Source organism: Theropithecus gelada, chromosome 20 (assembly GCF_003255815.1).
Source record: "Theropithecus gelada isolate Dixy chromosome 20, Tgel_1.0, whole genome shotgun sequence".
NCBI lineage: Eukaryota > Metazoa > Chordata > Mammalia > Primates > Cercopithecidae > Theropithecus > Theropithecus gelada.
In genome coordinates, this window is record NC_037688.1 from 71310837 (window position 1) to 71428047 (window position 117211).

At 50.6% G+C, this 117211-nt stretch overlaps 2 protein-coding genes and 2 long non-coding RNA genes across 4 annotated transcripts; 3 read left to right on the forward strand and 1 right to left on the reverse strand.

The window, feature by feature from the left end:
- The first annotated feature begins 6354 nt into the window (after positions 1 to 6354).
- Positions 6355 to 49007, forward strand: LOC112613898. The gene is made up of 20 exons (XM_025369765.1): positions 6355 to 6582; positions 7208 to 7348; positions 8780 to 8893; positions 8994 to 9122; positions 10113 to 10274; positions 11920 to 12192; positions 15046 to 15214; positions 16071 to 16255; positions 16470 to 16562; positions 16711 to 16906; positions 18080 to 18264; positions 18343 to 18440; positions 21538 to 21719; positions 23339 to 23544; positions 23677 to 23851; positions 24402 to 24511; positions 24700 to 24816; positions 24932 to 25073; positions 45904 to 45971; positions 48933 to 49007. The coding sequence occupies exons 1-20, from the start codon at positions 6355 to 6357 to the stop codon at positions 49005 to 49007; spliced, it is 3048 nt and encodes a 1015-aa protein (XP_025225550.1).
- Positions 49008 to 54601: 5594 nt separating this feature from the next.
- Positions 54602 to 60911, reverse strand: RMI2 (RecQ mediated genome instability 2). Its single transcript, XM_025370554.1, has 2 exons — positions 60597 to 60911; positions 54602 to 55726 (listed from the first exon to the last, which is right to left on the reverse strand). Exons 1-2 carry the CDS (start codon positions 60889 to 60891, stop codon positions 55578 to 55580), a joined length of 444 nt encoding a protein of 147 aa, XP_025226339.1. The 5' UTR covers positions 60892 to 60911; the 3' UTR covers positions 54602 to 55577.
- Positions 57043 to 58212, forward strand: LOC112614225. Its single transcript, XR_003117056.1, has 2 exons — positions 57043 to 57196; positions 57280 to 58212. It is a non-coding gene; the product is annotated as an uncharacterized LOC112614225 (long non-coding RNA).
- Positions 60912 to 61124: 213 nt separating the features above from the next.
- Positions 61125 to 64780, forward strand: LOC112614224. The gene is made up of 2 exons (XR_003117055.1): positions 61125 to 61227; positions 64219 to 64780. It is a non-coding gene; the product is annotated as an uncharacterized LOC112614224 (long non-coding RNA).
- Positions 64781 to 117211: the final 52431 nt, after the last annotated feature.

The following is a 117211-nucleotide window of genomic DNA, read 5'->3' on the forward strand; positions in this document are numbered from 1 at the left end:
AAAAAAAAAAAAAAAAAAAAAAAAAAAAAATTAGCCAGTCATGGTGGTGTGTACCTGTATCTCAGCTACCCGGGAGGCCGAGGTATGGGAGAATTGCTTGAGCCCAGGAGGTTGAGGCTGCAGTGTGTCATGTTCACACTACTGTACACTCTAGCCTGGATGACAGAGCAGACCCTGTCCCTGTCGTAAAAAAAAGTCCTACATTGGCAGTTTTGAAGTGTCCAGGAAGTTATTTTGCAAAACATTCTCCTAATGTGGATTTGTCAGATTGTTTGTTGAAGATTCAAGTTGAACATTTTTGACACGGGGTATCACTAATGTCATGATGCATTTCGTGAGATCGTTAAAAATACCAGCTCTTAGATGGGTGCAGTGGGTCACATCTGTAATCCTAGCACTTTGGGAGGTTGAGGTGGGTGGGTCACCTGAGGTCAGGAGTTTGAGACCAGCCTGGCCAACATGGTGAAATCCCGTCTCTACTAAAAATACAAAAATTAGCTGGGCATGGTGGTGCATGCCTGTAGTCTTAGCTACTCAGGAGGCTGAGGCAGAAGAATCACTTGAACCTGGGAGGCAGAGGTTGCAGTGAGCCGAGATTGTGCCACTGCACTCCAGTCTGGGTAACAGAGCAAAACACCTTCTCAAAAAAAAAAACAAAAACAAAAAAAAACAAAAAAACAGCTCTTGAACATCTTCCCAGAGACTCCATTTTTGTAGGTTTTAAGTGGGAGCCCAGAATCTATATTTTTAGTAAGTTCCCCTTGACCAGTGGTTTTCAGCCAACCTGGAAGTTAGCATTTCATACAATTTTCACAACAACCCATAATAAAATAGGTGTCCTTATCCGTGTTTTTGGATTAGAAGGCTCGAGTGGTTAAGAAACTAGCTGGAGATCACTCACCTCTCAGTGGTAAATCCACACTTGGGAGTTCTGTTGTGTTTGATGCTGACACATGCCCAAGTATAGTTATTTCTGCTAGACTGCCCCCTGCTGTCTGCAACAGTACTACAACTAGAATTCTTGCCTGCTGGTGCCAGGCTGGTAGATATTTTCAAGTCAGTGTTATAGTGGGGAGGGCATAAGGATTTAGTTGCCATGGACACACTTGATGGCCTAACCTGAGGCTTCAAACCCTGACATCATCAAAGTTCATCCAGCCCAGGGAGCTGTGGGTCTCTTGGGCCTGGGACTTTGGGAGGCAGAGCCCTCAGCCTAGAGCCAGCATCTGTTGGAATGTTCCATCAGAGCCCTGATAAGGAGCTCTATCGTGTTTTTTTGTTTTTTTCCTGACCCAGCTACGCTACTCCAAGGGTGAAGTTCAGAGCATGTTCGCCTTGGGCGTGAAGGAGCATCGTTTTCACATCAGCACCCAGCAGATAGCTGCTAAGGCCAGTCTCACCAGCTTCATCAAACTGGAACAGACCTTCCTGCAGGTGTGTGAAGGTCAGCCTGGGGCTGGAGCACGCTGGGGGATGGGGGGCTTCTGGGACAGCCCTTTGAGAAAAGAGAAATTGTCCTAGTGTCCTGGTTCCTGGGAGGAAGGACAGGCAAGGCTGTGAAATGGACAAAATTTGCTGGAATGGATTATCAGCTGGTCTCTATATCCATCCATCCTTGCTTTTGCATGATTTATTGAGCATCTACTAGGTGCCAGGCACTATTTCAGAAGCTGGGGTGTGACCTAAAACAGAACGATCAATCCTTCCTCTCATCAAGTGTCCACTCTAGCGGGGGAGATTGACTCCCTGAAATCACACAAACGAAATATGCCAAATAGTAGTATCACATGGAGAAAACATAGTGAAGTGACTGAGAGTGACCAGGGAGCTTATTTAGATTAGGTGGCCAAGAAAGGCTTCACTGAAGAGATGACACATGAGCTAGCAGTGGATGATAAGCACCAGTCATTCGAAAATCTGGGGGAAGGCCGGGCACGGTGCCTCACACCTGTAATCCCATCACTTTGGGAGGCCGAGGCGGGTGGATGACCTGAGGTCAGGAATTCGAGACCAGCATGGCCAACATGGTGAAACCCCGTCTCTACTAAAAATACAAAATTAGCCAGGTATGGTGGCACATGCCTATAATCCCAGCTACTTTGGAGGCTGAGGCAGGAGTATTGCTTGAACCCAGGATTTGGAGGTTGCAGTGAACCGAGATTGCACCATTGCACTCCGGCCTGGGCAACAGGAGTGAAACTCCATCTCAAAAAGAAGAAAAGAAAAAAAAGAAATCTCTGGGGGACGGGCATTCGAGGCAGGTAAAGAGACTGTGGTATATATACACCATGGAATACTACACAGCCGTGAAAAAGAATGAAATTCTGTACTTTGAAGCAGCAGGGATGCAATTATCCGAAGTGAACTAGCTCAGAAACAGAAAACCCAATATCCCATGTTCTCACTTATAAGTGGGAGCTAAACACTGAATACACATGGACATGAAGATGGAAACAATAAACACTAAGGCCTCCAAAAGGGAGGAGGGTAAGAGGGAGCCAAGGGCTGAAAAATTACCTGCTGGGTATGATGTTCAATATTTGGGTGACGGCTACGACGGGTACGCTAGAAGCCTAGTCCCCACCATTACACAATATACCTATGTAGCAAACATGCACACTGACCCCCTGAATCTAAAACACATTTTTTAAAAAGAGTATTCCAGGCAGAGGGAACAAGACATGCAAAGGGCCTGGGGCAGGGATGGGTTTGCATGTTTTAGGAATGGCCAAGGAGCCACTGGGCTGGAGCTGGGTGGGTGGGGAATGGTAGGAGGTGGTCTGATCACACAGGGTATGTCAGGCCACAGGGAGGTGTTTGTAGTGCATTCTGTCTGCTACTAGAAGCCTTTGAGGCCATGATCCCTCAATGATGATTTCAGATCCCTGTGGCTGCTGTGTGGGGAGAGACCTACAGGTGGCAGAAGTGAGCAGTGAGGAAGCCCCATAATGGGCACGGCAATAATAATGTGTGGTCCAAGCTAGGGGCAGTAGTGATGGGTTTTGGAGACAATTAAGAGCAAACTTCCTACTCCACCCCAACAGTCCCCCTGCAGTGCCCTCAAGTCACCCTCAGTGGCACCCACCAGCAGGGATGGCGTCCGTCTCTGAGCCTTTGCACAGACTCTTCCATCTGCCTGCAATGCTCTTCCCTGCCTCCTCCCCAAGCTTGCTTCTCTGTGTTCCTTTTTGCTTTGAATGTCTCTTGTGACCATCCTTGTCAACTTGTCCCATCATTTCCTGTCCTGTGACTATCTCCCTGGGAGCCCCTTGAGGGCCGGGACCAGGTCTTGGCTAGCTTTGTACCCAGCACTTATCACTGGGTTGGGAACATAATACCTGCTCGCTACATGATAGAGAAACCCCAATACCAACTGCGTGCCTCCTACAAGCTCCTCTCCACTGTCTAGCCCTGGGCTGGGTGCGCCACTTGTATTATCTTGCAGAGGTTGACACTTTCTTGCCTCCATTTTCTTGGAAACTGAGGCTTAGAGAGGTTGGAAAACTTGCCCAGAGCCACACAGCTTGGTCATGGAGTTGAGAGGTGGCTGTTCTGTGCTGACTCCTGTTGGCCATACCCGCCTCACCCACTCCCCTCCGTTATGTTATCTGCTCATCCTTAGGAAGCATTTGGGTTTTTGATCCCCTGGCATATGCAGGAAACTGTAAATGATCCACAAATACTCCCGTTTTCCTCCTCTGCAAGCTTCTCTCCTTTCCCATTCCAGGCAGAAGCGTAGGTCAGGTTCCCCCGTGACGCCATCATTCTCTTCCAGCTCAGCGCCCTTCCCGGGGAGCTGGTCCTGCAGACCACATACGAGCGAGCTCATGGGACCCGTGTCCTGCGCCAGGTGGTGCTGTGGGATGGCCAGGAGGTGGCCCTCACCGGGAGCCTCTCTGGCCCTTTCCCCAAGCCCACCAGGAACCTCAGCCTGCAGGGTGAGTGTGTGAGGGGCTGCAGGTAGTGGTGGCCCAGTCACTCAAGAAATCATTCATGGCCAGGCGTGGTGGCTCATGCCTGTAATCCTGGCACTTTGGGAGGCCGAGGTGGGTGGATCACTTGAGGTCAGGAGTTTGAGACCAGCCTGACCAACATGGTGAAACCCCGTCTCTACTAAAAATACAAAAATTAGCCGGGCATGGTGCCGGGCACCTGTAATCCCTGCTACTTTGGAGGCTGAGGCAGGAGAATTGCTTGAACCCGGGAGGCAGAGGTTGCAGAGAGCCAAGACTGAGCCACTGCACTGCAGCCTGGGCAACAGAGTGAGACTCAGTCTCAAAAAAGCCATGAGTGAGCACCTGCATATCCCAGGTGTGATTCTAGGCACCAGGGGTCCATCAGGAAGCAAGATGGCCCAGGTGCCACCCCTCCGGGAGACAGGTATTGAGCAACAAGATGCACATAAGCAAAATAACATCAAACTGGCCATTTCCACGAGTGGAAAAGGCTGTGAGAGCAAGCAGGGTCTTTGTGGGGTGTGGGCCTCCTTTAGGTGGGGTGGTCTGGGAAGGCCTCTTGGAGGAGGTGACTTCTGAACTGAGGTCTGAAGGATGAGAAGGAGCTGACTGAGGGGCAGATCTGAGCAGAGGCACTTCAGGCAGAAGGTCCTGCGTGGAAATGAGCTTTGCATGTGGAGCAGCAGCAGCGAGGCTAGCATAGCTGGAATGGGGAGAAAGGATGAGGTAAGGCAGGAGGGCTGGGGGACCCAGGTCATGTAGGGTCTCAGCTCACAGAGAGGAGCTGGGGCTCATCGTGAGTGCATCCGGGCAGGGAGAAGGGGCCAGGGCATGGAAGGGGTGGCATCCCTGGGCAGTTCTGGTGCCAGGGGAGGTGAGTGCTGGGATAGCGCCAACAACGGCAGCCATGAGTCCCAGGGTCCTCCAGAGACACCTGGAAGGGGCTGTAACTCATGGCCTGTGCAGCCACAAGACTCAGTTTCTGTGCGAGGAACCCCCGGAGCACAGATCAGAGTCCGACCCATGACCTGCCAGGTGTGGAGACAGAGTACAGACCTGAGCCTGGAGGCATGGCTTGCCAGGTGGCCTGATAGAATCCTCCCAGTGTCATGTTTGACACATGTGTGCCCTGGAAGGAAGAGAAAGTGAGCAGGTCCCCAACATGCCAAGGCAGAGTGCATGCATGTATGTGTTCTCATGTGTGTATATGTGCACGAGTACGTGTGTGTGCATACATGCATGTGTGTGCATGCCTGTGTTTATTTGTGCCACCCTTGGTGAGCCACACAGCGTGCAGCCCCACACTGTGGTCACAGTGTTGCAGGTCGTGAGTCAGCAGGTGGCAGGAACAAAGGGTTCTAGCCCTGCATGTGGTCGGCTTCCCCAGAACCAGTGACTGGGTGATGCCCTGAGAACCAGCCAGTACCAGTGTCTCTGGGCACGGCTCCTGCAGCCCATCTGAACAGGTGGGTGCCCTTTGTACAGAGCTTAGAGGTCACCAAAGTGCAAAGGGGCCTCGGGCAGCCTCCTGCTGTGGGGTCCAGGAAAGCAGGGCTGTGCAGGGGCCTTAGGAGATGGGCTCAAGTGATGCAGGAGGTCAGGGCAGCTTGACTCACCTGGGGGACAAAGGAAGAAAACCCGGGGTGTGGAGGCCGTCTGTTGCAAGGACTCAGCTATGGGGTGCCACCTGTCACACCCCAAGCTAGAAGGAGAGCACAGGACAGCAGATGGTGGCATGGGGGTGTGGGGCTTCTGAGGGGGGCAGGTCACCTGTGCATATGAGGCCCCTGGGAGGGATGCAGGCTGTTGGGGTTGCAGCTGGCCCCGTCAGCTCCTGATTCAGGATGGTAACAAAGTATTCTGAAACTCAGCGGCATAAAGCAAGCGTAGCTCCTTCCTCATGAGGTTGTGGGTCACCTGGGCAGCTTTTCTGGTCTTCCTCATGTTGAAGGTCAGCTGTAGGGTAAGCGGCCGACTCTGCTGGCCTTGGCTGGGCTCTCCTGCCTGCTTAGGGGCTGGCTGGCTGGCAGCTGCACTAGGACATCCTGAGCTGAAACCAGGCTCTCCCCAACCGCAGGTGGCACCAGCCCACAGGCCAGCAGGGTTTGTTCTCATGTGGCTGGATGGGTTCAAGGGAGGAAGTGGGCTGAGAAGGCCTGGGCTTAGAACTGGTGCTTGGTCAACTTCACTGAATTCTGTTAGCACATCACGAGGCCAACCCGGGTCCAAGGGCTGGGGAGACAGACGCCACCTCTTGGAGGAGTCTCAGAGTCTCATTGTAACACGGCTCTCACAGGGACAGTGCGGGGTGTCGAGTGGTAATGCTGACAAAATGAGCGTGTAGCTTCTGAGTTTTGTGAAAATTATCAGGGTGTGTGGCCCCCAAGTGGCTATTTGCATGAGCTGGCATTGGCATCAGCTGAGTCCCCTGCACCCCCTTGGGCCTGGAGCTGCTGACCTCAGCTTACATGCGCTACCCTTTGTGTGTGTCCTCACCCACCCAGTGGAGCTCACCCACGTGCTGCCCCTCCCCCTGCCACGACACTGCAGCCTCCGCCTGTCCTCAGAGCATTCAGGAGGCAGCCACCGGGATGGCCTGGTTGTCGGCTGGGATGGCAGGGACCAGGTAGGTATCAGGGCCGGAAGGTGACCCTGGGGCAGAGCTGAACTCCACCCTGAAGGCTGAGCGGGGTCCTGGGGGCCCTCCTCTGCCCGAGGAGCCTTATTTGGGGCCAACGAGGCTGCACCACATCCCAAAGGGACTGTGGGAAAGGCACTGAGAGGGCAGCAGGAGACCTGGGTCCCCACAACACCTTGACAGCCACGGAAATGACAGTGGCTAACAGGCCCCGAATGCTTATCCTGTGATAGGTTCTGTGTGTGAACCCACACATCAGCCTCCCATCTGCTCAGTTCTATTAATAGCCCCGTGTTCAGATGACGAAACTGAAGGACTTAGAGGTGCAGCGACCTGCCCATGGCCACAGAGCCAGGGAAAGACACTGGAGGAGGAGCGTGACCTCCAGTCCCATCTCTGTCCTGTGTTCGCTCCATCTGCTCCTCTCCAAGCCTCGATTTCCTCCTCTGTGAAATGGGCTGAGCTCTCCAAGGGCCTTGCACAGGGATGCTTTGTAATCAAAGCCACCTGCCCTTGCAGCCTTGACCTTGATGGAGAAGGTGTTCTTTGCGGGTGGGAAAGAGGTGCGGCCTGTCTGGGCAAGGCCACTGGCTGAGTCTGTCTCCCTCCCTAGGTGCTGGTCTCCTCCTCCCTGTGGCTGAGGAAGAGTGAGCTGGCCGCCCGCCTGGCGCTGGCTCACCCATTCAACCTCTCTTGGCAGCAAGCCGAGGCCAGTGGCCTTGCTGAGAGCAGGGGTGGCAGGCAGAGCCGGCAGGTGAGTCAAGATGTCCCAGGCGCCCTTGGCCAGGGCTGGAGGTAGGAGCCACGTGGCTGAGCCTGTGGGGCTGGGCACCTCGGGTAGGAGGAAAGTGTGTTCATCAGTGACAAGGACTTCTCCAGAATCACAGCTTCCTGAAGCCTGGGGATCTCTGGGATCATTCAATCGTTCCTTTATCAATACCTCATTAAGCACCTACTGTATACCAGGCAGTGTTTGAGGACAGCTCACATTTTAATGTGGGAAACACGTACAGGCATCTCAGATTCATCATTTATAGTTGCTTGTTTAGGGGTAGCTTTGGAGACGGCGTGAGGCAGCTGGGCTCCCTGTCTGGCTGGGTGGCCTCGGGTGTCTCCCATCGCCTCTCTGAGACTCAGGTTTTTCCATCTGTGAAAGGGAGGACAATAGGCCAGCTGCGTGCAGGCAAAAGATGCTCTCCAGAATTCAAGCCAGGGAATGAATTTAAAAATCAGAAGGTGTGATAAGCACCATAAAGTAGTAAAGAGGAGCCCGGCACTGTGGCTCACACCTGTAATCCCCGCACTGTGGGAGGCCGAGGCGGGTGGATCACTTGAGACCAGGAATTCGAGACCAGCCTGGCCAACATGGTGAAATCCTGTCTCTACTAAAAATACAAAAATTAGCTGGGTGTGGTGGTGTGTGCCTGCAATCCCAGCTACTTGGGAGGCTGAGACGGGAGAATCACTTGAGCCCGGGAGGTAGAGGTTGCAGGGAGCCAAGATCATGCCACTGCACTCCAGCCTGGGTGACAGAGTGAGACTCGGTCTCAGAAAAAAAAAAAAAAAAGATGTGAGATTGAGAGTGACTGGGCAGGTGGGTGGGGGAGCTACTGTAGGTGGGTGGTCAGTAGGGGCCTCACTGGGGAGGCGGCTCTGGGATGGAAAGGAGCTGGGCTTGAGAGAAGCTGGAGCAGCAGCACTGCAGGTGGCAGGAAAAGCCCATGCAACGGCCCTGTGGTGGGAACAAGCTGGGTGCTTCAGGGAGGACCGTAAGGGGAATAAGATGGGAGCTGAGTGACTGGGGGGATGGGTGACAGGGAGATGAGGTCAGGTGGGCAGAGACAGATCACGCTGGCCCTGGAGGTCCCATTGAGGAGAGTGATTGCTTTCTATCTCTGGAAATGCTGAGTCTGGATGTTGAGGATGAGACGTTTTTTTCACCCAAATGCTTTCAATCTCCAGCCTGGGAATGGTTCTGGACTCTTCCAGAGATGGGGGCCGGGCAGGGCAGTCTCTCCACCCTCCGTCCTAGTTCCTCTAGGGATATCTGGGGGAGGGGCACCAGCTTCTCCATCCTCCCTAGCCTCTCATTTCCCAACAGTGATGGGGTGTGGGGGTGGCGTTAGCCTCTCCTCTCCCCCACGTGTCCCCCTTTCCCCACCACTGCTCTCCTATCCCAATGCAGGTGCAGCTCACCTGGAACAGAGGACAACCTGCGACCCTGCAGCTCACCTGGGCTGACGGGTCCTCAGCATACAGCACCGCCTGGGACGGTTGCCTGGCCGCCTCCCCGGGGCAGGTATGCGGGGCCTGACCGCTGCACCGAGTGTGGGGCTCCCCCTCGCTCCAGGCTTTTCGGCTGCCCCCCAGGTCATGCACCCTCTTCTGTTCCCTATCAGCTCCAGGAAGCTTGGGGCCTGGACACCCTCCAGGCCTGCGGGGCCTTAATGCAGACCCCAGCTGTGTTCATTGAACAGCTCGACCTGTCCTGGGGCCAACACCGCATGCGGCAGAACTTGACATACGAGGTGAGGTCTGGGTAGCAGCGTCCATCCTGGCAGGGAACCCCAGGTAGCTCCACCTGCAGCAGGAGTATCCAGCTCTGGGACCACGTGGTCCTGGGTTCCAGTGCTTGCGGGATCCTGGGCAACTCACTTCTCTGCTGTGAGCCTTAGTTTTCTCATCTGTGAAATAGTTCCCTTCCTAACTGGGATGTGGTGAGGGCTCTGGAAGCCCTGGAAGAAAAGCAAGGGGCCCAGCACGAGATGCAGGGAAGAGATAGTAAAGGAGATGGGATGCTAATGGGTTTCTCAGGACGGGGCGGAGGGAGATCAGGAGCTCAGGTTCCCCAAGGAATCAGGTCTGGTCTCCTCCAGCATCACTACCTGATGGGGCCCCTCATGGGGCCGAGCACTGTTCTGCAGAGCCTGGGGCAGGAACAGGCCATGGAGAAATGGGGAGAGCTGGCCCTGGAAGCCCCCTTCCTCCTCTGGGCCTCCCATCTGGGTTCCTGGGGCTCTTAGGCATGGCCCGCTAAGTGCTCACAGCAGAAATCCTACCACAGGCAGGCCATGGTGAATCACACCTGTAATCCCAGCACTCTGGGAGGCTGAGGTGGGGGGATCACCTGAAGTCAGGAGTTTGAGACCAGCCTGGCCAACATGCCAAAACCCCATCTCTACTAAAAAATTAAAAAATTAGCCAGGTACAGTGGCATGCACCTGTAATCCTAGCTATTTGGGAGGCTGAGGTGGGAGAATCGCTTGAACCCGGGAGGTAGAGGTTGTGGTGAGCTGAGATAGCGCCACTGCACTCCAGCCTGGGCAGCAAAGCGAAACTCTGTTTCAAAAAAAAAGAAAAAAAAATCCTGCCCCAGAGTGTAAGGGGGTGCTGCGGCTGATGAGGGCTCTAATGGTGGATTCCTGGCACATGCTATTAGGTGAGGGTCTCCACCTGCAGCTGGCCATGGGCGTTCTCTTAGGTAATAAGCCCCTGACCTATGGGCCCTGTCATTTCAGAGGCATCGGCCATCTCAGCCAGGCAATATCATCGCGGAGGCCACCCTGGAGCATGTCCTTGGGGCCTCTTGTAGCCGGCAGAGCTTCCGGGGAGAAGTACAGACTGACTATGCACGCTGGCTGCGGCACTCCCTCCAGCTGGGGCTCTGTGACCTGCCCAGGGTAAGTCTGCCCTGCAGAAAGGGACAGCTGGAGGACCAGGGACCCGTGGTGAGGGGGCAGCAGGGAGGGTGGTGCCCACAGAATGCAGGGGTGTGAGTGAGGCAGCCAGACGCCAGCATGGTCGCTCTGCCATTTGCCGGCTGGGTGACTGGGCAGGGCACATCTCCTCTCTGAGCCTCCGGTGTTTCATCTGAGGAATGGAAGGAGCAGCAGGTTCCAGGATGTAGAGTGATGGTGAGAGTTAAGAGAGACGTGATGCAGGAATACTCAGCCTTGGTGCTGGGCACATAAGTTAGAGCTGCTGTAGTATGATTGCCCCAGAGGAGGTTGTTGGGACCCCGTCTCCTCAACCCCTTGCCCCTCCTGGGGTTGGTAGCGGGTTGATTGGTTCTTACATCCACCAACCATCCATCCATTGCTTCACACATCCTTCCATCCTCTTTCCTATCTTCCATCCATCCCCCTATCTCTGCCCTCCCACACACCCTCTCTCTCCATCAATTCATCCTCCCACCCTCCCTCCCTCGCATCCATTCATCTGCCTGTCCATCTGTCCGTCCATCCATTCATCCCTCCATCCCAAGGACCCATCCTCTTCTGTAAAGAGACAGATAGTAAATATTTTAGCCTTTATGAACGATCCAGTCTGTGTTGCAACTACCAACTCTACCACTGTCCTGTGAAAGCAGCTATAGACGATATGTAAATGAATCTATATGGCTATATCCCAGTAAAAGTGTTTACAGTCTGGGCACAATGGCTCATGCCTGTAATTCCACCACTTTGGGAGGCTGAGGCGGGTGGATCACGAGGTCAGGAAATGGAGACCATCCTGGCTAACACGGTGAAACCCCATGTCCACTAAAAATAGAAAAAATGAGCCGGGTGTGGTGGCACATGCCTGTAGTCCCAGCTACTCAGGAGGCTGAGGCAGGAGGATCGCTTGAACTTGGGAGGCGGAGGTTGCAGTGAGCTGAGATTGCGCCATTGTACTCCAGCCTGGCGACACAGCACAACTGTGTCTCAAAGTATTTACAAGAGGGGGCAGTGAGCCAGATTCAGCCCCAAACCGTAGTTTCCCACCCCTTATCTTTTCCTCTGTTCATTCAGAAAACATGTGTGTGTTTCACCTATGCCAGGCTGTGCTCTGGGTGCAGGGACTGGATAGTGAAGGAGACAGGCCAGGTGCCGGCCTCCTGGGTGGCACGTTCCAGTGGGGCCAGGAAGATACGACAAACTGGAGATGCATGGTCTATGGTCAGGGTGTGGTAAACGCTGTGCAGGAACGAAGTGGGGAGGGGGGCAGGGTGTTGCAAAAGGGGCCTCACTGGTGAGTGTGGGCCCTGCAGAGGGAAGGAGCCTGAGGCAGGACTCTGCCTTGAGGAACATGGGGAAGCCCTTACAGAGGGAGCAAGGGAAGTGAGGTTGGGACAGTAAAGCAGGCCACGGGCCATGCCAGAGCCCGGCCTCTGTTCTCAGTGCAGGGGACAACGTCTGATTTGCGTTTCTTAGAGGTCAGCTGTGAGTTGGGGCAGGTGTGGAGGCTGGGAGGTGGCAGCTGCTGCTGTATTCCTGGTGCAGGGGATGGGGGAGAGGAAGCTGCTGCCCCCTGTGCCTGCCTGACACCTAGACTCTCTCGTCCCAGGCCCTCTTGGTCACCGGGGAGCACGTCCTGGGCCAGGGTGGACTCCTGCTGCGTTCCCACTGCCACCTGGGCCTCGCACCAGACCCAGACCACGGCCTGCACCTCAGCCTGACCCTCCGAAACCACAGCAGGCCTCATTCAACTGACTTCTCCGGGGTGCTGGAGGTCAGTGGCCAGGATAGGGCTGACAGTCCCTGGGGAAGATGCCCCGGATTCCCTCCCGTTCCTTCCTGGCCAGGAGGCCCCCAACTGCCTGGGTGGCCCCGCCATCTAGTGGCAATCTGAGGAACTGCAGACCAGCATTCTGGATGGGGCCAGAGCTTCACTCTGGGTAGGGGGAACACCTGCTGAACCTCAGGCCTGGCCCTGGCACCAAGACAAAGCAGCTTCTCCACAGTCCTGACACCCGGCCCTTCCTATAACGAAGAGGCAGAGGCTGGGTTGCCCAAGTTTGAATCCCAGCCTAGCTGCCTCCTGGCACCTGAGTTTCCTCCCCTGTAAAATGGGTATAATAATTGCACTGGCCCTATCTCCCATGGGGTTAATATTGCAAGGATTAAATATATTCATAGGCATAGATCGCTTAGAGCAGTGCCCGAGAGAAAACAGCCACAATGTAAGTATTTGCTAGTAGCCATTATTGGCACCATCTTCTCCCCTGCCTGCCTCCCAGTAGCTTTGGGAAGTAGGAAGGGGCAGAGTTGGCCTCCAGTGCCTACTCTGCCCCAACCTGGCCAGGTGATCGTGATCCCAGGAAGGAACCTCTCTGAGCATCTGTTTCCTCGTCTGTAGGAGGGTGAAATCAGATATTTCACAGGGTGGGTTTTAGGAGTCTGGATACCGGTTCCTGCCACCTGCATAGCCAAGGCACATGACATCGCAGGTGCCCTGTCGGCATTTCCATCCACCCCGTCTCCCTGGCTGGGTGAACTTGACCTCGTGACTTTACTTTGCTGAGCCTCAGTCTTCCCCTCTGTCAAATGGGAACAAATACCATCTCCCTTGCAGAATCGTTAAGAGGAAAACAGACATTTGTACAACATCTGCACATAGCAGGTGCTTGTGAGACAGGAGATCCCTCCCTTGCCGGCATCTGAGCTGGATGAGGATGGCATTTCTGGGTTGAGAGTTCAGCAGCCATGGACATTTCAAAGGAGTTTCTCCTTCCAAGGTTCTTGTTCTTCGGGACTGACTGTCACTTCCCCATTTCCAGCCAGGCCCCTGGCTGACCCCGTCTCTGTAAGCCCCGTGCCCGATTGAACTGGAGCCCTGGGAGTGAACCGATGGTGGACACTCAGCAAGTGGCCGGTCCTCTTGCTTCCCTGTGCCCGATTGATTTGGGACCGCTGCTCGGGCCCCTTCTCACTTGCTGCATTCTGGGGTCTGTGGGGTGGTCAGAAGGTTTTCCCAGCCTTGTTCGTTCCTCACCCCAACTCGGTGGCCCTGGGACAGATGAGGGACGGATTCAGGGAGGTCAGGCACTTGCCAAGGCTGCACAGAGGCAGGCGTGGCCCTTGCTCTTCAGTGACAGCCAGCGGGGCTGAGCTCAGATGCTGGGAGCCATCCGGGGCCGACTCCATGTGGTCTGCAGACTGTGCCGTGCCCCAGCCTGCCTGGCAGGATCACATGGGTGCTCGGTTACATTCCACAGGAGTCCTGGGTTGTAGCCCTCTTACCAACCTGGATCTCCTCAGAGATCGACATGCTTCTGCATGTTTAGTAAGCACCCTGCATTCGATTCCTAGGGCTACTGTATTAAATGGCCACCAACTGGAAGGCTTAATGCAGCAGACACGTATGGTGTCACAGTTCTAGAGGCCAGAAGTCCAAAAGCAAGTTGTCAGCGGGGCCTCACTGCCTCTCAGAGTCCTAGGGAAGATCCTTCCGTAGCACCTCTAGCTTCTGGTGTCACCCATGGCTGCGGTGGCATCACGCCCGTGTCTGCCTCTGTCCCACGTGGTGGCCTTCTGCCTTCTGGGTGGCATCTTCACATGGTCTTCTCACAGGGATAGCATTCATTGGGTGTGTGGCCTAGCTTCATCCACTATGGCCTCAACTTGATTACTTTTGCAAAAACCCATTTCTAAATAGCATCACGTTCACGGGTATAGAGGGTTAGGACTTCAACATATCTGAGGAAGAAAATTCAACCCATGACAGACACACGTGCACACACACACTCAAGTCCTGCTAAGTTTTGTGAACCATTGTTCTGTATCATTTTACAGATCTTGGAGCTGAGGCCTAGGGAGGGTGACACCCTTACTGAAGGGTGCACAGCTTGTTAGCTGCAGTGTCTGGACTAGAATACAGGGTAGCTGAGGCTCCCTCCCCTGCAGGGCCTCCTCCAGACCTGTGTTTTCTTGGGGCCTCTGAGCCTCTCTCCCACCCCATTCTAGACTCACCTGTCCTGGTCCCTGCCATGCCCCCAAGGTTGGGCGCCTGCAGGGATTTAGGTAAACTGCCCAGTGCCTGGGGTGTTATGCCAGGTGTACCCACGTCTCCTTGAACTTACTTAGACCTTTGCAGTGGTTCCCATGCAAACTCAGAAAGCCTGGGCTATAGCAGAAACACCAGGGCACTGGGAATATTAGAAATGCCAGGGCCCAGGGCCCCCCAAAACCAATTAAATCAGAGTGTCTGGGCAGGGTCTGGGCAGCAGCCATCTCTCGGCCACCCTGTGGGTGGCTGCTGCTGGGTTGGTGGGCTCCTAGATGGGTATTTTAAAAATGATTTGTTATGAGACTTGCTGAGTTTTATATTTTTGGTAGAGGCAGGGTTTTTTCCTTGTGGCCCAGGCTGGTCTGAAACTCCTGGGCTCAAGCGATCCACCAGCTTTGGCCTCCTAAAGTGCTGGGATTACAGGAGTGAGCCCTTGCGCCCAGCCCTGAGTATACTCATAAGTGCTTTCTGTAATGGGGCACTGGGAGCCTTAGGTAGGGATATGGCTTGGGGAACCTGGTGCCCTGGAGGTCCGGCATGGGTATTGTGCCTTCCCTCGGTTCCCTACAGGTCCAACCACAGCCTCCCTAGCCAGCCCCTTCCTGAGCCTGGGGCGGACAGGGGAGAGACCAGGCACAGGGCCTGGGTCAGACTCCACTCAGGCCTCTGCCGTCCCCCTCCCAGCTTCGTGGCTCCAAGGCTCAGCGGGTTGGCCTACTGGGCCGTGTCTCCACCTCGGCTTCTCAAAGCCTGGTCCGATTGGAGGGAAATGTGGACAACAGAGAGGAGAAAGTGAGACTGTCTGTGTTCCGGGCCCCAAGCTGTCTCCAGGCCTCTGTGGCGCATGAGGAGGGTGAGTGGCAGCTGGGTCCCAGCTCAGCTAGCTGGGCTACGGCCCCTGTTGGCTCAAGAAAGGACAGGGGTCTGGGCATTAAGATCTCAGAAGTCAGGGCTGGGTGTGGGGGCTCATACCTGTAATCCTAGCACTTGGGGAGGCCGAGATGGGAGAACTGCTTGACCTCAGGAGTTCAGGACCAGCCTGGGCAACACAGTGAGACCCTGTCTCTACTTAAAAAAAAAAGTGGGGGGGTCGGCCAGGTGCGGTGGCTCACGCCTGTAATCCCAGCACTTTGGGAGGCCAAGGCAGGAGGATCATGAGGTCAGGAGATCAAGACCATCCTGGCTAACACGGTGAAACCCCGTCTCTACTGAAAACACAAAAAATTAGACGGGCGTGGTGGCAGGCGCCTGTAGTCCCAGCTACTCAGGAGGCTGAGGCAGGAGAATGGTGTGAAACCAGGAGGCGGAGCTTGCAATGAGCCAAGATTGAGAGCGTGCCACTGCACTCCAGCCTGGGCGACAGAGCAAACAAAAACAACCTGGTGGGGTGGGGGTGATGGGTTCCTATCCCAGCTGCTGGGAGTGAGCTGGGATCCTGTCCCTGTACTCCTGCCTTGGTGTCTCAAAAAAAAACTCAGGAAACCCCATTAGGACTTCATGGCATCCCTGACTGCCATGTCGGGGGAGGGGACAGAAGAGGGGGCTTCAGGTCGCTCAGGAAGTTGATTTAGTTGGTGCAGCTCAAGGTTCTCAAATCCTAGGGCCTTGAGGCTTGGCCTGGGGCAGTGGGGAGCTATGGAAAGCGGTGGAGGAGGAGTGGGCCACGAGAGATATGGTGGGGGCACCAGCAGGTCCTTTTCTGGCTCCAGGGGGCAGAGAGGAGAGTGTGGTGCTGCGGGCATGTGCCCACGGGCGGACAGCTGAGGCGGAGGTCCTGTTCCGGGATGGCAGGCAGCCCTTCCAGCCGCTGGGACGCCTGACCCTGCAGGCTGCCAACCAGAGCCTCCTGCTGGCTGCGCACGGCTGTCAGGGGGCCCTGCTGGGCCATGTGGAGGTAAGAAGGCCTGGGCTGGGACACAGGGAAGGGGTTACCATTCTCTTCCTGGGCAGAGGCCCCCGTGCCAGGAGCCCTGAGCCCTTGGGGTCCAGCTGTGCCCAGAAACCAGGGCAGACGACCCCAGGGTGAGGCCCACACCTGCCGCTGGCACCAAGAACCTTGTGTCTACTTCATTCCTACAAGGCCCCAGCCTCTTCCTCTGTCCTCACAGTCCAGGATCACAGCAGTTGGCTCCCAGGTGCAAGGCCAACTGGAAGAGAAGATTCAAGGCTTGGGTGCCTCTGTGAGACGGTTCCAGCAATTGGTGGGTAGCACGGGAGGGGAGGGTGGGGGCCCAGGGTGGAGAGCTCCCCCTCTGGCCTGGCTTGTAGCACCCACTCACCAGGCGGGAGGGTCTGGGGCTGTCTCTGCCCTGGACCTCACCCTGCTTCTGCCTCGGTTTCCCTGCCCAGGTGCAGCCGGCAGGCACCCTGGACGGCGTGGCAGGCCTCCTTCTGCAGCTGTCCCAGGCGGGGCGGGAGGCTGTGCAGGCCAGTGGTTGGGCGGTAGCCACTTTGTGGGCCCGGAGCCAGGCACTGACCCAGCACCTGCCTCTTTACCTGGAGTGGCTGCAGGTGGGGCTGGAGCAGCTGCGGGATGAGCTGGAATGTGAGTGCGGGAGGGGAGGGCTCAACCCCGTGTGGAAATTAATGCCCCGCCCCGGGCCCTAAGCGCTCACATTGGCCTGTGCCACTGCTTCAGTCAGAAAGGTGGCCTCGCTTCCCGTGGGCCTGCAGCCCAGCTGTGTTTAGCCCCCTGCCTTATTTCTTACAGCTCTACAGCCTTCGTTTTTTCTTGGTCTGCTGTGTCATTCTTATAGGGTCTCCAAGCTCATATCCCTTACGCCTGCTGCCTAGGCTTTTCAGTCTGCCGCCTGCTTTGAGTATACGGATTTGTTTCTGTGAAGCTCACTGCCACAGCATCTTTCTGGTTCCACGATGAGCTCAGTGTGGCCATGTGGTTGTTAAAGGCTCACACCTGCTGCCCCAAGTGGCCTCCTGGCAGGACTGGGAACCTCTGGCCTCTCCGCCATCCAGGCTAATGCCCAGCACAGCAGAGCCCCCAAGGCCCTGCCCAGCGCCAGAGTGGACATCCCTCTGACTGGCTGTTGAATGTTACCTCTGCATCTTCCCTGCTGTGCCAGAGTGTTCCTGTGGCCGCCCCCAGGGCAGTGAATTGGGAGGAGTGCCCCAGGACTCCTCACAGTGCTATTCACGGCTGTGTTTTATTATAGTGAGGGGATGCAGGAGGGTCAACACAGGGACGGGGGCTGGGGCGGAGTCTAGGGAGAACCAGGACCAGTGCCCAGTGTCCTCTCCCAGTCCAGCGCCTTCACACAGGATGCATGTAGCTGTCCCAGCTATCACCAGAGCAGCTCCTGGGAGACTCAGCACCCAGGTTTTTACTGGGGCTGCTACACTGGCAGGTGCTACTTGGCACGGACCACATTGTCAGACACCTAGGAGGCAAGCAGGGTCCACCATAAACCATGTTGTACAAACAGTTCAGATGCAGGCAGCCTCCTATCAATTCTAGGATTGGTGGCAACTCTCCCCCAATCCAAGTTCCCAGACAACCTTATCAGCAGGCCTTGCAGAGGAGGCTCAGGCCTGCCGTTTTTGAGAACTCCCCTGCAATCTCCAGTGCCCACTACTCTATTCCTGTTCCCCCGGCTCCCCCCATCTTCATCGCAGGAACAGGCCCTATCCCCTCGAGGCCTGTGCTATCTGGTTCTCTGAACTGCCCTGAGGTCTCACGGTGGGTGGTGGCTGCCTGTTGCAGGGCCCCTGGCCACACTGAAGGACGCCTACCTGGAGGTGACACTGCGGCCCCTGGAGGAGGTGTGGCGGGAGCGGGCAGAGGAGGCCATGCGGCGGCTGCAGGCCTGGGTGCCCGGGATGCCAGGCAATGGGGGTCCAAGGCCCATCAGGGTGGCCCTGGGGGCGGTGAAAGGAACCCTGGAGCTGGTGAGTGGGAGCAAGGATGGGGCACGGCTGGCAGGTGAGGACGCCTGAGCCAGCTCTCACTGTCCCCTCCCTCTCCAGGCCGCCCACCAGATGCTGTCCTGGGCTGAGGCCACGTTGTCACGGGCACTGAAGAGGCTCTGCAAACCCCTGCTGGACCTGTGCAGCCTCTCGGCCAGGTAACTCGGGCTTTGAGAGTGGCGTATGCTGCGCGCCTGCCATATACCAGGTGTAGTGCTGAATGCTTTGACACTCTCCACTCACGGAATCCTGTGACCGCCCTGCCCAGAGGCTTCTTCCGTCCTCCTTTTACAGATGAGGAAGCTGGGCTTTCTTCCTCACTCCATAGATAGCTTGTGAGCACTGGCCCAGGGCAGGCAGGATTTTAGGAGCTGCAGAGAGCACAGTGGCTGAGGCCAACCCTGCCTTCAGGAAATTTACTTTTACCCAGACCCGAAGCACAAGGAAGTCATCTACACCAGGCCTTGCACAGCTCCCCGCAGAGGGCCTGAGAGTCGCATCTTAAGCAGGCCATTCGGCTCTATCACATTTCCTTGCTTTTTGTTTTGTAAATTTTTTTTTTTTTTTGAGATGGAGTTTTGCTCTTGTTGTCCAGGCTGGGGTACAGTGGCACAATCTTGGCTCACTGCAACCTCTGCTTCCTGAGTTCAAGTCATTCTCCTGCCTCAGCCTCCCTGGTAGCAGGCACTGGGACTACAGGTGCACGTGCCATCACACCCAGCTAATTTTTTGTATTTTTAGTAAAGACAGGGTTTTGCCATGTTGGTCATGCTGGTCTCAAACTCCTGACCTTAGGTGATCCACCCGCCTTGGCCTCCCAAATGTTGGGATTACAGGCATGAGCCACCGCACCTGGCCTGTTTTGGACTAATCTTTTAAGCACATAAAAACCCTTCTTACTTGCGGGCCGTGCAGAAGCTAGCCACAGGCCGGGCCTACTGGTCACCATTTACCACCCCTGAGCTATACATCAGGTGGCAAATGCTAGAGAAAGAACATCGGTGAGATGGGGGACAGATCCTAAGAAACGGTGTGGCTATGGCTGGCTTTGAAAAGGTAGAGTTTCAGCAACAGCCACAGGGCCAGCATGGGAAGAGCGCTCCGGGGGGGGTCACCACTGCACAAAGGCCTGGGAGATGGATGTGCCTGGCCTGTTTTTTTGTTTTGTTTTGAGACAGAGTCTCGCTCTATCACCCAAGCTGGAGTGCAGTGGCGTGATTTCAGCTCACTGCAAGCTCTGCCTCCCAGGTTCACTCCATTCTCCTGCCTCAGCCTCCTGAGTAGCTGGGATTACAGGCACCCCACCACCACACCCGGCTAATTTTTGTATTTTTAGTAGAGACAGCGTTTCACCTTGTTGTCCAGGATGGTCTCGATCTCCTGACCTCATAATCTGCCCACCTCGGCCTCCCAAAGTGCTGGGATTACAGGTGTGAGCCACCACGCCCAGCCGGCCTGTTTCTGAGATGGAGTCTCGTTCTCTGTTGCCCAGGCTGGAGTGCAATGGTGTGATCTCAGCTCACTGCAATCTCTGCCTCCCAAGTTCAAGTCATTCTCCTGCCTTAGCCTCCCAAGTAGCTGGGATTACAAGCATTTGCCACCATGCCCAGCTAATTTTTGTATTTTTAGTAGAGACGGGGTTTCACCATATTAGGCTGGTCTCAGATTCCTGGATTCAAGTGACTCGGCCTCTCAAAGTGCTGGGATTACAGGCATAAGCCACCAGGCCTGGCCCGGTCTATTTGAATATCAAGCTGGTGGGGCTAGAGCAGAATGCCTGCAAGGGAGAATGGATATGACTGGGAGATCCCAAGACTCTGGGGGAGGCTTGAGTGGTCTCTAGCTTCTGCTCTGACCTAGGAAGGATGTGATTACCCTTTCATTTTAAAAGACCCCTTTGGTCCCCGTGTTGATGAGGACACAGGGGTGGTGGATAGATGTGGGGAGCCCAGTTTAGAGCAGGGACCTGGGGACCCAGTATCCTTTCTCCTCACGGGCACGAGACCCACTAGGAACCCGGCTCCAGGCAGGCAGGCAGCTCCCTTCTTCCATGCTGGTGGCCTCGTAGAACATCTGGAATCCAGCTTTGCCTCTAATTAGGATTCTTCTGCATCAGCTCTCTGTGCCTGTTTCCCCAGCCATAAAATAGGGACGAAACCCACCTCATGGGGAAGGGGCTCCATGTAATACAAATTACTGCTCCTGCCCTCTTGCGTCAGAATGGAGGCTGATGAAGGGAAGAGCTCCCAGGGCGGGGCTGTGGCTTGGCTGAAGAATGACCTGCCTGGTTGCTCACCTACCTGGTGAGTGGGATCCAGTCACTGCTAGGTGGGGGTGCCAAAAAATGGATTCAAGTGGCAGGAAAGGGGCTGAGGCTGTTTCCTGCCCCCAGCTGCAGAGCCTCTGGGCTTCCTAGAAGTAGGCAAATGAGGCTGCCTGCCCCTGCGCCCTTCCACCGGCCCATCAGCGACAGGCTATGCCATGTTTCTATTCCCACTACACCCCCATGTGAGCTGAGATCTCCCTGATCATCCAAATCTCACAGGCTCGACCCCTACTCTAGATCTTGAGAAAGTTCCCGTCCTCCCCTAACTGTAGAAATTTCCTAGACCTGTTGGCCAGGCACAGTGGCTCACACCTGTAATCCTAGCACTTTGGGAGGCCGAGGTGGGCAGATCACTTGAGGTCAGGAGTTCAAGACCAGCCTGGCCAATGTGGTGAAACTCCAACTCTACTAAAAATACAAAAATTAGCCAGGCGTGGCAGTGGGTGCCTGTAGTCCCATCTACTTGGGAGGCTGAGGCAGGAGAATCACTTAAACCCGGGAAGCAGAGGTTGCAGTGAGTCGAGATCGTGCCACTACACTCCAGCCTGGGTGACAGAATGAGATTCTGTCTTAAAAAAAAAAAAAATTTCCTAGACCTTCCAGCTCCTGTCCTCAGTATCCCCACACATAAGCCCATGCTGCCCAAGACCCAGGGGGCAGAGCAGCCATGGCATCGGACATCTGTGTCCTCAAAAATGGGGCAGCTTGATTCTGTCCCCGGCATCATCCACCACCTGTGCTGTCATACTGGCCTCTGTCCTCCTCCACCTCATGATGGGATTTCCCAAGACAAGCACAGCCCCTCCCTGGGAGGCACCCCCATGCTCTCCACTGCAAAGCTCTTCCTGCGGACCTGGGAGCTCCCCTCTGTAGCCAAGGGAAGCAAGGCTCGGGCAGGCACAGTGACTTGTCCTCTGCGTTCCCTCCAGAAATCGCTCAGTGGTGGTGACACTGCCACTTCTGCCTGCGGGGGACGAGCCCCTGGATGTGGCCCAGGTGACCAGCTACCTGGTGGAGAAGCTGCTGCGGCCGCTCCGAGAGCTGTCTGGGGCTAACGTGCTGGCCGAGTACTACCGGCTCAGACGCCGCCTGCTGGAGGGCCCCTGGGAGTGTGAGTCCTGCCCTGGGCTGTGCTGCCCTCCTCCCTGGGGAGTCCCCTGCCCCGTGGGCACAGGGAAGCCTCCATAGGCTGGTGGCATCACAGTACCAGGTCCAGAGCTTACTGGACTTCCCAAGGTCCTATGGGACTAGGGCTGAGGCTCCACATCCTGCTTTTGTCCAGAATATAAGGCCTGGCCCCGCAGAGGGGTGAGGAGGGCAGTTTAGGACTTTAGGCCAGCTCCCTCGCTGTGGGCGCTGCTGGAGAAGAGGGCAGCCCTCCAGTTCCAGCTGGAAGAAAACTGACTTCAGACTTGCTGGTCAGAGGTGACCTGCAGCCAAGGGCTGTGCTGGGACCAGCCCTGGCTCTGGACCCCTGGGGAGCTTGCGTGTGGCTCAGGCTTGCTGTGTGGCCAGGCGAGTCTAACCTCTATGGGACACGGTTTCCTCCACTGTGAAATGCAGGTAACAACGTGGCTCGCTCATATGGGTTATGGGCATCTACTGTTCTTGATGCAGGGGGAGCCCCTCGTGTCCTTGGGGGAACCAGGGTACCCAGGCTTGGCAAGGAGTGGTTTATGTGTGTGGGACTCACACCAAGGCCCAGGGCTCCCAAGAAGCGTGAGCGCAGTCATGTCTAAGCAGCGCATTGGTGTTGTAGAAAACAGCCTGGTCTTCAAATTCCATGTGTGTGACTGTGGGCTTCTCTGTGTCCCTCAGTTCTGACAGCTGACCACGGGGCTGGTAGTGCCTCCCTCAGGATGCTGGGACTTGCCAACAGGTGCCTGGCTTTGCACCATAGATGGTGCTTCCTGACCACGGGCACGGGCACCCCCATCCAAGCCACAGCTCACTGGCTGGGCCGGTCAGACCTCCTTCTCAGGCCATCTCTTCCCTACCTTGAAGAGGGTAGCTCTGCAGGATACTAGTCTTGTGTTTGGGGGACCCGTTGGTCATCCACTGACAGTGTTTTTTCTCCCACCCGCAGCAGCTTCATTGAGATTAAATGGATGACTTGTATGATCTGTGCAATTTTTTTTCGAGACTAGGTCTCACTCTGTTGTTGTGGCTAGAGTGCAGTGGCGCGATCTCAGCTCACTGTAGCCTGGACCTTCTGGGCTCAACTGATCCTCCTGCCTCAGCCCCTCAAAGTGCTGGGATGGCTTAACACCACCGTGCCTGGCCAATGTGTGAATTTTAAGTGTACGATTCAGTGGCTTCTAGTTTATTCAGAGTTGTGCATGCATCAGGCTAAACTGAAACCCTGCAGCTACCAATCTGCCTTCTGTGTCCATGGCTATGCCTGCTCTAGACGTTTTATGTAAATACAAGCAAAACCTATGTGGCATTTGAGCCAGGCTTTTTTACTTAGCACAGTATTTTTGTAGCGGGTCTCAGGACTCCATTCGTCGTTAGGGCTGAATTGCCCATAGACCTTCAGCTCTAAGCCACCTTGAAGCCAGTGGGGGAATCCCTGGACCTCTGACTCCTGCAGCAGGGGAGGGGGAATCCTGGCCTCAGGGCAGGCTAAGCCAAGGCTCTAGGTATCGGGGTGCCTGGCAGGCGCTGGGCTCCCACTGCAGTGGGTGAGTGGAGCTGGCCTCACACTGCCTTTGGGCTTTTCCTCCCCAGATCATGCCCTGGTAGTCGGGGCCCAGCACGTGGTGACCTTCGATGGCCAGGTATGGGACCTCAGCGCCCAGTGCGGCAGCATCCTCCTGGCCCAGGACTTTGCTCACAACACATTCTTGCTGACACTGAGTCGGACAGGCTCAGGGCTCACGGCCCTGTCTCTGGAGCTAAACCACATGACCCTCGTCTTCTACCCCAGTCTGCAGGTGAGCTGGAGAGGCACGGCAGCCTCCCCTGGAGACCTGTGCCCATGGCAGGTCGCCTGAGGGGGATGGTACTTTCAAGTTTGTCACCTGGCTGTGGGTCAGATTTCCTGCCCAGTCCCCTCTGGCCCACAGGCCTACAGACTGTACAACTCCTCCGTGCCGGGGGAGAGCTGTCCGGACCTCAAGCTGCATCCTACGACAAGGAGGAATGTCCCCAGGATTGAGCTGGCCAGTGAGGACGGGGTCTCTGTCTCCTGTGACGTGCCCACTGGCCTCTGTAGCCTGACTCTGGGCCTCTGGCACCATGGTGGGTCTGGGCCCCAGCAGGGTTGGCCCCACCTACAAAGGTCTCTCTGGGATGTACCACTTTAAGCTTCCAGGGCGACAGGCGGCAACCGTGCATGCAGAGACTCTGCCAGCCTCGTCTCTAGCATGGCAGCGTGTGTGCCCTCACTCGTCTAGCCTTATGCTATTGACCCCGTGTCCAGATGACCGCACAGAGGCCCAGAGCTTTCTGCCCCGTCCCTGGGACACGCAGCTCCAGTGTGGAGTTGGCCCTTCTGTGTTCCCTCTGCCAAGGAGCACAAAGGGCCTGGATTTCAGCCACTGGAGCTGAGGACATGGGGAGGGGATAGGGGTGTACACATGCTGTCCTGAGCCCCTGCGCTTTCTCTTCCTCCTCTGATGAGGGTTTCGAGCCAGGGCCTGGGCTCCAGGAGGCCAGTGTGGAGGTGGTGGGATTCTACTGCTCCTGTGTGCCTCGGTTCATCTCACACACAGGTCCCAAGGCAGCAGGGCTGTGGCTGTGGGAGGATCATAGGCTCTTACCGCCATCTCAGCTTCTCTCCTCCCCACAGGCATATCTGCTGGTCTTCTAGGCACCAATGACAATGAAGCAGGCAATGAGCTGATGTTGCCAGGCGGCTCTGTGGCCCGCAGCCTGGAGGAGCTCAGCCTGGCCTGGCAGGTGAGTGGGTGCACCTGAGGTTCTTGAGGGCTGCTCCCTGCAGAGTCCTGGGAGAGGCAGGTGTCCTGATGGCTCTGCAGAGGACTTCGTAGGCCCAGGGTTTAGGGGAAGTCTCCTGCTGAGGCCAGTGTATGTTGGGGAGCCACATGGTCCAGCAGGAGGCCTGAGTCTTGTGTCTGTCCTGCCAGGTGGGTGGTGACTGCAGGGCCACTGAGAAGACTCAGCAGGCCTGCCGAGAACAGAGCCCCACCTGCCGGGCCTTCTTTGAGGACCCCTCCTCCAGCTTGAGGAACTGCTTCTGGGTGGTGAGTGTAAGCCTGGCCCGTGGGGTGCAGAAGGCCCTTTCCCTGATCTAGCCTAGGCCCTTCCTCCTTGCCACTCCCCAGGGTGTGGACAGTGACTGGGTGCCTCTGATTTCAGGTAGACCCTACACCATTCCTCAGCCTGTGTGTGCAGGACGCCTGTGGCACCCGGGAGCTCCAGCCTGCCTGCAACCTGGTGGCCGCCTACATCCACCTGTGTGCCCGGGGCTTTGTCCCCCTGGCCCCTCCTCCACAGTGTGGTAAGCTGCCCCAGCCATCTGGCACTCTGCCCCCCATCTGGCATCTGCCCCCCAGCCCAGAGGGAAAACCAGTCCCTTTCTCTCACCAGGGAGGACAAATAATTGTCATTCAAGGAGCTAGGAGTCACAACCTTTATTAAGAAAGGGAGCCCCAGCGACTGCCACATGCTGCCTGACAGTTTAGATGTGTGTCCCCTCAAGGGGGTGCATGCCTCATGGATGGCCTAGTGCCCTCCGTTTGGTGAAGACTGAATTCTTGCTCCATTAGTTCACATAAGGCCCTGGCACCTCCTCTCTGTGTTTGTACTCTCTCCTCCTGCCATGACTGTAAGCTTCCTGAGGCCTCCCAGAAGCCCAGCAAATGCTGGAGCCGTGCTTGTACAGCTTGTAGAACTGTGAGCCAATTACCTCTCTTATTTATGAACCACCCAGCCTCAGGTGCTCCTTCTATCAGTGTAAATGGATTCTCTATCCCCTACTAAGCTAAGTGTCCAGAGAGCCACATAAAGTCACCTCTTGAAAATTTGCCAGTAGGTTTTTTCCTTTTTTGGGACAGCCTCACTTTGTCACCCAGGCTGGAGTGCCATGGTGCAATCTCGGCTCACTGCAACTTCCACCTCCCGGGTTCAAGCGATTCTCCTGCCTCAGCCTCCCAAAGTGCTGGAATGACAGGCATGAGCCATCGTGCCCAGCCTCATGAGGGATTTGAATGTACACCACTGTTTAGGGAAAATACTCAGCCCTGTTTTCCCTCTGCTTTCATACCACAACCATCATCAACACAGCGGATGACTTCTGTGACCAAATGTGTGTTGTCCCTACTACCAGGGTGTCCCTGTAATTCAGTTCTATCACTAGCTACCTTGAGATAGCACCAGATCCCACGTGCTGAGAGCTCCTTCATCCAGTGCTGCGTGATTCCCGCAGCCAAAGCCCCAATAAAATGGCATAGAAGTCAGTGACAACAACACGAGTAGACTTCCAAGAGCTTCAGATGCCAGAATTAGTGGCTGCCGTTCAGACATTTAAAACCTTAACGGCAGAAGAGAAAATTAATGAATTGGAAAATATGACAAAGGGAGGATGAAATAAGAGGATCCAACATGTCTGAAAGAAATGCCGGGTACGGTGGCTCAGGCCTGTAATCCCAGCACATTGGGAAGCCAAGGGAGGCCAAGATGCGCAGATCGCTTGAGGTCAGGAGTTTGAGACCAGCCTGGCCAACATGTTGAAACCCCATCTCTACTAAAAATACAAAAATTAGCCGGGTATGGTGGTGTGCTCCTGTAATCCCAGCTAGTCAGGAGGCTGAGGCAGGAGAATCACTTGAACCCAGGAGGTGGAGGTTGCAGCGAGCTGAGATTGCACCACTGTGCTCCAGCCTGAACGACAGAGCAAGACTCCGTCTCAAAAAAAAAAAAAAAATTCCAGAATGAAAACAGACACAGGACCCTTTCGAGTCAGGAGGCACAATCCCCAATACAGTAAATCCATCCATACCAATACCCATCAGAACAAAATTGCAGGAAAAAACAAAAGTCCTAAAAGCTACTGAAGAGGGTGGAAAGAAGGAAGAACATGTTGATAATCCATCTCCCACCAGCAACAGCAGAAAACAGTGGAGTAAGAGAAAATAAGCATGAGGTTAGTGTGTATACCCAGCTCAACTATTATTTAAGAATGAAATAGCCTCTCAGCACTGATCTGTCTAGAGATACGTTTACCACGCATGACACTCAAGGGATCCACCGACATTCATTTATGTAGTCTGTGGCTGCTTGCCTGCTACAGAGGCAGAGTATTTGCAAGAGAGATCATATTTTTGCTGCCTGAAAGACTCTACTAAGAAGATGGAAAGATAAGCTACAGATTGGGGAAAATGTTTACAAACCACCTATCAGACCAAGGACTCATCTCTAGAGTATATAAAGAACTCAAAGCTCAAAAGTAGGCCAAGTGTGGTGGCTCACGCTTTTACTCCCAGCACTTTGGGAGGCTGAGGTGAGATGGCTTGAACCCATGAGGTCAAGGCTGCCGTGACCAATGATCACACTCCTGCCTGTGTGACAGATTGAGACCTTGTCTCAAAAAACAAAAACTCAGTCACAGAGAAACAAGGTAGCGCCACACACCTGAGCTCCGGTGAGTTCCGGCACGGGGTGGTGAGTTCCAAGGACTCAGCAGCATAAAGCATTTGTTGGACATCCAAATAGCCAGGTTGTGATTTCAGCATCCACTTACGAGTGTACTATAAAAAGCACCATTCCAGTACCAAAAATGTGACCGGTGAGAATATAGGGCAACTGCTGGCAGAGCTACGCTTAAGGCAGGAATCAACTTCGTGGTCTACCAACTAGACCCTCAGGAGGCAGCCTTGGACTCAATGAGACAACTATGAAGTGCCAAGACAGGAGGTGGCATGGCTGCACGGGAACCTCAGAGAATCTGTGAATCAAGCAGAAGCGCTCGTTGTTTTGACCGTGTAAATACAAAACTGTCGGCTACTTCAGCCATCAACAAAACATCTGGGGAGGACAACAGAGAAGACTTACAGCCGCAGTGTCACAATGGAATAGTATCTGCAGTTAAGGTCCTCTCACTCCCTTAGGGGTTTTTAAATCAAGGGCTAAATTACTCCCCTTTCTTGGACACCAGAGAAGTATCTAAGAAAAGCAGTCACCAATTATAATTAACTTTTGGAGGACAAATTAAAAGGTGATTGTAAGATACAAAATAAAGACATATTATGAACTCCCATAAGAAAAAGAAAAATTAAGATGCTTTTTATTCTTTTTTTTTTGAGACAGGGTCTTGTTCTGTCCTTGAGGCTGGAGTGCAGTGGTGCAGCCTCCCAGGTAGCTGGGATTACAGGTGCACACCACCACGCCGGGCTAATTTTTGTATTTTTAATAGAGACGAGGTTTCACCATGTTGGCCAGGCTGGTCTCGAACTCCTGACTTCGTGATCTGCCCGCCTCGTGCCCGACCAGAGAAATTAAGACATTCTTAGATAAACAAAAGCTGAGGGAGTTCATTATGCAAGAAATGCTAAAGGGAGTCCTTCAAGTCAAAAAAAAAAAAAAATGCTAGGTGGAAATTTGAGGCCACATATCAAGACCTGTATTGTAATTTTGATTCATATCTGTTATTGCATTTAAAAGATGTATAACTATAAATCTGTTAAATATATAAGTGAAAAAAATTAGGCATGGTGGCATGCACCTGTAGTCTCAGCTACTCAGGAGGATTGCTTGAGTTCAGGGATTTGAGTTTACACTGAGCTATGATAATGCCACTACACTCCAGCCTGAGTGACAGCGTGAGACCCTGTCTCTAAAAATAGATACAATTTGTGACATCAACAACGTAGGAGGGAGGCAGAGCTGTCAAAGAGTAGGGTATTGTATGTGATCGAACTTACTAGTTTAAAATGGATTGCTATAACTTCAGGATGCTTCATGTAATCCCCTTGGTAATGACAAAATATCTACAGAATGTACATAAAAGGAAATGAGAAGGAATTCTAAGTGTATCACAATAAAAAAAAAAATCAATTAAACACAAAGGGACGAAATGAGAGAGAAAGCAAACCATAAGCCATGCAGAAAACAATGAACGGCGTGGCACCAGGAAGTGCTTCTCCGTCGGGAAGTCCCGTAAGTAGCGTGCTGGTGTCCTCCCACAGCAACTGCTCACCGCAGTCCTTGGCTGTGGGCCTCATGACACAGTCACCAGGTTAGTGAGTTGCGTCAGAATGATAATCTTTAAAAATACAAATGAATTCCACAATCAAAAGACTAAGAGACTTACACATAGGTTGAAAGTGAAAGGATGAAAAAAGAGAAGGAGTAGCTATACTAATATCAGACAAAATTGACCTAAGGTCAAAAGCTGTTATAAGAGATAACGATAACAGTCAATTCACCAGATATAAATGTACACGCAACGCACCTCAGAGCTCCTAAATACATGAAGCAAACACTGACGCAAACACTGTAGAATGAAAGGAGAAATAGATAGTTCTATGATAATGGTAGGAGACTTCACCTCATTTTTTTATTTTTTTGAGATGGAATCTCACTCTTGCCCAGGCTGGAGTGCAGTGGCATGATAACGGCTCACTGCAACCTCCACCTCCTGGGTTCAAGTGATTCTTGTGCCTCTGAGTACCCCCGGCTATTTTTAGTAGAGACAGGGTTTCACCATGTTGGCCAGGCTGGTCTCGAACTCCTGACCTCAAGTGATCCACCCATCTTGGCCTCCTAAAGTGCTTGGATTACAGGCCTGAGACACTGCACCCGGCCCAATACCTCACTTTCAATAATGGATAAAACATCCAGACAGAAGATCAAGAAGGAAACAAAGTACTTGAATAATACTATAGACCAGTTGGACCCACCACACAGATAACTTCACCCAACAGCAGAATACACATTCTTCAAAAGCACACATGGAATGTTCTTGGGGAAAGAGTGTATGTTAGGCTTCAAAGCAAGATTTAATACATTTTAAATGACTGAAATCATAATAGAAGGAAAACTGAAATATCCACAAATATGTGGGAACTAAACAACATACTACAAAACCAGTGGATCAAAGGGAAAAAAGGAAAATTAGAAAGTATCTTGAGACAAAACATCACATCTTACGGGACGCAGCAAAAGCAGTGCTATGAGGGAAATTTGTAGCTGTACACACTTACATTAAAAAAGCCAGCTGAGCACAGTGCCTCCACCTGTAATCCCAGCACTCTGGGAGGCCGAGGTGGGCAGATCACCTGTGCTCAGGAGTTTGAGACCAGTCTGGCCAACATGGTGAAACCTCATCTCTACTAAAAATGTAGCCGGGCGTGGTGGCAGGCGCCTGTAATCCCAGCTACTTGGCAGGCTGAGGCAGGAGAATCACTTGAACCCAGGAGGCAGAGGTTGCAGTAAACTGAGATTGTGCCACTGCACTCCAGCCTGGGTGACACAGCTAGACTCGACCTCCCGCCTCACCCCCCGCACCCCCCCCACAAAAAAAAAACAAAAGCAGCAGCAGCCAGGCAGAGTGACACTGTTCTGTAATCCCAGATACTTGGAAGGTCGAGGCCAGGAGATAGCTTGAGCCCAGGAGTTTTAGACGACCTTGGGCAATATGGCAAGACCCTCTCTCAAAGAAAAAGGAAAAGCTCTCAAACCAACAACCTAACATTCTACCTTAAGTTATTAGAAAAAGAACAGCCTAAACCCAAAGATAGGAGAAGGAAATAAACAGAAGATGGAAAAACAGACGTATAACTACCAAGGAGATTGAATCAGTGACCAAAAACTTGGCAAGAAAGAAAAGCATGAGATCAGATGGCTTCACTGGTGAATTACCAAACATTTGAACAATCAACACCAATCCTGCTCATATTCTTACAAAACACTCAGTAAAGAATACTTCCAAATACATTCTGTGAGGCCAGCATTACTGATATCAAAGGTAGACAAAGAACCAGATAAAAATAGAGTAATATCCCTCATAAATACAGATGCAAAAGTTCTCAACAAAATACTCGTAAGGAGAATTTGACAGCTTCATAAAAAGGATTATACACCATGATCAAGTGAGATTTATTCCTGGAATGCAAAGATGGTTACCATATAAAAATCAATGTAAGATATCACATTCCTTCATTCTGTTAAACACATGACTATTTCAGTTAGTGCAGAAAAAACATTTAACACGGTTTAATACCCTTTTCATGATTAAAAAACACAAACTCGAAATAGAAATGACCTCAACATAATAAAGGTCATATAAACAACCCTCAGCTAACATCATACTCAGTGATAAAAGACAAAGTTTTCCAAGATGAGGAATAAAACAATGATGCCTGCTTTCATAATGCTGGAAATCCTCGCCAGAGCTATTAAGAAAGAAAGGAAAAAGAAAAGGCATCCAAATTGGAACAGAGGCAGTAAAATTATCTGTTAACAGATGTGATCTTCTTTGTCGAAAATCCTGAAGACTGCATGAAAAAAAAAGTTAGAACTAATAATCTGTCAAACTTTCAGGATTACGAAATCAACATACAAAAGTCAGTTGCAATTTCTACACACTAACAGTCAACAATCCAAGAAGGAAATTAAGAAAACAATTCCTGCTGGGCATGGTGGTGCATGCCTACAGTCTCAGCTACTTGGGAGGCTGAGGCAGGAGGATTGCTTGAGCCTCAGAGGTCGACGCTATCAGTTTTCATGATGATTATGCCTGGGAATAGCCACTGTACTCCAGCCTGGGCAACATAGTGAGACACCATCTGTTTTTTTTTTTTTAAAGTCCGTTTACAATAGCATCAAATAAAATAAAATAAGAATAAACTAAACCAGGAGGCAGACTTTGGCAGGATGTAGAGTCCCAGAGACTGGTTGTGCAACAAATGTAAAGGCATCTCATATTTAAGGATTATAAGACTTAGTATCGTTAAGATGTCAATACTACTCAAAGTGATCTACAGGTTTAATGGAATTGCTATCGCAATCCCAGTGGCATTTTTTCTTCAATTATAGAAAAATCCATCCTGAAGTTTATACACAATTTCAAGGAACCCCAAATGGCCAAAACAATCTTGAAAACAAAGAACAAAGTTGGACATCTTGTACTTCCCAATTTCAAAATTTGTTAAAAGCTACAGTGGTCAAAAGTGTGGTAGTGGCATAAAGACACACATATAGACCAGTGGAATGAAATACAGAGTCTAGAAGGAAACTCTTACACATATGGTCAAGTGATTTCAGTAAGGATGCCAAAACTATCGAATTGGGGAAAGGACAGTCTTTCAACAAATGGTGTTGGGAAAACTAGATATCCACATGCAAAAGAATGAAGTTAAACCATTACCTTATACCATGTTGAAAAAAAGAAAACCTCAATAATGGATTAAAGACCTAACTCTAAGAGCTGAAACTATACAACTTTTTTTTTTTTTTTTTTTGAGGCAGAGTATTGCTTACTTGCCCAAGCTGGAGTACAGTGGCTTGATCTCGGCTCACTGCAAGCTCCGCCTCCCCAGTTCATGCCATTCTCCTGTCTCAGCCTCCTGAGTAGCTGGGACTACAGGTGGCCGCCACCACGCCTGCCTAATTTTTTTTTTGTATTTTTTTTAGTAGAGACGGGGTTTCGCCGTGTTAGCCAGGATGGTCTTGATCTCCTGACCTCATGATCCACCTGCCTCAGCCTCCCAAAGTGCTGGGATTACAGGTGTGACCCACCATGCCTGGCCACTATATAACTCTTAAAACACAGTAGGAGGGCTTCCTTTTTGGCAATCACTTGATATGACGCATATGACACCAAAGGCACATGAACAAAAGGAAAAATAGACAAACTGGATTGCATCGAAGGATACTATTAACAGAGTGAAAAGGCATCCTACAGAATGGGAGTAAAGATGTGCAAATTATATCTGATAAGGAGTTCCCATCTAGAATACATAAAGCACTCTCACAGTGTAACGACAGAAACCCAACCCAGTTCAAAAACGTACAAAGGACTTGAATAGACATTTCTCCAAATAAGATATGCAAATGGCCAATAAGCACGTAAAAAGATGCTCAACATCACTAATTATTAGGGGAACTCAAATCAAAACCACATGGAGAGGCCGGGCACAGTAGCTCACGCCTGTAATTCCAGCGCTTTTGGAGGCCAAGGTGGGCAGATCACTTGAGGTCAGGAGTTCGGGACCAGCCTGGCCAACATGGTGACACCACATCTCTACTAAAAATACAAAAATTAGCCAGGAGTGGTGGTGTACGCCTGTAGTCCCAGCTGCTCAAGAGGCTGGGGCAGGAGAATTGCTTGAACCCAGGAGGCAGGGGTTACAGTGAGCTGAGATCCCGCCACTGTACTCCAGCCTTGGTGACGGAGCAAGACTGTCTCAAAACAAACAAACAAACAAAAACTTCCATGGAGTTGCCACCTCAGACCCATTAGGATAGCTGTAAACAATACAGAAAATAACAAGTGTTAGGATGTTGAGCGGTTTGAACCCTTGTGTACTCTTACTGGGAGAATAAATAGAAAAAACAGTATGGCAATTCACCAAAAGTTAAAAATCGGCCAGGTGCAGTGGCTCACACCTGTAATCCCAGCACTTTGGGAGGCTGGGGCAGGCGAATCACTTGAGGCCAGGAGTTTGACACCAGCCTGGCTAACATGGTGAAACCCCATCTCTACAACAATACAAAAATTAGCCAGGTGTGATGGTGCGGGCCTGTAATCCCAGCTACTCAGGAGGTTGAGGCATGACAATCACTTGAACCCGGGAGGCGGAGGTTGCAATGAGCCAAGATTGCACCACTGCGTTCCAGCCTGGGTGACAGAGTGAGACTCTGTCTCAAAACAAAGAATTACTGTATCATCCAGCAATTCTACTTCTGGGTATGTATCCCCTAAAATTCAAAGGGTCTCACACATTTATACACCGATGTTCATAGCAGCATTATTCACAAAGGCCAAGAGACAGCAGCAACCCAAGTGTCCACTGACAGATAAACAAATGTGGTCTCTTCATACATTCAATTATGATTCAGCCTTAAAAAGGAAGGAAATTCTGACACACGCTACCACATGGATGAACCTTGAGGACATTATACAAAGTGAAATAAGCCAGTCACAAAAACATATTTGAAGGACCTAGAGTAACCAGTTTCATAGAGACAAAGTACAGTGGTGGCTGCCAGGAGCTGAGTGAGAGCAGTAATGGGCTATTTAATGGGGATAAAGTTTCAGTTTGGCAGGATTTAGTGAGTTCCAGAGATTGGTTGCACAAAAATATGAATATACTTACACTGAATTGTGTACTTTAAAATGGTTATGGTGAATTTTACATGTGTTTAACCACATTTAACATTTTTTACATTAGAAATGTATATTGAGCACCTCTGTGCTAGGCGTGGTGATGCGATGATAAACTTTATACATATGAACACCGTAGTTATAAAACCAAACATATAAGGAGATAAAATTCTAAGTGTAAAAACTGGCACAGACAGACAATAGACACAGACACACAGGACTCAGATAGTAGGCTTATTAGACACAGATTATAGATTTCAGCAGGGAACTAGAAATTATTAAAATTACTAACTACTAAATGTGTAGTTTAGTAATTAATTTATCTAATCAGCTAATTGACTAATTACTGAAAATTATATATCTGAAAAAGAACCAGAATGTAGTAGAAAGAGATGGCAGAAAAGGCCACGTAAACCCCGTATTTTAAACGGTTCTCTTAGCAGATAAGAGATAGAAGGGTGCTTCCTGGCCAGGTGAGGTGGCTCACACCTGTAATCCCAGCACTTTGGGAGGCTGAGGCGGGCAGATCGCCAGAGGTTGGGAGTTTGAGACCAGCCTGGCCAACAGGGTGAAACCCCGTCTCAACTAAAAATATAAAAATTAGCCGGGTATAGTGACACACGCCTGTAATCCCAGCTACTCGGGAGGCTGAGGCAGGAGAATCACTTGAACCCGGGAGGCAGAGGTTGCAGTGAGCTAAGATCGCATCTCTGCACTCTAGTCTGGGCGACAGAGCAAGACTCCATCTGAAAAAAAAAAAAAAAAATAGCTGGGCACAGTGGCTCGCTCCTGTAATCCCAACACTTTGGAAGGCCAAGGCAGGTGGATCACTTGAGGTCAGAAGTTTGAGACCAGCCTGGCCCAACCCCGTCTCTACTAAAAATATAAAAATTAGCCAGGTGTGCTGGCAGATGCTACTCAGGAGGCTCAGGCAGGAGAATTGCTTGAACCTGGGAGGCAAAGGTTGCAGTGAGCCACTGTACTCCAACCTGGGTGACAGAGCGAGACTCCATCTCAAAAAAATTAAAGCCCATCTTTTAAACAGTTCTCTTAGCAGATGAGGGATAGAAGGGCATTTCCTGAACCTGGTAGCTCTGAGTGTCAGTCTGTGCCCTTGCCCACCACATTTTACAGTGACACAGCAGAGCAGCACCTCTAGGGCCAGGAGCCCCGCGTCACGGCCTCCACTGCATGCTGTACTGAAGATCTCACCCACACAGTGAGCTCCCTTTAGCCCACACTGTGGGTTGGATGCATCCTGAGCTCTCAAAGCATCGTGTGCTAAGCTTCCACCCTCCCCTTGGCTAGGAACTGTGTCTTGGTCTTCTCTGTGTCCGGGGTGCTGGCAGCAGAGCCTGACACAGAGTGAGCCCTCCATAGATGCTTGTTCAATTTCCAAGGAACTCAGCAGGCTGGGCCTAGCACCACTGCCTGCAAAGGCCCTGCAGATACAGGGACTCATTGACCCATGCCCGCTGCTCTTACAAAAAGGGGAGAGGGAGATGGGTGGGAGTAGATGGGGAGTTGTCCTATTAATAATGAGGGCCAGGGGCCCCTCTCCTCTGAGGCCCATAGCCTGGTCTTACTTCTCTTCTCTCTCCTTTACAGTTTGAGATTTCATCCAAGCCAGCATTAGGCTGCCAAAGAGTTCAAACTCCTTCACCTTCTACTCCAATTCCAGTTCCTTGGCAAGGGCAAGATTCATGGCTGGGACAGAATAACCAGCATGGAATGCCGGGAAACTCAGAACTGCACGTGCTTCAAACGCAGGGAACAACAGCTCCTTGCCACTGGGCTCAAAAATACTTCTGGGGCCCCCTTCCTCCACACCTCCACTGTAAATCAGGAGACAGTGTGGCCAGCGAGTATCAGCTCTGCGGAGACAACTCCACCTGGCCCCTGTTCATGCCCAAGATATTTACTCACTTATTCAACAGCCATCCGGGAAGCCGCTTCAGAACACTGACTGTGTGGTGGGGGACACGAAGCCAGGCCCTCAGCAGCTTGGTACTGGTTTTCCCTGCCTGATCCAGGGGTCTTCTTTCTGAGACAGGAGGTTCCTTGAGGGGAACTGATGGCCCCAAGCCCGTTAATCAGAAGCCCAGGTAGGGAGCTTCTCTCTCTGGGGTAGACACACTGGGACGGAATGCTTTAGGAGGCTCTGGGGAGGGCCTCCGCTTTGGTAGGGGTAGCTGTGAACTCAGGCCCCCAGGCTACAGCATTGGAAGTTTTTTACTTTCTTTTGGGATATAACTTTTTCCTTTGAGTTTTCAACTGAAAAATAAAGCTGGCAGAATCCAAGAACGTGTCTCTGGATTACTGGGGCTGATCATCCACTCAAGAGATGGGGAGGTGTGGGCGGCTATAGAATCAGCTCACCGATAGGGGGTGCCCTCGAGCCCTCTCTGCACTGAGCCTCTGGTAGGAGCTTGTAGGGTCCAGATTCCAGAGTTAAGGGGAAGGCATCAGCCACGGGGACTGAGGCAGGCTGAAGGCCAGACTTGACCATCCCTGACCTCTGCCCTACTCCCCCCTTTCCCCTCCCCCCACAATGAATCCCTGCACAGCGCAGCAGGTGCCAGATGAAGTTTAGAAGAAAGAACTCCAGGGTGAATGGGAACAAGGAGGTTGGTCCTCCACATTCCCACACTGGAGGGAAGACAGACGGGAGAGCAGCTGTGATTTAAGTGTTTTGCTATGGTTACAGCCTAAAGACCCCGGAGCCCAGGCACTTCTCCAAGTGCCTTGAAAGATGTTTGATCTGGGGGCCAGGCATGGTGGCTCAGCACTTTGGGAGGCCGAGGCGGGTGGATCACACGGTCGGGAGTTCAAGACCAGCGTGGCCAAGATGGTGAAACGTCGCTACTAAAAATACAAAAAAAAATAAATAAATAAATTAGCTGGGCGTGGTGGCAGGCGCCTGTAATCCCAGCTGCCCATGAGGCTGAGGCCAAGAATTGCTTTAACCTGGGAGGCAGAGACTGCAATGAGTTGAGATCGTGCCACTGCACTCCAGCCTGGTGACAGAGCGAGACTCCATCTCAAAAAAAAAAAGAAGAGATGTTTGATCTTAGGCCTTACAAGTTTGATCTTAGGCCTTACAATAGTCCAATGAGGAATGGATGATCCCTACTTCATGAGAGAAGAAACAAAGGCTCAGAGAGTTGAGAAGATTCCCCCAAGGTCATACAACCTACAAACGGCCAGGGTGGCGCTGATGCGGGCTTGTCTGCCTCCCAAGGCTGCCCAAGCTCAGTCAACCCCCACTTCTGCTTTTGCAATAAAAGAAAAGCAAATCGGCCGGGCGCGGTGGCTCAAGCCTGTAATCCCAGCACTTTGGGAGGCCGAGACGGGCGGATCACGAGGTCAGGAGATCGAGACCATCCTGGCTGACACGGTGAAACCCCGTCTCTACTAAAAAATACAAAAAACTAGCCGGGCTCGGTGGCGGGCGCCTGTAGTCCCAGCTACTCGGGAGGCTGAGGCAGGAGAATGGCGTGAACCCGGGAGGCGGAGCTTGCAGTGAGCTGAGATCCGGCCACTGCACTCCAGCCTGGGCGACAGAGCAAGACTCCGTCTCAAAAAAAAAAAAAAAANTGAGCAATTTAGAGTCAGATGCCAACTAGCGTGTGCAGCCACCTGACCTGTTGGTTTCTCAATATGCTTGATGGATCCATGATTTCTGGTCCAGAAAGGAAATGCAGAAGCCTTCCCTGCCTGCCTCCCACACTCTGTGGGTCAAGTATTTACCAAAAACACAGCAGCAGCCTGGACACCAGCAGACATACAAAGAGGGAAACAGTTCTCCCTTCTCAAGGCAGGTTGGACAACATCAATACTTTGCAACTGGGGGGTGTGGGTGGAGTACTTGTGCATGAATTTGAAACAGATGGGAGAGGGAATGATTCCAGCGGAAAGACCAATAAATATTTATATCTACAATGTACACTGAACTCCAGCCTGGACAACAGAGCAAGACTCTGTCTCTAAAAAAATTTCATCATTAGCCGGGTGTGGTGGCTTGCGCCTATAGTCCCAGCTACCTAGGAGGCTGAGGCAGGAGGATCACTTCAGCCCAGGAGTTCGAAATTACAATAAACTATGATCATACCACTGCACTCCAGCCTGGGCATCAGAGCAAGGCCCTATCTCTAAAACAAAACAAGGTAAGACGTTTACATACAAATCAATGTAAGAAAATCCAGAATAAAGTATTACCAAATAAACCCCACTGGGGCCTAAAAAAAAAAGTGACCTAAAACTGGTCGGGTACGGTGGCTCATACCTGTAATCCCAGCACTTTGGGAAGTCAAGGCGGGCAGATCACAAGATCAGGAGATCAAGACCATCCTAGCTAACAGCGTGAAACCCCATGTCTACTAAAAAATACAAAGAAAAAAATTAGCCAGGCATGGTGGCGGGCACCTGTAGTCCCAGCTACTAGGGAGGCTGAAGCAGGAGAATGGCGTGAACCTGGAAAGCAGAGCTTGCAGTGAGCTGAGATCCGGCCACTGCACTCCAGCCTGGGCGACGGAGCAAGACTCCATCTCAAAAAAANGGCATTTGACAAAATTTACTACAAAACTTATTTTAAAAACTTATCAAATTAGAAAGAGGGATACTTCCTTAAATTACACACGACAAAGGAAATTACACCCAGACACACACCTATCAAGCCAAAGCCCAGCATCATTTGTAGGGGATGGAAGCAATAGAAGCTTCCATTAACCTGCGGAAGAAAAGAATGCCCTCTGTTGCCACAATTATTTTGGAGGCCCTAGCTGATGAAACTAGGCAAGAAGGAAAGTAAGACATTTAAGAAAAAAGCAGGAGGTGAAATAATTATATTTACTCTTAAAAAGGAGGCAGATTTTGCTAAGGAGTTAGGTACAAAAGTAACATACTAAGCAGCCTTCCTTTTTCTTAATTTTTAAAATATAGAGATGGGGCCGGGCACAGCTCACACCTGTAATCCCAGCGCTTTGGGAGGCCAAGGGAGGCGGATTGCTTGAGGCCAGGAGTTTGATACCAGCCTGGCCGACATGGCAAAACCCCATCTCTACTAATAATACAAAAATTAGCCGGGTGTGGTGGCACATACCTGTAATACCAGAGGCACGAGTATTGAATTGAAGGCTGAGGCACGAGAATTGCTTGAACCCAGGACATGGAGGTTGCAGTGAACTGGGAGTGCACTACTGCACTTCAGCCTGGGCGACAGAGAAAGACCCTGTCTCAAAAAAAAAAAAAAAAAATAGAGACGAGGTCTTACTATGATGCCCAGGCTGGTCTCAAACCCCTGGGCTCGAGCAATCCTTCTGCCTCAGTCTCCCAAAGTGCTAGGATTATAGGTGTGAGCCACCAAGCCTGGCCTGAAACAGTCTTCCTATGTACAAACAAACAGTTAGAAAAGTTAACAGAAGAAAACATCCCATTTGCAACAGCACACTGCCAAAAAACAAAACTCTCAGAAATAAATGTGCAAAAATATACACACACAATCCATATGAAGAAATCTTTCAAATGCTGCCGAGGGATATGAAACACTTTGAATGCAAAACAAAGCCACGCTGCATGTGTTATCCAGAAATGTTCAACATTAAAAAGATGTCGCATCAATATCAAGCGGGGGTGTGTGGAAATGGAGCCTTCATCCACGCTGGGGAGAACATGGCGGCATGGCCACTCCAAAAGACATTTTGGCAGTTTCTTAAAAGATGAATATAAATCTATCTTATGGGGCTGGACACGATGGCTCACGTCTGTAATCCCACCACTTTGGTAGGCCAAGGCAGGTGGATCACCTGAGGTCAGGAGTTCGAGACGAGCCTGACCAACATGGTGAAACCCCATCTCTACTAAAAGTACAAAAAAATTAGCTGAGTGTGGTAGCGGGTGCCTGTCATCCCAGTTACTTGGGAGGCTGAGGCAGGAGAATCTCTTGAACCCAGGAGGCAGAGGTTACAGTGAGCCAAGATCGTGCCACTGCACTCCAGCCTGGGCAACAGAATGAGACTGTCTCCTAGACAGACAGACAGACAGACAGATAGATACATACATACATACATAGGTAGGTAAGTAGATAGATAGATAAGATAGATAGATAGATAGATAGATAGATAGATAGATAGATAGATAGATAGATAGATAGATAGATAAAAATAAGTGGCTCTTTGTATACTTACAGAACGGTGCATCCATCACCACAATTCAATTGATTTTCAAACATTTTCATTTCCCCAGCAAGGAACTCTGTTATCCTTAGTCATCACCCCTCCCAATTCCTTCCTTCCACCCCAGCACTGGGTAAGCAGTAATCTGCTCCCTGTCTCTCTGGATTTTCCCATTCTGGACATTTCATATAAATGGAATCATACAATATGTGGGCCTTTGTGATTGGCTGCTTGGACCTGGCATAAAGTTTGACGCTCAGCCATGTGTGGCCCATGTCTGTGCTTCATTCCTTTTGACTGCCTTATTGCACAAATGGTGTCATAAGCACTGCAGGTGCACTGTGAAAAGTCAGGGTGTCTGTTGTAATCCCTAGAACAATCGCTACAGAAAACATATACAACTAAAAACATACAGCAAAAAAGATGTAGCCAAAAGTCAACAGAGATGAAAGGAAATGTGAAGAATCCCTCCATTACTCCAAAAGAAGGCAGGAAAGGAGGCACAAGAAACAAAGATGAGAGAAATAGGCTGGGCACGCTGGCTCCCTACCAAAAATATTTTTAAAAAATTAGCCAGGCGCAGTGCCGCGCACCTGCAATCCCAGCTAGTCGGAGGCTAAAGGTGGGAGAATCACTTGAACCTGGGACCGGGGGAGGGGTGCGGAGGTTGCAGTGAGCCGAGATCATGCCAATGCACACTCCAGCCTGGGTGACAGCACATGACTCTGTCCAAAAAAAAAAAACACACACACACACACAAACAAATAGCGTACATTAGAAATTCCATCGAACGAAAGTGAACTTAAACACTCCAAGTGAAAGTGAGCTAGTGAGACTAAATTTAAAAAAACACAAACAAAAACATGACCCACCCATATAACGTGTAGAAGAGGCACACTTTACATACAAAAACATCATAAGATGAAAACAGGATGAAAAAAGATATCTATGTAAACATTAATTCTGAAAAAGCTCTATTAACATCAGATAAACAGATAATATGAGGGCTTCCTACTTTTTTGATGAAACAATTAAAAACTCAGAAAATGGGGTTGCTGCAGCGGCTCACTCCTGCAATCCCAGCACTTTGGGAGTCTGAGGTGGGCAGATCACTTCAGCTCAGGAGTTTGAGACCATCCTGGACAACACAGTGAGACCTCATCTCTATCAATAACAACAACTACCACCGCAGAAAATGGCGTTTTTCATGAGGAACATCAAATACTGTGCTATCCTTTCCCTAACTTCTGGGTTAAGTCTTCCCCAAAACCAAGGCCCAGCTTTGGGACTCCTGCAGTTCCGTTAGGTGTCAACAAGTCCCTTTTGCCAAAAATTAGGAAAAACAACCAAAAGCCCGGATATCCACCAATGAGTGGAGAAACCAAATGCGGTCTATCCATATGATGGAATATTATGTCATCAAAAGGAGTCAGTCATAAAAAGGGATGAAGTATGGATACAGGCCATAACATGAATGGATATTGAAAACACCAGGCTGAGCCAGGCGTGGTGGCTCACGCCTGTAATCCCAGCACTTTGGAAGGCTGAGGCAGGTGGATCACTTGAGGCCAGGAGTTCAAGACCAGCCTGCCCAACACGGTGAAACCCCATTTCTACTAAAAATACAAATATTAGCTGGGCATGGTGGCAGGTGCTTGTAATCCTAGCTACTTGGGAGGTTGAGGCAGGAGAATCGCCTGAACCAGGGTGGCACAGGTTGCAGTGAGCCAAAATAGTGCCACTGCACTCCAGCCTGGGTGACTGAGCGAGACTCTGTCTCAAAACAACAACAACAAAAATGTTAAAAACCCACCATGCCGAGTGCCAAAAGCCAGACACGAAATGCTACATATTGCACGATTACATTGGAACGAAAAGTCCAAAGCAGACAAATCCGTATAGACAGAAAGTACATTAGTGATTACAAGAGCTGAGGGGGATGGCAGGATTGTGGGGTTGACTGCTAACGGGTATGGCATTTCTTTTAGGGTGATGAAGTGTTCTCGAAATAGCTAGTGGTGATGGTTGTACCACTGTGTGAATACACTAAACACCAGGGAAAGGCCAAGCACAGTGGTTCACGCCTGTAATCCCAGCACTTTGGGAGGCCGAGGCAGGCAGATCACCTGAGGTCAGGAGTTCAAGACCAGCCTGCCCAACATGGTGAAACCTCATCTCTACAAAAAATACAAAACTTAGCCAGGCATGATGGTGGGTGCCTGTAACCCCAGCTACTCGGGAGCCTGAGGCGGAAGAATGGCTTGAATCCAGGAGGCGCAGGTTGCAGTGAGCCAAGATCGCGCCACTGCACTCCAGCCTGGGTGATAAAGAGTGAGACTCCATCTCAAAAACAAACAAAAACCACCAGAGAATGGCACACTTTAAAGTGCTGCATTTTGTGGTATGTGAATTACATATCAATTTCTTAAGACTAGTAGGAGAAGGAAGGCATTACAAATAATATTTTGGTTTTGTAATTAAATAAGAGATTTCTCCCTCTCCCCCCAAAAAAGTTCTCTTTCAGTTTCCGCAAACTTCCTCCTTCCCTCCCCTACCCATCCACCCAGAGGAATTGTATCTGTTCCTGCCTAAACAGATAAGAGGGCTTTGTCTTTTGAGGCTTGGTAGGTAAATTAGAAAGGGGTCCCAAGTGAAAAGAGAGAGAGAGAGGCATCCCACAGCCCTGTTCCATCTGAGCGTCCCATGGCCCATGACTCACTTTACCCACTAACATGCTTCCCTTCCAGTTTACCATTTGGAAGAAAGAATAAACTTATTCTTCTTATTCCTCAATAATTTATGTAAACCAAACATTGCAAACAGGGGTTTCCTTAGCAACCTCTACCTCATTCTCTTCAGATACCAATTGCTCTCCAGTAAAGGGAGTGTCCTTTGCCACACAACTTAAATTCACTTGGAAATCTCACTTAAAACAGAAAAGTTAAGGTCTTCATAAGGTTTGCCAGGTGCAAAGCATTTGCAGGAATGCATGAGGCAGAAAGTCAAAGGCAAAAAAAACAAGGCACAAATTATTTCACCCTGATTTGGTTTCTCCTTGTACACTCATGGTTAGTAAGTTCACACTCATGGTTAGTAAGTTCAGTGTTTGTTGTTGTTTTTTTTTTTTTTGGAGAAAGAGTCTTGTTCTGTGGCCCAGACTGGAGTGCACTGGAGTGCAGTGGCAGCTCACTGTAATCTCTGTATCACGGCTAGTGATTCTCCTGCCTCAGCCTCTGAGTAGCTGGGATTACAGGCACCCGCCACCATGCCTGGCTAATTTTTTATTTTTAGTATAGACGGGGTTTCACCATGTTGGCCGGGATGGTCTAAAACTCCCGATCTCAAGTGATCCGCCCACCTCGGCCTCCCAAAGTGCTGGGATTACAGGCATGAGCCACAGCACCCAGCCAGGTCAGTTTTCTGTAACGGAAGTAACAAAACAGGTATAATCCAAAATCATAGATATATCAAAATTTTAAAAATCGTGTTGGAGGCCAGGCGCAGTGGCTCATGACTGTAATCCCAACAACTTGGGAGGCCGAGGCAGAAGGATCACTTGAGACCAAGAGTTGAATATCAGCCTGGCCAACACACCAAGTCATCATATCTATAAAAAAGTTGGTTGTTTTGTTTTTGGTTTGTTTGTTTGGTTTTTTGAGACAGAGTCTTGCTGTGTCACCCAGGCTGGAGTGCAGTGGCACGATCTCGGCTGCCTGCAAGCTCCACCTCCCAGGTTCACACCATTCTCCTGCCTCAGCCTCCCAAGTAGCTAGGACTACAGGTGCCCGCCACCATGCCTGGCTAATTTTTTGTATTTTTAGTACAGACGGGGTTTCACCATGTTAGCTAGGATGGTCTAGATCTCCTGACCTCATGATCTGCCCGCCTCGGCCTCCCAAAGTGCTGGGATTATAGACGTGAGCCACCGCACCTGGTCAAAAGTTTTTAATGCTATTGGAAAATGCCATTAAACTTGGGTACTAACAGTTTCAATGCATCATTGCCTGGCCTTCTGGGTTTCACTTTGAACCTTGTGACAGGTGATCAAGTCATGTGTCCAAACTCAGGGAGTTCCTGTTGTACAGAGATGATGCTGCCTGGAGCACCCTACTCCAATCCCCTTCCCTTCAACTTGTCGCAGTGTATCACATTCAGTCCAGACCAGGGCAAGCCCCGCTCACGTCATCAGCCCTGCCAGACCAACAGCCTAGAAAAGATGCACATCAACTCCCACAAAGGGCAGGGTGACTCAGTTCACTCACATGCTGCAAACCAGCTGTCTGTCTTGCACTCTGTCCAGACCTGGGCTGTGTACAAACTATACAGCCAGAGCCCTGTGCTCAGAAGGGTCCCCAATGCTTGCTTGAATGCTCTGCTGTTAACATCTTGAATCTTAATTTCTGAAAATTACTGATTTTCATTTTGTGCTGATCCCTGCAAATTAAGTAGCCGTTCCTACTTCAAAGCCACTTAATGAAGGTTCTTGGGTGGCTGGAGTAGGCTGGGGTTTCCATAAAATAAGGCACTGGCTGGTGGCTCACGCCTGTAATCCCAGCATTTTGGGAGGCCGAGGTGGGCGGATCACAAGGTCAGGAGATTGAGACCATCCTGGCTAACACAGTGAAACCGCGTCTCCACTAAAATTACAAAAAGTTAGCCAGGAGTGGTGGCACATGCCCGTGGTCCCAGCCACTCAGGAGGCTGAGGCAGGAGAATGGTGTGAACCTGGGAGGCGGAGGTTGCAGTGAGCCGAGATTGCGCCACTGCACTCCAGCCTCGGCAACAAAGCGAGACTCCATCTCAAAAAAAAAAAACAAAACAACAACAACAACAACAAGGGGGGGGGGATGCTAGCGAGGCACAGAGCCCCTGAAACAGGAAGACCCTTCCCTTGCTCTAAAGTAACCCTCTCAGAGTCATTTCTTAATGGAGCCTGAAACAGCCTGGTGACCTGCCCTCAACTATTTTAATCATTGGCTGTCCCCCTCTTCAAGAGCAGGTGCATTTCACGTAAGTGAGTAATTAATACTAACGAGGGGCCAGTGCCCATGGGCTGGGGCCCTGTCATGTGTATTCTGGGCTCAGGGTCCCTGGGAGGCACAAGACCCAGATCTGTCCTTACAGTATGACGATAGATCACTCTAGAGTGGCCTGTCCTGATCAGCACAAGACCCGGCAACCCTTTTGTTCAATGCTGGAGCGTCTCCCAGGGATGAGTCATGGCGGCGTTTGTAGGATGGCTGGCAGCACTAGGCAGTGGGCCAGCTATGCCTCAGTAGCTCTGGTGGTTCAAACCCACAACCCAGCCAAATCACCCTGGGCTCCAACCAGCCTGGCTAACTGGGGACAGCCATTCCCAGCTGCACTCAGGCATCTGAAAGACCCTTCCTTTCCTGCGAAGCCTCTTTCAGGGTTTCAGGAAGGAAGTGGAGACAGTAAGGGGAAACCACAAACCCATATAACTCTAATAGTATCACCTCTTGGTCCATGGGGGTGGGGGAGGGTGCTTCCCGTGTTGAATTTCATCCTGAAGCCACCCTGGTGGTGGTAGGGGCAATGCCATTCTCTCCATCTCACAAACAACAGCGCGTTGGCCCCAAAAGATGAAGCCAGGGACTGAGACTGGCTAGTGAAGCCAGGACCATGACCGACCGGGTCTGACTTGGGAGCTTTAAGGGCAGGCTATTGGTTTCTGCAGATCCTGGCCTAGCATAGCCCATGTGATCAGCCCGGGCTGATCAGTCCCCTCTGCTGACAGGTTTCCCTCTTAAGGACACTGGTGGGGCTGTGGCCCCGTCACATCATGTGTCCCTGGGAACACTCTTTTCCAGGGAACTCCAATGAGGAAGAGAAAGTGGGGACCATCGACTTCCGCATCTCTGAAAACAACTTTGTAAAAGTGCGTAAGGACCCAACACTGTGCTTACAATCAAACGGTTCGGGACCCCTCCGCTCTGAGTACTTCAACACTGGGCATTTCCTTTTCCTGTTTGGGTCTCAAACTCTGCCTCTGGAATCTTGTTTTGAAGGCTAAGTTTCCAGCTAGAACAAGTGCCCACACTACTGTCCCAAACCCATTCCCTCGCCTTAGCCAGGAAGGTTGATGACAGACAGGGTCTTTGTTCCCCGAGACAGAGCTGGCCGTGACCGAATGACCCTCAGATGCAGGCAGAGCCCTTTGTGCTTTTTTGTCACTGTGCAGACCAAATTGGGGGCTGATTATGCTCCTTAAACCTTCTGAGAATGCTTATGGCACCCAGCACTGCAAAAAGGATTAAGTCAACTGAGAAGAGACATGTTTTTCCAATTAGTTATAAATCACTCATGTTGGAATTTTTGCAAAACTGGCTGGTTGCTTTCCCATTACCCATGATTCCTCATTCTTTCTTTCTGTATAAATAATTTCACAAGGTTTTCAAGTAAATTTGGTACTAAAGGCCCATGACCATGAAATAAACAGGACACTCACAGCGAAATGCTACAGCCAAAATCTCATCTTCCACGCGCCATACAATGAGAAAGGAGATGGAAAATAACGTCCACCTACCAAACTTCCCTACCCCCGGTTTCTTAAGACACATCAACATGTGCAACGACGTTTGTGTTTGGATATGCATTTTACTACATACATACATCTTTAAAAAGATTTTTCCCACTGACATTTATTTCTCATGCCAAGCCAGGGCCAGCTGCCAAACTGGAGAGACCTAGATCCCGGAGTCAATGCGCTCACTCTCCTTAAAGGACCATGACACCAGCCAGAGTGGTGGAGAATGTGGTGAAGGCAGGGGAAACACGATTCTCCCACCTAGAAAGACAAAAGAGCTCTCGCAATGGGCAGGGCAGCTCTGGGAGCAAGTGACTAATAATAGCGGGAATATTACAGCCAGCTCATCAACACACGGGATGAATTTAACAAAGCTGTTTTGTGTGTGCGTGTGTGTGTGATGGAGTCTTGCTTTGTCACCCAGGCTGGGGTGCAGTGGTGTTATCTTGGCTCACTGCAACCTCCGCCTCCTGGGTTCAAGTGATTCTCCTGCCTCAGCCTCCCGAGTAGCTGGGACTACAGGCCGGCGAACAAGGTTGTTCTTACTCCAATTTTGCAAAGCGAGGAAACAGAAGCCCAAAGAGGCTGTGTGTCCTAAACCATTTATTGAGTGGTTGTAAAGCTGGGATTGGAACCATGCTGTCTGGATCCGAAGCCCTCTTGTGCTGTTCCATCTGGCAGGTCCTTGTGGACAGAATTCTGAGATACCCCTTCCCCTCCACAGACCCGATTCCCACCCCTGTTGGATACACCTTCCCCCAGGCATTCAATCGAACATGAATCTAGGTGTTGCCCTGCAGTGATTTTGCAGACGTAAAGTCCCAAATCACTTGACCTTAAGGTAGAGGGCCTGAGCCAGTCACATGAGCCCTCTCTAAACCCGGGCCCAGGAAATCAGAGGCTGGAGAGCACGAGGCAGATTCAAGGCTTGTTCCTGAAGATGGAGGGGACCTCCAGGAGCCTCCAGTTTACAGCCAGCAAGGAAATGGGACCTCAGCCCTACAACTGCAAGGAACTGAATTCTGCCAACAGCCTGATGAGCCTGGATGCCCATTCTGGATCCTTCCCAGAGCCTCCTGAAGAGAACTCAGCTGGCCGATACTTGATTTTGGCCTAACAAGGCCCTAAGCAGAGAACCCAACCACACCCTGCCAGACCCTGACCCACAGAAACTGTGAGATATTAATACAATTGTTTTTTAAGCTGCTAACTTTGTGGCAATTCATGACGTGGCATTACAGGCTCTGACCAGAGGTCTCTAGCACCAACCCCGGCTGTCATACCTGTGGGAGACACCATGTCTGCAAATGCCTCTCCAGGCCTCCAAGAGACCTCATGTGGTCACATCAAGCTCCCAAAAGCCCCTTAGGGCACTGTCCCTACTCTCTGCAGGAGCCACGTGAGGGCACTGAGAAGAGGACTGGCTGTGGAATTTGAGGTTTCTAAGTCCTGGCCTCCTAGGGCCTCAGGTGTCTTACCCATGTGTGCTATTAACGTGATGTATCGCTTGGTATTAACCTTGGCCAGCTGGCTGAGGCAGTTTGTCAGGTTTCACCACTGTAAAGTTACTTTTTGATCCCCCTTTCCATTCTGGAAGGAAGTCACTGTGCACAGCCCACACTGGTGGAGAGGGAGGCACCCTCAACTTGTATTTACTAAGTCTGGCAACTCCGCCTGTCACACCAGCACACTCCAAGTACTCCACAGCTCCATGAGGCTGGTGACAATCACATTCGATAGTGCAGCTCTACTTTAGAACATCAAGAAAAAGTATCCAAACATCAGTCACTTGGGTACCACTGTCCTATTGTTTACTTAGTAGTTTTCTGTAAAAGCACTCACTTTTTTTTCCCCCAACATGCAGTCTTGTTCTGTTGCCCAGGCTGGAGTGCAGTGGCGCCATCTCAGATCCCTGCAAGCTCTGCCTCCCGGTTCAAGAGACTGTCCTGCCTTAGCTTCCCAAGTAGCTGGGATTACAGGCACCCGCCACCACACCCGGCTAATTTTTGTATTTTTAGTAGAGATGGGGTTTTACCATGTTAGCCAGGCTGGTCTGGAACTCATGACCTCAGGTGATCTGCCCGCTTTGTCCTCCCACAGTGCTGGGATTACAGGAGACACTGCACCCAGCCACAGGGCTTTTTAAAAAGGGAACTTGATATCACTACCTTGCAATGGCCCAGCATCAAGATGGCCCTGGACATCCAAGAGGTAGAGCAGCCCTGTTCCTCCACATGGGCTTTTTCCATCCTTCCTTTCTTCTCCTCCTCAGAAGCCTGGGGCATGCGTAGGCCTCTTGGTCCTTGTCCTCAGGGCTTCAGGATCCCCACCCGAGGGAGCCTTCGCCAGTTCACAACCAGTGCCACAGGCAGCTCCGACCCCTCCTGAGGCCCAGGTGTCCCTGGGCCAGGAAGCTGTAGATCTGTGGCTGCCAAGCCTAGTTGATGACAAGACTCACTGGAGAGCTTTCTAAAAGCTTAGACTTCCCTAAGCCCCCAGCACGTGGATCCTAATTAAAGATATGGGTAGGACCAGGTTAAAAACAGCCCAGGTGGAGCTGATAATCAGCTACTTTTGACAACACTGAGTCCTACATGCAGGACGACCAGGCTCAGCTGTGCTCTGGGAAAACCTTCACCTGAAGTAATGCACAGCTGTCCGATGGAAGACCCCAGGGCAGGCACCGACTCTCCTTTTTTTTTCTTGAGGCAGAGTCTCAGTCTCATCTGTTACCCAGGCTGGAGTGCAGTGGCACGATCTCGGCTCACCACAACCACCGCCTCCTGGGTTCAAGTAATTCTCCTGCCTCAGCCTCCCGAGTAGCTGGGACCACAGGCGTGCACCACCACACCCGGCTAATTTTTGTATTTTTAGTAGGAACAGGGTTTTGCCATGTTGGCCAGGCTGGTCACAAACTCCTGGCTTCAGGTGATCCACCCATCTCGGCCACCCAAAGTGCTGGGGTTACAGCTGTGAGCCGCCACGCCCAGTCTGACTCACTTTCTAAAATGAGCAGTACCCGCTGGAGGAAGGCGTCTAGCTTGGCCTCTTCCCAAACTCACAGGACGTGGAATTCGGTGCTGACAGGCCCTTTGGAGAAGCTCCTTTCCCTGTCCTGTGTGACCAGCAGGGAGGGAGGCTTGGTGGTTTGGTATTTCTGGGTGTACAGCCTCATTGTTTCTTCCTTATCTTTCTGGCCCATATCACATCTCAGGTCCCTTGGATCAGGGACAGAACCGGATTGTGCTCCTCTGGGCAGCCGCCCACTGCACTTTAGGGCCTGGTAACTGGTTTAGTGAGTTCCAGGTTCACAGAAGGAGACAAACTGCCCAGGATGGGTCATACCCAAAGCCTCCCCAGTACCAGATTGAGGTGATTAGGTGACGAGATTTAGAGTTGATCTGGGACTCTTCAGTTGATGTTATAATGGGATGAGGCCTTGGGGCACGGTGAATGTATTTTGTATTTGGCACGAATACACATCATTGGGGTCTAGAGGGCCGACCAGGTAGGCAGAATGTCCCTCCCCACACAATGATATCCATACCCTAATCCCCAGAACCTCTGAATATGTTACCTTACGTAGCAAAAGACTTTGACAGATAGGATTAGTCAGGGCATTGGGAGGGGAAGATTAGCCTGGATACCCAGGTGAGCCCAATCTAACCACACAAGTTCTTAAAAGCACGGGACTTTCTCGGGCTTAAACGGGAACGATAAGGAGGAATGGGAGGTCCAAGAAGATACCATGCGCACAGGGGGCAGCCACGTGTCTCGTTCGCCTCGTGTATCCAGAGTCTGGAAGCCAGCAGACGCTTGGCGACGGAAAGGCCACTAAAGTGAACTTTGAAGCACTGGATCCCAGTGAACAATCATCTGGATGAATTATTTAACCTCTCTGACCCCACGTCATCCCTTCTCTATGGACATCACAAGTAAGGGCAGTGAAATTTCCCACCCAAGGTCATCCCCTGAATGAACAGTGGGGCTGGCCCCACTGCAAGCCTCTCAGAATCCATCTGGCTGCCAAATCCAGCACTCTCTCCACCCCCACCTCGGCTTGGCCATAATGAGCAGAACTCCTGGGTAGACAGGGGTGAAGCTTCTCATGGCCCCATCTCGTTCCTTTGCTCCATTCTGTGCCCTTGTTTTCTGGTGACTGGTTGTCATCCCATTTTCCATGCACAGACCAGCAGAGGGGGCCAGCGCCCATGTAGAGACCATCAGCTCCCAGAGCTGCCCTAGGGAAGGGCCTGGTCCCGGCCACCTGCAACAACAGTGTCCTTGACGACAAGGGGCACCTACTAGTTCACCACCTGGCTCTTCGGCTGCCAGCTAGATGCCCCTGGAAAAAGGACTTCATCTCTGTGGCAGCAGTTTTCACAGCTGTGAAAGGGGAGAGGGGAAACGGACCTCCCAGGGGTACTGGGACAGTAAAATGAACCAACTCATGAGATAGCTTCTAGCACAGTCCCTGGCACTTAACTCTTAGTTGAATTTGCATTCTTTTATTTTTATTTTTTTTATTTTTGAGACAGAGTTTTGCTCTGTTGCCCAGGCTGGAGTGCAGTGGCGCGATCTCCACTCACTGCAACCTCCATCTCCTGGGTTCAAGCGATTCTCCTGCCTCAGCCTCCCGAGTAGCTGGGATTACAGGCACACATCACCACACCCAGCTAATTTTTTGTATTTTTAGTCGAGACGGGGTTTCGCCATGTTGGCCAGGCTGATCTTGAACTCCTGACCCCAGGTGATCTGCCCGCCTCAGCCTCCCAAAGTGCTGGAATTTCAGGCATGAGCCACTGCGCCCAGCTGAACTTGCACTCTTTATCAAGAGACGTTCAGTCAGTCTCAAAGGACTCTCATTTCAGATTCTGTCCAAACCACATGAATCGTTTTTTGGACTCGGCTGTCTCGCTCCTTTTCCTCCACCCTTTTATGTCTTTACCAAGTCTTTCCTCTGTACTTAAACAGCACTCCCCAACAGTCAAGCCAGCACCCTTGGGCCTGCTATAAACTACACAGGGGGGCCAATTCAAAAGGCCCTGCTAAGCAGGGGGTTCCTTTCATCTGAAAACTGCTGTGGGCCAAGTATAAATTTAAGACACTGTGCCTTTGCTTGTATATTTCCTCTGTCTTCCAGCCTAAAACCCAGCCAGTCCTAACATTGACCGAATGCCCATGTATGTTACTTAAGACCCCATGCTGGGCAGGGATACTGAGATAAACAAGACACAATCACGATGTCACTGGAAGCGCCTCCAGCAGGGACAGATAGCAAGAGATGATTTCAGAACAACGTGTGTGCCTGTCTACAGAGATCCACTCTCAGGAGGGGAAAGCTAATTCCGTTCCCAAGAACTTACCAGCTACCACCCTTTGAAGGAAGAACTGTCTCCGCTTCACAGACTGACTTCCAAGGCCAAAGTCAGACAGGAACGGGCAGGACCAGGACTGGACCCCAGGTTTGACTAACATCACTCTCTCCCTTATCGCAAGCAGGCAGAGGCCCCTTGAAGATGTCCTTTCGCACCGGCTCCAAAATATCTACTAAATGTAGGTCATTATGACTGAAAATGCATTTTTCTCCTTATCCTTGCAGCACGCAGCTGCTCTGTAAGTTTTGGCTGTAGCCTGATGTTTAGCAACACCAGCCCAAGGCCATCTGCTGACCTGCAGATCGCAGGGTTGTCACCCTTGAAACTGGAAGGCATTCCACACACAGTGTGTCTTCCAGGTGCTTTTTCTCCTCAACCATGAAACCACACACCCACAGGCCAGGCAAGAAAGCACTCAGTTACTTCACACATGGTCCTTCCTTCCCCTTCCTGCTTCACCTGATGCAGAAGAATTTGTCAGTAAAACTTGAGCATTACAAGAATATGCAACAGAAAGAATTAGAGAACTTGGCAATCCAAAAGCTGCTAAATGAGGGTTTTCTCCATTTTGGTGGTAATGTAAAGCAGTTCCAAGAAAAGTGAAGTCACAGCCTCCGTTGCTTATTTTCGGTTCTTAGAAAAGAGCCAATGTCAAAGGGGAAGCGGCTCCGCCCCAGCACACAGCCTCCATTGTCTGGCGGGGAGCGATGGCTGATAAACCAACTTGGATTTGGCACCAGCAACCCAAAACCTCTGACATATGTTTTCATTTGGTGATGTCAAGGAGGAAACTCAAGCTGAAACAGTGAAAGTTATTAACATTCAGAGAAACCACAGCTCAGCTAACATGCTGAGGCGACAGCCTTCCAGCACCAAGCCACCAGCAGTTTTGAGGGGACTGTCAAAAAAACCACACAGTGCCCTCCTTTTCCTACCTCCACCCCCCAGCACACTCCTGAGAGGCATTATCACTTAGGCCACCATGTCAGCCCAACCAGCATTTTTCAATGGACATTATTTACCAGAAGCTGGGTGAGGACAAATGGGGCAGGATATGGTACAGGTGGTTTTCGACAGCTTGAGTCTGTTTTCTAGCACAGAAGCAGGTCTCACCACAGTACGGCAGACTTCAGGTTAACATCTTGGGAGTCTACCACACATCTAGCTCAGGGGTTACTACTGGGTGTCCCATCATAATCTGTGAATAAGGTTTGCTTGTTTTTGTGTTTTTGTTTTTGTTTTTGAGACAGAGTCTGGCTCTGTTGTCCAGACTGGAGTGCAGTGGCACGATCTTGGTTCACTGAAACCTCCGCCTCCCAGGTCCAAGAGATTCTCATGCTTCAGCCTCCAGAGTAGCTGGGATTACAAGTGCATGCCACCATGCCTGGCTAATTTTTTTGGATTTTTAGTAGAGACGGAGGACTCACTATGTTGCCCAAGCTGGTCTCGAACACCTGGCCTCCGGTGATCAGCCTGCCTCAACCTCTCAAAGTGTTGGGATTACAGGCGTGAGCCACTGCACCCAGCCATCGTGACTAAGTTTTAACCTAAGAATTCTGTAACAGAGATCTCATTGTGTGCACCAAAATTAAATTTAAATACAATTAAAAGCAACTGATGGAGTGACCCAGCCAGGGACAGAGCCCAAGTGTCCATCAAGAGGGTATGAAGGCCAGGTGTGGTGGCTCATATCTGTAATCCCAGCACTTTGAGAAGTTGATGTGGGTGGATCGCTTGAGGTCAGGAGATTGAGACCATCCTGGTTAACATGGTGAAACCCCATCTCTACTAAAAATACAAAAAATTAGCCGGGTGTGGTGGCCTGTAGTCCCAGTTACTCGGAGGCTGAGGCAGGAGAATCACTTGAACTCAGGAGGCGGAGCTTACAGTGAGGTGAGATCGCGCCACTGCACTCCAGCCTGGGTGAGAGCGAGACTCCGTCTCAAAAAAAAGAAAAAAAAAACTAACCAGGCATGGTGACACGCACCTGTAGTCCTGCTACCTGAGAGGCTGAGATGGGAGGATCACCTGAGCCTGAGAGGTTGAGGCTGTGGTGAGCTGTGATTGTGCCCTTGCACTCCAGCCTGGGCAAGAGTGAGACTCTCTTAAAAAAGAAAAAAAAAAAAGATATGGAAGAATCATATATGCATAGTAAAGGAAAGAAGCCAGTCTGAAAAAATTACTTACTGTATGATCCAATATGTGATATTTTGGCAAAGGCAAAATTGAAAAGAAAGATCAGTGATTGTCAGGGTTGCAGGGGGAGGGGTGAATAAGGGGAACCCAGAGGATTTTTAGGGCAGTGAAATTGTTCTGGACGATACTGTAATGGTGGATACATGTTATTATGCATTTGGCAAAATCCACAGAATGTATAAGAGAAAGAATGAAGCCTAATGTAAACTAGACTTTAGCTAATAACAATGTAATGTTGGTTTATCAAATGTACCAACCTAATAAAAGATGTTCACAGCTGGAAAAACTGGGAGTGGGGTGTGAGTGTGGAGTATATGTGAATGCTGTAGTTTCTCCTGAAACGTTTTCCTGAAAACCTAAAACTGTTTTTTTAAAAGTCTATTTAAAAAAAAAAAAAAAAAACCCATACAGCATATTAAACAATTTATTAGAGGTAGAATATCAATAATCCAGACGAAAGTCTACAATCATGTCATAACATCATCTAACTCCCTCGATATTTAAAGTCTCAAAAAATTCAGGTATGGGTACTAAGCAGACAGCAGAGACCCAACATTCAAAACAATCACAGCAAAAAGTCATTCCATACAAAAAGACAAAAGAACTCTAAACCAGGAGGCTCACCATGTCTCACCCAAAGTTATGAAGCAGAAGTTTAGCTAATGCCTGAAAGGCGTCCTTTATCTTGATGTTTTTCATTTCAACAAGAAATTCTGAAAACGTCTCAACATCTCTGAGTGGTGGAAGAAGGTATCACCTTCTCTAGCTAGGAAAACGGACAGAGCCGTGTCTAAATGTTTGAGTGGTGTCCGAAGCAGAAAGGGAGCTGTTGTCTTTCAGGGGCCGCCGTGCCTGCCGTTAGGAAATATGCCATTTGACTTGCAAACTGGTTATGGTAGTTGCTGATGAAGAAGAGGAGGAGCCCTGATGTCATTCCTTTTTCACACAGTCTGTCTTCCTGCCCATAACCACACTTTAATCACCACGGGCAATAACCGCGCTTAAATTTTGCGTTGTAAAACAGGGATGCAGCAGAAATGGAAAAAGTATCATCAGTCATAAAATTTGGAAAATGCAACATGAGATTTCTGTGTCTAAGAGAGAGAGAGAATTAACACACACAAACCAGGAAGGAAAAAGAAACACAAGCATCTGCTTTTCATCAGCGAACACAGGCAAAGCAAGGGGCGGCAGAGGCTGTGTCACTGAAGTATCCCAGGGCTTAAACATTCCTACATCCGGACTCCTTGGTCAACCAAAGCAAGCCTCTCTGAGAAACTTCTGAAAAATACGCACTGAAAAAATGTCCATGAAATCCACATCATTATAAGCTTCTAAACAGTTTCAGGATTTTGGTTGTTTTTAACGACAGTTCCAACATTATCTAAGGAATATTCTTGTGTAAATCTTCCACTTCCAGTTCCCACATACTTTCATGAATGGGATTATCAGAAAGGTCTGTCATCTTCACAGCCTGTAGGCAGGGCTCAGGGCTGCAGGCCTGAACCACTCCCATCACCATCACATACTTTCCTAGAAAAAGAAGAAAAGCCCATAGTAATGTTCTTTTTTTTCTTTTGAGACAGAGTCTTGCTCTGTCGCCCAGGCTGGAGTGCAACGGTACAATCTCGGCTCATTGCAACCTCCGCCTCCTGAGTTTAAGCGATTCTTGTGCCTCAGCCTCCTGAGTAGCTGGGATTACAAGTGCTTGCCCCCACACCTAGCTAACTTTTTTATTTTTAGTAGAGACAGGGTTTCACCTGTTGACCAGGCTGGTCTTGAACTCCTGACCTCAGGTGATCCACCCACCTTGGTTTCCCAAAGTGCTGGGATTAATAGACATGAGCCACCGAACCCAGCCATCTTCTTTGGTTTCTGATTTTACTAGGCCAAACAAAACTGTCATGTAAAATGTAATCATGCCCAAAGAATGGAGGCGACGCTCCCGTCAGAGTGAGTTATAATTAGCCTGCTCTGAGGTAGGAGCAGAAAACCTTAGCTTTCCTCTAATCCCGTTCCTTGCTCAATGCTACAGGGTATGTGACTGGTTTCTGTGCACAGGTCACATCCTCTTTCTGCAGACACCCTCTGACCAAGCAAATCCAATTTTCCCTCCACGTTGCCGAAAAGGCTGGGCAGGCAGCCCCCCGCCCCATTGTTCCAACTGCTGGAACCTATCCCTGCCACCTCCTCCAGCACATACAAGCAAATCCACACAAGGGCCGGCTGCCACCGGGATGATCTAATGACATATTAACTGTGACTCTCTTCCCATTCCCTTGGGGAAGTGACTCTCCTTGAAAGCAAAACTTGGCCAGTCTCAACCACACAAAACCCGATTGTGTAAAAGAAAACTCCAAACACTGCAGGAAAGACAGGCCCGGTGCCAGCCCCGCTGCCTGCCCCTGTGAGGCTGCTTTCATTGCACTGTACGTGGGGCCTGGGGCTTTGACTGAAGGAAGCCAGGCAAGCTGACCCCTGATTCCGCTGTTCAACCCCAGGCAGGATGTGCTCAGGTATCTCAGAACTCCTCCCCACATTCCACCTGGGTCCCTCCGTGACAGAGACTGGTTCTGAAAATGCACTTGCCATTCCCCTCTGAAAGGGCCTAAAGCGCTGGTAGGGTTGGAACCCATAGAAGTAGAATGACTAAAGGCCCAGGAAAAGAAGAACAAGCCCGAGGGCATTCCAACCAGGAGAGGGGAACAGGAGCTCTACTAGGAAGGCACACACAGCCAGCCAGATGAGCTCAAAGGCATGCAATGAGACAAATTGGCCCTGTAGGTTCTACCCACACCCTCTCCCACTCCAAAGCAGCTCTCCATTGTCTCTCCCTCTCCTTCCCGCATCCCCACGCCGCGGTTGCCATGACCATTCCAATGGCTCTGGCCCATCTCCTGCCAGCTTCCTCCTCTTCGAAACCATCCCCACCCCAATGCTGCAGTCAACATTCTTGAATCCACCTCCTGCCTCCAGAACTCAGATGATCCAAGCACTATCTAGGTAAGCATGGTTTCTCCGATTCTCCTGCAGACAGACAGCAGCCTGAGGGCAGGAAGAGCTTCTCATTCAACTCGCCTCTTCAGTACCTTAGGTTTATGGAAATAAACTGGATGTTCCAGAGGAAGAGGTGGTAGGGGAACAGCACTAGAGCAGCAGTGAGGTGAGCAGAGTTCAAGGCCATCTTGAAGCAGGCATGTCCTTCCAGACAGCCACTGAGGCTCTATCTTACCTTCCACCGCTGCCTCAGGCTCCCCAAAGGCACGGGGCTCTATCCCCTCCAAGCCTTTGCACAGGCTGTTCCATGGAGCTGCACAATCTCCCGCCACTGCACACTGACAGAGGGTGCCCAACTGTCTCAGTTTTAACACTGCAAGTCCCACATCCCAGGACCCTCTCAGTCCCAGGCAACCCAGGAGGGTTGGTCCTTATAGATAACTCCAATGCATCCTTCAGGGCTGCCTCTTCAAGCGTTCCCCGAGCCCTTAAGCCTGGATCAGCTGTCCCTCCTCTGTGCCACCTCACTCTTGCCTGCAATGTTACTTTGTGTTTTAGTGGCTCGATTACCTCCCTGCCTCCCTGCCTAATGGCAGTGACTCAACTTTGTCAAGCTGGACTCGGTATTAATTAACAAGAGGAAGTGACAGAGCCCCTGCCAGCTGGCATTCAGGCCAGTGGGTATGTCAGACAGGTTCACCAATGCCCATTGGTTCAAACACTGAGGTATTTACTAGATGCCAGGCTTATGCCAGGGCTGAGACCAGACAGGAGACTGCCCCAGCCTGCCTGCAAGGGGCTTCGCCTGCAAACCAACACACCAAGCAGCATGGGTTACATGCTGGGCCAAGGCTAAGGCCAAGGGTTGGCAAACTTTTTCTGTAAAGGGCCAGACAGTAAATATTTTGGGCTTTTCCCGCCACAGGGTCTCTGTCCCAAATACGCAACTCTAGCTTAGTGGGACAGAGGCCCAAGACATTCTGTAAATTACCAATGTATTCCAATAAAACTTTACTTATGAACACTGATGCTTGAATTTAATATACTTTTCACATGTCATGATTTTTTTTTTTTCAACCATTTAAAAATGTAAAATTCCACCATGCGCAGTGGCTCATGCCGGTAGTCCCAGCACTTTGGGAGGCCAGGAGCTCGAGACCAACCAGTCTGGCCAACATGGCGAAACCCCATCTCTACTAGAACTACAACAATTAGCCGGGTGTGGTGGTGCACGCCTGTAATCCCATCTACTCGGGAGGCTGAGGCACAAGAATTGCTTGAACCCGGGAGGTATAGGTTGCAGTGAGCTGTGATTGCATCACTGCACTCCAGCCAGAGAGACAGAGTGAGACTCTGTCTCAAAAACAATAATAGTAATAAATAAAACATTTAACAACATTTTTAGTTCGCAAGACATGTGAAAAGAGGAGGCCTGTAGTTTGCTGACCCTGTACTAGACCAACGCTGGGGCTGAGGGCAGGAAGAGAGGGAAAGCTGAAGGGTAAGGCGGTCGGGGGAGGGAACAGGAGCATGTGGCAGTAAACAGGTCCCAATGTTTTGCACCTTCACTATGAGCCAAGTGCAGTGTTAAGGCAGTTGTTTACTTACTGAATCCACACAACAGGCAGGAATGATTCACTCCCTTTTACAAAATAGTACAAGTCCAGAAAAGTTAACAGAAGTGCTCCAGGCAGCTCAGCTGGGAAGTGGTGGAGCCAGAAATTCGACCTAAGCCTGTCCCAGACCAATGCAGCTCAGACCAGACCACTGACCTATCTCTAGTTAGACTCCAAGACTGAACAGGAAGGGCCCTTAGGAATGAAGTGATCTTGGCCTGATTTCCCAGGGGAGGGAGCCGAGGTGAGGGAAGGCCCATGGATCCTCAGACCTCCTCAGCTTAGACCTCACATCCTCTAGAAGCCTCCCTGGGCCACTCAGCACCTTGCACATCCTCACGGCTCCCCAGGGGTCAGTGATCCTCTGGGACATTTCTCACCGCCTGTCTCCTAGCAGACTTTATTTGGGTCTCAGCTGCAACCCAGCACTGCACATGGTGGGGCTGATGTACAACACGTGCTCAGTTGACATCCCAGGGAACAAGTGAGATGGATGTCCACTGCCTGTCACTCAAGACAATTGGTTCTTGGAGCACTTATGTGTCAGGCACTGGGCCAGATGCTGAGGATACCGTTGTCAGGACCACACAGCTCTAGCCCTCCAGTAACTTGGTCTGGCCCAGTGGTTCTCAAAGTATGGCCCCCAAACACCAGGCATGGTGGTGCAGGCCTGTAGTCCCAGCTACCCAAGGAGACTGATGCAGGAGGATTGCTTGAGCTCAAGGCCAGCCTGGGCAACACAGTGAGTCCTCTATCTCAAATAAATAAAACATTTAATAAGTCGAAAGTATGGTCCCCAGACCAGCAGCATCAGCATCACCTAGGAGCTGGTTAGAAATGCAAATTTCCAGCCCCACCTGGACCTCATGACTCAGAAACCCTGAGGATGGAGCCCCAGCCATCCCAGCTTTAGCAAGCCCTCCAGGAGAGACTGATGCACACTCAAGCTTCAGCATCAATGGTTTAAGAAAGGTAGCAGGCAGGGCACAGCGGCTCACGTCTGTAATCCCAGCACTTTGGGAGGCCGAGGTGGGCAGATCACTTGAGGTCAGGAGTTCGAGACCAGCCTGGCGAACATGGCAAAACCCAGTCTCTGCTAAAAAATACAAAATTAGCCGGGTGTGGTGGCACATGCCTGTAATCCCAGCTACTCGGAAGGCTGAGGCAGGAGAATCGCTTGAATACGGGAGGTGGAGGCTGCAGTGAGCCGAGGTCGTGCCACTGCACCCCAGCCGGGGTGACAAAGTGAGACTCCGTCTCAAAAAAAAAAAAAGAAAAAAGAAAAGAGGCAAACACGAGTGAGCTGCAGCCCAAGACAGTTCAACGAATAAGTACAGGAGGGTCTCCCGTTCCTAGGGGTTAGGGAGGACTTCCCTGAGAAAGGTACATTTGAATTGACACGTTAAGGATGAGCAGAAGTTTCTCAGGACAGTATTTCCCAAAACTTGATGGCGAACAAGGAAATCAACCGGGGGAGGGGGCTTGTGACAAATGCAGGTGCCTGGGCGCCTCCCCAGAAGATTCCCACTAGAGGTGGGAGAGTCCCAGGAATCTGTGTTTGTTGAAGGGACTGCTTATCATCAGATCAACTTCACCGAGGAGGGACCAGGAGGGACCGGAGCAAGGGTACCCAAGCGGGGACCCGCAGGGGCAGAGGCCCGGAGGAGAGGCAGACCCGCCCCGCCCCCGCCCCCGCCCCCGTCGAGTGTCAAGACCGGAATCGAATCCGGCCTCGGCAACTTCCCGGCGGACAGCAGGGAAGAGGACGTCCGGTGAGGCTCGGGCATTACCTGGAACTAGGCAGGGCCGCCCGCGCGGCACCCGCTCCAGGCCGCGGACCGAGAAGTCCCCGCTCGGGTCCCGCAGCCGCGCCTCGCCGCGGTCCGCCATCACTACCCTGCCCTGCATCCACACGGCCGCCAGGTCCAGCGGCCCGCGGCCCGCTGCCGCTCGCGACAGCCGCCACGCGCCCGGGCCGCCCTCCGCGTCGCGCCGCAGCTGCTCCGCCAGCACCTTGAGTGGCGGCGACCTAGGCAGCCGCACCCCCGCGGGGCCGGCTGAGAAGGAGTCCGCAGCCGCCGCCATTCCACCTAGCCGCCGCTTTCCCGCCAACTTTGAGAAGCAGCGGGGCCCGGCCCGCAGCCACCAATCAGGAGCGTGCTGGCAGAGCCGGCCAATGGTCGACGTCAGAAGGCGGGACCGCCGGGCGAACCGGCCCTCTGTATCAGCGAGGAGTGCGCATGCGTAGATAAAAGTAAATAAACGCTCTCATGAATGAATGGAGAAAATGGGTTAAATGAGAATAAATAATGGAACGCAGAGAGGTAAAGAACTTCCTCTTTCAACGCATCTCAAAATTTGGCGTGCATGCAGATCACCTGCAGAGTATGATTATTCATCTTTACATGGCCTTGTTTTGAGGTTAGTAAATACTGAAACGAATTAAGAGTCTGTGTTTATTGGGAGTGATCAATAATCCAGTCAGGAGATAAGGCTGGGGAGGCAGATGGGGAGAGCTGGCAAACTTGCCCTTTCTTTTATTATTATTTTTATTTATATTTTAATAGCATCAAATAATTTTAAGGTTAATAAAATATATTGCTATTTTCACAAAATAAATGCACATTTATTATAAAAAAAAAAAGAAAAGGAAAAATGTAGAATAAGAAAATAATTGTAAAAGCGGCTTATAGATATCCACTGTTAATTTTGAGGTATATTAGCCTCCAGGTTTTAAAATGTGTGTGTGTGTGTGTGTGTGTGTGTATTTTTTTTGAGACAGGGTCTCTGTTGCCCAGGATGGAGTGCAGTGGCACAGTGACAGCTCACTACAGCGTTCACCTCCCGGGCGTAGGTGATTCTCCCACCTCAGCCTCCTGAGTAACTAGGACTACAGGCGTGCACCACCATGTCCAGCTAATTTTTGTATTTTTTGTAGAGACAGGGTCTTACCATGTTGCCCAAGGTGGCCTTGAACTCCTGGGATCACGCAATCCTCCCTCCTTGGCCTCCCAAGGTGCTGGGATTACAGGTGTGAACCACCACGCCTGGCCTATTACTGATACATAAATAGTGTTTTGTATATTGTTTTCACTTAATAATGAACATCTTTCAGTATCAGCAAATGTCCATCTGCTTCCTCTTGACTTACTGCATAATACTCGATTTGTCTTATCACATTTTTTTTTTTTTTTGAGACAGAGTCTCCCTCTGTCGCCCAGGCTGGAGTGCAGTGGTGTGATCCCGGCTCACTGCAAGCTCCGCCTCCCAGGTTCATGCCATTCTCCTGCGTCAGCCTCCCGAGTAGCTGGGACTACAGGCGCCTGCCACCACACCTGGCTAATTTTTTGTATTTTTAGTAGAAACGGGGTTTCACCGTGTTAGCCAGGATGATCTCGATCTCCTGACCTCGTGACCCGCCTGCCTCAGCCTCCCAAAGTGCTGGGATTACAGGCGTGAGCCACCGCTCCTGGCCAAGTCTTATCACATATTAAACAAATATCCTATAGTTGGACATTAAGGCTATTTCCAATTTCTCACTTTATAAATATAACCACTGTGGACCTATTTAAAAGCTAAATCTTTCTTTTTTTTTGAGATGGAGTCTTGCTCTGTTGCCCAGGCTGGAGTTCAGTGGTGCCATCTCGGCTCACTGCAAGCTCTGCCCCCCGGGTTCATGCCATTCTCCTGCCTCAGCCTCCTGAGTAGCTGGGACTACAGGCGCCCACCACCACGTCCGGCTAATGTTTTGTATTTTTTTAGTAGAGACGGGGTTTCACTGTGTTAGCCAGGATGGTCTCGATCTCCTGACCTCGTGATCCACCTGTAAAAGCTAAATCTTTGTGCACATCTTTCAAATAAAATTCCCAGGAATTTCTCCCTAAAAATTGGATGTCCCCAGTCAGGAAAGTCCACAAATCCTAAATCAGGCGATCCTTAAAGTCAAGGTCAGTTCTTAAGAGAGACTTTGAATTCTGAGGGCCTCCTGCAGTACCAGGCATTCAGAGTATTCACCAAGAGCTTGATTTTTTTTTTCTTTTTTCTTTTTTTTTTTTTGAGACGGAGTCTTACTCTGTCACCCAGGCTGGAATGCAGTGGCGCGATCTCACCTCACTGCAACCTCCGCCTCCTGGGTTCAAGTGATTCTCCTGCCTCAGCCTCCTGAGTAGCTGGGACTACAGGTGCACGCCACATGCCTGGCTAATTTTTGTATTTTTTAGTAGAGACAGGGTTTCATCATATTGGCCAGGCTAGTCTCAAATTCCTGACCTCGTGATCTGCCCACCTCAGCCTCCCAAAGTGCTGGGATTACAGGCGTGATCCACCACACCCGGCCAAGAGCTTCATTTTTATAAAATTGAGCCAGGTCCTATTGTAAGAACTTTGTAGGAAGTATCCCATGTACCCCCACAGACCCTGAAAAGACTGTTCTACACAGGTGAGGAAACTGAGGCTTAAGGAAGCCAGGGGACTGGCCCATAGCCTCTATGAGGTTTTGGCCTCTACACCTAATATGGTTTAGCTGTGTCTCCACCCAAATCTCTTGCTGAATTGTACTTTCCATAATCCCCACATACCATGGGAAGGACCCCATGGGAGGTAATTGAATCATGGGGGCGGATACTCCCATGCTGTTCTTGTGATAGTGAGTGAGTTCTCACAAGATCTGATGGTTTTATAAGGTGCTTTTCCCCCTTTGCTCGGCACTTCTTCTTCCTGCTGCCACATAAGACGGACATGTTTGCTTCCCTTTCTGCCATAATTGTAAGTTTCCTGAGGCCTCCCAGCCATGCGGAACTGTGAATCAATTAAACCTCTTTCCTTTATAAACTCCCCAGTCTCGGGTAATTCTTTATAGCAGTGTGAGAGCTGAGTAATACAACACCTCAACCCTGACCTATAAAGTAACCCGGCTCCTAAGCTGAGAAGGGAGCAGGAACATTAACCAAGAGACAATCCAACCCGTTCATGCCCGGTGGGTCCTCACTGACCTTCCCCCAAGGTACCTTAAGGCCAGAGAAGTGATGGGGAAGGGAGTTAGGGTGAAGGCAGAAGCTCCCAGGCTTCTTATATGAGCCTGGGAATTCCCCATCATTGCCTTGGCCTCTAGATTGCCTACCCTACTCCCACAAGCCCAACACCCTGTTGCTGGCAGAGTGGTCTTTTCAAAACAAGTCTGGGCATATCAGCACCGGGTTTATAACACCTTGATGGTGTAATCCACACATCTGGAATGTGAGCTTTCCAGGCAGAGGGAACTGCACATGGAGGGGCCAGACAGGGGAGAGAAAGCAAGAAGCATGTAGCAAACTGCCAGTAGTTGAGAGTGGCTGGGACGCAGAGTAGAAATGGAGGACTTCGGATAGATGAGTCTGGCCCTACATAACCTCATTTCTTATCCCCATTTTACAGATGATGAAGCTGAGGTTCAAGCCAATGACAAGCCTGAAGCCACATGGCTAGTGAGTGGTAAGAGTCAGAACTCAAACCCAAATTCATCTGACCCCAAACTTCATGTATCTTGAACCACAGGCTCCATCTCACTGTTCACACTCTCACCCGCCTCCACCCATCAAAGGTGCCTCTAGACCTTTGCTTGTGTTGTTTGTTCTCTGCCTGACATGCCTCCCTGTCAGTCACTCTCAGTTGAAACCTGGCTTAGTCGTCAAGTGCCTGCTCACCAGCAAGACCTCTTCTCTTCAGGGAGCCTTTCTTGAGCCCCACAACTGGAATGAACCTCTTCCCTCCAGGCCAGTTTGCCGGTGCCCCTAATCCATGGTTTCCCAACCTCAGCCCTACTGACATTGGGGCTGGATAATCTTTGTCATGGGGGCTGTCCTGTGCACTGCAGGATGTTGAGCAGTATCCCACTCTCCACCCACTAGATACCATGGCACCCTCCTCAAGTTGAAACAACCAAAATATGTCTTCAGACATTGCCACTGTCCCCTAGGGTGCTAAATCACCTCTATGGAGAACCACTGCCCTAAGCTATAATACTCACTGCCCTCTGTTTTGAACCATAAATAGTTGAGTCTGTGTCTATCTTACCAGTAAAGCCTGGGTTCTCAAACTAAGTTGTCAGCAGCAGACAGACAGGTAACCCTGGTGTAGCAGGGGTAAACTGGCTGTCTGATGTCCTGGCAAAAGGGGTCCAGCACACTCAGCCAATGGTTGTCATGCAGGACTGTGGGCCCATTGTTGCTAGATCTGATTTTTCAAGACATTTTCTTTTGTTTTTGTTTTAGATGGAGTCTCATTCTGTCACCCAGGCTAGAGTGCAATGGCACGATCTCAGCTCACTGCAACTTCCACCTCCCAGGTTCAAGTGATTCTCCTGCCTCAGCCTTCCAAGTAGCTGGGATTACAGGCGCCTGCCACCATACCCAGCCAATTTTTTATATTTTTAGTAGAGATGGGGTTTCACCATGTTGGCCAGGCTGGTCTCGAACTCCCTACCTTAGATGATCCACCTGCCTCAGCCCCCCAAAGTGCTGGGATTACAGGTGTGAGCCACCGCACCTGGCTCAAGACATTTTCATGTATAATCTCCATGTTTAAAAAAAAATGCTGGCAATGAATTCAATTCTAAAACAAAGGAACAAAAACAAACCTCATGCCCCTGAAAGTCATCCGTGGACTGATTCTGGCCCATGGGCTTCCAATCTGCAAATTCTCTCTAGAACGTGAGCTCTGCTCCAGGCACCAAGGCAGCCTGCGTGTTCACTAATATGCAGCTCCTTAAATCTGCAAAACACCCAAGGGACTGTAGTGTTTCACCAGCTCCAGGAGTTGTGAAATCGGCATCTTAAATTACCGTCATGAGCAGACAACTGGGGTCTGTTGACACATGTTGGGTAAGCCTCCCCTCTAGGGAGGATTATTCCCCCTCCCCCGCACCACAATCCATCACCCTCACGCTCAGGCCTGAAGCAACCCCGTGTGCCAGCCTCCCCAAGCTCCAGCCCCCCAGTGAGATCAAATATCCTTGGAAGGGGGCTTCCTGCCACCTGCACCAGTGAGGACAAAGGTAAGGTGATAGGAATTGTAGGCCTTGGCTTTATCCTCCATCTGCCTGTTCACCAGTTCCCAGGCTGATCAGGTCAAGAATGCTTCTGGTTTCCAGAAACAAAGAACCCTACTAAGAAAAAGGGTTGCTGCACCCCAGCCTGGTCAACAAGAGCAAAACTCTGTCTTGAAGGAAAAAAAAAAAGAAAAGAAAATGGGTTGTTCTGGAAGGGTATCCATACAGTGACATCTTCGTAATAGCAAAGGCTGTTATTAGCTGAGCCCTTACTATGTGCCAAGCACCATGCCAGGCACTTCATGTGCAGAGACTCAGTTACTCCTCATGACAACCCTAAGAAGTAGATACTTTTCTTTTTTTTTTTTTTTTTGAGACAGAGTCTCACTCTGTCACCCAGGATGGAGTGCAGTGGCGTGATCTCGGCTCACTGCAAGCTCCACCTCCCAGGTTCATGCCATTCTCCTGCCTCAGCCTCCCAAGTAGCTGGGACTATAGGCGCCCACCACCACGCCCGGCTACTTTTTTGTATTTTTAGTAGAGACGGGGTTTCACCGTGTTAGCCAGGATGGTCTCGATCTCCTGACCTCGTGATCCGCCCGCCTCGGCCTCCCAAAGTGCTGGGATTACAGGCGTGAGCCACTGCGCCCAGCCAGTAGATACTTTCCTTAAGCCCAATTTAGAGATGAGGACATTGAGCCTTGGACAGGTGATGTGACCTACCCCAGACCACACAGCTAGGAGGAGGTAGAGCCAGGAACCAATCCCTACCCTGGGAACCCTTACAAAGGGTTCTTCTGATGTGTCTCAATAATCAGGATGGTGGTTCTTAACATAACGTCTTACCCACTATCCTGGATTGGCACCATGGAAGAATACTCTGGGAAATTTCTTTTTAAAATACAGGTTTTATGAAAACACACACACACACATACACACACACATACACACACACACACAAATTTTGAACTGTATTTAATGAAATGCCTGCCAAAGTATGCAAAGGGGCAGTGGATGGATGTCTCTTACTTTGGATGCAACTTACTTTGAAATGCAACAAGAAATAAGGTGGATGGATGGGTGGATAGAGGGAAGGACAGGTGGCTACAGCTGAGATAAGGCAACTAGAGTCAGCTGTTCATTGTGGAATCCGCATGGTGGGTGATTGGTGTTCACTGCACAGTTCTTTCAATAACGCAACATCTGGGAAGAACTGTAGGTCCCAGGGCTGCAGCACAGCCTTCCAGCATTGGTATATCTGGGGGTGGGACCCTAGAATGATTCTGGGGCCCAGCCCTCCCCCACTCAGTGACAAGCAAACTTCCTGCTGTCTCACTCACAGAGTATCACCAGGTCATGTGAAAGCCGATGCATCTTGGCCTCAAGAGGTGCCCTTTTTTGTCCACTTCACGCAGGCCCAGGGCTGGGCTCAAGGGAGCGTGGCTAGAATAGGGTAAAGTCACACCTCGGTGCCTGATGACTGACACTCCCGGGCCTCTGCACCGATGGTGATGTCTGCTGTCCTCGGCACACTGCCATGGTGTGAACAGAATGTTTGTGCCCTCTCCCCACAAATTCCTATGTTCCACTGTATATGGTTAACTATAATTTATTGCATAGTCTCAAAAAACTAGAAGAGACTGGATGTGGTGGCTCATGCCTGTAATCCCAGCACTTTGGGAGGCCAAGGTGGGCAGGAGTGACCTCAGGAGTTTAAGACCAGCCTAGCAAACATGGTGAAACCCCATCTCTACTAAAAATACAAAAGTTAGCTGGGCGTGGTGGTGGGTACCTGTGATCCCAGCTACTCAGGAGGCTTGGGCAGGAGAATCGCTTGAACCTGGGAGGCGGAGGCTGCAGTGAGCCAAGATTGTGCTCCTGCACTCCAGTCTGCGCGACAAGAGCAACACTCCGTCTCAAAAAAAAAAAAAGGAAAAAATACAAGAAGAAAATTTTAAAAAGGGAAAGAAAAAGAAAGTTAATTCCCAATGTGAAAGTGTTAGGAGGTAGGTCTTTTGTGAGGTGGTTAAGTCTCATGAATAAGGGTGGAGCCCTCATGAATGGGATTAGTGTCCTTTTAAGAGGGGTCCCCGGAGAGCTCTTTTACCCCTTCCACCTTGTGAAGACACAGTGAGCCAGAGTTTGAGTCCTTACCAGACCCTGAATCTCCCAGTGCCTTGATCTTGGACTTCCCACCTCCAGAACTATGAGCAGCCTGGGCACAGTGGCTCACACCTGTAATCCCAGCACTTTGGGAGGCTGAGGTGGGAGGATCATATGAGCCCAGGAGATAGAGGCTGCAGTGAGCCATGAATGCACCACTGCACTCCAGCCTAGGCAACAGAGCAAGACCCCCATCTCAAAAAGAAATTATGAGCAATACATTTCTGTTGTAAGTTACCTAGTCTATGGTATTTTGTTTTAAAGCCTAAACTGACTGTTACACATTTCCAGCTCTCTGGAGGAGGCTTGAAGCACAACCTACATCTTGCATATGATAATAACAGTAATGCTTCCTCTACTACTATAGGCCAAGCACGCTGCTAGCCGCTATGGTATATTCCAGCTCATTTCATCCAAAACCCCTGCCAGAGACCTACTTCTGCCCTAACCCTAACCCTTTATAGGAGAAAAATAAACTGAGGCTCAAAAAGGCACTAAGCCTACAATAATCAAACCTGTGTGGTACTGACATAAGAAAAGACATATATAGGCCGGGCGCGGTGGCTCAAGCCTGTAATCCCAGCACTTTGGGAGGCCGAGACGGGCGGATCACGAGGTCAGGAGATCGAGACCATCCTGGCTAACACGGTGAAACCCCGTCTCTACTAAAAAATACAAAAAACTAGCCGGGCGAGGTGGCGGGCGCCTGTAGTCCCAGCTACTCGGGAGGCTGAGGCAGGAGAATGGCGTAAACCCGGGAGGGGGACTTTGCAGTGAGCTGAGATCCGGCCACTGCACTCCAGCCTGGGTGACACAGCAAGACTCCGTCTCAGAAAAAAAAAAAAAAAAAAAAGAAAAGACATATATAGATCCAGAGGATAAAATGAGTGTCCAGAAATAAATCCATACATCTATTCCTTTTCTTTCTTTTTTTTTTTTTCAGACAAAGTCTTGTTCTGGCACCCAGGCTGGAGTGCAGTGGCGTGACCTCGGCTCACTGCAACCTCCGCCTCCCAGGTTCAAGCGATTTTCCCGCCTCAGCTTCCTAAGTAGCTGGGACTACAGGCAAGCACCACCACGCCCAGCTAATCTTTGTTTTTTTGTTTTGTTTTTTGTTTTTTAAGTGGAGTTTCACTCTTGTTGCTCAGGCTGGAGTGTAGTGGCGCGATCTCAGCTCACTGCAACCTCTGCCTCCCAAGTTCAAGTGATTCTTCTGCCTCAGCCTCCCCAGTAGCTGAGATCACAGGCATGTGCCACCACGCCCAGCTAATTTTGTATTTTTAGTAGAGACAGGGTTTCTCCATGTTGGTCAGGCTGGTCTCGAACTCCTGACCTCAGGTGATCCGCCCGCCTCGGCTTCCCAAAGTGCTGGGATTACAGGCATGAGCCACCACGCAAAGCCATCTTTGTACTTTTAGTAGACATGGGGTTTCACTGTATTGGCTAGGCTGGTCTCAAACTTCTGATCTCAGGTGATCTGTCCACCTTGGCCTCCCAAAGTGCTGGGATTACAGGCATGAGCCATCGCACCCAGCCCCCAGTGGCTTTTCAACAAGGGCCAACAAGATCATTCCGTGGGAAAAGAATCATTTAATAAATAATGCCAGAACAATAAGAAAAAGAAGAAAGTTCAGCCTCTCTGTCTACATATAGAATGCACCAACGGCCAAAATATAAGTGCTAAAACTATAATACTCCTAAAACAGAAGGGTCAATGTTCACAACCTTGGGTTTGGCGATGGATCTTTAGAGATGACAGCAAAAACACAAGCAATAAAAGAAAAAAATAAATTGGACTTTATAAAAAGTAAAACTTTTGGCCGGGCGCGGTGGCTCAAGCCTGTAATCCCAGCACTTTGGGAGGCCGAGACGGGCGGATCATGAGGTCAGGAGATCGAGACCATCCTGGCTAACACGGTGAAATCCCGTCTCTACTAAAAAATACAAAAAACTAGCCAGGCGAAGTGACGGGTGCCTGTAGTCTCAGCTACTCGGGAGGCTGAGGCAGGAGAATGGCGTGAACCCGAGAGGAGGAGCTTGCAGTGAGCTGAGATCCGGCCACTGCACTCCAGCCTGGGTGACAGAGCAAGACTCCGTCTCAAAAAAAAAAAAAAAAAAAAAAAAAGTAAAACTTTTGTGCATCAAAGGACATTATCCAAAAAGTGAAGACAATTCACAGGATGGGAAAAAATATTTGCAAGTCATATATCTGATGAGGGTCTAGTATCTAGAATATATAAAGAACACTTGCAACTCAACAACAACAACAACAAAAACAATTTAAAAATGAGCAAAGGACTTAAACAGACATTTCTCCAAAGAAGGTATATGGTATGGTTTGGATGTGGTTTTTCCTTCCAAATCTCATGTTGAAATGTGACATCATTCCAGTATTGGAGGTTGGGCCTAGTGGGAGGTGTCTGGGTTATGGGGGTGGATCTCTCATGAATGGCTTGGTGCTGTCCTTGCAGCAATGAGTTCTCTATGAGTTCATCTGACGTCTAGTTGTTTAAAAGAGCCTGGCACCTCCTGCCTTCTCTCTCACCACGTGACATGCCTGCTCCTGCTCTACCTTCCATCAAGAGTAAAAGCTTCCTGAGGCCTCACCATAATCTGAACAGATACTGGTGCCATGCTTGTACAGCCTGCAGAACTGTGAGCCAAATAAACCTCTTTTCTTTATTATTTTATTTTTCGAGACGGGATCTCACTCTGTCACCCATGCTAGAGTGCAATGGTGTGATCATAGCTCACTGCAGCCTCAGTCTCCCAGACTCAAGCGATCTTCCCACCTCAGCTTCCCAAGTACTTGGGACTATAGGTGCACGCCACCTAATTTTTGGTAGCTAACTTTTTGTTTTTATTTATAATAGAGACGAGGTCTCGCTATGTTGCCCAGGCTGTTCTCAAATTCCTGAGCTCAAGTGATCTTCTCACCTTAGCCTCCCAAAGTGCTGGGATTACAGGCATAAGCCACTGCACCTGGCCCTTTTTTTTTTTTTTTTTTTTTTGAGAGGGAGTCTCACTCTGTCACCCAGGCTGAAGTGCAGTGGCTTGACTGTCTCAGCCTCCCGAATTGCTGGGACTACAGGCATGTACCACCATACCCAGCTAATTTTTGTATATTTAGTAGAGACGAGGTTTCACCATGTTGGCCAGGTTGGTCTTGAACTCCTGACCTCAAGTGATCTACCCACCTCGGCCTCCCAAAATGCTGGGATTATACATGTGAGCCACCGCACCTGACCCTCTTTTCTTTATGAGTTACCCAGCCTCAAGTATTCCTTTATAGCAACGAGAGTGGACTAACACCGTATACAAATGGCCAGTGAGCACAGGAAAGGATGCTCAGTATCATTAGTCACTAGGGAAATGCAAAAAAGTACTCAGCTGAATTCGAGACTGGATCTGCCTAACTCCACAGACCGGGGCTCCTGGGTCTGTTCCCTTCCTGTCCTCACACCTGTCCACACCTTCTAAGGGCCCGTCTAGGGAGCTGAAGCAGCCAGGCCTCCCAGGGGTGGCATGGCCATGGTGGGGCTGCAGATGATGAGATTCAGTCTTGGTGAAATCTAAAAACTCGATAGCCAATATCCCTACACAAACAGTCCTGGTCTGTTTGGGGTTGCTGCTGGATCCCAAAACAATGCCTGAGGCATAGCTGTTCAGTACATATTTATTGAATGAATGAAAGAATGAATGACACGGTTATGGCTTGAGAAGGGTAACAGGTCAGGTTCCCAAGGAACCCACAGATGAGTGAGCAGGTTTATTGAGGAGTGCTCTTGGAGGCAGCACCTGCGTGGGAGTGAGGTCAGCAGGACCAGGCCGAGGAGTTGAGCTGCGATGCAGTCACAACAAAGGCCTCAGTTATCTCTGGGGAAAGTTCTGGACCTGGAATAGTACTGTAGAGCTGTCCTGCCTGGGGAAAAGGGGGCCGGGCTTTTGTACTCCATATTCAACAGTCATTGAAGGTGTGCTGTCCCGTGGGGTGGTGGGTCTAGGGTGCCATGCCTAGCGAGGGACTCACCTGGGCACTAACCATCAGCGACCAGCTCTCCCAGCAGCTGGGGAGTGACTGCATCTGTCTAGAGGGGGGACCTGGGCACATACCAGTGTCCACTGCAGCAGGCATTTGGTCCTCTCTCTCCTTGGGCTCAGTTTAACTCAGCTGCATTTAGTTACCACTAACATCCATCCATCCATTCATTCATTTATTCATTCATTCAACAAACATGTAGTAAGCACCTACTATATGCCAGATGCCGTGCCAGCCCCTGGGGCTATGGAGACATACAAGGCAGATGCAGCCCCTGCCAAAGGAAGCAACAGTCAAGTGGGGTGACAGACACAGAAACAGACACTACAAGATCAGATCGCTGCCTTCATCTCCCACTCACTGCCCTGCTGTTCCTAGACATGCCAGGTAACCTCCTGCCTCAGGACCTTTGCTCATACCGCGTCTTTGAAATCCATTGTATAACTAACACTGACAGCTCATCTCAACTCATATTAAGCTACCATTCAAGTGTTCAGTCACCCCATGTGGCTTGTGGCTTCTGTATTAGAGCACCTCTGAGTAGAGGAAGGCAGGGGCTTTTTTTCTGTTGGCTACAGGTCCCTGGACATGAATTATCCACATTTTCCTCAACTTTTCAATAAACCAAGAAGGAGACCTGCTCCGTCACTGGCAGGACTGTGAACTCCCTGTGAAAACATCTGTTTGCAGCCCCCCACCATGTCCTTGTCATTAATTTCATTTAAAAAATTATCTTGTTTTAAGACAGAGTCTTGCTCTGTCGCCCAAGCTGGAGTGCAGTGGCATGATCATAGCCCACTGCAGCCTCGACCTCCTGGGCTCAGGTAATCCTGCCTCAGCCTCCTGAGTAGCAGAGACCACAGGTGCATGCCACCACACCTGGCTAATTTTTAAATTATTTGTAGGCCAGGCGCGGTGGCTCAAGCCTGTAATCCCAGCACTTTGGGAGGCCGAGACGGGCGGATCACGAGGTCAGGAGATCGAGACCATCCTGGCTAACACGGTGAAACCCCGTCTCTACTAAAAAATACAGAAAACTAGCCGGGCGAGGTGGCGGGCGCCTGTAGTCCCAGCTACTTGGGAGGCTGAGGCAGGAGAATGGCATGAACCCGGGAGGCGGAGCTTGCAGTGAGCTGAGATCCGGCCACTGCACTCCAGCCTGGGCGGCAAAGCGAGACTCCGTCTCAAAAAAAAAAAAAAAAAAAAAAAATTATTTGTAAACACGGGGTCATCACTATGCTGCCCAGGCTGCTCTCAAACTCTGGGGCTCAAGTGATCCTCCCTCCCTACTCTCCCAAAGCGCTGGGATTACAGATTTGAGCCACTATGCCTGGCCAAAGTTAGCTTTAATTCAGCACTTACTGTGTGCCTGACACTGTTGTAGTCTTTGCATAAGTTACCTCACCTTTTTTTTTTTTTTTTTTTTTTTTTTTTGAGACAGAGTTTCCCTCTTGTCGCCCAGGCTGGAGTGCAATGGCGCAATCTTGGCTCACTGCAACCTCCTCATTCCGGGTTCAAGCAATTCTGCCTCAGCCTCCCAAGTAGCTGAGATTACAGGCGCCTGGAACCATGCCCAGCTACCTTTTTTTTTTGTTTTTTGTTTTTTGGTTTTTTTTTTGAGATGGAGTTGCGCTCTGTCGCCCAGGCTGGAGTGCAATGGCCGAATCTCAGCTCACTGCAAGCTCCGCCTCCCGGGTTTACGCCATTCTCCTGCCTCAGCCTCCTGAGTAGCTGGGACTACAGGCGCCCGCCACCGCACCCGGCTAGTTTTTTGTATTTTTTACTAGAGACGGGGTTTCACCGTGTTAGCCAGGATGGTCTCGATCTCCTGACCTCGTGATCCGCCCGTCTCGGCCTCCCAAAGTGCTGGGATTACAGGCTTGAGCCACCGCGCCTGGCCTTTTTTTCTGTATTTTTAGTAAAGACGGGTTTCACCATGTTGGCCAGGCTGGTCTCGAGCTCCTGACCTCAGGTGATCCGCCCACCTCAGCCTCCCAAAGTGCTGAGATTATAGGCGTGAGCCACTGTGCCTGGCCATGTTACCTCATTTAAGCCTCTTGATCATTCTGTACAGCAGACACAATGATTGTACCCATTTTACAGATGAAGAAACTGAGGTTCAGAGAGGTCAAAGAACGTGCTCAAAATCACACAGCTTGTGCAAGGAAGAACCTGATACGAAACCCTGGCAGGCTGGCTCCAGAGCTTGTGTTCCTAATGTGTTCTCACTCATTCACACTCAGTCATTCAACAAACACTGACCACTGGAATCAAGGTGGAGGTACATGGGGCTGGCAAGTCAGGAGCTCTGGGGCCAACTGTTTCTCTGCCACTGCATGGTTGAGTGGCCTTGGGCAAGACTCTGTTCCTCTCTGAGCCTCACTTTCCCCTTCTGTGGAATAAAGGGACTGAACCATCCTAACTCGTTTTTTCTACAGAGAGGACCTCTGTCTACCGCCAGACTTGATAATGAATTCCCCAGGAGTCCAACATTTGGCCCTAAAAAGGGGGTTCAAGGAAATCCTCACACCCCACCCCTTGCAACAGCACTGGCCAATGGCCCCCGTGCTGCAGGTAAAACCATGGCCAAAGATATGGATGAAACAAAATCCAGCCCAAAAACAAAAGGCAAACATTTATTGAGCACTTACTCTGTGCCTCATGTGTCTCATTTCATCCTCACAATAACCCAATGGAGTTTTATACCCATTTTACAAAAGTGGGAGATTGAGGTCTACAGAGGTTTAACTTACCCAGGTCAAAAAGAGCAGAATCACATCCGCTCACCATACAACCCAGCGTTTCCACTTCTGGGTGTCTAACCTAGAGAAATAAAAACTTAGATTCAAGGCGGAGTGTGGCATCTCACGCCTGTAGTCCTAGCACTTTGAGAGGTCGAGGTGGGAGGATCACTTAACCCCTGAGGTCCAGGCCACAGTGACCTATGATGACAGTACTGCACTCCCGCCTGGGCAACATAGCAAGACCCTATGACAAAAAGAAAAGAAAACTTAGGTTCACACAAAAACCTATACATAGATGTTTAGGGCAGTCTATTCATCATCACCCCAAACTGGAGACAACCCGATTTAACAGAGGAATTTAACAAGCTGTGGTACATCCATACCATAAACTACTACTCAGCAATGAAAAGGCGTGGACTGCCAATACAACCAGCAACTTGGATGAATCTCAAATACTTGGTGTTGGGCAAAAGAAGCCAGACCCAAAAGTTCACATCTACAGGGTTCCATTCATCTGACATTCGCGCATAGCTAAAACTCTAGGGACGGAAAACAGACCAGTGGTTGTCAGGAACTGGGAACAGGGGAGGGGACGACAACAAAAAGGTAGCAAGTGGGAATTTTTTTGGGGGGGATGAAATTATTTTGTGTACTGGTTGTGGTGGTGGTTAGATGACTCTCAGCTGTGTTTAAATTTAGAGAATGGGGGCCAGGCGTGGTAGCTCATGCCTGTAATCCCAGCACTTTGGGAGGCAGACGCGGGCGGATCACGAGGTCAGGAGATCGAGACCATCCTGGCTAACACGGTGAAACCCCGTCTCTACTAAAAATGCAAAAAATTACCCAGATGTGATGGCGGGTGCCTATAATCCCAGCTACTCAGGAGGCTGAGACAGGAGAATGGCGTGAACCCAGGGGACAGACCTTGCAGTAAGCCGAGATCACGCCACTACATTCCAGCCTGGGCAACAGAGCAAGGCTCTGTTTCAAAAAAAAAAAATTTAGAGATTGGGGGCGCCAGGCGCAGTGGCTCACGCCTGTAATCCCAGCACTTTAGGAGGCCGAGGCGGGCGGATCACAAGGTCAGGAGATTGAGACCATCCTGGCTAACATGGTGAAACCCTGTCTCTACTAAAAATACAAAAAATTAGCCAGGTGTGGTGGCACACACCTGTAATCCCAGCTACTCGGGAGGCTGAGCCAGGAGAATTGCTTGAACCTGGGAGGCAGAAGTTGCAGTGAGCCGAGATTGCACCACTGCACTCCAGCCTGGGCAACAGAGACAGATTCTGTCTCAAACAAACAAACAAACAAACAACAACAACAAAAATTTATAGAATGCGGCTGGGCGTGGTGGCTCACACCTGTAATCTCAGCACCTTGGGAGGCTGAGGTGGGTGGATCACTTGAGGTAAGGAGTTCAAGATCAGCCTGGCCAGCATGGCAAAGCCCTGTCTCTTCCAAAAAATACAAAAATTAGCCAGGCATGGTGGTGGGCGCCATGTAGTCCCAGCTACTTGGGAGGCTAAGGTGGGAGAATCGCTTGAACCTGGGAGGTTGCAATGAGCTGAGATCACACCACTATACTCTAGCCTGGTCAACAGAGTGGGACTCTGTATAAAAAAAGAAAAAGGAAAAAAAAAAAAAAAAGGCCAGGCACAGTGGCTCAAGCCTGTAATCCCAGCACTCTGGGAGGCCGAGACGGGCGGATCACTAGGTCAGGAGATCGAGACCATCCTGGCTAACACGGTGAAACCCCGTCTCTGCTAAAAAATACAAAAAACTAGCCGGGCGAGGTGGCGGGCGCCTGTAGTCCCAGCTACTCGGGAGGCTAAGGCAGGAGAATGGCGTGAACCCGCGAGGCAAAGCTTGCAGTTAGCTGAGATCTGGCCACTGCACTCCAGCCTGGGCAACAGAGCGAGATTCCATCTCAAAAAAAAAAAAAAAATTATAGAAAGGCACGTACATACCCAGAACAGAATCCCATCTCCACGCAAATGACAACTTGTCACAGGTGGTGGCCCAGCTGGAAAACACTTGTTTCCTCTTCAGGGACTTCAGTCAAGAAAGCCCAGTAGTACCTAAGTTAACTACCAAGGAGAAGAGGGAGTGGAGAATGACTGCTTAATGGCTACGGAGTTTCCTTTGGGAACGATGAAAATGTTTTCCAACTAAAGAGAGGTGGCAGTTGCACAACGCTGTAAATGTACTAAACACCAATGAGTTGTTCATTTCAAATTAGTAAATGTTATGTTATGTGAGTTTCACTTCCACTTATTAAAAATGGGTTCCAGGCCATGCTCACGCCTATAATCCCAACATTTTGGAAGGCCAAAGCGGGAGGATCGCTTGAGCCCAGGAGTTCAAGACCAGGCTGGATAACAGAGGGAGACCCCCGTCTCTACAAAAAATTAACAAAATAGCTGGGCGTGGTGTTGTGTGCCTGTAGTCCCAGCTACTCCGGAGGCTGAGGTGGTAGGATCACTTGAGTCTAGGAAGTTGAGGCTGCAGTGAGCTGTGATCGTGCCACTGCACTGCAGCTTGGATGACAGAGCAAGACCCTGTCTCTAAAAAAAATAAGTAAGTAAGAAAGGTTGGACCCCCACCCCCCATCCCCCCACCCCACCCCCGTCAAAATAGTATCCAGGGGTAACTGTGCCCTAAATCTACCCCCAAGCAATTCAGGCCCTTGGAGAGGTTAAGTAACTTACTCAAGGCCACACAGCCAGGAAGAGGTTGGCGCTGAAATCAGCCTGCCTTCAAAGCTCCGGTTCTTTCTACTGCAGACAGGGGAGAAAATGGGGTAAATGTCGCCCACGCCTTTCTCTCCAGGGAATTCCTCAAGGATTCCTTTCCCCTGGAGCAGTGTGACTTTATTTACATAAAAACTCTTCCAGGGACATCAACAAGAAATGCAGACCAGTACCAGTATATTGTTGTACCTGTAACAGACCCTTTTTCTCAAAATAACCACAATTCTGTGAAAGTGGAAGTGTTCTAGAAAATCGAGACAAAGCATCACTCCACGTGTTTGCACAGAAAGAAACAAACCTTCTGAGAAGTGCACTGAATCCAAACGCCTGACTTCACAGGGAAGGAAGGAAAAGCGGGGGACATGAGACATTGAAATGCACCCCCAGGGCAGCAGGGACATTTTTTTGAGTGAGTTTGGGATGGGGTTAGGTGGGAGGCAGGGGGACGGACAAAATAAACACCTGCCAAAGCCCCAAAGCAGTTTCTCCAACCCAGAATGCCCTGACCACCAGTGGGGGATAGTTTCCCAACTGTCCTGGTAAGAGGTTTTCTGGGGGGCCTGACCCTCATTCGAAGTTCACTGAAGCATACAGCACCCCTGCATCGGAGATTACTTCTGAGGGACTCAAACCTCAGCCTTGCAAAACAGCAACACTTGAGTGAACCCAGCTGGAGATAAAGGAAGTGTGAGTCAGCCCAAGAATTTCTTTTAAAAGGCCGAGTGAAGGAGGCCACAGCTGCTGGACTGGGAGACAGAATTTGCATGAGGCTGGGGCTGGGCTTTGGGCGTCAACCCACAGATGTCCTCAGGGATCTGTGAGCAGAGAGGCCTGGCTGCAAAGGGTCTGCAGGACAGCCCTTCTGCTAAGGTGTCTGCTCCCAGGGCAGAGGGCATGGGGGAGCTGGAGGAAGGTGGGCTCCAGGAGGGGTGGCCAGGTAAGTCCTTGGGCCAGTAAGGAAGAAGTCCAACTGTATACAAATATTACCTCTAAGCCACACCACTACCCTGCCAGGAGGTTTAATGTGGTCCCATTTTACAGAGGGGAAGACTGAGTCTGATTTCTTCACTCAACAAGTGCTCACTGAATGCCTGGGATGCAGCAGTGAACAAAACCAACAAGGAACTGCTTTTATAGAGTTTATAATCTGGTGAAGGATGGGGAGAGAACAAGAGACAGTTTCGGGTGCTGAGCACATGCGGACGAAGAAAATAAACCAGGAGGGATGGGGAGAAGGGCTTATCTGCGCAGGCACCCTCAGCTGAGACCTGAATGACGAGAAGGGGCTGGTGGCCTGGGAAGGGCACTCCCACAGAGGGAATGACGAATGCTAAGGCCCTGAAGCAGGAGTGACCTTGTGTGTATGAGGAACAGAAAGGCCAGTATGGGTGCGCAGTGATGGGGGAGCAGTCAGTGATGCGGTCAAGAGGTCAGTAAGGCAAGATCAGGTAGAGACTCACAGACCACTTAAAGGAATTTGGATTTTGTTCTAAATGCATCAGGAATGCGCATATTCGGGGTGGCGGGGCGGTGGGGAGACAGAGAGAGAGAGAGAGGAGTCTGGGTGCAGTGGCTCATGTCTGTAATCTCAGCACTTTAGGAGGCCAAAGTGGGAGGATCACTTGCGGTCAGGAAATCGAGACCAGCCTGGCCAACATGGCAAAACCCCGTCTCTACTAAAAATACAAAAATTAGTCGGGCGTGGTGGTGAGTGGCCTATAATCCCATCTACTTGACAGGGTAGGGCAGGAGAATCACTTGAACCCGGGAGGTGTTTGCACTCCAGCCTGGGCAACAGAGGAAGATTCCATCTCAATAAATAAATAAATAAATAAAAGAGAGAAAGAGAGAAAAAGAGAGAGACATGATGTGATTTTCGTTTTCAGTAGACGCCCCTGGCTGCTACATGGAGACTGGGTTGTGGGGGCAGAGGAGTGGAGAGACTAGCCAGGAAGCTGCAGCTGTGGTTTCACTCTACTCCTCACAGCCTGATGAGGGGAGACAAAGACAGAAGTCAAGGATGGACTTGGTTTGGGGCTTGAACGACTGGGTCCATGCAGGTGTCCTTGCCTGAGACAAGGATAGTTTGAGCCAGGGCACCCAGCCGGAGCTTTCCCCCGTGCCGCCCACCCCACAGAAGGCCCGGAGTGTTCATGCCGGCATCAAGGACCTCCACGCCCCTCCCTCCTCTTGCCTCTCCATTTTGACCTCACACTGCTCCCCGCAGCCAAAGAGCTCTTCCCCCTCTCTCCTGACATGCCATGCTCGGTCCTAGCTCCAGACCTTTGCTCAGGCTGCTCCTGCCTGAGGGCCCTTCCTCCTTCCTCCTCCCTTGGCCTGAGTGGAGGCCTGAGAAAGGCTTCACAGAGCAGTGGCTCTCAAGCTAGCACCTGCCTGGATTTGAATTCCAGCGCGACCACCTCCTAGCACGTGATCCTAAGCACGTTCCTTAACAGGACTTAATTTCTTCATGCCAAATAAGAGTGAAAACGTAAGTGCTGACCATGTGGGGGTAGCTGCAGGATTAAAGAAGCAGCACTCATTCGTTTCACTCTGGGAACAAGAGAAATGTCAACCATGGTTAGCCAGTGTTATTTCAGGCACAGAAATGGCCTGAGGGGCTGGGCACAGGGGCCCACGCCTGTAATCCCAGCACTTTGGGAGGCTGAGGTGGGAGGATTACTAGAGCTCAGGAATTCGAGACCAGCCTGGGCAACATAGGGAAACCCTGTTTCTAGAAAAAAATTTAAAAATTAGCCAGGTGTGGTGGTGCACACCTGTGGTCCCAGCTACTCTGGAGGCTGAGGTAGGAGAATCACTTGAGCCTGAGAGATCGAAGCTGCAGTAAGTGGTGACTGCACCACTGCACTCCACCTGGGCAACAGAGCAAGACCCTGTCTCAAAAAATAAAATATAAAATATAAAATTTTTAAAAGCACCGCTCTTTACTATCTCATATGGCTACATGCAAAGTGAAATGGCTCTGGCCCACCAGGAGGGCTGTCTCCTTCATGGCCAAGTCTCCAGAGCCTCCCAGTGTCTACCCACTGGACAGAGGAATGGCCACAAGCACGCAATCATCCCTGCCCCCTGCAAGGACTTCCTACTCAGCTTTTACAGGAAGGGACCCAAAGCCCAGAGTGACACTGTGGATACGCCATGGGTGGTTCCTTCCCAAGTCTTTCTGGCCAGCAGGGTCCTGGTGACACCTGAGATTCTGGGTAGAGACTCATGTTTTGCGTGAAATGCAACAGGGACTCTTTGGAGGGTTTTAAGAGAGACAAAGGAGAGGCATGATCTGATTCCCACTTTCAGTACAATGAAGGTGAACCCACATTTCCCAGGGCAGGTCTACCCTGGCCAGTCCTAGTAATGTCACTTCCCTCAGACTTCCACGGGTGGCTTCAGGCCAAAAATGCCAGGGATGGTGGGGCCTGTGGCCGGCTGGGGACCGGGTGTCCTGCTTTCACCTACATCCCCTCTACACCCTGCAGCCAGAGGCTTGAAAAGGGGAAGCCATAGGTCAGACCAAGCCTAGGCTGTGGTGCCCACCGCCACTGTTGTGGGATGTCTGCTGGAAAATGAGACCATGAGGTTTACAGGAATTGGAACCTCTGACTAGCACTGAATGTGAAAGCAAGACTCACACGCATGCACACTCAGGCAGATGCAGACACAAGCAGACACACAGAGCAGACACAAGCAGCACATTCGCTTACATACACATAAGCATATATACATGCATATACACACACATGCATGTGCATGACTGCATACACAGGTGTGCATACACTCCTCCACTCATGCAGACACTCTGAGGCGCAGGCACACAGACGCAAAGGCTCCCAGACCCCTCTCACGTGGTCTGGCCCACTTACAGCTGTAGGCTTGCTCTCCCTGGACCTCGGGCCCACAGACATTCCCAGCTCCTGCCTAGAGATACACCCACTTTCCACCAGTGGAAACACACACACCCAAAAGCCCAGGCCCATGGCCTCCAAGCAGCACCGCACACACAACAGAGCTGCTTGTACATGGGCACCATCTCACAAGCCTGCCAGACCACACAGCCGTGCACACATGCACATGAGTGCACACCAACATCCCTTGTCTTTCTCTCTCTCTCTCAGAGTTCACAGAGGTCAGCCTCAGAAACAGAGAACACCTGGCTCAGCCCACTTTGACTGCAGCCAGTGGCACTTTCTGGGCCCCTTGCTGCCCCAGCCTTACCCGGCATCAAAGTCCACACTCCTGGATTCCACTGCAGTGTGCCCTCGGCCAGGAACACCCTTCTGCCTGCTCTTCCCCCTCTCCCAACATGCCAAATTGCCAGCTCTCCCCTGCCCGTCCAACCAGGAAGCTCCCAGCAGTCACAGGGCACTAAAGTGTGGGGGGACCTGGGCCAGCTTGTGCTCCTCCACAATAGTCTTAACCTCTCTGGACCTCAGAGTCCTCATTACTAAAACGAAGGTCATTATCAGCATCAGACAAACTCTATTTCCTTGAGAGGGGTTTCATGTCCAGCCAGGCACATAGTAGGGGCTCAGGAAAAAGCTCATTAAAAGAATAACAATGGGCCTGGCATGGTGGCTTACACCTGTAATCCCAGCATTTTGGAAGACCAATGAGGGAGGACTGCTTGAGCCCAGGAGTTCAAGATCAACCTGGGCAACAAAGTAAGACTGTCTCTATAAATAAAGACTGTCTCTATAAAATAAAATAGGCCGGGCATGGCGGCTCACACCTGTAATCCCAGCCCTTTGGGAGGCCAAGGCGGGTAGATCACTTGAGGTCATGAGTCTGAGACCACCCTGGTCAACAGGGTGAAACTCTATCTCTACCAAAAACACAAAAATTAGCTGGGCATGGTGGTGGACGCCTGTAATCCGAGCTACTTAGGAGGATGAGGCACGAAAATTGCTTAAACCGACAACAGGGAGGTTGCAGTGAGCCGAGGTTGTGCCATTGCACTCCAGCCCGGGTGACAGAGCAAGACTCTGGCTCAAAAAAATAATAATAAAATAAAATAATTTGAAATTTGAAATGCTCAGCATACCATGTTTGTAATCCCAGCACTCTGGGAGGCCGAAGTGGGGGTACTGCTTGAGCCTAGGAGTTGAGACCAGCTTGAACAACATAGCAAGACCTCATCTATACAAATAATAATAAACTTAGTTGGGTGTGGTGGCATGAGCCTGTGGTCCCAGCTGCTTGGGAGCCTGGGCAGTCAAGGCTGCAGTGAGCCATGATTGCATCACTGCATTCCAGCCTGGGCAACACAGCAAGACCCCATCTCGATAGATAGATAGATAGATAGATAGATAGATAGATAGATAGATAGATAGACAGACAGACAGATAATAAACCAATGACAATGAAGTCCACGACAGACTGAGACCCTGCCATGTTTAAAGAACCCTGTGAACCCTCCCAGCAAACCTAGCAGATGAGAGGGCTCCCATCTCCCAGAAGAAACAGGCCCAGAGGGCAACGATGTCTTGTTCAAGGTCACTGGGGTCTGCAACAGAGCTCATGCCTCTTGATCCCAGCCCAGTGCATCAGTCAAGGGAGGCAGCTCCAGGCATAAACTTGCCGGGGCCTGCCCAGTGCAGTTCTGGGAGTCCCCCGGCCCACTGAACTCCCCACAGGTACTGAGGGGTCCCTGGCCAGCTGGTGTCAGGGACCAGTGAGCAGGGGACCCAGGAGCTGCATGGTGGGCACAGAGGTGAAGACACAGAGGCCCAGAGAGGGGAGGGGTTTTACCCAGGGTGTCAGTTTCCTGAGGCCGCAACTAACAAGTCAAGAACTCAGTGGCTTAAAACAATAGAACTTGATTCTCTTACAGTTCTGGAGGCCAGAAGTCTGAAGTCAAGGCTTCAGCAGGGCCCTGCTTCTTCCAGCTTCTGGTGGCTCCAGGCATTCCTTGGCTTGGAACTGTGTGATTCCAGCCTCTGCCTCCATCTGCACAGGGCCTCCTCCCCTCCATGTCTATGTCCCAGATCTCCCTCTGCCTCTCTCTTCCAGGGACACCTCACATTGGATTTGGGGTCCACCCATGTTCTCGTTTCCAGATCCTCAGATCCTTAACTTAATGACATCTGCAAAGACCCTTCTTCTAAATAAGGTCACAGTCACAGGTTCTGGGGGTTTAGAACGTGGATTTATCTCTTTGGGAACACTTTTAATGTTCCCTGGAATGTTTTAACCTGCAAAGCCAGCAGCAGTGCCAGGCACAGCTCTTCCCTCATCCCAGCCTTGATCTGGGATCTCATTAAGAAGACCAGGGCTGGGCCAACAGAGAGCCAGGAGCCTCCTGGCCTCCTTAGAATCCTGGCCTTGCCTCTTACTTGCTGTGGGACCTCAGGCAAGTAACTCAGCCTCTCTGTGCCTGTCTCTTCATCTGTAAAATGGGGATGACTGTTTTTACCTCATAAGGGAAATTAAATGAGTTGATGTAAAACGTCAGAACAATGGCTGCCTGGAACCTAGGAAGCTCTCAACAAAAATTTGATAGATCGATACAGAAAATGGTGTCTGGGCCAGGCGTGGTGGCTCATGCCTGTAATCCCAGTACTTCGGGAGGCTGAGGCAGGTGGATCATCTGAGGTCAGGGGTTCAATATCAGCCTGGCCTACATGGTGAAACCCCATCTTTACTAAAAATACAAAAAATTATCCGGGCATGGTGGTGGGAGCCTGGAATTCCAGCTACTCCAGAGGCTGAGGCAGGAGAATTGCCTGAATCCGGGAGGCGGAGGCTGCAGTGAGTGAAGTCACACCATTTACTCCAGCCTGGGCAACAAGAACAAAACTCCATCTCAGAAAAAAGAAAAGAAAATCGTGTCTGGACACCCTGGACCCTCAGTAAGTGCTAATGCTGCCTGAGGAACTGGCCATCTTTCGGAAAATTCCTCATCAAGCATCTCTCTGGATTCCCCTCCTCACACCTTTGGCCTCCTGGAGACAGACAGTGGAGGTCACCATCTTGTCAGATGGGAACACAGCCCTGGAAGTGGGGGAGCCCCAGACCTGGTATCCTGGACCCAATTGAGGGTCCCATGTGACAGGTCCCTGAATGGGTTTGATCCCTGATGTCTTCAAAGGAAAAAGAGAAACCAGAACAAGTCAGTAGGTTTTTCATAAAGCAGAAGCTCATCTGGAGCACAGGAGAGCAGAGAGTGGTGGAATGCATGTATATGTGCATGTATGTGTATATGCAAGTGTGCATATGCGTATACATGCATGTGTATATGCATGCAAGCATGTGTGTATGCATGTATGTGCATATGCATGTGCGTATGTGTGCATATACATGCATGTGCATATGCATGCGTGTATGCATGTATGTGCACATGCATATACGTTTATGTGTATATGCATGTGTGTATGTGTATGCATATATGTATGTGTATATGCATATAAGTGCATATGTGTGTATGCATGTGTATGCATGTGTATATATGTACACATGTATGTGTATATGCATGTATGTGTATCTGCATGTGTGTGTGCACGTGTGTGCACATATGCATGTTTGCATGTGTGTATGGTTTTTTTAGAGATGAGGGCTCGCTGTGTTATCCAAGGTGGTCTTGAACTCCTAGCCTCAAGGGATCCTCCACCCTTGGCCTCCCAAGGTGCTGGGATTACAAGCAGACCCATCCTGCTCAGCCCCCATGAGGAGCCGTTCTTTTTTTTTTTTTTTTTTTTTTGAGTCGGAGTCTCGCTCTGTTGCCCACGCTGGAGTGCAGTGGCGCAATCTCGGCTCACTGCAAGCTCCGCCTCCCGGGTTCACGCCATTCTCCTGCCTCAGCCTCCCGAGTAGCTGGGACTATAGGCGCCCGCCACCTCGCCCGGCTAGTTTTTTGTATTTTTTAGTAGAGACGGGGTTTCACCGTGTTAGCCAGGATGGTCTCGATCTCCTGACCTGGTGATCCACCCGTCTCGGCCTCCCAAAGTGCTGGGATTACAGGCTTGAGCCACCGCGCCCGGCGAGGAGCCGTTCTTGAAGGGTGGCCTGGGGCCAGCAGCACTGGCACTCCCTGGGGACAGGTGAGGAATGCCCATTCTCAGGCCCACCCTGGCTACTGGAGCTCCAGGTGGGTGCTGCAGGTGACACTGGTGCCTATGGATGCTTGAGGACCACTGGTCTTGGGGGTGCAAACTACAGATGGGGGAGCCGACCCCTGAGGACTTGAACCCCAGATCTGCCACCTCACAGTTGCATGGCTACTTCTTGTCTCCGGGCCTGCATCTCTCAATGAGTTCTTAAGCATCCAGAGCAGCACTTGGCATTTCAGGGACCAGCTTCCATCTGATGATAGCAGCTAACACACGTGCACCAGCTAATTATCTTTCCTTCTAAGAAGGGATGAAAACCATAGATAGTATTTGGTTCCTTTGCAACTCCATGTTTGGCAAATTTTTTTTTTTTTTTTTTTTTTTTTTTTTTGAGACGGAGTCTCAGTCTGTTGCCCAGGCTGGAGTGCAGTGGCGCCATCTCGGCTCACTGCACGCTCCGCCTCCCGGGTTCACGCCATTCTCCTGCCTCAGCCTCCCGAGTAGCTGGGACTACAGGCGCCCGCCATCGCACCCGGCTAATTTTTTTGTATTTTTTGTAGAGACGGGGTTTCACCGTGTTAGCCAGGATGGTCTCGATCTGCTGACCTCATGATCCGCCCGTCTCGGCCTCCCAAAGTGCTGGGATTACAGGCGTGAGCCACCAAGCCCGGCTTGTAAATTTTTAAAATTGGTAGTTAACTCTATCAATCCCTCCATACAGCAGCCCCCAAACTTTTTGGCACCAGGGACCAGTTTCTTTTCTTTTTACCTTTTTTTTTTTTAGATGGAATCTCCCTCTGTCATCCAGGCTGGAGTGCAGTGGCACAGTCTTGGCTCACTGCAACCTCCACCTCCCAGCTTCAAGTGATTCTCCTGCCTCAGCCTCTGGAGTAGCTGGGATTACAGGTGCCCGCCATCACGCCCAGCTAATTTTTGTATTTTTAGTAGAGACGGGGTTTCACCATGTTGGCCAGATGGTCTCAAACTCCTGACCTCAGGTGATCCACCCACTTCGGCCTCCCAAAAAGCTGGGATTACGGGTGTGAGCCACTGCACCTGGCCCAGGGACCAGCTTTGTAGAAGACAATTTTTCCATGGACTGGTGGGTAGGGGATGGTTTCAGGATGATTCAAGCACATTACACTTACTGTGCACTTTATTTCTGTTATTACATTGTAATATATAATGAAATGATGATACAACTCACCATCATGTAGGATCACCGGGAGCCCTGAGCTTGTTTTCCTGCAACTAGACGGTCCCTTCTGGGGGTGATGGGAGACACTGACAGATCGGCAGGCATTAGATTCTCATAAGGAACACACACAACCTAGATCCCTCGCACGCGCAGTTCACAGTGGGGTTTGCATTCGTATGAGACTCTAATGCTGCCACCAATCTGACAGAAGGCAGAGCTCAGGCGGTGATGTGAGCCATGGGAAGTGGCTATAACACAGATGAAGCTTCACTCACTTACCTGCTCACCTCCTGTTGTGCAGCCCAGTTCCTAACAGGCCACAGATGAGTACTGGTCTGTGGCCGGGGGTTTGGGAACCCCTGCCTCCATGTTTATATTTTTAAGTCTGCTGATCTTTGAAATCCTCAAAGCAGGGAACCAGTGCTGAACAGATCTGAGGTTACTATGGCTCTTTCACAAGTGGGTAAGCTGAGGCTCCCTGACCCACCCCCACCCCCGGAGGCACAGGAGCTTGCTCTTTGGACCCTCCTTGCACTGCCCCCACAGGAAAGAACCCTTGATGTCCACAGAAATATTGCTGAGCTGGCCCTGGCAAGGAAACAGGAATGGGGTGCTCTGGGAGCTGGGCCATCCCCAGGCTCCTGCAATTCCTCAGAGCCTCCCCTGCACAGTGGGGACTGCCAGGGAGCCAGAACACGACCGGCCTTGGGTCTGAAAAGGTGCTGCTGGGATACTCACAGCAACAACTGCAGGAATACCAGGCACCATTCATGCGTGTTGGCTCTGTGCCAAGGGCTTGGTATTCAAGGCCTGCTCAGCAAAGGGAGGATGGCACCACCACAGCTCACGGCAGCCTCGACCTCCCAGGCTCAGGCGATCCTCCCACCTCGGCCTCTAGAGTAGCTGGGACTACAGGCATGTCCCACCACTCCTGCCTAATTAAAAAAAAAAAAAAGTATATATATAGTAGAGTCAGGGCTATGTTCCCCAGGCTGGTCTCGAACTCCAGGGCTCACGCATTCCTCCGGCCTCAGTCTCCCAAAGTGCTGGAATGACAGGGGTGAGCCACCAACCCTGGCTGACATCCCCATTTTTATAGCAGAGGAAACTAAGGCTCAGAGAACTGAAGCTATGGGCCCAAGATCCCAAAGCCATTAAGAGGCAGAGCAAGAAACGGATCCCAGGTATGGGGGACGTCAAAGTCTGGAACAGTTCCAGGCTTCAGGGCCTCAGGGTACTCCCATAACCATCCTCCAAGGCTCCCCCTACCCGCGACCTAACCAGGGCTGAGGAGAGGTAAGGCTGTGGCTCCCAAAAATCTCGTTAACCTCCTGCTTCAGTCCTTCCTGGTGGCTTCCTGCCACCCTCGGAATAAACCCAAACTCCTCCCCACGTGACCTGCCAGGCCCCTGCCTACTTCTCCAGCCCCAGCTCCTCCCTTCTTGTCACTCACAGAGCTCCGGCCATGCAGGCCTTTCTGTTCCTCCACACGCCAGGCTCAGTTCACCCCGGGACCTTTGCACATGCTGTTGCTGCACCCAGGACACTGTTTCATCTGACATTCACACACCTGGCTCTTCCTCCCCTTCCTCCGCATCTTAGTTCAAACACACTTTCTATCGAGAGTCCCCCCCACCCCCAACCATCTGGCTGGTCTAGATTCCACCCCTTTGCTATCATCCTGTTATTATCTCATCCTTTAACTTCCTCCAAAACATCATTCTGCCTAAATTAATCTTATCTATTTCTTCATCACTTGTCTCCCCCTGCAATGGAATGTGAGCTCAGTTCTGCAGCCTGTGAGATGAGGGCTTGGGTCTGAATTCCAGCCCTGGGCCAGGCGCAGTGGCTCACACCTGTAATCCGAGCACTTTGAGAGGCTGAGGCAGGAGGATCATTTGAGTCCAGGAGTCAGAGACCAGGCTGGGAAACATAGTGAGCTCTGACTCTACATAAAATAAAAAATTAGCTAGGTGTGGTGGTGCATGCCTGTAGTCTCAGCTACTCAGGAGGCTGAGGTGGAAGGATTGCTTGAGTCAGGGAGGTTGAGGCTGTAGTGAGCTATGATCATGCCACTGTACTCCAGCCTGAGTGACAGCGTGAGACCCTGTCTCAAAAAAAAAAAAAAAAAAAATTATGTTGTGAATGGTCTATGTAAGTCATAATAAAGTTAGTAAAAGGAATTTTTAAAGGAGATGTATAATCCAGCTGGCTATAATTAAAAAGAAATTATAATAATCTTGCTAGAGATGCATCTTTAATATTTAAAAATACACTAATACAAAACTAAATAATTGCTTAAAACAAGATTTAAATTTTTTTTTAAATTTGTTAAATTTATTTTATTTACTTATTTATTTTTTGAGACAGAGTCTTGCTCTGTTGCCCAGGCTGGAGTGCAGTGGCACGATCTCAGCTCACTGCAAGCTCCACCTCCCAGGTTCACGCCATTCTCCTGCCTCAGTCTCCCGAGTAGCTGGGACTACAGGTACCCGCCACCATGCCCGGCTAATTTTTTGCATTTTTAGTAGAGACAGGGTTTCACCGTGTTAGCCAGGATGGTCTTGATCTCCTGACCTCGTGGTCCACCCGCCTCGGCCTCCCACAGTGCTGGGATTACAGGTGTGAGCCACCACGCCCAGCCAATTTTTTTTTAATTTTTTTAGATGGAGTCTTGCTCTGTCTCCCAGGCTGGAATGCAGTGACACAATCTCAGCTCACTGAAACCTCAGCCTCCCAGGTTCAAGTGATTCTCCTGCCTCAGCCTCTTGAGTAGCTGGGATTATAGGCATGTGCCACCATGCTCAAGCTAATTTTCGTATTTTTTTTTTTTTTTTTAGACAGAGTCTTGCTCTGTCGCCCAGGCTGGAATGCAGTGACACAGTCTCAGCTCACTGCAAGCTCCGCCTCCCCGGTTTATGCCATTCTCCTGCCTCAGCCTCCCGAGTAGCTGGGACTACAGGTGCCCGCCACCTCGCCCGGCTAGTTTTTTGTATTTTTTAGTAGAGACGGGGTTTCACCGTGTTAGCCAGGATGGTCTAGATCTCCTGACCTGATGATCCGCCTGCCTCAGCCTCCCAAAGTGCTGGGATTACAGGCATGAGCCACCACGCCCAGCCAGAAACAAGATTTTATTACAAATATTGACTTATTTTTAATGCAAGGAGTTTAAAAAATTTTGAATTCCATAATCTGTCTTTTTATCATTCTTCAGATTGATAACTCTTTTGTTTTTTTTTTTTTTTTTTTGAGACGGAGTCTCGCTCTGTCGCCCAGGCTGGAGTGCAGTGGCCGGATCTCAGCTCACTACAAGCTCTGCCTCCCGGGTTCACGCCATTCTCCTGCCTCAGCCTCCCAAGTAGCTGGGACTACAGGCGCCCGCCACCTCGCCCGGCTAGTTTTTTGTACTTTTTAGTAGAGACGGGGTTTCACCATATTAACCAGGATGGTCTCGATCTCCTGACCTCGTGATCCGCCCGTCTCGGCCTCCCAAAGTGCTGGGATTACAGGCTTGAGCCACCGCGCCCGGCCTGATAACTCTTTTGAAAAGGCCTTGAATGATAGCTCTCTCCCTCACCTTTTTTGTTGGCTCCTGTAACTTTTACTAATTGTCTAAAGTAAGGGAGAAATATTTTTTGAAACCAGGCAAATAAAAAGTATCTTTTGAACATTCAAAAACAGTGATGAATTCCAGCCCTGCCTCCTTCCAGCTGTGAGTCTCCTGGGCAAGTGACTTTACTTCTCTGAGCCTCAGTTTGCTTATCTAAAAAATGAAAACAGAAACCCTTCCTCACCATGTGGTTGTGAGATTTAGCCACCGTAATGGCTGCAAAGCACACAGGTGCTTAATCATACTTGCTGGTTCTCTCACGTTCTGCAGGCATTTGATGACGGTTCTGTTTCCTGATCTTGCTGTACCTCACCCGCCCTACTCCATCCCCCTCCAGTTGCCAAAGTTTCGTTTCTGGGAAGCAAAACAGAGGTACACAACCACGGCAGATTCATGGTCGGCCACAGTGGGATTTTGGGGTCCCGCCACGCTACCTGATTTCCAGGCAAGCTGCCGGAGCACAGCAGTTCCAGACACCGGCCCAGGTTCCAGATTCCTGATGCCAAGAGTGAAGAGCAAGCCCATTGGGTCTGTTTCATAAACTCTCGGACTTCATCTTCTTCATCTGCAAAATGGTTTCACATTCCTGGCCTGGGAGCCTCCTGCTTCTGAGAAGAGCCATATAAGCAGCACCCCTTTCCGCTGCTGTCCTGCTCTCTTCCTGTCCCCAGGCGGTGAGGTGGAGGGAGTCAGAGGGTTGGTGCATGGGCGGGTGAGGAGGCTCCCAACAGGGCCAGGCATCATCTGGGGATAAGAAATCCTCCTCCGGACAGAAGGGATCTGGACCAGCAGGAGGGGCAGCGCTCTGTGCAAGGCTGGCTTCTCAGCCAAGCTCAGCTCACCAGCATTGATGGATGGCCCTGTGAGGTAGGGACAGGGCACGGTCAGACTTCCGGAGAGCAAAGGACTGTGTCCCCAGTGCACAGCAGCCAGGCGGTTTATTGAGTACTTGCTATGTGCCAAGAATTCTAAGGACTCAGCTTGCATTTGTGCGTTCATCCTTACAAACAACCCCATGAGGTTAGTCTTTAGAGGCAAGGAAACCAAGGCACAGGGAGGTAATGCAATGGCCCAAGGTCACAACAAGGCAATGTGAGGATTCCCACCACACACGCGGGACCCAGAGAAGCACGCTGGGTCAATCAGCTCCATGGCCCTTCAGGGACAAGGACCTCAGTGAGGAAATAAATGACTAGAGTGAGGCAGTGGGGCAGTGGGGGAGGGGAAAGGAAGGGGCTATCCATCCCCACCAAGGGGACAGCAAAGACAGGGGACAGCAAGGACGGTGGCAAGGGGGGTGGGCAACCGAGGGCAGCGGCCACTCAGAGGAGACCCCAGGGGTCACCAACTGCAAGAGAGGGAGCAGGGGATAGAAGGAGAGTGGGACCCAGCCGGGACCCACATGCTGGGCACAAGAAGGGGTGCCGGGCCCCTTCTGGAAGGTGGCGTAGCAGCTCTCAGCCGCCTGAAATGGTGCACTCCCTTTGAAGCAGTAATCCCTCTTCTTGGAACCTCTCCTAAGGAAATTCTCCCCTTCCCCCTCCTGCCGGGGGCCAAGGAACCAAGCGGGTGGCTTTGTCTCCTGGCGGCCAGAGCTGGAGACCACACGCATTTCCTGAGACAGGCAAGGCTGCGGGAATGTGAGGCGCCTGCATCCCGCCCTAGCACCTGGACGGGGAGGGTGTGTTGGAGGGTGACTGTACAGAGGAGATGGGGTGGTGGGGGAGGGTTAAGGGGCACTGTGGGTGGCCAGTACTCCCCACTTGGCTCATGGTTCATTAACCATTCTGAGTTCATCCTGCGACCCTTCTTAGGCTGGATTTTTTTTTAAACCAATGTTATTTTATGTTTAACTCTCTGTCAGTGGAGCACCCAGAATCATCTGTGTGTGTGTGTGTGTGTGTGTGTGTGTGTGTGTTTAGAATTTTTTTCAGGCCGGGCGCGGTGGCTCAAGCCTGTAATCCCAGCACTTTGGGAGGCCGAGACGGGTGGATCACGAGGTCAGGAGATCGAGACCATCCTGGCTAACACGGTGAAACTCCGTCTCTACTAAAAAAAATACAAAAAACTAGGCGGGCGATGTGGCGGGCGCCTGTAGTCCCAGCTACTCGGGAGGTTGAGGCAGGAGAATGGCGTGAACCCGGGAGGCGGAGCTTGCAGTGAGCTGAGATCCGGCCACTGCACTCCAGCCTGGGCGACAAAGCGAGACCCCAAATCAAAAAAAAAAAAAAAAAAAAAAAAAAAAAAAGAATTTTTTTCACGGAGGCATAACCTACACAGTAAGGTGCACTCATCTTTTTGGTTCTTTTTATTTTTATTTTTATTTTTTTTTGAGGTGGAGTCTTGCTTTGTCACCCAGGCCGGAGTGTAGTGCCACAATCTTGGCTCAGTCAGCCTCTGCCACCGGGTTCAAGCAATTCTCCTCCCTCAGCCTCCCCAGTAGCTGAGATTACAGGCGCGTGCCACCAGGCCTGGCTAATTACTTTTTATTTTTAGTAGAGATGGGGTTTTGCCGTGTTGGCCAGGCTGGTCTCGAACTCCTGACCTCAAATGATCCACCCACCTCAGCCTCCCAAAGTGCTGACATTACAGGCATGAGCCACTGCACCGGCCCTTTTTGACTTTTAGACTAGTCAAGTGCAGTAGTGAGAAAGGGGAAAGAGTAGAATGAGGAGTTGGATCTGTAACTGCCTGTGAACAATTGGCTGAGATAACTTACTCCCTTCGGACCAGCCAAGTGCACTCATCTTAAATGTGCAGCTTTATGGCTTTTTCTTTTTTTTTTAAGAGCCAGGGTCTCACTCTGTTACCCAGGCTGGAGTGCAGTGGCACGATCATGGCTCACTGCAGCCTCGACCTCCTGGGCTTCAGCAATTTTCCCGTCTCAGCCTCCCAAAGGGCTGGGACTACAGACTATGTGCCACTATGCTGGGCTAGTCTTTGTATTTGTAGCAGAGATGGGGTTTCGCCATGTTGGCCAGGCTGGTCTCAAACTCCTCACCTCAGGTCATCCTCCCACCTTGGCCTCCCAAAGTGTTGGGATTACAGGCGTGAGCCACCATGCCTGGCCTTGATAGCTTTTTACACAGGTGTATACCATGACCCACATCAAATTCAGACCTTGGCTACTCGAAGTGTGGTCCTCAGACCCACAGCACTGGCCTCTCTAGGAAGCTTGCTGGAAATGCAGAACTGCAGGCCCTGCCAGCATCTTCTGGGTCAGAATCTGCATTCTGCTGTACAAGACCCCGTGAAAGTCGTGTGCTTGGTAAAGTGGGTGTGCTGGCAGAGGACACAGACGGAGGCTCCTAAGCCTGAGGGATGCCTGGTCCCGGGGCCTGGAACAGGATCTGAGGTGCTGCCACCTCACTTGTCACCAGCGCTTGGAGATCCCACATTTCATGATTCCCAGGAGAGCCTTTCCAACCCCATCAATTCACTGACAAGGGGAAGGGACCACCCCAAGGTCCCACATCAGGTCACTAATAGATCCAGGGCACCAGCGGCCCCAACCAGGCCTCTTACCCGGGGACTTTCCTACTTTGTACCTCAGCCTGCCCATCTGCACATAGGCATGAAGATCTCCACCCAATCCGCCGCCCATAGCAATGGGAGTATACTGTAGACACTGAGTCTTGCTGTCATGTGGTGGGGGTGCCTGGTACTTTCTCAGGCATGTCCCTACCCTGTCTCACTGAAGCAACGTAACAAGCCTATAAGTCAGGAACTGTTTGTGTCACACTAATATCAACATATTAACATCAGGCCAGGCGAGCTGTCTCATGCTAGTAATCCCCACACTTTGGAGAGCCCAGGCAGGAAGATTGCTTGAGCCCAGAAGTTCAAGACCAGCCTGGCCAACAAAGCAAGAGTTCTGTCTCTACAAAAAATTAGCTGGGCATGATAGTGCATGCCTGTAGTCTCAGTCTCAGCTATTCAGGAGGCTGAGGTGGGAAGATTGCTTGAGCCCAGGGGGTCGAAGCTGCAGTGAGCTTTGATTACACCACTGCACTCCAACCTCGGTAAGAGATGGAGAGCCTGTCTCAAAAAAAAAAAAAGGCTGGGCACGGTGGCTCACACCTGTAATCCCAGCACTTTGGGAGGCCGAGGTGGGTGAATCACGAGGTCAGGAGATCAAGACTATCCTGGCTAACACGGTGAAACCCCGTCTCTACTAAAAATACAAAAAATTAGCCAGGTGCGGTGGCGGACACCTGTAGTCCCAGATTCTAGGGAGGCTGAGGCAGGATGGCATGAACCCAGGAGGCAGAGCTTGCAGTGAGCCGAGATCGCGCCACTGCACTCCAGCCTGGGTGAAAGAGCGAGACTCCATGTCAAAACAAACAAACGAAACTCCATCATATCAATAATATTGTGCCATTTTACAGGAGAGAAAATAAAAGTTCAGAGAAGTTAAGTGACTTGCCTAAGAAGCTACAAAGTGGGGCAGCCAGGACTTGAACCCAGACAGTCTGACTCCAAAGCCCTAATTAATTTTGACCTACATCTCCCGGAAAATGAGCAACAAAGGATGTCCTGCCCTCCAGCAAACTAGTTTAAAGAAAGAAAGTGTCTTTCTTTTCTTCTGTACTTGAGGTAGGGTGGGGGCTGGGAATAAACAATAATCATGCATGCACATGATTTAAACAAAAATTCAAAGCATCCAAGGACTTCACAGAAAAAAACTGGTTCCCCTCCCACACCATTTCCAGATCTGAGTTATCCTGCCTGAGGCAAACTCTTTGATCAATCCCTTGTGTGCCTTTTCAAGATACGCTCTGCACAACCTGGTGCACCTGGACACATACACTGCTTTTCCCACTCACGTGAATGGGAGCCCGCTCTCCCTTCAGACCTGGCCGTGGCCCTTATCGCCCTGCACCGATCCCCCATCAGCTCACAGAGGCTGCCTCGTGGGTTATGGCGTGGGATGCCCCGCAGCCTCCTCACCACCCCATGCTGCTGAGCACACAGCTTCTTTCCCGTTGTTTCTGACCACAAGCACCGTGGAGCCAAGTCATCTCACACTCCTGGAAGGGCTTCTGCAGGACACCTCCCAGAGGTGGTACTGCCCCACCTGGGTGTGTATGATTTTGACCTTGGCAGATACAAGGGGCATTTCTTATCTGCCAGCCTTGGACAGGGCACAAGATGTCTGGCGCCTCCAGTGCCCAGATCCTGGGTGGGGAGTGAGGGGAGGAGCCTGGAGTAGGGAAGGACAACCTTTCCAAGAAACTGAAAGTGAAACCAGAGAAAGGTGTGGGCATGTGCTGGAGGCTCCCTGGCGTGAGGGACCTGTGCCTGTAGCTGCTTCTGCAGAAATAAGAGCCAGGCGCCCCTCTCTCTCTGATAGTCCTGGGATGACAGTTCTGTCTCCCACAACCCCCAGCCCTCTGGACTTGAGCTTTACACTGGGCCAGGGCCTGGCAGGTGGCAAAAGTGTCCCAACTGGAATCAACAGTTATATGGCACCAATTTGTCAGGTCATGCTAGTGCCAACTTCCCTTGGGCCAGACAGGGCCTTAACTTTATTTACTTAAATTTTTTGAGATGGAGTTTTACTCCTGTTGCACAGGCTGGAGTGCAATGGTGCAATCTCGGCTCACTGTAACCTCTGCCTCCTGGGTTCAAGCGATTCTCTTGCCTCAGCCTCCCAAGTAGCTGGGATTACAGGCATGCACCACCACGCCTGGCTAATTTTTGTATTATTAGTAGAGACAGGCTTTTGCCATGTTGGATGAGCTGGTCTCGAACTCCTGACCTCAGGTGATCCACCTGCCTCGGCCTCCCAAAGTGCTGGGATTACAGGCGTGAGCCACCGTGCCTGGCCAGGGCCTTAACTTTAAATTTTACAGCCCTTTATTGAGTGCTAGCTAGGTGCCAATGACTGTTTCAAGCATAGTACAAACATGAGTCCCTCCAATCCCCAAAACATCCTGTGAAGTGGGTACTGTTATTATGCTCATTTTACAAACGAGAAAACTGAGGCCAGACAGGCTAAGCCCTGAGTCCACGGCCATGAGGCTATGGAAAGGCAGAGCCCTTGTCCTCACCACTGAGCTCTGGGCAGAGGCTCTCACAGGCAGGTCTGTGAAAATACTTCGTGCTGGGCCCCTCTGGAGTTCCTTACCCTGTGAGTGGGAGGTGGGCCAGAGAGTCTGTTTTTTGGTTTGTTTTTGTTTTTGTTTTGACACAGGGTCTTGCTCTGTTGCCCAGGCTGGAGGGCAGTGGCGCAATAATGAGTTACTGCAGCCTCGAACTCCTGGGCTCAATCCATCCCCCCACCTCAGCCTCCAGAGTATCTGGGACTACAGGCACGCATCACCACACCCAGCTAGTTTTTCATATATCTATATGTGTATATTTGTATGTTTGTGTGTATATATATGTGTGTATATATATGCATATACATATGTGTGTGTGTATATATACGTGTGTGTGTGTATATATATATATATATATTTTTTTTTTGTAGAGATGGGTTTTGTAACCAAGACACCAGGGGTTCAGTCTAGGTCCTGCTGCTTGCCACACAGAAAGCCAATGACTGAGATGATTAGTATTATCAAGGAAAGGACGAAGGCTTTAAGCCGAGGAGATGACAGCTCAGCCACAAACCCATCTCCTTGAACAAATAAAACTAGGGGTTTATATAGCAGGCAAGAAATGTAACGATGTGCAAGAAAACAGGAACTAGGAGGGGCAAGGAAACAATCCTGATGAATGAGGGCCCCTCCCTGGAGCCCCCCCGACCAACATCTCATTGTCTGGATGTGGTGGTTAGTTTCAGTTCTTTGATACTTTTTTGAGAGGCCTGAAGGTCTTTCCTGATAAGGAATTCAGGTAAACAAATAAAAGCTTCAAGTTTTCAGGGGGGGGGGGGGGGGGGGGGGGGGGGGGGGTGGTCAATTTCTTTGTTTATCCAAAAAACTATTTATGGGACTATGGGGTCAGTTTCAGTTTCACCATGTTGCCCAGGTTGATCTTGAACTCCTGGGCTCAAGCGATCCTCCTGCCTTGTCCTCCCAAAGTGCTGGGATTACAGGCATGGGCCACCGTGCCCAGCCAAGAGTCTGCATTCCTAACTAGCGCCAGGTAATTCTATGCATTCCATAGGAGCCTTTACTGGATAAGAGCTGATCTTCAAGGCCCTCCAGCCAAGCATTCTTCAGGGAAGGTCTCATGATGCCCACACACATCCCAGAGCCTGTGGCCTGGGCTCACCAGTGACCTCTAACCTTAATCACTTTGAAATAAGGAGCCGCCCACACACAACAGACCCACCAGAAGGTGCACAGTGAAAATGACAAAACCAAGAGTGCTGACGATGGGGAGCAACTGGAACCCCCACTGACTGCTGCTGTGAACGTAAGTTGGTGCAATGTTTCAGAAATCTGCTTGCCACAGATTTCCCGAGGCTGGGCACGTACACAGCCCACTTGCAAGGATATGCCCAAGAGAAATGTGGTGGTACATTCTCCAAAAGACACGTTCAAGCACACACATATCAGCGCTATTCATGACAGCTCCAAACTGGGAACAGCAGAGCTTGTTGACATCAGGTCAGATAAACCTATGGTCTATTCAGACAGTGGAATATTACACAGCAGTGAAAAGGAATGGATACAACTGCACACATCAGGCTGAGCTCAGCGGCTCAATTTTGTAATCCTAGCAATTTGGGAGGCCAAGGTGGGCAGATCACTGGAGCTCAGGAGTTCAAGACCAACCTGGGCAACATGGTGAAACCATATCTCTACAAAAAGATTAAAAAAATCGGCCGGGCGCGGTGGCTCAAGCCTGTAATCCCAGCACTTTGGGAGGCCGAGACGGGCGGATCACGAGGTCAGGAGATCAAGACCATCCTGGCTAACACAGTGAAACCCCGTCTCTACTAAAAAATACAAAAAATTAGCCGGGCGAGGTGGCGGGCGCCTGTAGTCCCAGCTACTCGGGAGGCTGAGGCAGGAGAATGGCGTGAACCCAGGAGGCGGAGCTTGCAGTGAGCTGAGATCCGGCCACTGCACTCCAGCCTGGGTGACAGAGCGAGACTCCGTCTCAAAAAAAAAAAAAAAAAAATCAGCCACTGTGGTGGCCTGTGTCTGTAGTCCCAGCAACTGGAGAGGCAGAGGTGCAAGGATCACTTGAGCCCAGGAAGTCAGGGCTGCAGTGCACTATGATCACACCACTGTACTCCAGCGTAGGCAACAGAGTGAAACCCAGTCTTACAAAACAAAACAAAGAAACAATTGCACACATCAACACGGTGAAGCACAGGCACAGAGAAGCACACACCATGTGATTCTGTTTATATAATGTTTGGTCACAGAAACAGACTCTGGTGATAGAGTCTGATCCCCAGGGAGCTGGGCGGAGGGAGAACAGGGGCTGCATAGGCAGGAAGCTGGCACTGTTCTCTATCTTGGTCTGGGTGGTCACCACACGAGTGTGTGCTCATGTACAATTCCTTTGAAGATTTGTGGACCTTACTGCATACCATAATAATTTTTTTTTTAAAGACAGGGTCTCACTCTGTTGCCTAGGCTGGAGTGCAGTGGTGGAAACTCGGCTCACTGCAATCTCCACCTCCCAGGTTCAAGTGATTCTCCTGCCTCAGCCTCCCGAGTCGCTGGGATTACAGGCGCCTGCCACCACGCCCGGATAATTTTTGAATTTTCAGAAAGGACGGGGTTTCACCATGTTAGCCAGGCTGGTCTCGAACTCCTGACCTCAAGTGATCTGCCTGCCTCGATCTCTCAAAGTGCTGGGATTACATGCGTGAGCTGCCGCATCCTGCCAATAATTTTAAAAACTTTTTGTTTACTTTTTTATTTTTTAGAGACAGGGTCTGGCTCTGTTGCCCAGGCTGGAGTGCAGTGGCTGGGGTGGACTGGCTCACTGTAGCCTCAAACTCCTGGGCTCAAGGGATCCTCCCACCTCAGCCTCCCAGATAGATGGGACCACAGGTGTGTGCCACCATGCCTGGCTAATTTTTTATTTTTTGTAGAGATAGGGTCTTACTCTGTTGCCCAGGCTGGTCTTGAACTCCTGGGCTTAAGCAATTCTCCTGCCTCAGCCTCCCAAAGTACTAGGATTGATGGCAGTGGTGGCCCATCTGAAGCGGCCTCTGCCATCACGCCAGCTGCAGCAGGGAGGTGTGGCTGGGGCTGCACATTCTCTGGAGGTGGCAGGAGGTGGGGACAAGTGGGAGCCCCGCCCCTTTTGAGTTGGTGGGGTGGGAGCTTCCCAGATGCAGCGACAACTGCCCAAGTCGTGCCTGCAGACCTGGCCGTCCCACTCCATGGAGCAGGCAGGAGCCCTGCCCCCTCCTGGGTACAGCTGCAGCCACCCAGACCACAGCTGCAGACTCAGGTCTCCCACCCCACAGACTCCCTGTCTCCAGCATACCTGCAGCTGCCCAAATTGCAGCTGTGGACCCAGGCAGCCCTGCACTCTTGGTGGCCCAGGAAGGCGCCCCTGCCTCACAGGCTCAGAACTGCCTGCTCCCACTGCCTGACTTCTCCCTGCTATTGGTGCCCACTCTGATCTTGGAGCAAAGCTGGGGCTGAGCCCAGGCACTGTCACAGCCCGGCCGGGTGTGAACACCCAGGGCAGTGCTGACATGCCAGTCCCCTGCCGCCTCGGGCCCCTCTGGACTTTGGGCACTGACAAGCATAGAAGGGAAGCTGAGGGGGAGCTGAGGATAGCTTGGTGCTCACCTGAAAGCACCCCTTGGCACCTACAGCCTGGGCCCATGAATGGCAGCAAAAGGCAGACAGGTTCCTTGGTGGAGGGGGATGGGTCACTGGTGAGGCCCCACCTTCAGGCCAGGGAGGACCTGAAGGCTGTGGGCCGGGCTGCCAGTCCCACAGACCAGAGTGGGACCTTGTGGTGCCTTTTCTGGGCCCACTCACAGCCACCCATGGACCATTCGGTGTGCATTTCCTCCTCTCTAAGACCCGTAAAAACACCAGACTTAGCCAGAGCTGAGCAGATGTCAGGTCGACCAGCTGCAGAGAGGAGCTACCAACTCCAAGGCCTCCTCTGAGCAATTCCGTCACTCAATAAAGTTCCTCTTCACCTTGCTCGCCCTACACTTGTCTGCGTACCTCATTCTTCTTGGAAGCAGGACAAGAACTCAGGAACTGCCGAATGGCAGCCCTGAAGGAACTGTAACACAAACAGGGCTGAAACACACCCCTTGCTTGCCATGTTGTAGGTGAAGAGAAGTAGAGAAGATCTGCGGTCCTTCAGGCAGCCCAGACCTGGGAACCCAAGCCAGGGCTAGGACTCCCTCTTTGGGGCCCTGTGGTTCCTAGAGCCTCCCAGCTTCCAGGCACCACTGCATTCCCTGGTGGCAGCCGTGGAGGCTGCCTGTGGTGCACCTGGTCCAGCAGCAACCTCGCAGAGAGCTGGCGCCTGTGCCGGCACCTGGTCCCTGCCCCGTTGTAGCCGCCAGTGTGCCTGACTGTGCACAGTGGCCAGACCCCATGTGCACTTACTCACATACCCCTCACTAGGCTACACCCGGCTTGCCCAAGCAATGTGGGATCCAGGCTGGTAGTGTGAGCTGAGCACAGCCTGCCAGGCTGTGGGCAGAACTAGCCCGGCGGGCCCAAGCAAAACGGGCAAAAGAGGCCGGGCGCGGTGGCTCAAGCCTGTAATCCCAGCACTTTGGGAGGCCGAGACGGGCGGATCACGAGGTCAGGAGATCGAGACCATCCTGGCTAATACCGTGAAACCCCGTCTCTACTAAAAATACAAAAAACTAGCCGGGCGAGGTGGCGGGCGCCTGTAGTCCCAGCTACTCGGGAGGCTGAGGCAGGAGAATGGCGTAAACCTGGGAGGCGGAGCTTGCAGTGAGCTGAGATCCGGCCACTGCACTCCAGCCCGGGTGACAGAGCGAGACTCCGTCTCAAAAAAAAAAAAAAACGGGCAAAAGATGCCACCAGCCACAGAGGTTTCTGGTCATAAAAGCAACCCCAAGGATCATGCAACAAGATTACAGGTGTGAGCCACCACACCCAGCCTAAGAAAATTTTTAATTGTAATAAAATATACATATGACTTACCACCTGAACCATTTGAAGGTCACAGTTCAGGAGTGTTAAGTACATTTTTATATTGTTGTGCAACCATAACTGCCATGCAGCTCCAGAACTCTTTTCATGTTACAAAACTGAACCTTTCCACCCATTAAGCAACTCCCATTTCCCCTCCCTCCTGCCCCAGCAACCACAATTCCACTTTCTGTTTCTCTGAATCTGACTTCTCCAGGTACCTCCTGTGAGTGGAATCAAACGGCCTGTGTCCTTTTACGTCTGGCTTATTTCACTTTTCATAATGTCCTTGAGGCACATCCATGCTGTCGCATGTGTCAGAGTTCTTTTCCTTTTTAGGGCTGAATTATATTTCACTGTATGTTATCTTAATCCATCCAGGCTGCTATAACAAACTACCATAAAGTAGGGAGTTTATCAGCAACAGAAATTTCTTTCTTCTTCTTCTTTTTTTTTTTTTTTTTCTTTTTAAGAGAGAATCTCACCCTGTTGCCCAGGCTGGAGTACAGTAGTGCAATCTCAGCTCACGGCAACCTCTGCCTCCGGGTTCAAGTGATTCTCCTGCCTTAGCCTCCCGAGTAGCTGGGATTACAGGCACCCACCACCACACCTGGTCCATGTTTGTACTTTTAGGAGAGATGGAGTTTCATCATGTTGACCAGGCTAGTCTTGAACTCCTTCCCTCAGGTGATCTGTCCACCGCGGATCTCCCAAAGTGCTGGGATTACAGGCGTGACCCACTGCGCCCAGCAAAAATTTATTTCTTACAGTTCTGGAGGCTGAGAAGTCCAAGATGAAGGTGCTGGCAGATCCAGAGTCTGCTGGGGCCTATTTCTTGGTTCACAGACTGGAAAGGAGAATTCTTGTTGGATCTTTAATGGCAAAAGGTATGAACCTGTTCTCAGGGGATTGTTTTGTAAGGGTGCTAATCCCACTCGTGAGGGCTCTGCCCTCATGACCTAATCACCTTCCAAAGGCCCCGCCTTCTAATGCATCATCACAGTGGAGGTTAGAATTTCATCATATGCATTGCCGGAGGGCCCAAGCATTTAGACTATAGCATATGTATTAGGTTGGTGCAAAAGTAATTGCGTTTTTTGTCATTACTTTCAATGGCAAACACCGCAATTACTTTTGCACCAACCTGATATAAACCACATCATGTTCATCCATTCACCCATTGATGGACATTTGGGTTGCTTCCACATTTTGGCTATTGTGAATAGTGCTGCTAGTGCTGCTATGAACATGGGTGTACAAAAGGTTTTATTTATTTTTTTCTTTCCTTTAAAAATGTTTTTTTGTTTGTTTTGTTTTTTGTTTTTTGAGATAGTCTCTCTCTGTCACCCAGGCTGGAGTGTAGTGGCATGATCTCAGCTCACTGTAGCCTCTGCCTTCTGGGTTCAAACGATTCTCCTGCTTCAGCCTCCTGGGTAGCTGGGATTACAGGCATGTGCCACCACGCCTGGCTAATTTTTGTATTTTTAGTAAAGACAGCATTTTGCCATGTTGACAAGGCTGGTTTCGAACTCCTGACCTCAAGTGATCTGCCTGCCTCGGCCTCCCAAATCGCTGGGATTACAGGTGTGAGCCACTGCACCTGGCCAGATTTTTTTGTTTTTTATGGAAATAAGTTTTGCTATGCTGCCCAGGCTTAATCTAATGTTGTCTCCACGAATTCGCCTATTCTGGACATTTCCTATAGATGGAACCATATAAGAAGTGGTCTTCTGTGCCTGCCTTCTTCCATACAGCATGTTTTCCAGGTTCACTCATGCTGTAGTATTGTGGTTTAAAATCAATTCTCAGAACTTCATTCCTTTTTTTGTTGTTGTTGAATCGCATGCCTCGGGAACATTTTTTTTTTTTGAGATGGAGTTTCACTCTGTCGCCCAGGCTAGAGTGCAGTGGTGCAATCTCGGCTCACTGTAAGCTCTGCCTCCCGGGTTCACGCCATTCTCCTGCCTCAGCCTCCCAAGTAGCTGGGACCACACCTGGCTAATTTTTTGTACTTTTAATAGAGACGGGGTTTCACCATGTTAGCCAGGATGGTCTCGATCTCCTGACCTTGTGATCCGCCCACCTCGGCCTGCCAAAGTGCTGGGATTACAGGCGTGAGAGAGCACGCCCAGCCATGTCTCGGGAGCTTTTAAAACATACTGATGCTGGTGCCTCAACTGAGACACACTGATCCAAGTAGCCTGAGGTGAGGCACCACGATCTGTAGAAACCTCCAGGTGGTTCCATCTGCTTCCCAGGCTGAGAGTCACGCTGCTTTCTCTGCTCGTGGATTCCAGGGTAGATATTACAGGCAATGTTTCAGCCCAGGGTCCCGCAGCTGAAGTGGAATCTGACTTCCTTCCTCCATTTGGCAGCACGAATGACATGCTGACTGTATGCATGGCACTGTGAGACCCAAATGACCAAGACAGAGACTTTCCCTCATATGGTTTGGTGTCCTTAACGACCGGCATGGGAGGCCTGGTGTATGTTTAATCACAAGCAGAATGAAACGAGAAAGGAAGGAGAGGGCGACTGCAGGGGTGGGCAGTCTTACTTAGGTAAAGCGATGATTCTGTCTTCGGGAAATGCTGACCCCTAAAATGGACACAGCGAGAAAAACACTTCCACAGGGCCCATATTTTGCCACAATTTTAGGGGATTCTCTACCATTGAAACCTACCCATGGCCCACAAGGCGAAGTCCTTGTTTCAGAGAGAGAGAATGATGTAATTCATACACTGATCACTATTATTATTATTGTTATTATTGTTTTGAGACAAGGTCTGTCTCTGCCACCCAGGCTGGAGTGCAGTGGCGCGATCTTGGCTCACTGCAATGTCCCCCTCCCGGGTTCAAGTGATTCTTGTGCCTCAGCTTCTCAAGTAGCTGGGATTACAGGCACATGTCACCACACCCAGCTAATTTTTGTATTTTTAGTAGAGATGGGTTTTACCATACTGCCCAGGCTGGTCTTGAACTCCTGATCTCTTTTTTGTTTTTTGAGACAGAGTCTCGCTGTCTCTCAGGCTGGAGTGCTGTGGCGCGATCTCAGCTCACTATAAGCTCCGCCTCCCAGGTTCATGCCATTCTCCTGCCTCAGCCTCCTGAGTAGCTGGGACTACAGGCGCCTGCCACTACGCCCGGCTAATTTTTTGTATTTTTTAGTAGAGGTGGGGTTTCACCGTGTTAGCCAGGATGGTCTTGATCTCCTGACCTTGTGATCCACCCGCCTCGGCCCCCCAAAGTGCTGGGATTACAGGCGTGAGCCACCGTGCCCGGCCAGAACTCCTGATCTCAGGTGATCCACCTGCCTTAACCTCCCAACTCAAAGTGCTACAAAGGACTACAGGCATGAGCCACTGCCCAGCCTGAACACATTATTTTCTAAGCACCTACGACTTGCTAGGTGCTGGGACTGCAGCCGTGAGCAAAACAACGTCCTTGTTCTTAAGGATATTGTGATCTGGTGGAGTAAAGCAGCTAGCACACAGAGAGGCAAGACAGAGCACCCGATTATCCAGTGGTATGGGCAGATAATGTAAGCAGGCACCCAAAATGTGTCCCTTCCAGGCACAGCAGCCCCAGGACACTTTGCTGAGATCTGGAAGCTAGGAAGGCATCAGCCATGCCCTGATGCAGAAGAGCATTCCAGGCAGAGGGAACGGCAATGTCATTTCAGTTCCGGGAACTGAAACATATCGGATGAGGAGGGGTGGGGGAGATGGAGTCAGAAAGGTGGGTTGGGGCAAGGTGAGAAGTCTCAAGGCTATTGGAAATGGTTTTGGGGAGTGAGGGGTGAGTAAGGACTCCTTTTCCAGCACAAGGACCCAGCAATGTGAACAGGACAGACTTGACCCAGTTCTTTTGGAGCTGGGAGTGTTAGCACTGGGGAACGTATCTGAGTCACAGGACACCAGAGTGTGTTAGCGGCAGTGAGTCCATACGAGTCTGCAGCAACCTCAATTCTTGCCTCCTCCGAAGAAAGAATTCGACCAAGGGGGCCTAAGGCAAAGGGAGACAAGTTCTAGAGCAGGAGTGAATGTTTGTTAAAAAGTTTTAGGGCAGGAATGCAAGGAAGTAAAGTTCGCTGGGAAGAGGGCCAGGCGGGCAACTTGAAAGAGTCAAGTGCCCAGTTTGCCATTTGACTTGGGGTCTTATAGGCTGGCACGTTTCCAGGGTTGCATTACTTCTCCCAATTCTTCCCTTGGGGTAGGCTGTCCCCTTTGCCGTGGCCTGCTGGCACTCGCGAGGGGAGCATGCGCAGTGTGTTTACTGAAGTTGTGTGCTTGCTCACTTGAGGCGCTTTTCCCTTACCAGTCCAGCGTTCCTAGAAGCAGGTCACAGACCAGTTAAACTCTGCCATTTTGCCTCTTAGTATGCATGCTTGAGCCCACTCGCCCAACTCCTGACAGCTTATCGCAAAGCTGCTGATCACATTTCTGGTGTTTTTTATCTACGGGAAGCCTGCCTTTCCCTGGTGCTGGCTACAACCAATTATTATTTTGGAGAGACAGTTTATCACCTGACCATCACCTGATGGTGGCCTGACATTCCTGGTTGGGGGGGCACCCTCTCCTGCCCTGCTTATGTCTGACTGCCTACTGTAACAAGGGCAGACAGAGGGCAAACTCATTTTACAAAATGCATCTCCACAGGTGAAAGGGGGAGGGTGGAGGCATCCTGGGCCAATGGAGACAGGAGAAAAGGCCCAAGGCTGGAAAAATCACGGGCCCCTGTGCAGATAAAGTGTCACAAGTGGGGCTTGCACAGATCTGAAGCAGCTGCAGGAACACTGGCTATCTGCCAAACAGAAAACGAGACTAAAAGTGTTTCATCAAAGTCATGAGAGATGGAGGAAACCTGCTAGTGTTTGGGAAAACATTGAAACTGTTTATATATATACACACATACATATATACATATATATGTACTTGTCATATGCCAGGTGCTAGGCCATAAGCCAATATATTATTATTTAATTTTTATGTTTTATTTTTTGTAGAGGTGGGGTCTTGCTATGTTGCCCAGGCAGGTCTTGAACTCCTGGTCTCAAATGATCCTCCTGCCTCACCCTCCCAAGCAGCTGGGATTACAGGCTTGTGCCACCACCTCTGGCTAATTTTTAAAAATGTTTGTAGAGATGGGGTCTCACTATGTTGCCCAGGCTGGTCTCAGATTCTTGGGCCCAAGTGATCCTCCTGCCTTGGCCTCCTAAAGCACTGGGATTACAGGTGTGAGCCGCCATACCCAGCTTAAGCTATTACTTTCATTCACATCCTTACTGTTGCTTTTGACAGCTTCCTGGGATTCCTTTTGGCACTTATCTGTGTCCTGTGTGTAGTGGCCCCAAAAAGATAAGTTCACATCTTAACCCCCTTCAAAGCCTTATGGAGGTGACTTTGTTTGGAAACAGGATCTTTGCAAACATGATTAAGTGAAGGATCTAGAGATGAGATCATTGTGGATTAGGGTGGGCCCTAAATCCAATGACAAGTGTGCTTAGAAGGGCAGAAGACAATGGAAAGGAGGCCTCGTGAAGAGGGAGGCAGAGACTGGAGTGACTAATGTATCTCCACACCCAGGAACACTGGGGGTCGTCAGCAGCTGGGGAGAGGCATGGAACAGATTCTCCCCTAGAGCCTCCGGGAGGAACCAGCCCTGCCTGCCAACACCTTGACTTTGAACTTCTGGCCTCCAGAACCATGACATAATATATTTCTATTGTTTTAAGCCACCCAGTCTGTGGGAATTTGTTACCACAATGTTGGGTAATGAATACAATGTATATAATTAATAAGTTCGCATCCACCACCGAGGGTCTTGCTGATATTTTATAAGATATTGTGGAGAAGAAGATCAGACGCTTCAGGGGACCCCTGGCTGATCTTGATTCTACCACTTACTGCATAACTTTGGACATGTTCTGTGGCTTCCCTGGGCTTCTGTCTACTGGGGAGACCAGTGGTTTACATGAAATATGTGAAATACTCCACCACTGCTAACAGCTGTGATTTCCACGGTCCTGGCTACCATCTCACAGTCAGTCAAATGACTCTACTTTAAATGGGAAACTAGGAAAGGAAAGGCGCAGGAGGAGTCAGTTTCAGGACAGTGAGCTCTAGATGGGGAACGTCATTCCTTGGAAAGTTCCAAGTTTCTAATACAACAAGGTTGCTTTTTTTTTTTTTTTTTTGCTTTTGTCATTTTATTTATTTATTTATTTACTTATTTTTTGAGATGGAGTCTCACTCTGTCACCCAGGCTGGAGTGCAGTGGCATGATCTCGGCTCACTGCAACTTCTGCCTCCCAGGTTCAAGCAATTCTCCTTCCTCAGCCTCCTGAGTAGCTGGGACTACAGGTGCGCACCACCATGCCTGGCTAATTCTTTGTACTTTTTTAGTAGAGACAGAGTTTCACCATATTGACCAGGTTGGTCTCGAACTCCTGACCTCGTGATCCGCCTGCCTCGGCCTCCCAAAGTGCTGGGATTACAGATGTTAGCCACTGTGCCTGGCCAATTTGTTGTTATTTTTTTTTCTTTTATTTTTTTTTCTTTTCAGATGGAGTCTTGCTCTGTCACCCAGGCTGGAGTGCAGTGGTGTGATCTTGGCTCACTGCAAGCTCCGCCTCCCGGGTTCAGCCATTCTCCTGCCTCAGCCTCCTGAGTAGCTGGGACTACAGGCACCCCACCACCACGCCTGGCTAATTTTTTGTATTTTTAGTAGAGATGGGGTTTTACCATGTTAGCCAGGACGGTCTCGATCTCCTGACCTCGTGATCCACCCGCCTCGGCCTCCCAAAGTGCTGGGATTATAGGCATGAGCCATGGCGCCTGGCCCAATTTTTTGTTATTTTTTAAACACACCGGTACATCACCTTAGCTTGCTTTTTGTTTGTTTTTAAAATTAGAGATGGGGTATCACTACATTGCCCAGGCTGGTCTTGAACTACTGGGCTCAAGTGATCCTCCCGTCTTGGCCTCTCAAAGTGCTGGGATTACAGGCATGAGCCACCACGCTGGGCCAAGGATGACCTGCTAAGAAGAGGTAATGGGGGGATTTACGATCTGACAAAGCCCAACCAGTGTGGACCCTTTCTGGGCTCAGCAGGCACAGCACCAGGGTGGACCCCTTCTGGGCTCAGCAGGCACAGCTCCTGGAGCTATGAAACTTCAGGGGCCTACAGAAATGTTTTCACTGAAAGTTCTTTTAAAAGAAAAGAGGAGAACAAATGGGATCATGATGACAATGTAATAGCAAATCCATCCTGCATTACGTTTGTCGTTATACCAATGTGGTCATAAGTATAATTTCATTTTCTCTTTTTTATGGAAGGAGGTGTCCACGGAAAGCACCATGCATCCCTGGACAGGCCACCAGGAGAGAGATGGATGCTGAGGACCAAGAACGCTTGGCCAGCCTGAGCAAGACATTTCAAAATCCAGGCCAGCAAGGGAACAGAGAGGCCCAATTTGGAGAGCAGTCCTGGCCCAGCCTGCTCTCTCTGCCCTACTTGTCACCAAGTCACCATCATCCCGTGAGAGGCACTGCCCCCGAAACAGCAAACTCAGTTGCTTGCTGTGACAGGCACTGCTAAGGTATTTAATCCTCCCAACAGCCCTATTAGGCAAGGGCTGTGAGAGTTGTCATTGGACAGATGGGGAAACTGAGGCTAAGAGCACCCCTGCACGGTGCCTGGTATACCATAGGTGCTCAGTAGATATCCTCTGAGTGTGACCTGGGTGAATAGAGGGAAGTTAAGTCCTGTGCTGGGACGTAAACCAAGCACTGGACTCCAGACCCCCTGCTAGAACCACCACCCTCCAGGCTCAGCACATGGGCCAGGCCCTACCCCAGTGATGTTTCTAATCCTTACACAGACTCTACAAGGCTGATCATACCAGCTCCGTGTCCAAATGAGGAAACGGAGGCTCAGAGACACTAACGCACCTGACCAGCTTCCACCTGACTCCACAGGCAGCTTCCTTTCCCTCCCTCCGCAGACTCATTTGATGCAAAACCGGGGTTTGTGTTTGGAGGTTTTAGGGAGGGGCCCAGGACTTGTGGCTGGGGGACCTGGGGAGAGTCGAGCCAGCAGCGCATGTCCAGGCAGCCTTAGTGTTTACCTGGGGCCTCCTCATCAGAGCAGAACACCCAGTGGGGGCAGAAAACAATAAATGACTGCCTGCTGGCCTGGGGTGGGCGGCGGGGGTGGGCAGGGGGGACAGCTGTCCAGGCTCACCCTGGCCCAGCCTTCCTAGGCTGTGGGTCTTAGGGAAATCAGGTTTCGGGGCACAAGAGAAGGGTCTGGGGGTGAATCCATGCCTTCCTTTCACCAGGTTCCCCTGGGGGAAATGAAGGGAACCTCAGACCTGAGTGCCCCTCATTGGCCCTCACCTTGGATAAGTCTGGTCATCTCCCTCAGCCTCAGTTGGTCCACCTGTAAAGTGGGGCCTTTGGAGACAGGAGTTACAAATTCCATGCTTCCTGACTGTGGACCCTCACGCCAGAATCAAAGCCATGCTGGCCTCAGTCTCCTCATCTTTATTATTTTTTGTTATTTTTTATTTTTTTATTTTTTGAGAGGCAGTTATGCTGTGGCCCAGACTGGAGTGCAGTGGCACGATCTCAGCTCACTGCAACCTCTGGCTTCTGAAATCAAGTGATTCTCCCGCCTCAGCCTCCTGAGTAGCTGGAATTAGAGGCGCGCGCCACCACGCCTGGCTAATCTTTGTATTTTTACTAGAGACAAGGTTTCACCATGTTGGCCAGGCTGATCTTGAACTCCTGACCTCAGGTGATCCACCCGCCTCGGCCTCCCAAAGTGCTGGGATTACAGGAGTGAGCCACCGCACCCTGCCAGTTTCCTCATGTTTAACCTGGGGATAATGATGCTTGTCTCAAGGGCTTGTCCTGGAGAACAGACATGTGGGCAGTGTCCGGCATCATTAGACAAGTACATCAATTTCTTAAACATGCACCCTGAGGCTGGGCCTGGAAACATGCATGTTCACAAGTGTCCCTGGAGGTTCTCACCACAGGGTCTGGGGATGTGACAGCTACAAAGAGTTCTCAAAGTACTTTTTGCTCTCATTTCTTATTTTTTTTTTAACCACGAAGCTACCATCCACACACGCTGAAGCACAACACCCAGGACAAAGGGCGGTGTGTTCAAGCGCTAATCCCCTCCCTTTCTTTAATCCAACCTTCAGGGAAAAACAATGGTGAAACAATTGGTGTATATTTTACATTTTGCCCTCTTCTCACATGAACACATTCAGAAATAGTTCGGGTTTCCTCTTCTAGTTTTATTTTTAAATTTAATTATTTGTTTATCTTTCACTCTTTTTGCTTGTTTGTTTCTTTGCTTTTTAAAGGGAGGGTCTTTGTCACCCAGGCTGCAGTGCAGTGGTACAATCATAGCTCACTGCCGCCTTGAACTCCCAGGCTCCAGTGATCCTTCCACCTCAAGCTCCTAAGAATCTGGGACTACAGGCACATGCCACCATGCCTGGCTATTTTTTACTTTTTTATTTTTTGTAGAGATGGGGTCTTGCTGTGTTGCCCAGACTGGTCTCAAACTCCTGAGCTTAAGTGATCCTCCCACCTCAGCCTCACAAAGGGCTGGGATTATAGCTGTGAGCCACTGTGCCTGGCCTATTTTATTTTTTGTAACCCAAGCTAGAGTGCAGTTGTGTGATCATAGCTTACTGCAGCCTCAAACTCCTGGGCTCAAGCGATCCTCCCACCTCAGCTTCCCCAGTAGCTGGGAAGTACGCTCAGCAATGTTTTGTATTTTGTGTAGAGATTAGGTTTCATCGTGCTGCCCAGGCTGGGCTTGAACTGGGCTCTAGTGATCCTCCCACCTCAACCTCATCAGTAGCTGGGATTACAGGCGCACAACACCTTGCCTGGCTTTTATTTTTTATTCTAATTTTATTAAAACAGGGCTCATAACCATCCATGTTTTCTGCATCCATTTTGACAGCCTCCTATGTCGATACACTGAGCACAAACACGTGCTGCAAATGCCTCGAGACTGCTACGCTGGAAAGATGGGGCTTTTCACCACTTTTCCAGGTGGGGAAACCAAGGCCCCAGCCTGAAGTGAGTCCGGGCAGTGGCACTGAAGCTGAGAAGCAGAGCGTGCTGACTGGGTAAGCAGCCGTTTGTTGCCAGGGCCGTGCCCATGGCGTGGCAGTCTTAGGCTCTGCTGCCATTCCCTGGGGAGGGCACATGCAAGAAGCTGGCTGTGCCTCTGCCATGGCCTCACGTGCCCCTCTCCCCTGCCCAGGCGGCAGGCAGTGGCTTTGGGCCCCTCCTCCCCGTCGGAGCGGCTAGCTGCAGAGCCAGACCGCAGACCAGGCGGGGAAAGTGCAAATGAACCCCAGCTGGCGGCTGAGTTTCTCTTCCCGTCAAGCAAGTGCCTTATCACACTGGTGCAAGGCAAAGAAGGGGGTGGTAGTGTTGGGGGAGTCTGCAGGAAAGGGGGGAGCCACTGGGGCTGTTTTTATTTTCTTGAGGGATAATGTTTACACGTGAAAATGCATAAACTATGTTGCCTTTAAGTGTCCGGCTTGATCATTTTTTATACCTATATAGTCACTACTCAAATCAGAATCAAGGGCACCCTCAGCCTCCAGAAGATTCCCTGGGGCCCCTTCCCAGTCCACAAGCAAACCCCTGCCCCGCTAGCAGAGGTAACCACTGTTGTGCCGTCTATAAACAGCAGTGAAATTTGCCTGTTCTTAAACTGCACATAAACCAATCAGCCACTTGGGATGCGTCCTTTCTTGTCTGGTCTGTTTCACACAACACAAGACGTGGGAGAGCTGTGCATGACGTGGCGTGTGCAATGGTTTGCAATGTTTTCTTGGGGAGCAGTGTCCCGTTGTATGGAGGCACTTCAATTTGTTTATCCATTCTCATTGGGTTTTTTTTTTTTGAGATGGAGTCTCACTCTGTTGCCCAGGCTGGAGTACAGTGGTGCGATCTCGGCTCACTGCAAGCTCCACCTCCTGGGTTCATGCCATTCTCCTGCCTCAGCCTCCCGAATAGCTGGGACTACAGGCACCCACCACCACACCCAGCTAATTTTTATGTCATTTTTAGTAGAGACGGGGTTTCACTGTGTTAGCCAGAATCTCGATCTCCTGACCTCATGATCCCCCACCTCAGCCTCCCAAAGTGCTGGGATTACAGGTGTGAGCCACCGTGCCCGGCCCATTCTCATTGTTGATGGATATTTGGGATGTTTCCCAGTTTCGGATTATTAGGAGCAGAGCTGCTATGAATATCTGTGCACAGTTCTTGATGGGCACATGCTTTCTTTGCTCTTGGGTAAATACCTGAGAGTGGGACTGCAGTGTCTCAGTGTAGATGAATGTTTAACTTTATAAGAAGCTGCCCACGGTTTTCCTGCCTGGCTGCCAGAGCTGTTTTATGAGCTCAGAGGTGTGCCTGGTACAACTGCTTTGGGGGCCCCACTCCACATCAGAGCAAATCGACAAAACACATCCATGGGCCACATTAAACATAGATTTTAGGTGTAAAACTACTCTTCAGAGAGGCTTTTCTAATTTTGCTTTTTGAAGTTATTTGGCCCCAAGTGAACGCTTTGCTATGTGGCCTGCTGGAATTTCCTGGCAATGTTATTTGGGTAGTCTGACAAGAGACAGTGGAACCCCCAGAGTGTTTTTCATTTCCAGTGAGATTTTTATGAATAACGTAGTCCTTCCCCTTCCTCTGAGGGTTTGTGAACTCCTATTCACCCCTCAAAACCCCACGCCAAGGCCCACGCCTCCCCAAGTGACAGTTCACTTTCCATATTTATTTGTGTAGTTCTTTGTTTACTGTAGGCCTCCCTTTGATGAGGAGCCCCCTGGGAGTGTCAGGCTCTCTGCTGTCCCCCCAGCACCAGCACAAGTCCTGGTGAATACTTGGAACATTTAAGACTTGCCAAATAAGTGAAAAACCCAGGTTCTGAGTGCAGCCCCTCAGAGCCTCTCACCCCCACCCCAGACTCCTCCACAGAGGGGAAGCCTAAGACTCTTTGTAGGGACTCTCCTAGGTCATACAGATGCTGAACTCCAGTTGATCTCTCTAATTACAGAGCCCAGAGGGCCGGCGGTATAGCCAGGTCACCCACTCCACCCGGCTGGGTGTGGGGAGGAGCTGTCCTGTCTGGAGGTGAGAGGGGCCCAGAGGTCCCACAGGTCCTTGCAGGGCCCAAGCAAGGCTACGTCAAGATGCTGACTCTGTCTCATAGCCCTTCCCCGACTCCTCACCTGAACACCTCTGGCCATGTGGGGTCTTTTCCAGGTTTGCCCATTGTTATTGTTAATTGAAAAAGGAATAGGGCTGGTCATGGTGGCCCACGCCTATAATCCCAGCACTTTGGGAGGCTGAGGTGGAAGGATCATTTGAGCCCAGGAGTTTGAGACTAGCCTGGGCAACATGGTGAGAACCTGTTTCTATTTTTTGTTTTTTAATTTTTAAGAGGAAAAAAAAAAAATTAGAAAAAAAGTAATAGCGTAAATGCAATGTGGGATTCTAGATTGAACCTTGTGTCTTTACCAGCCCTCTAGGTGATTCTGGTGCATGCTAAAATTTGAGAACTGCTAGTCCACTAAATATATTCCAGAGAAATTCTAGCCACAGCAACACTGTTTATAATGGCAGAAAATTGGAAACAGCCCAAGTGTCCATCAAGAGGGTATAAAGGCTAGGCGCGGTGGCTCACATCTATAATCCCAGCACTTTGAGAAGCTGATGTGGGTGGATCGTTTGACGTCAGGAATTCGAGACCAGCCTGGCCAACATGGCGAAACCCCATCTCTACTAAAAATACAAAAATTAGCCAGGCGTGGTGGTACATGTCTGTAGTCCCAGCAACTCGGGAGGCTGAGGCATGAGAATCACTTGAGCCCGGGAGTTGGAGGTTTCAGTGAGCCGAGACTGTGCCACTGCACTCCAGCCTGGGCAACAGAGTGAGAGATTGCCTCAATAAAACTCACAAAAAATGAGGCAATTAAGACATTACAAGGTAGGCACATAAGGATTACTATGTAACAATATGCAACTTACTACTATGTAACAAGGCAAATAGAAGCTCAAGGCCCCTCTCTTCATCCACATGTTTACGATGTACCTCTCAGCAACAAAGCAAGTTATTATGTGAGACATAGAGTGTGATGCCAGACCAAGATTTCAACACCCCAAAATTGTTCTCACTGTTCGGGGACACAAAGCTGTCAACACCTCAAAACGGTATTCTGATCATTTGGGGACACATACTTACACATGTAAAGATGGACGTGGAATGGATAAACACCAGTGTCCAGGGAGAGGAGGGATAGGAATGACAGATGGAAGGGGTAAATGAAGGCTTCAAATCAATCTGCCGCGAATGTTTTCTAATTTAAGCCAGGGATTGGAGATGAGATACTTTGAATACCTGAGAAGCTTCATTAAAATAATTTTTTGTTTTTGTTTTTGTTTTTTTTTTTTTGAGACTGTCGCCAGGCTGGAGTGCAGTGGTGCAATCTTGGCTCACTGCAAACTCCGCCTCCCCAGTTCACGCCATTCTGACTCAGCCTCCCGAGTAACTGGGACGACAGGCGCCTGCCAACATGCCCGGCTAATTATTTGTATTTTCAGTAGAGACGGGGTTTCACCGTGTTAGGCAGGATGGTCTCGATGTCCTGACCTCATGATCCACCTGTCTCGGCCTCCCAAAGTGCTGGGATTACAGGCGTGAGCCACCGCGCCCGGCCATTAACATAATTTTTAATGGACACATGCTCTCTAAAAAATGATTCAGGCTGGGTGCAGTGGCTCATACTTGTCATCCTAGCACTATGGGAGGTTGAGGTGGGTGGATCATTGGAGCCCAGGAGTTCGAGACCAGTCTGGGCAACATGATGAAACCCTATCTCTATAAAAAATAAACAAAATTAGCTGGGTGTGGTGTGGCACGCTTGTAGTCCCAGTGGGAGGAATGCTTGAACCCAGAGGCAGAGGTTGCAGTGAGCTGAGATTGCACCACTGCACTCCAGCCTGGGCGGCAGAGTAAGACCCTGTCTCAAAAAACAAAAACAAAAACAAAAAATCATTTAAATAAACGAATTAAACCAAAACAAATGTTTCCTTTTAATGTTTTTAAAAGCAAAAAGCCCCAGTGTGTAGGTCCACCCCATGCCAGGGTACAGCGTGGCTGGCTCTAGCTTTGTGGTCACAGCAGTGCTGCGATCATCTGTCTCGTATGTAGCCTCTGCTCATCCATGTGAGTTCCTTTTCTTTTCCTTTTTTTTTTTTTTTTTGACACGGACTCTCGCTCTGTCACCCAGGCTGGAGTGCAGCGGCGCAATCTCAGCTCACTATAACCTCCACCTCCCTGGTTCGAGTGATTCTCCTGCCTCAGCCTCCGAGTAGCTGGGACTACAGGCGCCCACCACCACAACTGGCTCATTTTTGTATTTTCAGTACAGACGGGGTTTCACCATATTGGCCAGGCTGGTCTTGAACTCCTGACCTTGTGATCTGTCCGCCTTGCCCTCCCAAAGCTATGTGAGTTTTTTTGGGCTGTGCTGACCACAATAGAGCCTCGAGTCACACGTGGACACTGACTTAAAACGTGGCTTGTTTGAACTGAGATGCACTGTAAGGATGAAATGCACCCTGGATTTGGAAGACCAGGTGTGAACGGAAGTATGTAAAGTATCTCAATCATTCTATATTGACAACTTGAAGTGATGATATTTTGGATATACTGAGTTAAATAAAACATTAAAACACCACATTTTCTTTCTTTCTTTCTTTCTTTTTTTTGAGATGGAGTATCGCTTTGTCGCCCAGGCTGGAGTGCAGTGGCCAGATCTCAGCTCACTACCAGCTCCGCCTCCCGGGTTCCCGCCATTCTCCTGCCTCAGCCTCCCGAGTAGCTGGGACTACAGGCGCTGCCACCTCGCCCAGCTAGTTTTTTGTATTTTTTAGTAGAGACGGGGTTTCACTGTATTAGCCAGGATGGTCTCGATCTCCCGACCTCGTGATCCGCCTGTCTTGGCCTCCCAAAGTGCTGGGATTACAGGCTTGAGCCACCGCGCCCGGCCTACACAACACTTTTTTTAAAAATCTTTTTTTTTTTTTTTTTTTTTGACAGTTTTGCTCTTGTTGCCCAGGCTGGAGTACAGTGGCACGATCTCGGCTCACTGCAACCTCCGCCTCCTGGGTTCAAGCAATTCTTCTGCCTCAGCCTCCTGAGTAGCTGGGATTACAGGTGCCCGCTATCACACCCGGTTAAGTTTTTATATTTTGCATAGAGACGGGGGTTTCACCATGTTGACCAGGCTGGTCTCGAACTCCCGACCTTAGGTGATCCACCCACCTCGGCTTCCCACAGTGCTGGGATTACAGGCATGAACCACTACACCCCGCCTAAAAAATCTTTTTTAAAAGGTGGTTACGGCCGGGCGCGGTGGCTCAAGCCTGTAATCCCAGCACTTTGGGAGGCCGAGATGGGTGGATCACGAGGTCAGGAGATCGAGACCATCCTGGCTAACACGGTGAAACCCCGTCTCTACTAAGAAATACAAAAAACTAGCCGGGCGAGGTGGTGGGCGCCTGTAGTCCCAGCTACTCGGGAGGCTGAGGCCGGAGAATGGCGTGAACCCGGGAGGCGGAGCTTGCAGTGAGCTGAGATCCGGCCACTGCACTCCAGCCTGGGCTACAGAGCGAGACTCCAACTCAAAAA

Excerpts from the sequence above, each read along its gene's own strand:
- LOC112613898 (XM_025369765.1), top strand. The coding sequence starts at position 6,355 with ATGAGCTGGCATTGGCATCAGCTGAGTCCCCTGCACCCCCTTGGGCCT. Across the intron at positions 21,720-23,338 it reads GCTGGAGGGCCCCTGGGAGT|ATCATGCCCTGGTAGTCGGG; the intron begins GTGAGTCCTGCC and ends TTTCCTCCCCAG. Across the intron at positions 45,972-48,932 it reads CTGAAAACAACTTTGTAAAA|GGCTTCAGGATCCCCACCCG; the intron begins GTGCGTAAGGAC and ends CCTTGTCCTCAG.
- RMI2 (XM_025370554.1), bottom strand. The coding sequence starts at position 60,891 with ATGGCGGCGGCTGCGGACTCCTTCTCAGCCGGCCCCGCGGGGGTGCGG. Across the intron at positions 55,727-60,596 it reads GCGGCCCTGCCTAGTTCCAG|GAAAGTATGTGATGGTGATG; the intron begins GTAATGCCCGAG and ends TTCTTTTTCTAG.